This window comes from Rhamphochromis sp. 'chilingali', assembly GCF_963969265.1.
Source record: "Rhamphochromis sp. 'chilingali' genome assembly, chromosome: 3".
NCBI classification, from domain to species: Eukaryota; Metazoa; Chordata; class Actinopteri; order Cichliformes; family Cichlidae; genus Rhamphochromis; species Rhamphochromis sp. 'chilingali'.
This window is the reverse complement of record NC_137931.1, coordinates 43036362-43158257: the sequence shown is the minus strand read 5'-3', so window position 1 is coordinate 43158257 and position 121896 is coordinate 43036362. Positions and strand designations below refer to the sequence as shown.

The 121896-nt window shown below is 43.1% G+C and overlaps 9 protein-coding genes across 18 annotated transcripts; 4 read left to right on the top strand and 5 right to left on the bottom strand.

Annotated features, from left to right (window-relative positions):
* Positions 1 to 1663: 1663 nt before the first annotated feature.
* On the bottom strand, positions 1664 to 15035 carry LOC308394224 (C2 calcium-dependent domain-containing protein 4C). Of its 3 annotated transcripts, none has more exons than XM_080878462.1 (3): positions 13496 to 15035; positions 8358 to 8624; positions 1664 to 7508 (listed from the first exon to the last, which is right to left on the bottom strand). In XM_080878462.1, the coding sequence occupies exon 3, from the start codon at positions 7457 to 7459 to the stop codon at positions 6203 to 6205; it is 1257 nt and encodes a 418-aa protein (XP_080734588.1). In that variant the 5' UTR covers positions 7460 to 7508; positions 8358 to 8624; positions 13496 to 15035; the 3' UTR covers positions 1664 to 6202. The 3 variants fall into 3 exon arrangements, with proteins under 3 accessions (XP_080734588.1, XP_080734589.1, XP_080734590.1); XM_080878463.1 differs by lacking the exon at positions 13496 to 15035 and adding an exon at positions 11576 to 11900; XM_080878464.1 differs by lacking the exon at positions 13496 to 15035 and adding an exon at positions 10726 to 11217.
* A 235-nt stretch (positions 15036 to 15270) lies between these two features.
* cdc34a (cell division cycle 34 homolog a) lies at positions 15271 to 29065 on the bottom strand. The gene is made up of 5 exons (XM_080879118.1): positions 28645 to 29065; positions 19960 to 20046; positions 19651 to 19748; positions 18296 to 18430; positions 15271 to 18141 (listed from the first exon to the last, which is right to left on the bottom strand). The coding sequence occupies exons 1-5, from the start codon at positions 28825 to 28827 to the stop codon at positions 17913 to 17915; spliced, it is 732 nt and encodes a 243-aa protein (XP_080735244.1). The 5' UTR covers positions 28828 to 29065; the 3' UTR covers positions 15271 to 17912.
* Positions 29066 to 30947: 1882 nt separating this feature from the next.
* On the bottom strand, positions 30948 to 59465 carry ap3d1 (adaptor related protein complex 3 subunit delta 1). Of its 5 annotated transcripts, XM_080877945.1 has the most exons (35): positions 59119 to 59465; positions 55699 to 55794; positions 54767 to 54847; positions 54473 to 54553; positions 54246 to 54353; positions 53950 to 54079; positions 51863 to 52002; positions 51655 to 51728; positions 51489 to 51538; positions 51046 to 51095; positions 50760 to 50808; positions 48605 to 48750; positions 48134 to 48282; positions 47792 to 48022; positions 47272 to 47503; positions 46990 to 47135; positions 46635 to 46776; positions 45459 to 45530; positions 45257 to 45332; positions 44872 to 45071; positions 44510 to 44583; positions 43333 to 43356; positions 40255 to 40423; positions 39930 to 40073; positions 39293 to 39346; positions 37610 to 37714; positions 37177 to 37332; positions 36419 to 36466; positions 35979 to 35999; positions 35482 to 35671; positions 34885 to 34973; positions 34544 to 34629; positions 34061 to 34182; positions 33808 to 33887; positions 30948 to 33705 (listed from the first exon to the last, which is right to left on the bottom strand). In XM_080877945.1, the coding sequence occupies exons 1-35, from the start codon at positions 59212 to 59214 to the stop codon at positions 33610 to 33612; spliced, it is 3807 nt and encodes a 1268-aa protein (XP_080734071.1). In that variant the 5' UTR covers positions 59215 to 59465; the 3' UTR covers positions 30948 to 33609. The 5 variants fall into 5 exon arrangements, with proteins under 5 accessions (XP_080734071.1, XP_080734072.1, XP_080734074.1 ...); XM_080877946.1 differs by lacking the exon at positions 35979 to 35999; XM_080877948.1 differs by lacking the exon at positions 39293 to 39346.
* A 260-nt stretch (positions 59466 to 59725) lies between these two features.
* On the bottom strand, positions 59726 to 70339 carry hdgfl2 (HDGF like 2). The gene is made up of 16 exons (XM_080878453.1): positions 70104 to 70339; positions 69415 to 69491; positions 68767 to 68908; positions 68206 to 68421; positions 67627 to 67749; positions 65633 to 65701; positions 65349 to 65529; positions 65109 to 65193; positions 64686 to 64983; positions 64474 to 64607; positions 64304 to 64371; positions 64107 to 64177; positions 63910 to 64011; positions 62011 to 62170; positions 61784 to 61901; positions 59726 to 60853 (listed from the first exon to the last, which is right to left on the bottom strand). The coding sequence occupies exons 1-16, from the start codon at positions 70173 to 70175 to the stop codon at positions 60754 to 60756; spliced, it is 2016 nt and encodes a 671-aa protein (XP_080734579.1). The 5' UTR covers positions 70176 to 70339; the 3' UTR covers positions 59726 to 60753.
* A 1149-nt stretch (positions 70340 to 71488) lies between these two features.
* Positions 71489 to 73605, top strand: fh (fumarate hydratase). Its single transcript, XM_080877193.1, has one exon. The coding sequence runs from the start codon at positions 71551 to 71553 to the stop codon at positions 73048 to 73050; it is 1500 nt and encodes a 499-aa protein (XP_080733319.1). The 5' UTR covers positions 71489 to 71550; the 3' UTR covers positions 73051 to 73605.
* Positions 73606 to 73692: 87 nt separating this feature from the next.
* On the bottom strand, positions 73693 to 76481 carry fam32a (family with sequence similarity 32 member A). Its single transcript, XM_080877195.1, has 4 exons — positions 76328 to 76481; positions 74844 to 74988; positions 74000 to 74053; positions 73693 to 73873 (listed from the first exon to the last, which is right to left on the bottom strand). The coding sequence occupies exons 1-4, from the start codon at positions 76399 to 76401 to the stop codon at positions 73805 to 73807; spliced, it is 342 nt and encodes a 113-aa protein (XP_080733321.1). The 5' UTR covers positions 76402 to 76481; the 3' UTR covers positions 73693 to 73804.
* A 99-nt stretch (positions 76482 to 76580) lies between these two features.
* mrpl54 (mitochondrial ribosomal protein L54) lies at positions 76581 to 79781 on the top strand. The gene is made up of 3 exons (XM_080877194.1): positions 76581 to 76788; positions 76977 to 77133; positions 79141 to 79781. Exons 1-3 carry the CDS (start codon positions 76662 to 76664, stop codon positions 79271 to 79273), a joined length of 417 nt encoding a protein of 138 aa, XP_080733320.1. The 5' UTR covers positions 76581 to 76661; the 3' UTR covers positions 79274 to 79781.
* Positions 79782 to 91448: 11667 nt separating this feature from the next.
* On the top strand, positions 91449 to 100643 carry malt2 (MALT paracaspase 2). 3 transcript variants are annotated; one of them, XM_080878534.1, is made up of 17 exons: positions 91449 to 91524; positions 92347 to 92501; positions 92675 to 92841; positions 93956 to 94086; positions 94246 to 94390; positions 94472 to 94659; positions 95794 to 95890; positions 96096 to 96146; positions 96441 to 96530; positions 96621 to 96824; positions 96981 to 97158; positions 97240 to 97314; positions 97445 to 97572; positions 99094 to 99243; positions 99331 to 99488; positions 99651 to 99788; positions 99967 to 100643. In XM_080878534.1, the coding sequence occupies exons 2-17, from the start codon at positions 92365 to 92367 to the stop codon at positions 100408 to 100410; spliced, it is 2481 nt and encodes an 826-aa protein (XP_080734660.1). In that variant the 5' UTR covers positions 91449 to 91524; positions 92347 to 92364; the 3' UTR covers positions 100411 to 100643. The 3 variants fall into 3 exon arrangements, with proteins under 3 accessions (XP_080734660.1, XP_080734659.1, XP_080734661.1); XM_080878533.1 differs by having other exon boundaries at positions 91466 to 91831; XM_080878535.1 differs by having other exon boundaries at positions 91466 to 91896.
* Positions 100644 to 101284: 641 nt separating this feature from the next.
* safb (scaffold attachment factor B) lies at positions 101285 to 108021 on the top strand. 2 transcript variants are annotated; one of them, XM_080877792.1, is made up of 21 exons: positions 101285 to 101577; positions 101875 to 101971; positions 102225 to 102289; positions 102374 to 102589; positions 102676 to 102735; positions 102822 to 102861; positions 103669 to 104095; positions 104482 to 104525; positions 104611 to 104720; positions 104820 to 104969; positions 105286 to 105374; positions 105599 to 105648; positions 105749 to 105834; positions 105951 to 106093; positions 106243 to 106393; positions 106534 to 106730; positions 106832 to 107000; positions 107384 to 107457; positions 107540 to 107598; positions 107681 to 107735; positions 107827 to 108021. In XM_080877792.1, exons 1-21 carry the CDS (start codon positions 101425 to 101427, stop codon positions 107945 to 107947), a joined length of 2556 nt encoding a protein of 851 aa, XP_080733918.1. In that variant the 5' UTR covers positions 101285 to 101424; the 3' UTR covers positions 107948 to 108021. The 2 variants fall into 2 exon arrangements, with proteins under 2 accessions (XP_080733918.1, XP_080733919.1); XM_080877793.1 differs by having other exon boundaries at positions 101286 to 101577; positions 106243 to 106348.
* Positions 108022 to 121896: the final 13875 nt, after the last annotated feature.

Here is a 121896-nt window from a genome sequence, read left to right as displayed (position 1 = left end):
TTGACTTAATTATAGGAAAGAATTAACAGTTACAGTGCAGATCTCCTTATTTATGGCATCTAGCAGTGTGTGGTGGTTGGAGCACTCCTGCTCTACATCATTATTTACCATGAAAGTTGCCTTGGTCCTCAGAAGATTCGCTGACTTCTTCCTTCAGTTTCTCAGGGTACTTTTGATGATATGTTCTCACTTCGCTCATCACATAAGATTCAACCTTTGCTTCACTTTCACCAGTTGGGGTGAACAGAAACTTCTAAAACCATCCCACCAAATGTAAAAAATAAATAAATTACTGACAGAAAACTATTTGTAGAGCTGAGGGCAGCTGTAGATTTGTCTGTTGACTCATTCACTTTGGGTTCATCACAACAAGCGACCACTAAGCATGCAGAGGAACACAAATGTGACATTAGCATCACTTATTACCGGCGTATGTAACAGCTCATGTCTCCGAATGTTTCCCACGTGCTTCCTCTCCAAACAAACAAATCCAAGACTGACTCCTCCCTGAGGATAATGAAGATGGAAAGATTGTGCAGTATTTTTACACTGCAATTACAGACAACACGTCAGAGATAAGAGGTTTAATGTCTCAATCTATATATACCCTATGCCTTCACATATTGCTCATTCTGAATCATTAAGAAGATGCATACAGAGCAACAACTGAGCAAATACGGAGGCTTGAAATCAGGGATGTGGGATTTTAAGGAGGAAAATTGGGATTACTTTGAGAAAGCAGGAGAGTTGGGCACATGCCTTTCATTATTTCATTATTGCATTATAGAGCATTTACTTTGAGGGAAAACTTCAGGACCGTATGGATGCTTTCATTCTTCCAGTCACATGCACCTTGCAAATGAAAGGTCTGTACAAATGTATGAACATTTACTACATCTACTGTAACTAGAGTTGAGGTTTTATTGATCAAGAACCTCAGCCCATGCTCAAATATCACCTGAAGTCAGAGCACTCATTAACATCAAACCAATAACAAGATAAGAAGGAGAATTCATTGAATTTCACTTTTAATTAAAGTTTTTCACACCCATTAACACAGCAACTGGAGAACATCTGTAAGTGGCTGAAGCGTCACAGTATAAAAATCTCTACCTGCACAGGTCCAGAAACACAACAAGAACAACAACTGCACATGGAAACCAACTTCCACCAGAGAAATGAAGGAATTCGATATCAAGTAACGGACCGGCACTTTGCAGCTGCATTTTCCAGAGCGAACCTGTCAAGACAGGAAGACTTGAGAAACACAGTGTATTTAAAATAAAAAATATATATACAGCATATTTTTCAAGCAAATCTTAGCAAGAAGTGTGACTAAAGTCAGCGTCAGTATAATATTCAGCTCAGTCTCTCTCTCTCTCTCTCACACACACACAGGTATTGACACTTTTCTCAATTCTCATTTTAAATGTCAACAGTCAGGCCTCTCTGGCCTGTGTCTAATTAAACAGCTATTGAGTGCAGAAATATACAGACTGATTTCCATCACAACAGCAGGGTGGATAATGGGAAAGTTCATTGTAGTAAGTTGATTCTGGTAATTCCTCTGCTGATGTAATAAAGGTTAGCTGCACAGGCGCAGTGGCGATTAGAGATGCTGTAGTTTAATACCCTGACAGCTGCTGGGTAAACTGTCGTAACATCTGGTACGTATGGTGTGTTCGAGCTTATTACTGTTGTTTTTTCAAGCTCCATCATCAGCTAGCTCTTTCCTGGTGGTTAACTGCTAAGTTGTGACATCAAGGAAGAATTCAAACAGTGGTCTGACATTTTCCCTGAATGTCAAAGTTAAGATGAATAACTCGAGTCCTGTTGGCCTCAGCTCTTGCCGTCTTTAGGGGTCCCCATCGCAGATCATCTGCCTCCATCTCACCTTATCTCTGTCACATCATCTTTCTGCTTCTCCTTTACTACATCCACGAATCTCCTTTGTATCTTCCTCTTTCCCTCCTGCCCAGCAGCTCCATACTCAACATCCATTGTCCACAATATCCACTATCCCTCCTCTGCTCATGTCCAAACCGCTCAACCCTCTGCTATACTCATTACTAATCCTGTCCATTCTGATTACTCCTAATGAAAATCTTCAACTCTGCCACCTCTGCCGCTTGTCTTTTTGTTAGACCACACATCATAGCAGATCTCGCTACCATCTTATAAACCACTCGTCTCCACCATTTCCACCCCGGCTCCGCGCTCTTCTTCCCCTTTCTTGTGCACCGTTCATTGTTTTGGATGACTGACCCCAGGTATTTACACTCCTCTACTCCTTGCGATTTCAGTTCAAAATATCATCCAAAAGCTGACAAGAAAATGAAGCGAGTCAGATGTGAATAATAAAAGATTCGGGTAAAATATTCTTCAGAAAAACTTTTAAAACCCCAGTTTGTACTTTGGTTTGCATTCATTGTGATAAAAAATAATTAACTGGTTGAATTTATTTAAGTTACAAGATGTATGTACTGATGAGGGTCTATCTCACAATTTGCAGAGTATGAACCTGTGACATATTAACCGAGAACAGCACAGCCCATCCAAGCAGAAATACCAGATTAAAGGCATTGTTTTCAACTCTATTAAAAGATAAACCACATGAAAACAGTTATAAAAATTGAACACACTCAAACACACCCTCCATATATTAGCTGCAGTTTTATATACACATTAGTGTCTGCAGGAAATCCTCACCTATAGCACAAGGAGAGCCACAACAGCACAATAAGAATCCACTGAGATTTAGTACTGAAACTACTGGAACATTTTAGGCATGCAAAAGAAACATCGACAACCAAACAATTTGGAAGTTTGAGTAAAAGAAACAACAACAAAGTCTACAAGCAGGCACTGTATGTTGCACACAAGTATGCAGCAGGGATTGCAACAGATCACAGAGTTTCACGCCATAACAATCCAACCAACAGAGTCACTGTATATGAAGCACAACGATAGTGGTGCTACAAGTGAGCTACAAACACCAGGTGAGAGCGGTCCTCGTATAATTAAACGAAGCTTTGGGTGGACGTGTGAGGAACTCTCAGTAATTTGCATCAGTCTGATGTCTCTGATTTATTTTCTTTGTGAAGTCGCTCTCCTCTGCTGGGCACTCGAGGTTGCAATCACTTCCAATTTCTTCTAATTCTTCAGAAGGACGACAGAGAACAGCAACAGAAGGCGGGGCGGCTGCTCCCGTTAAAGCACACAAGGTTGTTCTCTCGACATCTCTTTCCTGACTCGTCTGCTTCCTCCCCATCGGACTTCATTAAAGATGAAACTGTATATCTGAAAATGTCTGTCATAAGCACTTCTCCCTCGCTGGTGCATAATTAGCATTTCACAGACAAGTGTATATACACAATACAAACCCAACATACATCGAAGAGTCGTTTCAAAGCATTCAGTTTACAAAATACGACATAGAAAATTAACAACTTTAGACGAAAAAAGGAAAAAGAAAGGAAATCAGGCTCAAAACACACACTCACACACACTCACGTACACCCACAGTGTAAGGCTTTAGGGTTTAATTAATCCTTGCACACATCATGCAAAGACCAGCGCCATGTTCACACTGTGCAGCTGGTACTTGCTGTGACACAAGTTTTCTAATCTGCTCAAATGAGACATTGAATAAAGTTACACAATGCACAATGGTATGATCGTTTGTCTACTGCCAACAAGGCAAATGTACAGTACAGTGCAAAAGTCTCAATCCACCCTTCATCTCTTTATTCATTTGCTCCCAAGGAGACAGGCTTTCGTGTCATTTTTAAGGTGGCCTTGAGCAACAGTTTTCCTTTGGCAGCTTTTTCACTCATCTTCAGTCCAGTCCTTGTACCTGACCATTTTCAGAGTCTGTTAAGCCACTGACCTATGTGTCTACACATAAAAGACGAATTTAGAAATGAGCCGATTTTAAATAAGTATATTTTGGTACTTTGTTACTAGCGGCTGATCACACAAACCATCGTTTGCTCACATCTTTTTTAGTTGAAAGGCATACTGTCCTACTGGGCATGTACGGATACGGGGCTACGTTTTAACTAGGATCTTGTCAAAAATGATGGAAATGTGAACACAGAAAATCACCACTAGGTTTCAATCCACCGTACAGTACTATCTGGAAAGCATCTGATCGTCAAGAGCTTCATTTTTCTACATGACAGTGATCCCAAACACACCAACAACGCAGTGAAAGCATACTCGGGTAGAAAATTAAGCTGTACTATCAGTCATGGGTTGGTCTCTCCAGAGCCCAGATCAGAATTAGTGAAGCAGAGTGGGATCAGTCAACATCCAAAGGAGAGCTTTGAATGTCCTGGAGAACTATTCCTGAAGACCACTTAAAGAAATTAGCAGAAAGCTTGCCTTTGAGAGTTCCGGCTGTGTTGATGAATATAAAGTGTTCATAGCAAATATTGACTTTTAAGCTCCTTAGAATTGCACACTCTCAGTTTTTGCCTCGTATACTGTTTTTCCACTTATGTTTGCACGTTTTAACAAATCGCTGCACTTATTTCCCATTTTCCTTAAAAGGATAAAGAAATGAGGGGTGACTATTGGACAGTACTGTGTTGTTGCATACATTTAAAAATTAAAAAGTTAAAAAGTTCGACTTTCTTGTCCTGCTGCAAACAGCAAATCAGCACTTTGTCCAGTGTAAACCTTACATTCACTTGTAATAATCAAACTAGAAAATGTCCTTTACATGCTACTATATTTAAAATGAGTCCTTTTTTCATATCTGTTGAGATTTGGAGTAAACAATGAAGAGTGAAGCGACCTGGAATGAAATTTTAAATGAGGGAAAGACCATTTGAGTATTTGCCTGCGTTTTTATCTTGTAGTTCAGAATTACCAACTGGTCTTGGAGTCGATGTCGATGTTTAATCAAGGTGCCCACACTGGACTTGACTGCATGTTGACGGACTGTTATTAACTGGAGTGCCCACACCGCTATTTCATCACAGTATAAGGATTTCATCAACCAGATAAATATGTATATCAAATATACTGCAACCAGTTTCCCTTGCTGCTCCACTTTCATTAACTCATAGCTGTGTTTCATACGGTTACAGACATGACTGGAGGCTATTAAAAATATTAAAATCCAAAAACATTACTGCTCACTAATAAAAATCTCATTTTAACAAGTCATTTCTGTCTATAATTAAGCTTTAGGAATATTTTAAGGTGAAGAAATCTGCTTCTAACATAAGATTTTTTTCATGGATAGTGTCCGAATCTTGCTCTGCAATCAAAATAGATGAGAAATGATTTGTTTACACCTAGGCTATTTTTCATATTTTGCATGCTTGTAAGAATACAGGTGGTTTTGCTCTGTTTTGTTCAATGACGTGTCAAAAAGACAGCGACAAATGCTTTCTTTAAAATGTTTGATGCTGAAGGAAAGGATTAAACACGGGTGGTTATAAACTCTACAGACATCGTTTCCCCACATTTGTAAATGTTCTGTAACGTTCAGTTATCCTTAATTGTATCGTTATAACATAGACTTTAGTGTTTCTTACAAGATCAATCGTGTTATAATTGTACTTTTTGATGGGCATGTAAATGTGGGCTGCTCTGGCAACTGGGATCAAAGGGTCATTTGCACATCAGGCTCTAGTGCCACTTCAAAGCTCCCACCGTTTCACAAAAGCATCTCTGTGCCCGTGCAGCACATGGCGAGATGGGGAATCGCATCCAGTGCTGCTGCGGATTTCTGCCACATTACAATAATAAAACCGTGGCACGCACAGATGAGCGCAGTGAAGCACAGGTGTCCTCCAACCTTTGAACCGGAGCTGGCTGGGAGACCCGGCCAGAAAGAAAACCTTTCATGTGTCAAATTCAACCGTTGCTGTTCAGCCCAGCTTGGTTTAATGAGTGTTCATTAATGGGAGAGGGAGTTAGGCAGAGCTTGGGATGATAAATCCTTGAGGTGTCCACATATCGGCTACATCTGGGTTATTTAGTGCTCTTAGTGTTTATTTAGATTTATTAAAGCTGATGTTCCTTATGGGATTGGTTTTCATTCTTGGAGGTCCTTCCCTGTCTTCTCCCTTTGTCTTTATGGTCACTGTTAGAATAAATAAAACATAGAAACCAGTGCAAACATCTAATTTAAGCTTAATCTGTATCCTCGCTCTTTGCCCCCCTTTGACCTTCAGTTCCTGGAGCTTTAAACCCCTGAGAGCAACTTCCCCAGAGGCACCTCTCGCTCTCCCAGCAAGGTGTCCCTTTTGAGGCTGGTGCCTTTATTCACCACCTTGAACTTCACGGAGAGGCTCTTCACCTGAGTCGAACTTATGGAGTCGAAGAAGAAGTCCTCGTTAAAGACCGGGTTGCGGCTGTTCTTGATGATGTTGCTCCTTTGCTTCTGCAGCTTGCCCGGGTTCAGATAGACAGACACGCAGCAGTTGATGCTCTTCATGTCGAAGTGCTTGTCGTACAGACTCTCCGCCGCCAGGACGCGGATGAGAAGGCGGGAGGTGCTGGAGTCGTAGTTGACGCTGATCCGCACTGTCCCGCCTTTGTGCAGGTTGATGGTGTGCTCCCGATGGAGGCCGTGGTCCGAAGCTCCAGCGCCGCCGTGATAGGTGGGGACGTGGAGCCGTCGCTGGACGTTGGGGCTGGGCTCGGCCGAGCTGCACTCGTCGGTGGAGAGGGAGCTGTGGCGCGCGAAAGTCCGCTTGGCTTTCACCACTTTGGCCTGCGTCTCATGGGTGAAGATCTTGAGCAGGGACGCGGAGCGAGAGAGCAGAGGGGAGCTGAAAGGGGAGGACTCGGCTGAGGAGCAGGTGTCGCTCTCTCCGCCGCTGAAGTATCGGTAGGGATTCATGTGAGAGGTGTTAAAGTCAGCTGGATTCAGGTGGTTTCCCGTGTCGCTGCTTCTGCCCGGAGTCTTCCTCTGCGTATTTGGGGAGGTGATGGGACTGGTGAGCTCGCAGTGGAACAGCGACTCTTTACGGCGCGTGTGGGGGCTTTCCTTCAAGGTAGCAAACCCGTAGGACGTCTGGGTCTTGGGGACATAAGGCAGAGACATTGCAGTCTGCGACTGGGGGTCTGCGTTAGTGTCTCCAGCCACCACATCATCAGCACTCTCTATCTGTATAATGTGGCGGTTTGCAGCTCTCAGCAAGTTCTTGGTGTCTCCTGCAATCTTGGCTACCAAACGTGGGCTTCTCGGACTGCTGATCTTCCCACTACCGATGGTGTGCTCAGAAGTGGACGGGTGCAGGCCTTCTTTGGGCTTTACGGCGGGGATCTCGGGCTCTGGGGGGCAGCTCACCAACTTCGGAGGAATGAAAAAATCTGGGATCCTGTCGGGGGTGAGGACGTTGCTGTAGGTCGGGGTGCCACCCTTCTTGTCCCCGTTCTCCCCCTGTCGCAGAACACCACTCTCCACCGACCCGCGGATCTTATCCAGAACCCACATGGTCCCCACTGGAAAGTGGGATGTGTGGAGTAGGTGCAGTCAGGTGTGTCTGCAATTAATAACACACATGGGTGGGCGGGGAGAGGGAGAAGGGGGGGGGGGTTAAACGATCAGAGCTTCACTCCACGGAGAGAAGAGGGATAAAAATATCACCTGAGTGCTTTCGCGCTGAAACGCAGTCTGTGATTAGGACCGCAGGCGTTTACAGGAACAAGACTTGAGTAAACAGGAAATATTATAGCGTTATCACACTGAACCTGAGCTTAACTTTCTGTTTAGTGTCGAACATACGGACAAACCCTTCTTTAAAAAGGTTTTCTAGGCTTATAAACAATAGGAGAGAATCCTTTGAACGGACAAAAGACAGAGCATTACTAAAAATAAAATAAAATAAATCCATCTACATTAAATCTCCAACACATGGAATAAAGTCTTTGTGTAGTTTTTAAATAACAGAGTGTCTTTACGGACTAACGCAATCAGTCTGCGGATAAATCAGCAACAAAGGATTTACTTCTCGATTTCCGATCGCACGGTCACGTTTTAATGAGCAAAATTTAAAAGTGCATTCTTTGAATTAGAAACTCTCCCTAATGATGTAACTGGAAACTTTTAATTTGCACTTATGCTTTAATCTAATTTAATTTCAGTTCCGGGAAGACGACAAGAAAAGAAAAGCTCACAAATATAAATTATTTTACCAAATGCATTAATAACGCTCCTGCATATAGATATTCGATACGTTTCGACATTGAACGATCACATGAACTCGTTTTTTAAGAGAAAAACTCAGTAATGAAAAGACAGTTCAACAGGTGCCTGCATGTTTCCTCTGGTCTGCTTCGAAAAGCTCAATAATGTTGATATCTGTGCTATGTAATAAAATTATGATACTTACAGCAATACAGAGGAAGACGCAGTCCTCTTTTTTTCACTTTGCTTTCGTTTCTTCAGTAACAGGTGTGCTTTTTTTCCCCCTCTCTCTCAACCTCTCACACACACCTCGGATAAGTCTGTGCGCTCCGTGGCGCTACTCTGCGCCCTCAGACGGTCTCGGCTCCGGAGCGCCTGTGGTGCGTTTTATAGATGGCACACAGATGCAGCTGACCAATAAGATCAAACTGTGCGTTTCCGCAGAACCAGCTAGAAAGAACACCAGTTGCTCCTGTGAGGAAAGGAATCATACAGGTTGGGTTTACATGAGTCCTCAAGAGTCACTGCAGTTAACTGCCGGGGTTTTCTTTTTAACCTTTGCGCACAGCACTGAGGTTTTATGTTCCAATCATTCATTCTCTCTCTCTCTGCATATATCCATATCTATCTCTATAGAGATAGATATGTACATGGGGCTGTTTGACCAGAAAAAAGCACAAGCAGACAATGCAACGTGGAGCATATGCAACTGTGTGCTGGTCCAATTAACTTTAGACTGACCTTTTTTTTAACTCTTCTTTTGTGTGTGTGTCTCTCTCTCTTCGCGTTTAACCCGACCTATTGGTCTCCCTGGAAACTTTGCTATGGCAACAAATACATTTGTCTAAAATAGGGCTGACTTCATTGATCTGCAGCACAAAAGGCACTTTATTTGTCCAGATTGCCTGGTTTTGAGTCAAGTGCCATACAGCCCGTGGACTGAGAGGGCTACGGCTGCTGCTGCTTTATCAGAGATCAGTAAATAGGCAGCAACACTAGACTGGCTCGCCAACTTAGAAATGTGCAGATGGAGAGTGTCCGTGTCTGGTGACTCTGACAAGCGCTTTGCAAACAAGTGATTAGCCAACATTTACCGCGCGCAGACCTGGAATAGGTGTCAGCATCTCTGCCTGTCTGTGCCTCAGGCGCATGGAAAACGAGCTTGATTGCCATGGGTCGTGTTGTTGCCCTTCTTGTCATAACTAATTGGGAGCTCACTGAGGGGAAACAGGCGCTCTACAGTAAACTAACAGCTATATTTGAACTCCGCGCTGAGTTCAAAGTGCATAAAAGGTTCTCCGTAGCCTGTCATGGATACATTATTTCTCTTCAACAAACTCAGAAAAAAGAATAATAATAATAATTAGACTAAATTCTCTTGCAATGTCGGTTCTTAATGTGCTGAGGAGAAGCAGCCAAACATTAGCATGTCAACAAGTTCACGGTGACACTGAGGACACAACAGCAGATGCTTTGCAGACAGAGTTCAGCAGATATGAAGTCAAATGGATCTTACTAGCCGTCGAAGTGCTTCCTCAAATTACAGGTCATTTTTACCTGGTCTATATAGCATAGGTATGGTTGAGGGTGACGGCAATCAATAGTTTAGTAAACAACGGATACAATAAAAAAAAAAACATGCAACCTTTGCATGGCAGCTGATAAAACGCCGAGGGCATCATCAGATATTGTATTGAATAGTTTTGGAGTGGATGACGCACATTAATCCCCCTGCAAGGATTCCATACCTCATAAAATGTGTGTAATCGGAGTTGTGCAGGTGCTTTTGTTTTAAAATCAGAATTGATCGACACTGGTCTGTCAACATGTCGTGACATTTGAATTTAAATATTGCGGAATCCTTTTGAAACACGGGTGCAAGAAACCGCCATTCTTACTCGAGTGTCGGAGTGGACATAATTATACATCTCGTCTTAGGAGGTCCAGCCAGGGGTCACCGGCTGATGTAATCTGGAGGGGGCACTTACCATATAGATTGCAAAGACACATTTGAACCCTCATCCACTGCATGCCAGAGCTGCCTGATCACCATAGAGACACTTGATGCCTCTTTAAGCAAAGCCCGTATTACAGTGGGAGGCTGTCAGTTTAGTAGGTGCGTAACGGAGAGCGTCAGAGCCTTAAACTACTTTCGATTTATTTTCTTTCTAAGAACTCATGTCTGTTTATAAACCAAACTACATGTCTGCACCATCTGGCTTCAGAGTTTATTTAAATGATTAACCAATTATCACATTTTCTGTCCACAGACTAATCAGGTAACCAAGGTTTGGACACTACAGCATAAATTAAAATGTGAATATATTACCTTAAAAGTGTAATAGAAAACGAGGCTCATTAAAACTGAAACTACCTCTTCTGAATGTGCTACTACTCTGTGCACAACTCCAGCCTCACACTGCGAACAGCTTCCTCTACAAAATAATGAGATCAATACACCAGCGGCGGAGAATCTACTGAGAAAAGGTTAATGTGTCTGTTCTGCTCTCATTAAGGGGCTGAACCCTACAACTCTGTCAGAAAATGTGAGGAACACTGAAGCTATTACAAACCTGACTGTACCAAAGTGGCCTGCCCCACTGAATAATACAGAGCTGAGTCAGTGGGATCGTGTTTGCTTGTTCTCTCTGTGGATGGACAGATGTACCGCCGAGGCTGTGACTAAAGGACAAACCCCCGAGTGTGTTTCAACACTGTGGCATCCTCTCTGCTGACGCTCGACTGGCTTCCTAGAAAGACGGGAGGGAGAAGTTGGAGCTGGTACACAGAAATCTGCACCAAAGCTCTGCAGGAGGTTCAGTGCTCCTCCTCGTAGAGTCGCTTGTTCCGTCATCGCTTTGAGTGTGTTTACTCTTAGCATGTATGGCAACCCATTAGTGCCACAGCAGACACGCAATAGTGCGGTATGCTTCATCACTGTTCTTTGCGTGAAAAGGTTGCACAGACCTCCTTTTCACTGAAGAAGAAAAACAGCCATTCCCTGTTATTCATTCATCAAAGCTCTGCTGTAAAAGCTTTCAAGCCATCTCTCATACCATGTAAATCAGGATCGAGGAGATCGCTAACATAAGATGCTGCACTACCTTCAGTAGAACTGGCTTCAGATACCATAGATTAGATTTGTTATTTCCTCTAAGAAATGCTAAAATCTCACAATGTTGTTTTTAATACTTTTTTTTTACTGTCCTCTTCTTCCTGCTAATTACATTCTTGTTATGGTTTCTGGTCGCAGGTCTCTCTTGTAAGAGAAATAAGATTAAGCGGCCCACTCTTTATTGTCGTCATCCATCTTTCTTCCCTCCTGCCAGCCTCTTCCCACCCTACAGACAGCTTCTGCCGCCTTATGCACAGACATAGCATCCCAATAACCAACTCTCTATCCTCTCACTCTCATTTCGTCACCTCCTCCAGGCTGTCCATGCAGGTCACAGACGGCTCGAGCTCAGATGCTTGCCAGTTGGAGCAGAGCAACTGAGTAACGCACGTGGCTCGGGGTCACAGCGTGAAACCAGAGCCACTGTTCGTGGCATCCAGCTCCTGCTCAGCAGCCTGCTTTTTCTGGTCCACTGAACTGGCATTTTGATTGGGTGGACGCAGGGCAAAAGGTCATACCCGTCGCCACAGGAAACACATCTGATCGGCTCGGCAGAAAAAATGGTGTATCACCGTCAGAGATCTAGGAGCATGGGAGAGCGTTAGCACATAAATGAGAAAAGTATACTCCTGTGTGCACTACTCTATTATTGATCGACATTTTTGTCAGCTGAAAGCTCCCGCATGGCATTTCAGATTCATGATTTTCATTTTCAAGCAGCATATTACAGACAGCCAAATGTGGGTCAACTCTACCAGAAAGCATAGCGTGGAGATAATAAACCATATAACTCAAGTGTAGGAAGAGAATAGAAGGGTAGAGCATGTCAGCTATACAGTCCATTTCAACAGGCACGCTGGTTGATGAGAAAAGGGAAAATGACCAGATGATGCATTTGCACTTTTTTAAAGATGGTGAAATATTGAATATGGCACAGATTACTCTCAAGGATGCAAAGTGCCTCCAAGAAAGGTAGAAAAAAACATGTCAAAAGATAAGAAAAACAAGAAGGAAAAAGACAACAACAAAAAAAAAATCAGTTATTTAAAAACAAAAATCTCCCTCAGCTTTGCGCAGACCACTGAAACGGCTCAAAGCTCACAAGAAGCAAGCTGATGCTGCCCCCTAGAGGCATTAAACAGAAACAAACTGAATTCATGGTGGAAAAAATATTGTTCAGATCTGCAAGTGCAGATCTTTATCCTCCCCTATTTGAACATGTGCAACTAAGACAGAAAACCAATGCAGGCTTGAGAGAAATACATCCACCACCACAGGCATCACTGAATGTCAGGGTGTTATTGCCCCACAATGAAATAAAACACCAGAAATAGAGCAAGACGTACTCACAGGAAGCCAGAAAGTAATTGCACTCTGGAGCAGGCACAATTACTGCACCACATACAACTTTCTTACCTCAGTTTACTTGCAGATTTATATTCTAGATTAAATAGATTTTTTGGCAAGTGGTTGAGTTTTCCAAAAACATGGATATGTAGGGATATATCTTGTGTAAAGCTGCAAAGACACAGGCAGTGTTTCATTCAGAAAAGAGACAATTGAACATTTAAGGTTTATTAAAGGGTGTTAAAGTCACTTCCCTGTCTGTACAGACTTTAAAAAACCGAATAAGGCTATTTTATAAAGAAAAAAAATCCATATATAGATGCATTTTTACCCTTTTTCCATTCACCATCACTTAGAAAAGTATCAGCTTGATTTATATCATACTTGTCCTGGATATTTACAACAGCAAACCGCAGAAAAGCATGAACTTCTTCATTAGTGAAATCATCTGCCTGATTTGTCTCCAACTTGATGATAACGCGTGAGTGATTATCAAACACCATTCAGGTACGTGATGCAGTATAAATAATACTGTGATCTGTTTATAAATTAGAAACGTCGTCGCTGAACTCCAGCTCAGGAGCAAGCCAGAATACTTTTATTTCTGGGTTTTGGTTATTTGCACACCTTTCTTTACTGACAGACCAAAGTCCTTGGTCTGAACACTGAATTATTCTCTTTCAGTACGACTGCAGATCACAGTAAACTTTTGAATACAAAGATTATAACATCTCAACTCTGCCAGTAAAGATTCTGCAAATCAGCCACACATGCTTCATATGACCACGGCATGAAAGGATAAAGAGGCACAGCCCTGATATTCCTGAAAGGTTTTAACACAAAAAAGTAAAACCAATTTTAGCCAAAAGCTGAAAAATTACCCTCAAGACATGTCTTATGTCACTCAAGTGTCCTCGTCTTGAATAGAGTGGCGTCTTTTCCTATTAAAAATGACAAACGATCTCAGTCAGTCCCAGAATTTATCAGGTTACCAGAACCGTATGGAAACATTTTATACACTGGTTAAAAAAAAAATTAAAGGAACATTTTGAAAGCACATTAGATTTCAATTTAATTTCCATCAGTTCCAATGATGAAGAACTAAAAAGAATCCACAGATATCCTCCTCACCCTGTGAGGCAGGTGCCGAGCTGAGAGGAAAAGAAGAAGAAATGGGACAGAGAAAAGGAATTAATGGTTCACTGCAGAACTTGTTTGTTTGATGGAAATGAAAGCAAACCTACAGAGGGTTGAATTCAAACATACCCCAAAAATTACAGTTAAAAAAATTGACGTGAAAGGCTAGTCCATTTTGCTGAAATGTCATTGCAGTAACTCAGAATGGTACTTACTAGTTTGTATGGCCTCAACATGGCTTGTATACATGCCCATAATGAGATGATGGATGGTGTCCTGGAGGCTCTCCTCCCAGATCTGGACCAGGGCATCACGGAGCTGCTGGACAGCTGAGGTGCGACCTGGCAGCATTGGATGAATCGAGACGTGGTGTTCCACAGGATTTAGCTCAGGTGTAGGGGGTCAGTGACTGGTATCAAACCTTTCATCCTCCAGGAACTGCCTCCTTACTCTCGCCACATGAGGTTGTACTAGGAGGAAACCAGGACCCAGTGGGGCCAAGGATTTTATCCGACACACAGAGCTGTGGAAAGCTGTGCGCCCCTCCATGGGTATGCCTCCCCAGACCATCACTGGCCCACCAACAGACCAGTCATGCTGCACAATGTTACAGGCAACATAATGTTCGCCACACTTTCCTGCTCTCATCTGTGAAAAATCACTGGGTTCCAGTGGTTGCCAACTCTGGTATTCTATGGCAAATGCCAATCTGGCTCAGCAGCCAGGCAGTGAAAATAGGGCCCACAGCCCACACTCACCAAGTCTAATTGTTTAGTCAGAAACATTCACACCAGTAACGAGCTGGGGGTCATTTTGTAGGGTTCTGGCAGTTCCTCCTTGCACAAAGGAGCAAATACCGGTCCTGCTATTGGGTTAAGGACCATCTACGCTCCTCTCCAACTCTCCTAGAGCAACTGCCCGTCTCGGGAAATTTCCACCATGCTATTGCGCCTGTGCTGGGAGACACAGCAAGCCTTCTGGCAATGGTATGTATTGATGTGCCATCCTGAAGGAGCTGGACTACCTGCACAACCTCTGTAGGGTCCAGGGTCTTTCATGCAACACTGAGCTAAGTTTAAACATAATTCACAGAGCATGCAGCTGGACTCTTACCTCAGTTGGGCTAAGATCCAAAAGGTCCTACACAGAAGAAATAAATGAAAAAGAAAATGCGTCCACTTAGAGGAGACGAAGCTCAAACTCACGTTTGTAACACAAAAAACACAGAAAGCATCAGGAAATCCTTTAAAAGTCTCCACCACCCTCTGAGTGTAGCAGGGTGACTACGGGGTACACGCCTCATCACGTGCTTTCCTTACACTTCAACTCAAACAGAAGTTTTAAAATGAATTAAGAAAGGAAACAGGTCTTACCTCTGCAAGACAACTCTGAGTTTCCCTCAAATGGTATTCACTATCATCATTTCAGTGACTGCAAGACGACACAGAAAATGCAGAAACCAATGAGACCGTGAAAATCTCCAACGCACGCACACAAATAAAATAAAAATCAGCCAATATCTAATAAAGAGCTTTATTCAGATTTTAAATAGATTTACAAACCATAAGAAAAAAAAGAAAAACGAGGAAAAAAAAATATATCAAGTGATCGTCAAAATATCCACATGTGCATATCAAGGTAGATTGTAAACAGTCCTTTGAAGCCAAAAAGTGAGACTGCCAGGGGTCAGGTTCACTCAGCTGGAAAAGGGTTTGTTTATTGGTGGTTGTTTTGTTTTTTTCCTGAGGTTCTTGTTGTTTTCTTAACTGCTGGGTTTCCCTCAGTGAGGCTGCCACCAACCAGAGCTCAGAGTGTGGGGAGCAAGGACGATAAAACAGTAGTTTGACCCAAAAAAAAAAATCCCATTCTCACAAACCATTACAATAGAGAGGCAGGGGTTCATTCATAAACTATGTAACAAACACTGATCAATTATACAGTAATGACAACTCTGTGGCGTAAACAGTAGCGGGTAACGATCCCTGCATGGTGTGCCGACTCAGTTTGGCTCTGTTCAACTTTTCCGTTTCATATCTGTGTAACTGGTTCATATCTTTACTCAGTCTTATATGAACAACAAAAGGGCTCTTAACAATAAAGTCAATACATATAAGAGAAAACATTGCAGCCTTTACCACAAATTACAAAGAAAAAAACCAACAACCCTGAAAACAGAAAAGCAGCCCCCCCCCCTCCAAATGCAGCTCAGATAAAATTGAGTTAAGAGGACATTTTTCCTTGGACACAATCCCAACCCTTATAGCAGGTCTAAAACCACAAACACATCATAACAGCATGCTAGTGAAGAACCACATTCTCCTGTTCATGCTTAGAGATAAACCCCATCCCAGTACCTTCCCATTTTTGCTTTTCTTTTCCACATATTTCAGCTCATCTAAAAAAATAAAATAATAAAAAAAACCCATCAGCAAGTATTCTCTCTCTCACACACACACACACACACACACACACACACACAGTCAGGATTTCATCAGAAATACTGTTGGGTGGTGGTAACGGGGGTGTATCAGAGCACTCTTGGCAGTTAGGAGAGGGTCTGATGGTGTACAGTAGACTGAAAACAAGACGCCCCCCCTCCTTCCCCCATCTGTCTCCATTTTTAATTCTTCTGAATCACATCCTGCATCAAGCTGCCACCCGTTTGCCTTTGAGGTAACAGGATTCATTGATACTGATGAGTCAAAATGGCTGGCGCAAAGAAATATGCCAGTACACACAGCCGCCAGCAGGGGGCGAGCTCTGTGAAGGGCAGTGAACAATGCAACTCTTCAGCTCTGGAGACTTGTGCTACTCAGGAGTTGGGATCTCAAACCACAGACCGACACAGCTTCACATGTCCGTCTCTGACCAAGGACACGTGGCTGGCTTGTGAGACTCGAGCTGGAGTTTGGGACACGCTGCAAAGCTCAGCTTTACTGACACGCTTAAAGCACTGCATATTGAGTAAGTTCAAGCACTGACTGCATAGGTTTGTTAAATACAGTACGTTAAATTTCACGAGCAGCAGTGAGCTGGGCTGGCGGTTTCTTAATGCATCCGAGCCACTAGTAGCGCGTGCTTGTACGACGAAGGCCGTGTGGCAGTCAGTAGAGGACGTTTCTGGGGTTCTGGTCTACATGCCATTCTTTAGTTCAGCTGTTCGATCTTACCTTCCTCACTCACACCTCGGACAAATCTGACAGGTGCCGCTATAAATAAGTTCCCTCCATCAGGAGGGCGCCATTTACACAATATCGCCACCTGAGAATTAAAAGAGCAGGGAGGAGGGGGGGCTGACTGACTCCTTATGCCACTTTCCTCTTGCCTGGCTGACTGGGGTTTGACTCATGGATCCCATTGGACAGTCACATGTGGAATATTAGGGAGTGAGGGAAGGCACAAGAGAGTGTGAATGGCAGACAACTTTCATGTGTGGAGCAGCACAAGCCTTGCGGCTTAAAAGGTCAGAGGTGAGGCATGGCAGGGCTTTGAACAGCCTGCAAACTAGAGTAGAGTCACACACACATCCGGGGCTCAGAGGCGGAAACGACTCCGCTTTAGAAAAAGAAAAAACAAAACAACAACTCGCGCAGACACACATACGCACAGCAGGCCAATTATCCTACGTTAGCTTTCTTCACAAATCTTGCTTTACTCTGACCTGAACCTGTCTCCTGATGACTGTGATTAAGAGCAGGTGTGACCATTCTGCACCAAAATTAACTCAGACATCAGATTTGTTCCACTCAAAGCCTGCAGAAGAAATAGGACTCGAAGCTAAAAGGCTAAGCTAATTTTTAGTAAGTGCAGATCAACAGGAGGTGAGGAAACCAAAACTATTACTTTGAAGATTTCCTGCTGAGTGTGCATATTGTGTGTAACCTTTACTAAGAACAGATAAATAAAATAAAACATGTAAGAAACAAGCAGAAAAAACTCTGTAGCCTTCTTTTCTTCAATGCATCGGGTTTTAGTGCGCACGCTGTGACTGCACATGTAACAGAAGGTGGACGGGGGCTGTGCTAAGTGAGTACTGGGGAAGAAGGGGGGAGAGGGGGATTCAAAGTTCAGTTCATGACAGAAGAGGGCGGTCAGCGGTGGGATGGGGGTGTTGAGAACAAGAACAGCGAGCAGGGGGACGATATCGCAGGGCGGGCGAGGTCAGGAGTCCTCAGTGCCCGAGTCGTCCTCATCATAGCAACAGTCCTCATCGTCATCCTCGTCGTCATCATCATCATCCAGCTCCTCGTCATCGTAGTAGTCATCGTATAAGAGGTTGGAGCCGTCGTCCGTGGGTGGGACTTGGGTTCGGACGCAGTACTCGTCCAACGTGACAGGAACCTTGACACCGTCCCGCTCTGCATCCGCTTTGGTAGCCACCACCTGCTTTCTGTAAGACGCAAGGAAGAAACAGAAGAGGTGAAAAAAATAAATAAAAATGAGGCTATGAGCAAGTTTAGTTGTGGCGCTCTGTTTCTACTGTACAGACAAGCAAACGTTTGAAGTGAGGAGACAGCCGAGTGCGTTTTTCTTCCTTCCTGTACCTGATGATCTCGATGTATTCTCTGTCCTTGCCCTTGCTGTCCCTCCACTTTCGGTACATGACGGAGGCGTCCACGTTGGCGGGGGAGAACGTGTTGGGTTCATTCAGCAGAGAGATCACACTGAGCAGGATGGTCCTGAGAGAGAGGCCGACAGCGGAACGAGTGATTAAAATAGTTGAAGGCAATACAGGATGAGGAGAAGGAAACGGGGCGGAGAGTAGCAAAGATGGAGGTAAGACGAGACAAGAGACACTGAGTGCAGGAAGCAGAAGTGTACAGAAATGGAAAGACAGACATACACAGACAAAAAGAGGGAGAGAGGGTGAGGGAGGGAAGGAGGGAGATGAAGGTCAGGGTCAGACGAGCAGCCTGTTAACCCTCTGATCATCTGCCTCTGCTGCTGCGTTTGACTTTATTGGCCTAAACACAGCTGTGATTAAGAGACCAGTCACACAAACATGCGTGGGCAGTTTGTTTTATCCTCCAAAACATTTTTACACACTCTCCTCCTGTAAATAATATTAAGCTGCTTTTGTATCTGTCGCTTCTGTCTGCAGCAGTCGGAGGATCCTTTATGAAAGACACAGCCGTAGTGGATTTTGTCTACGCTGAGCACAGAAAAAAAAGACAACTGAGAATCTGGAGGGACCAAGTAATTCAATCTGTGTCACGCAAATATCAGAAATAAAGACGTATGAATTAAACATCATGTTTGGGTGTTTGCTGCATTTAAACTGCAGCAAGCTGAGAAAAGGCCTCAAGCAATCATCCTGTTTTCATGCTACAGGATCTGGACTCAGCCATCTACATTTTCTGCTCTGTAGGCAAAAATGCAGCACTGCTTTTGTAATATTCAGCTCTGAGGCTTCATTACTGTGGACAAAATTGCAGTAAAGAAATTCATTTTCCAAAGTACATAATGTAGCTGCTGTCTTGCCACCACACTTGAGTAATGGTGAAGCTGTTTAGAGGCTCACAAATGTACCCATAGAGCTGGTATTACATCCAGTAGCAAGGAAAGACAACAATGCCGCCCGAATGTAAGAAAATGTCTGTGCTCGGCTACAAACATTGTCTAGCTCCTCCCCTGATCCTCCATGATCAGCATGACTGGCCACGGCCAATGACCTTCTTTAGCAGGTGCACAGCCAGTGCATCTCCAGATCTGTTCAAACGTTCCCACTCTATGATTAAAGGAAAATCCCGACAGACACAAAATGCATTATGCATCTAAATGAATCAATTAAAAATTCATTATGGTCTCGCTACAAGCCAGAAAAAAGAAAAAAATCTCTGCAGATCATCATCTTTTTTTTTTTTTTTTTTCTTGAGTTGTTCCAGAGCCTGACGTGTACCTGACGTTCTGTGTGGGGTTCCACCTCTCCGATGGCAGCTCACCGCTCTGTGGGTCGTCCACTGGTGGATGAAGGATGGAGATGCACACATCCCCGTTCTAGGGACATGAGACAGTAAACAAGCATGTTCAGACAAGCAGTCACCTTTAAGAAGCGCGAAAAGATTCAAATATTAGGGCTACATGTTGAAAAAAAAAAAAAAAAAAAAAAAAAAAAATCTACTTCGAATCACAAAAATGTCAACGTTTGACAGTCACTTCTCTCTCTCTCTCTCTCTTTTTTTTTATTTTTAAAATTGTTCAGATTTACCTCGTAGATGTTCGGGTGCCACATTTTGGTGAGAAAGCGGAAAGCTGGTGGAGAGTACGGGTAGTCGATGGGAAACTTGATCCGAGCCTTGGGGTGAGAAAAGACACCTATTAGCAGCGTACTGACAGGACGAGTGTTTACCTCTCTCTCTCTCTCTCTCTCTCTCTCTCTCTCTCTCTCTCATGAACAGACAAGTTGTGACCAATTTCCCTTGTCACCGCCTGGTAACCATTTCAACTAATTAGTACAACCGAGCAACAAGATGATTGCTTTACCCACAGTTTGTCTTTAATTAAAGACAGTCTTGGCGCCATTTGCTTACATTGTGTAATGGATCTACGCACACGCACGGTCAGAAACAACTGCAAGTCTGAATGATTCTGCAGAAGAAATAAAAGCATGCATGTGTGTGGCTCTCTGTCGGGGTACTCACTGACATAATGCACGCCCTAGGCGTTACTTTAACCATCAAAACCCAACCTAACATGTGCCCCAAACAGTCCTGTGTCAGATAAGCCAAGCCATAATGTTCTCTCTTCCAAGGTCTAAAACTCTGAAGTGGTCCTCAAAAAGATAACCACACAAGTACAGACACAGCTGCCAAGGAGAGAGGGCTTTATTTTGACTGCTTCTCTTCACAAAGCCCTACACTGCAGCGCTGGTGCCAACGCGCAGCAGCTGATTGAAGACCTCCACAATCATGCTGATCAGCGTCAGTCGTGATTGAAAGAAACCTCTAAATACCTACTACAGGGTCAGTGCAAAACATAGCTAATGACAGTGTAATGTAATACGGTGTGGAGGAAGGGAGGGATGGAGGCTTGCAGTCCGTTCAGCTGCAAAGCGCGTGGAGCTTAGAGAAACACCGGAGGCTGGGGGGGGGGGGGGGGGGGGGGGGGGGGGGGGTGGTAATGGTGCTGGTATAAAGACATTGTGTTTGTCCTCTCCAGCTGTCACTGCAACCCAAGACAATCCACTACTCACACTCATGTTCTGCCATTATGTGTCCTCACACTGAAAACAACCACACAGACACACACTGTAAATCCTGTGTGGAAGACCACTCCTCCGTTTTCCATAAAGCGTGCCATGGGAGAGACGGTGACGGAGCACACACACCAACAGGACTTATTATACACGAACGCATCACTCACATCATGAAACCTTCTGACCCCCCCCCGCCAAAGTCTCTCTCACACACACCCGTGTACATTTGCTGATTCGGCATGGTCAGCTGGTCCTCGCCACAGTGAACCAACTAGCAGGAGAGGGAGTGAACTGGCAGCAGGGGTGTTGGAAGAGCAGTAGTTGGAGGAGGTCGAGGGGGATTTCATTTGAACTAAAGGGGGTTGGGCTCTATATAATTTTATAAGCTTTGAGCCTTCTTTGACCGCTTTGCCTAATTTAACCCTCGAGCATGCAGCCAAATGTTTTATCTGTGCAAAACACTGAGTGACTTGTTGATAGTCACAGAATACTCTGCATTTAAGAGTCTTTGTCATGAAGGAGTGAGTTTGTACATCCCGACTAACAACACAAGATAAATTCAGTCAGCCTGCTTATCCTAACCTGCGCTCTCCATATCATAGCAGGGCAGAGAGGAAGTGTTGACAATCCTGAGAGAAGAGGGCCTGAAAAAAATAAAACCCCCGAGTTTGACCGGCCTTGCCAGATAACTGGCGACCCATCAGAGTGCAGAGTTCAAGCCAACATTGTACACATTACAGCCTAGCAGCAGTGCAACACATAGCAGCTAGCCAGGCGGGCGGAGGAAGGGGGAGGAGGCCATACAGCAACAGTGATTGCTTAGTTTTTAGTCCAAAACAATATAAGCAGTAAGATCATATCAGTCCCCTGGCTGGAAATGGGGCAAAGGAGACATTAGTTTGTATATTTTGGAAAGCTGGCCCTCCGTTGCTCCCCCTTTCCACAGCATGTCCATAGATAGTCAAATATCTGCTGTAATTTAGAGCTCAATAAATAAGCTGACAGTGACAGCATTTACCGGTAAGGATGTTTTAAATAAACCACACTAATCATCAGCAGCCATTCAACAACACTTTCGGTCACAGTGAGAAAGTTCTGGGTTTCAATCTCCTGGTCAGGTGGGCCTTTTGGGATTCAGCTTTGCATATCCACAGCCAAAATGCAAAGACTAAAGCACAGTATGAACGTATGGGGAAATATAGCTTGTAGCCTAAAGCACTTTCAGTGGTAACGTAGACAAAAGTGTTATGTAAATGCTCCTTCATTTTCATCTGTTCTGACTCAACAGATAATACAAGGACTGGTTTTGGCCGAGTGTGCCGAAACATCCTTCCAGTGCCCGTTTTTCCCCAAACAAACAGTGAATGAGTCTCTAACATGCTTCTTTAAGATGGTTGCAACTACTTCACAGGACATATCATGGATTAAAACTAGAATTACTCCCCAAACCACCATTAAAATTTGTTTTACACCTCTGGCAGAGAGCCTTCCATATAAGCAGTTTCATCCAAATCTATTCAAAGCCACCGAGATACCGTGAAACCAAAAGGTGATGAGATGTGGAAGAAATCTGATACTCTATCCAACTGTGGGGAAGTTCAAAAGAAGAACACAGCTCTGTGGTGAGACAAACTCACCCTGCCCGTCAAGAAACAGCCAAATCTGTACGTCTGAATAAATAAGTTGAATCAATATCTCAGTTTTTAACCTCGGGCTGAGAGACCCATGTCGCAACCCTTCCCATAAAATAGTCCCATTCATCATAACCCTGCGAGCCTGAGAGCAAATAAGAAAGCAGGAAGGTAGGGATATGCATTAACAATAATCATGAGCGAAAAGGAAAGAGTGCGATTTCACATTGCAGCTTAGCAAGAGGCTTCAGACTGTTTTCCTGTTCTAAAACAGCTCTTTGACCTACCTTACATATGACTACCTATTATACAGCTGATGGCTGCAGATGGATGTGGATAGAGGAGATAATGCATAGATGAGGTAAAGAAGTGGCCCAAGCAAAGACAGGCTGCTTGGTTGGCTTATTTGCTCTGCAGCTGTGAGCCGCTTCAGCTCCAAACAGACAGAAGATAAGAAACACGGGAGGAGAAGGAGCGAGGACACTGCAGCAGGGTCTTCGATGCCCAATATCAGCGTTCTCTTTTCAAATGCATCTACGGTCCTGCTCCGAGTCTTTACCTCAGTCTCTTCCCATACAGCTGCTCAACCAAGACGTTTACCCAAAACAGAGTGCTATTCTCAGAGTATCTGTTGAAATATGCTGGTTTGCATGTCATGCCTGATAATTGGCCCGAGAAGCCAATTAACAGCCTTAATTCTCAGAAGGAGATTCACTTTGAACATCTCATCTGAGAAGCTGACAGGAAGTGCAGCTGATTTTTCTTTTGCCAGGCAAACCCCCCCCCCCCCCCCCCAAAAAAAAAACTTATAAAACACTCCCCTTGTTATTGTCGCATCATAGACAGTGAAGATCAGTTTCCTCTTTCTATGAAAATCTTTGACTGTGACCTGAAAAGCTGCCTCGAGGAAGGAACGAGTCAGAGAAAGAGCACGCCCACCCTGCCGATAATGACAAGCGAGGCGAAGTAAATCAGGTCAATGCAAAGACCCTGAACAGAACAAATCATTCTGCTCTCCCTGTGCACCTCTTCACCGTCCCCACAGACCTTATCCTTTCTCACGCATATGCAGGACAAGGAAAACGGCCCCGGCACCGAGCAGATTCCACACAGCACGTGCAGATCTGTGAGACTAACAGGTTCAGATCCAACAGACTCCCCTTTCTCTTCAATTGTTTTTAATTCTCATCCTTCTGGTTGTTGCAAACTGTAATACAGATATATTTCAAACAACTCTTAGGTGATCTTAGCACAAGGACATTTCAAGAAGCCCACCGAGCCACGTCTCAGAGATGATTATTGCACCAGTGGCCCAAACAGGAAGAGGAAGAGAACACACTGCCAGGGCTTCAGGGGATGGTTATAACCGTCTACCAGAGCCTCACACTCACTTCTGCTCACAGCAGGCTGCGCCTTCAAAGCGGGGGGGCATTGCAAGGAAAAGGGCTGTGCCTGCTCTTGATCTGGCCCCTTCAATATTCCCTGTTTTTTGGAGGGTTTTTTCCTCCCCTCTACCCTGCTCTTGTTTCTCTGTGACACAGCCAGAGGGGGAAACATGACTCCAGCAGCTCAGCCAGGCACACTGCAGTCAGGTTAGGTTTTTTTTTTTTTTTTTTTTTTACACTCTCTTCTATTGCTACTGCAAGGCTAACAGAGAACATGTACAAATTCTGTAGCATATTAGGAAGGTGCAACTACAAAGTCAGCTTCTTGATCGCAAACAGTGTCTGTCATCTGATTGTCAAGTGCTTTAAAACAAAAACAGACAGGCCCGGGCAAAAACCAAAGGGCAGCTCTCCTCTCTCATAACAGCTGTGAACATGGGGGTCTGTCAGTCGAGAAAAACGCTTGACTTGAAAGATTAAAGGTATTTTCTTTTAGAGTATTAGCTGCAGATCCCTCATTTACACTATGACCTCAAGTAAGAAAGTTGACACAGCCCCTCCACCCAACCTTCAAAAGACCTGTGCCACTTGACACATAGTGAGAGATCTACAAGTCACCACAGGAAACTTTCCTGCGAAGCATAATTAGATGACGGTATCTGTGGACATAAATAGTGAATGCTGCATCTTTTGCTGCTTTTGAAGTGGAGGGCAAAAAACAAAAACCTCCTCCTGGAGAGTACAGAGCTACGATCAGTTCAATGCTTTAGGTTATTCCAACACAGAGGTATTAGAAGCAGTACAAATATACAGAAATGTAGCAAATGGTGAACTAACTATTTTGTTTCAGGCAAAGTAAAAATGTCTCTGTCATACGACTTGGTGACCTGGCCGACCCCGCCTCATGTCAGTGTGTTCTAGAAAACGTTTGGCAAAATTAAAAATGTCTGGGCTGTTTCACTTGTGGCTAATGGTTACGGTTTTCGGCAGACATCAAATGTACTGCCGACAGCAAAATTAAACCCACAGCTTTAAATACACTTGTGGAAGTGGTGCACTTTGTGATGCAAACTGTAGTGTTTGCACGTGTTCAGGGTGGGACAATAGCTTAAAGTCCTTACAGAAGCAATTCTTGCCGCACTAGCCATCTTAAAAACACTGATTGTTAAAGCCTGAACTTCAGTGCTCACCTGCACATAAAACATTGCACTTTTATATTTGAACCACCAGTCAAAGGTGAATAAAACTAATTCCATCTGCCTTCTTGCATCAATTCGGGACTATTTGAGTGCAGTGCCTCTTTCGTGACGTCTCTGACTGTCACAGCTGTTAAACTTTGCTGAATTTGTATTGTGTCCATGTTCTGTAACTAATTTTAAAGGACTGCAATTCAAGTTCAAATCATCAACAAGTCGCTGCTCACTAGATAAATCTGTGAATACGCAAACATCTAAAGTTCTGCAGCAGTCACACTCGATACGTGATACTATGCTTCCTATGATTTGGGCTGGTGAGTAAGCTGTTAAAGCCGTGGAGTGTTTTTAGCTGTGTGACTCAAATCTTATCCCCGGGGACAAACAGATGTGAGGAGAAAGAAGAAGAAGAAGAAGAAAAAGCAGAGTGAGAGAGTCAAACACTCATTACACTCAGTGTAATCTACACACAGTTTCCTGCACTGAGAATATTTTTAAACTCTCTGCATTACCAAAGTTTTCATATTTAAGCCTCACGGTGCAATATTATCACAATACTTCACTCCTGATACAATATTAATGCAACTTTTAACATTTTGCAAGGTTTAACATTTATCACCTTTTTTTCCAACCGCAAATTACATCCTCAAACTTTGTCAGTTTTAAATAAGATAACACTATCTTGCTTTAGTTTATCTTTTGCTGCGAAATGAGATCGTCAATGCTGCTATCAGTCTGTGGTTGAATGGGGTCAAGTTGCCAATACGATGCAATCAGTTTCTGATAATACAGCAATTACTGTGATAAATTGTCAAAAAAAAAAAAAAAAAATATCACACACATATAATTCCATTTGCACTTAGATCTTGGCCGTTTGCCTGCATTTATAAATTAGACATCAATTATTTCTGAGAGTGATTGCCGTCAGTACAACTCAGACTGCAAACATTTGCAGAAAGAGTGCCTCCTTTAACCTGTGCAATCACCTCGCCACCAAAACTGGTCGTGAGCGTGAAACACCATGAGGGTACGGGCAGCCTAGTCGCCAATCAATCGGTTGCAGAATGTACAAAAAAAAATGCAATCACCAGACAGCCACCGTTTTTATGCTTTGATTTGTAGTTGCAAGAAGGTTGCGGCCCTATTTCTACTCCTGTGACTGAGCCATTAGCTTAATTAGGAGATAATTAAGTTTGTCCAGTGTTGAATGGTTTTTCAGTTGAGCTGATTTAATGCAAGCTTCCTCAGCTAACATTATCACAGGATGGTGGAGCATGAGATGTGCCCTCTTGTTTCCAGTATTCCCAAAATATTTGATACCATTTAAGAAAATATCAATATTTGGTGTCCCTGTATCGCTTCAATACTGCCACAAAAAATACTGATGCTATGCTGTATTGATTCTTTCCCCCCACCACTACTAATTATCAGTCCTTTTCAGGTAGTGTCGTTAAATCCCCAAGCACACCTTGACCTTTCTCAGCACCTAGTATGGGAACCACTGCTCTGGCCAACTCAGCTGTTCATGTCCCAAGACCACAGCTTACTACAGGCCAAAGTCAGTAAACGTCAGAGTCTCAGAACCTAAATGGATTCCTCACATGAATACACAGAAATGTCAGCAAATGGGTGTTAGCACCAGCGAGTATATGAAAGTCACAGGTCATGGTCAGCTTATCATTATCAGGCACTGTGTGTTTACTTCTGCACCGTGTGTTTACTAAAGCAACCAGGACAGTTATCTAATCCTGTGTGAGTGACACTTCAATACGTCTCGGTCCACTCTGTGCGTGCCCGCCTGCATGCATAATGTGTTCGTCATGGTGTGCCTTTTTCAAAGAAACACCCATGTGAAATAAACGCCTGAGTCAGCCAGGTTGCACGTGACGTCAGTATCAGCCCCGCTTCAGATGAACAGGCCTCACAGCGAGTCATAACTCTTTGTTTGTTTTGGGAACACCAAAAAGAGGTGGTTCTTTCCCTCTCCTCTTTTTTCCCCCCTCCCTTCTCTCTTCTGAATATTGCAAACTGGTCGGATAGAAACCCAGCACAGAACAATGAGTCACAGCCATGCGGCAGATTTCACAGCCAAGCTGTGCATTCCTGGCCCAACAAAGGAATCCTGTACACGGCAACCACACAGACCCACTGAACACCGTCTACGGGAGCCTGGTCGGGCCCCTCCATTTGCGCTTACAGGCTTTAAAAAGAGCAGAGGCAAAATGAAGACTGCTTCTTAGGAACTGGAACTACAAAAAAAACCTCAGGACAGCTGAAGGGACAGTGTGCAAGAAGGGTGGTGTTACATGAGGTCTGCAGACAATATTAATCATTTACAGCTTAACAACTGTTGTATGGATACAAAACAGGCTTAGCATTGGGAGGAAATAAAACCAAGTCATTGTAAAGCAATCGTGCAGAATTTGTTACTTTGCTTTTCTGCAAATTATATTCGGGTTTCAAGCAAACATTATTGTGCCACGTCAATAAAAGGCTTGTCATCTGTTTGTTTTGTTTTTTTATACACAGTAAAAAAAAATTAAATTAAATAAAAACAAAAAAAATCTGAAGCACAGCTACTTGGGGCTTTATTGCACTAAACATAAACAAAGTAATGAATCCAATCGCCCTCCAGGATGAGCATCACAGCACCAAAAACAATGACTCCAGTGAGTTGCAACGTTTGAACGTTAGAATTAGAAAACATGACATGCCAATATAAAAACTTGTACTAGAACTTTAAAACACTACTTAATGGTCAGTACTCAGGGGGTTAAAGGGCAGAGAAATGGCACACTCAAACATCAGCCGCAGAAATCTTCTGAAGACGGAAATACGATGGCGGCGGTTTATAATCAGCACAAATTCTGTTAAACAGGAACAAAACCAACGCATCTTTACTCTCAAGGGAGGAAGTAGACGAGAAAACAAATTATGAGTCACTACACAAGTTAGACAAGTTAAGGCTGGAAGCCATTTAGGTTAGTACCATGCATGTATGTATGGTACATTTGAATAACCAACAAAAAAAAGTACTCAAGCCAGGGCTGCTAAATTGTAATGATGAACACAAAGAAAAGGATTGAATTAGCGAGATAGATGATGAGCTTAACTATCAAGGTAGTGCTGGAGGCGGTTATGCTCAACAACCTTTTGTTTCAAGCCAACAAAAAAGTAACTCGGGCACATGTCAGATCTGTAAGAGACCTAATCTGTGTTTTGATGGAAAAATATGCCCAAGCAACAAAGTTCTCATGGACTCTTGTTGGTTTAAAGTTAAACAAAGAAGTATTTGTCACAATAACGCTAAACAGGGGGCAATTAGCCAAGTTAACGTTATTAACTATTACCTGCTGCTGGTGGAAACGGTTACATGAAGGGTGAGGTTGGTCGCTTGGTTGCCCTGTATGATCAAATTACTGAAATATACAGTAAAACTAACCAGTTAAAGAACAATAGACGGACTGCTAGCTAACATTAGCCACTCACCTTAAAATAACCACCCTCGTAGTGTGTATTCGGGGGTCCGAATATCGCTACTTCCCAGTTGTACAGGTCCGACTCGTCCACCAAAGTTATTTTGAACCCTTCGACCGGCTCATCTTGGAGACTTTTCATCTCCAACATTAACGCTTTTTGGGAACTGGCTACATGATGTCTATTCTGAGCCATATTCCACGGCGATTTTTATATAAAAAAAAATATATCAGCGACCCACCACAGCTGTGACTGCGAAGGACAAAGCTAGCTCGTTACAAACAACAGCTAACAGTAGAAGAACGGCGCTCGTCACGCAGGAACGGTTGGTTTCCGTTTGTGTGCGGTGCCAAAACGCGGCTGGGCTTTATTTGGCCGGAGCTGGTGCGCCTTCCTCTCTGTTGTTGTGAACAATCCAACGGAGCCCCAACGACCATGAACCTACCGTTATCAAGTCGAAGGCATTACTTGCCTTATTTCCGGTGACATTCTTCAAAATAAAACTCTAAAGTATCAGTAGCCCATATCAGACAGCTGTGACCCCCCCTGAATTCTTATTTTTTTGCTAATTTTTCAAACTTGTCTGTTTGAGATCGTCAAACAAATTTGTGATATTATGTCATTAATAAAAGTATATATTTATCATAGTTTAACCCATATAAATACAAAACAAAGTTTTTAAAATATGCTTTCATTTTTCAAATCACAAGAGCAGTCGCCTCAAGGCACTTTATTCTGCAAGATAAAGACCCTACAATAGTACAGAGAAAACTGTAACAATCAAACCACCTCCTGTGAGCAAGCACTTGGTGACAGTGGGAAGGAAAAAACCCCTTACAACAGGAAGAAACCTCAGGCAGGGGTATCCATCGAGTGGTTGGGGGTGAGAGAAGGAAAACGGAACAACACAAACATTTGTGTTTGTGCCAGAGATTAATAATAACTACTGATTAAATGCAGAGTGGGGTGTAAACACATAGTGAGTGAATAAGGTAAGTGAAGAAGAAACATTCAGTGCATCACAGGAAGCCCCCAACTGACTATTGGCCTGTTACAGCATAATTAAGGGAGGAGTCAGGGTCAGCTGATCCAGCCCCAACTAAATGCTTTATCAAAAGTTTTAAACCTTGAAAATAGAAAGGGTGTCGGTCCACGGAATCCAATCTGGGAAATGGAATTGACCTGGGCGACTTGCTGTAAATGATAGACCCATGAATTCTGCTGTCTGCCAGAAAATCCTGAAGGAGAATATCTCACCAAGTCCACCTTTGAAAGGAAAATTAAAGTTTTGATTTTGTGGTTGCCTAATCAAAGTCCAGGTCTGATAAACTTACTTTCTCATGACCAAAATTCCTCCACAGCAGTGTGAAAGACTCATTGCCAGTTTTCACAAATGCTTGATTGCAGATCTCACTGGCTGGCACAAACAGTTATTAGGTTACTAGCTCTTTCACACAGGGCAGGTTTGGATAGCTTTTCTCCTTTAATAAATGAAACCATCATTTAAAACTGCATTTTGCATTTGTTTAGCTTGCCTAACATTTCTTTAAACTGAAACATGTTAGTGAGACAAATATGCAAAAAAAAGAAAGAAAAAAAAATCAGGAAGGGGGCCAATACTTTCTCACAGCACTGCACAATTTACCCCTCTCTCTTTTGACCTTTACCCTAGTTGCACTCTCTCAGGTAAACAACTTCTTAAGACCTTACAGTTAGGATGTTCATTGTTTATGATGAAGGTAGAGTCTTTATTTTTAGGTTTTGTGTCGTTTAATGTACTTCTAGTTAAACATACATAAGTGTCCATTTTTGCTTGCTCTTAGAGAAAAATACAGTTCGAATCGCGAGCTTTGTTTTGAAAGTCTATACCGGAAATTCATTTTGATCTCGGTTATCTTTGCTACCGAAAGCTTTTCAGCCTCCTCTTTTTATCGGGTGCCTTAAGGAGGAAAGGGAGGTTGGCCAAGCGGCAATTTCGATAAAACAATCAATTTTTTCATAAAACTTCAATCTGAGGCTTTGTCTGCTCAACTTTTCTCAACTCAGCTGCTCGCTGTCAGTCACGGGTCTCGATTACTTCTGCTGCTAGGCTTTCTGGGAATTGAAGTTCAAAGCGGCACATCTTGCTTTATTGATAAAGAGACGGGTATTAATTTGCCAAGAACATATCTTCATCTACACGTATACACTCCAGGTTTCTATCATTTCATTCAAAACTAGTTTTTTGTATGCTTATTGGCTCACTTTAACACGCGCGCGCGCGCGCGCACACACACACACACACACACACACACACACAAAAGGACTACAGCATCTTCTTACAGCTTTTATTTATTTATTTATTTTTTTGTTGAGTGGAATTTCTTTGAAGGAAATGTAATTTATGTTGTCCCCTTCTGAATATGACATTGTAGAGTTGAATATGAAGAAATAAAAAGACAGGACCTTCAAAAATCTGTCATATGAGAGTATATTTCAATGTCACAAGCCAAACTTGGTAGAATAAGTCATTACAGCTGAACCAACAGAGCATTAAGACAGAGCGGGTTTGCCTCTCAGTACACTGCTTCACGTAACCTGTTCTACTGTTATTGTGAGCCCCATGTCCTCAGTGGTGCGACACCAAACAGAACCCCCTTCCTTCCCCTGTGACTAATAATTTTAAAACATTCAATGGTATCACTTCTTTTAATTGTCTGCACTTAGAATAGATAAAAACACAATACCATCAAAAATAGAGAATGGTCAAGAAAACCTCATTTAAAAAAAAAAAAAAGTAGGAAAAACAAGAGAAAATGGAATGACATCTTTGTCTGTGTAAGCATGACCATGGGAAAGAAACAAGGAAAATAAAAGTGTACATTCCTAATCATGCAATATACAAATTTTAATCTAACAGTATGCACAGAATGATCAGTATTAGGACAGCGTGTGATTAGAGAAGTCGTTTCTCAGATTCATGGATATCATTTTCAGGAACAGGGAGCGCGTACATAATTTTTTTCTACTGACGTTCCTGAAAAACAGCTGATCACCTCTGATTTCAGACTCTACTACTGAAAATCTAGTGGAATGGCTGACTTGACCTTCAGGCCAGACATCATTATATTTCTTATCTACAATAGCAGACAAATGCAAGAGAGGAGGGCCTTACCAGTATATATATGAACAGAGACGCTACCAAGTCTTTTTTTCCTTTCACTCTTGCTACTACAAGGATCAGTTGAAGTGGACGGGGTGGTTGCTTTAAACATGAATGATCCAAATGAAGACATCAAACAGAGTTCAGCAGGAAGTCGGGTGTTGTGTTTTCTTTAAAGTCTCTCCTAACACACACATACACACAAAGTAGCAAGGCAGTTTCTGGAGGGAAAAAGAAACATGGGGGGATTTATATGGGTGGGTCAGCTGGCTTTTTCTGTGATGCATGAGAGGGAGACGGGCGCAAATATTTCACGAGGACAGACAAAAACCACACAACTGCTGCTGCTGACAGAGGCGACGCTTCCTTACTGTGGAAGCCGTGTTGATTAATACTGACTCACAGGGCGCCTCAAGCCACTGACAGGTTAACAGCGTCCGCTTAGTAGTAAATGACTTTTAGCAATCTCATATGCAGACCAGCAGTTTTAAAAGAAACAGTACAGGCAGACTGGGAGTATAAGTGTGGTGTCCTTTAACTTGTCACAGGTTGTCTTTCCCCCCCCACAGAGGACAGTAATGTCAGCTCTTTATGTCAGATTATTCCGTGAACACGTTGGCCAAGTGACGACCTGCCTTCAGACAAAGAACAGCATCCTGCTTTACAATATTATTACATCTTCTATACAATAACTAAACCATCCATGCGTGGTAGAACACAGGTGGCTTTGTCAGGTGTAATAGAAACCTCACATTGCACTGGATTTGCCAAAGGAATGATATGTTCAAAGTCCTTGGGGAGGGTCAATCTGCAGTTTAGCACTGTTAGATCAGTGCACTCAGGGGAGAGGTGGGGGCTCTACAAGACTTATGAAGTGCCGGAGTAGGTCAGACTGCAGGGCTAAGGCACAGAGCAAAACTACTGAACTACTGTACAATCACCCGTAGAGACACAAGGATTCGGTTCAACTAAACACCAGCAGATCTGCTCTGAGCCTCGCCAAGAGGCAAGTAGGGCAAAAGCACCCCGATACAAGCTTAAAACCCATGCCTTATTTGTAGCTTTGGTTTCACCTCTGCTCTCCTCTCATTGCACTTGCCCAGTGTCTGGTCTTCTCCAGGCACCAGGTCAGTGGTGGGTGAGCAGGTTATAGCGCCCATCTAGTCCGAAAAAAGAGTCAATCACCTGATTTATCTTTTTTCAAGGCCTACACAGATGAGCAGCACACACAGATTTTAGTGAGCAGTAAAGAAGGGGATTAGATGAAGGCGCAGTCAGGTTTCAGACAAAGATAAAGAAAAAGAAAAGACAAAACAACAAAACAAACCAAAGACAAAAACATCAAAACAGTAAAAATACAATTCAACCATTAACAGCAAAAGTCCAGTTGTCAACATTACATGACGCGACCGTCACAGATTGAATTCCCGACAGAGTGGAGGGCGGAAAGAGACGCAGGAAAGAGAAGAGGACGTCAGGCGTCCAGAAACGGGAGCTCAGTCAGAGTCGGGGTGCAACAGGGCGGCTGTTCGAAAACTAGGAAGTAAAAATGAAAATTACACTGCAGAGAAGATGAAGCATGTACACAATGAGTCTGTAAAGCAACATCAAGTGTGAGGGAGTGACCACAGAGTGCAAAGAGGGGCAAAGTGTGGGGCGCTGGAGAAGCTGAGAAGGGGAAAGAAATCTTGCAAATCTGCAGACTAATAAATAGGGCGATACTGGAAGTGCCAGTCGCAGTGTTTCGTAACGTGATTATGTTGTGTTTCAGTGAGGGAGGGGCGGGATGGAGCGGTAGGGTGGAGGGTGGGGCACCCTTCGGCTGTCAGACACAATCAGCACTGAGAGAAGGTCTGCTTGATCTCATCCAGCACATTCCCAAGCAGCGTTGGCTCGTCACATTTAGCGTCAATGGACACAGTCTGACCAGACTGGGAGAGAGGGGGAGAGAAGTGGGGGACAATGTCAGCATCACCACCTGAAAACTCTTTTCATCTTCGGTTTTAACTCAGATTTATGTTATTGTCGCTTACAGTTTTGACCAGCAGACAGACATGGTGACCCTGGATAGACCTGCTGTACATGGAGGCACAGGAGTCGATCCTCTCCACAACTAATCAAAGACGAGAAAGAAGCACAATCACAAATGCAGCGCATCAGAATTAATGTCAAAATTACCCAGCATTAATACACTTTTCAAACATTCCCCTCTGATGATTGTAATTTCCTGCATGTGAAGTAGCACAGGTTTCAGGTCCCCCGAAAAAAGTGATAATGTAAAGGTACCAGAAAAGTGGTGGTGGAAGCAGATCCTGGCCAGAAGGTGATGGAAGGGCATGTTAACTCCCTCCAGTCTGACAGAGCTGCTCTTCAGATCTCCCGACTCCAGCAACTTTGCAAACGCATCACTGAGAGAGCAAAAGAACAAAAAGAAGTCAGTTTTAGATTTCTCCATTACTAAAATCTAACGAAGATTCAACAGATTTTAATGATTCCCAGACCGTGGTTCTTGATCTTTTTAATTTAAAATTTCACACAAGCTCTATCTTAAAACAAGTACAAGTGAAATTTACTGATATTTATTCTTCCTCAAAGATGGCCATTTTCTACTGCCACGCTTAAACCACAGTCTCACCACTCAGTCTACAAACTCTCCCACTCCAAAGATTTCTCCCTGGAAACACTTTGAGAGGAGTTTCAACAGCTTCTTTAAAAAGTTTAAATGACTCACTGAAACTCTGATATGAATGGAGGAGTGGCATAACCAACCTGTAACAAGGAGTAGTGATCAGGTAGGAGGTGCAGGTAAAGTGCAGTTTGAAGTCCAGTTTCTCATGAGTGGAGGAGTCCTCGTTCTGTGGGAATGGAGCAAAACGGCATATTAAAAAACACCTGTTTGATTCCTTCATAGGTCTCAGAATTAACTCATCTGCTACTAGGCCAACTCTAGTATTACAAATACAAAAGATGAATTAATTAAGCCGCAGGTTTAATAATAATGTATAAAAAATCCTGTCAATCTTGTTTGCGTTTCATTTGGATTTCAGCTTTTTCATTAGATTTTGTTTTCTTTTTAGTATACACGGCACTTGTTTGCTTTTCCTACGAACCTTTACAATAAAGGTGAGGGTTCCTTTCAGCTTCTGCGGCATTACGATGCTCTGCACAGTGAAGACAAATCGTGCTTCATTGGACACTCCTACAAGAAAAAACAGAAGCTCTCAGCATCAAATCATGGAACTCAACAACTTTAAAAACTCATATAATACAATTTTTTAAGTTGCTGCTTGAATCATCTGTAACTCAGTAAAAAGGATGGACATTTATTCTGAAAAGCCCCACTACAATTACCAGGAAAATGCTTGTTTTATTTTATTTTTTTAGTAAGCCAATATTATAGCAAAGGATAACTATGATGCCCATTTCCAACCCCATATTTTCCATCTTGGGTTATGCTAGACTAGCTTTACATGGTTTAAGTAATACTAATTTATCTTATCCTGGGCCTCAGATAATAATCTGCCTGAACAAAAGAAACAAACAAAAACTCTTTCAGCTCAATTCAACCACAGTTTAAGCTAACTTACTTCTGATTGGATGCCCCTCCAAAATATGAATACTAAAGATTTGAGGGGGGCTATGGGCTTTTAATTCACAGTCATGGATGGATGGATTCATACACGATTTTTCTTTAGATAATAACTGACCAGGGGGAAGCTGGAAGGGGACGGTAAGGCCATCATGTGGACCTGACCCTTCTGGCCTCTGCAGCTTGGAGTTCAGAGAGTCCAGCACATTGAACTCCATGGATTTGAGGAAGCTGTCACTCTTATTTTCAAAGATGACAGACACCACCACCTGACTGCCATCCTGTAGGTTCCCCTGGATGTCACACACCTTACGGGGAAGAGGGAAAACAAGGAAAGTGCTAAACGTGGATTTTGGAACAGTGAATTACGGTCTCATCTTTCCTCTCTTTTACACAGTGTTAACAAGGCAAATCAGAGTCATTACCCAGATCCAGAGCACACATCACCATTTCCAAGAAGTGAACACAAGGAGATAATCACAAGGACAGAATCATTCTCAGAAACCGAGCGCTGCTGCGCTAGAGAAACATAAATTAGTCTGCCCAAGGAGGAAGGCCTGTAAAGAGCAACGAGACCAGAGAGAAACACATCTAGGACAAAACTTTAACCAATACCTGATCAGCATCCTCCATCATCTTTAAAGAGAGGAAGAGAAAAAGAAATCTGTATATGATAGTTCTTTTTGGTTTTTTTAACTCTAATTACTCCACATGCTGGATCTTGGAAACAACAACGTTTCTCTTTCTCAGCATCTAGAAAGAAATGTGCGCTATAATGTAGCAAGAAAATTATTTTATTTATTGTCTCACTAAAGTAAACAGAAGAACCCAACATGTCGAAATAAAGCAGAATATTTATCACAATCTGGTTCCCTTGGTGCATTTTAATTAACAATGCAAACTATTAGATTGGAGAAGGCATGAGCAGCTTTGGATGCTAAAAATTAAATTCGAAAATTAAATGTTTCCATGGCCAAAATGAGACCGGAATTATTTTAACAAATTGAGAGCAAAACAAATTTCCAAAGCCTGGCATCGCAGTCACCATCACTCACCATCTTGATGTAGGAGTTCTCAGCCAGCAGGCAGTAATTGGACATGGGCTGAAAGGAGAGAAGAGCTCAGGTCAGAGGAGGCGTTCTCAGCCACTAAGCATGCTAACTAGGCAACAGGAGCTCCTACCTAGCTGCTATATAACAAGGAAGGCAGTGTGTGCTGGCAGCAGTAAGTGGGTTTACCCAGTGGAGCTCAGATGAATGATGATAAATTATACTGCCTACATGCGGCTTTGAGTTATTCGTGTCTTTGAGGTCAGTACGCTTTTGTTTGTCTGTTTTCAATCGAAGAGGAATGACACAAAGATGCCAATTTAATTTTTACTTCACTCATATCATCTCTACTTTAACATCCATCAAATGCTAAAACCAAAGAGTGCTGTACATAATGTTTTGCTGTACGTATCAATATGGTATTGTACATACCTATACATCTATATCATCAATTCCTCATGTATATACTGTATAGTAACCAGTTATCCATCCCCAGCTTGGTAAATGTTTTATTCCAAGATCTTGGCGCACTGCACATTTAAATATGCTATACAAATTGCTATTGTCTGTGTCGTGCTTTTATCAGTAATGTTTCTTATCTATTCTGTTAAGTAAATTGAGAGCAATGAAGAAAAAGAATGAGCCTAATTCTTTGTACGTGTACATTTTGCTGTACCGATTCTGATTTAGGAAACATAACCCGTAGTTTACAAATTAAAAGTAATGATCGGTTAAGTTTAATGTTGTGGTTGTTCGACACTGACCGGCAGAGGCTCCTCCTCCTCGACGGTGCCATTCTGCACAGACTCCTCTCCACCTCCATCGCTGTGGTGGTGATGGTGATGATGCTTCTTTTTCTTTTTCTTCTCCTTCTCTTCCTTCTCTTTTTTCTGCTTCTTCTTCTTGTGCTTGGAGGACTTCTATAGAGAAAAACCCAAAGAAGGAGAAGGAGATAAATTTCCTGAAGTGATGTTTAATCGCTATTGAGTGTTAATGCTAATGAAAATAAAACACAAAGTGGCAGAATTACTCCCCCAGAGCCCACAGAAACTGGCAGGTCTGCGACACATCGTTCACACAAATGTATCAGAATTAGAGTTGCCAATTCCCCGAGTCCAGTCGGGGTTAAACTGGAATCTCAAGCAGTGCTGTCAAACTTTGTTCCTTCCAACTATTGCCTCGTCTGCGTTAACTCACACTCTCCTCCGTCTCGGTGTCTTTGGGCTCCTCGGGCTCAGAGTCGGCCGCTGTGCCAGCAGGCGCCTCGGGCGCTGGGGCTGCTTCTGCTACTGTTGCTGCTTCCTGTTCAGATACACCAGCACGCCACCAAATAAACACACAAACAAGAACAACCACAGCGTTTAACACATGCAAAACTTTCTACCACTTCTGTGTTGACATAGGTAAGTGAGGTTAGTGAGTTCACTCAGTCATTCATAAGAGAAGTCATTCATGATCACCTGCAACCTACTGAGCTGAGTGACACCACAAACAAACATCAGGTACAATGAGCCAAGAGTATTGCATGGAAGAATGCTAAACATGAGCATATCATGTTTGTATGGACCTCTACACCTACAGTGGTTTTGCTGTACAACTGCTGGATCCACTGCACTAAACAGCTACACTGGGTGCTGCTCGAAACTGAAGCAGGCTGACTGACAAGCTAAATATATGCAACAGTATGATCTGGGACGCTGGTGTGACAGCCAGAACAAAAACAAGCGTTCCACGAAGACATCGATGCATATTACTGGGGCAGCTTTAACTCTTGGGCTGACAGTTCAAATGATTAATAACAGAAATGCCCAAAGGGAAAGTTAAAAGGCCTGACAGATCTGAGCGTACAGTCATGTTACATGTATAGCTAAGGAAACAGTGTGCCTGTTATTCAGTCTTTTCATGGAACAGTCAGGATGAAATAGTGGAGCAACTGGATAGCTTAGCTTATTTAAACAAGCTGGAAATGGTGTGAGAGCGCTGTCCTGGCATGACCACAGGCCACATAGATTTAATTTAAAACAACTGAGAAAGTAATTTTCCTATTTTTTTTAAATGAAAGAAAACAGTCATCAAAAAGTCTATTAGTAAAGGTGAAGTTTAGCAGCTGATTTGGGAAATTCTACTTTGTTTTCAAACAGAAACAAAGATAATTATGGCCCCACACTGAAGAGATAATGGAGAGTGGATATTGTGCTCATACAGTGGTGACGTAAGAGGAAAGGACTCTGGGCCAATTTCTGGGGAGCCGTTTACCCCTCTTCCACCACTGCGGTGCTGGTGTCCAACCTAGAACCATGAAAGGCTATCCCAGCAATAACTGTTAGCTGAAGCTCACATATCCTGTCTACCACTAAAATAACTCCAGCTTCTGTTTGGAGTTTGTGTGTGTGTGTGTGTGTGTGTGGGTACCAGGACCACACTGGTTCAAAGACATATTAGTGACATTTGGTCCATTGTCACTTCTTCAAAAATAAAGAAATCAATAAATAAAGATCACAAAAAACAAAAACAAAACAATAAAAAGTAACAGCACCTGTTCTGACATCATGACTGACACAACACAAGGCAAGAAGAAGTGCGAGACAAATACAGATACATACTGTGTACACACACATGCTAGAAAGCAGAAGGGTGCTGGAAAATGACAGAATATAGTGTTGTGAGCCCTGTGAAAGAGAGGCAGTGTCAAAAGATGCAGAGGGGAGGAAAAAAAAAAAAGGAACAACTGAAGGGCAGCAGAGACAGAATGTATGGTTACACCAATGTCTGAGGCAGGTTGATTGAAAACCGTGTCATGAAACTGAACAGATGTGGGCAGGACAGGGTGAGAGAGACAGAAAGAGAGCGAGAGAGAGAGAAAGAGGGGCGTGACTCAACCTGGGTGTTAGAGGGCACTGGAGCATTTGAGAGCCAGAAATCCAGGTCCGAAACCTAAAAGAGGAAGGGAGGGAGAGGAGCGCGAGGAGGTGAGAGGGGTGAGGGCCAAACAGGTTCTGTGTCTTACTACTATTCATGAAAATGGATACAGAGAATACACTGTCCTGTTTCATGAATAAATCAAGTATTTGGCAAGAGACTGCACAGTCGGCTACGAGGAAACTGATACTTGATCGCTATAGCCGATTGAAAGACAGGCTGGGAAAAAGCAATGGAAGCGCCGAGGTAATGAACATGATAAAACGTGTCTGCTTGCATTTAACCATTTGACAGAATTTGTAGAGCACTCCTTAAGGCAGACCTTCCCAAAGTGTGGGGCCCGCCCCCTAGGAGGGGCGCAGAGCCATTGCAGGGGGGCGCGGTACGAAAAGGAAAAACAAAACAAAAAAAAAATTTTCTTGTAAAACAAAGGGGGACCTAGCAAAAAAGTTTGGGAACCACTGCCTTAAGGTATCCTTTAAGCCATTTTAATTATAATTTTATAGATCTGGTAATTAAAACCAGTGTTTGGATGTTAGATACAAACTGCGGCGCCGCGTAGGAAACATCCTCGGTCCAACATGTTATAAAGGCGTACCTCAGCACTAGTTGAAGTGGGCTGTGCTTCCACCTCCTTCGTTTCTTCCGATTGGACCACGGGCTCTTCTGCTTGACCTCCAAGAAGATCCTCCTCCTTTTCTTCATGTTTGTGTTTTTTCTTCTTCTTCTCTTCTTTGCTCCTCTGTGAAAACAGGAGAATATATTCCAGTCGGTGTCAGTCAGGTTAAGAAATGCAAACACTGAGTCATCAAATTGTGACGGCGCAGCTGACAGCGCACTACTGTTCTCCCCTCGCTCTGAGTGCTCCGTGAATCTGATTTATGACCAGAAGGTGGGAAATGTTTCCAGCATCTTAACCTCACCTTCCTATCCCTCTCTTTATCTTTCTTCTTGTCCCTCTTTTCTTTGCTGCTCTTCTTCTTGGGTTCCTGTGGCGTGGCATTTTCTGCCTCTCCATCCTCAGCAGAGCTTTTTGGAGCCCCCGCTGCACGATGTGACCTGACCGGTAGCTTCTCGCTGTCTGCAAGCGGCCTGCACAAACAAAACATACAGATACATATTTTAACTCTAACTGGGAGGTGATTTTGATCCTCCTGGGCTACATCATCTGAAAGATGCATTCCTTGAGTATTAATTGTTAAAGGTGAACAAGGCATGTAGGGTGCAGCAATCCACCATTCTCAAGCACATGTTCTGCACTGTGAAGCAGCCAGGTCTCATTCAAAGCACAAGACATTCCTCTAGCAGAGCTCCACACGGTCGATCGATCCTAATAACGTCCTCCATACTGAAGTGATAAGAGCTGGTAAACTTACAGTGGGGCAAAAAAGTATTTAGTCAGCCACCGATTGTGCAAGTTCCCCCACTTAAAATGATGACAGAGGTCAGTAATTTGCACCTGAGGTACACTTCAACTGTGAGAGACAGAATGTGAAAAAAAAAAAAAATCCATGAATCCACATGGTAGGATTTGTAAAGAATTTATTCGTAAATTAGGGTGGAAAATAAGTATTTGGTCACCTCAAACAAGGAAAATCTCTGGCTCTCACAGACCTGTAACATCTTCTGTAAGAAGCTTTTCTGTCCCCCACTCGTTACCTGTATGAATGGCACCTGCTTGAACTCATCATCTGTATAAAAGACACCCGTCCACAGCCGCAAACAGTCAGACTCCAAACTCCGCCATGGCCAAGACCAAAGAGCTTTCGAAGGACACCAGGAAAAGTATTGTAGACCTGCACCAGACTGGGAAGAGTGAATCTACAATAGGCAAGCAGCTTGGTGTGAAAAAATCAACTGTGGGAGCAATCATCAGAAAATGGAAGACATACAAGACCACTGATAATCTCCCTCGATCTGGGGCTCCACGCAAGATCTCATCCCGTGGGGTCAAAATGATCATGAGAACGGTGAGCAAAGATCCCAGAACCACACGGGGGGACCTGGTGAATGACCTGCAGAGAGCTGGGACCAAAGTAACAAAGGTCACCATCAGTAACACACTACAACGGCAGGGAATCAAATCCCGCAGTGCCAGACGTGTTCCGCTGCTGAAGCCAGTGCATGTCCAGGCCCGTCTGAAGTTTGCCAGAGAGCACATGGATGATACAGCAGAGGATTGGGAGAATGTCATGTGGTCAGATGAAACCAAAGTAGAACTTTTTGGTATAAACTCAACTCGTCGTGTTTGGAGGAAGAAGAATACGGAGTTGCATCCCAAGAACACCATACCTACTGTGAAGCATGGGGGTGGAAACATCATGCTATGGGGCTGTTTTTCTGCCAAGGGGACAGGACGACTGATCCGTGTTAAGGACAGAATGAATGGGGCCATGTATCGTGAGATTTTGAGCCAAAACCTCCTTCCATCAGTGAGAACTTTGAAGATGAAACGAGGCTGGGTCTTCCAACATGACAATGATCCAAAACACACCGCCCGGGCAACAAAGGAGTGGCTCCGTAAGAAGCATTTGAAAGTCCTGGAGTGGCCTAGCCAGTCTCCAGACCTCAACCCCATAGAAAATCTGTGGCGGGAGTTGAAAGTCCGTGTTGCTCGGCGACAGCCCCAAAACATCACTGCTCTCGAGAAGATCTGCATGGAGGAATGGGCCAAAATACCAGCTACTGTGTGTGCAAACCTGGTAAAGACCTATAGTAAACGTTTGACCTCTGTTATTGCCAACAAAGGTTATGTTACAAAGTATTGAGTTGTATTTTTGTTATTGACCAAATACTTATTTTCAACCCTGATTTACGAATAAATTCTTTACAAATCCTACCATGTGGATTCATGGATTTTTTTTTCACATTCTGTCTCTCACAGTTGAAGTGTACCTCTGGTGCAAATTACTGACCTCTGTCATCATTTTAGGTGGGGGAACTTGCACAATTGGTGGCTGACTAAATACTTTTTTGCCCCACTGTATGTCTTAAAAGCCGGAAATTAGGAGTTAGTAGCATGCACTATAGCCCCCTGTTGGAAAATCTTTATATATAATATAAAATCTAATATAGATATTATATAAAACCATGCTGTGTCATCAGTCTCCAATTTAAGTAAATTTTCTTTTTTGGTTTTATTCTTTCAGCTTTAAATTCCTAGAATTAAGTAACCTTGCTTTTGTGGTGTCATTTTTCTTTTAGAATTACAATCCAAAAGAAAGACTTCCACATGTGTTTTTGTAAGTAAACATTAATTTATAAGACCAAAACTGTTTACAGCTTGTCCTGCATGATCTCATCAACACATTATTCAAACGATCCACATTCTATCCTTGGCTTAAGGCCACATCTTTTTCCACTGAGGGCAGGCAAAGCGTATCCACTTAAAAACAGCTGGAGACAGTCTGGGGGCATGCCAAGTCTACTAAACTCAGCTGAGCAGATCTAAGAGAAAAGAATTACACTATTGCGTCGAACCGCTGGGATAGGTTTCTAAAAGCATGTTGATGCCGATTGCCCAGTACAAGAAAAAGAAGAGCCAACATGCTTTTAGGAAACTATTCTGGGAATTTAAAGGGTGAAAGATTAAGTCCTGAGAACATCAGCAGCCAGTTCTTATTTTCTTTCTTTCTAGGAAATCATTTTGTTTCCCTTTCTTTAAGGACAGATAAATCAGAACTGCTTGTTCAGAAATAGAGATGCTGATATTTTCAAGAACATTAAAAAAAATAAAAAAGAAGAAGAAGCAGTTTTAAGAGAGGCGGGATACTACAATATCGTTATGCATCACTAGGTCAAATGCTACAACTAAAGAACAGATCGAAGGGAAGAAGAGCAAAAAGAGAAAGTGGACATTACAAGCTTCAGATAGGTAAGGAACAGACAGCTATATTAGTTGAAAAGAGCAGGACAGCTACTTGGAAAGCAAGACAGAGAGAAAGACAAAGGTGACCTGTGCACAGTCAGAGGTCAGGCCCTATGGCTGGGGTGCTACTCACCTGCGCGCAGTTGTTTCCAATAAGCTGCCCACACAAAGAGGCAGTAATGGATGTGTGTAGGCACAGAAAAGAGGAAGCAGAAAGCATGAGGAGGAGTGCGAGGAGGGAGAGGGCCGGTCACACTGGCTTTAATGCTGTGACTGGAAAGCTTCAGGAATAAATGCTAAAACTACACTTTCATGAAATGTTTGGAGAGCAACAGTTTTTATCTCTCTGCCTCAGTACACCAAAACAACAGGTTTGAAACAAAAGGATTAAAATGCAACTTTTAGGTTAAATTTGGAGGATTTAAGAAAAATATTAGCATTGACCACAGTGGTCATTTTTATACAAAGTCCTCCATTTTCATCAACTCAAATATAATTGGACAACTTGACATAATTGCAGGGAATCAAAGTTCATGGCTTATTATTTTTTAAAGGCGTTTTTGGCTAATCGTGTGTCTACATTGTGGAGATTAGTGTCCTGCCTAGATGCTGTGATGTGTTTTTTCTTTACCATGGAAAGCATCCTGCGATCATGCACCACTGCTGACTTACATCATGGCCTGGGCCTTTTCATGTTCACAGGTGCTTCATTTTTTTCTGAATGTTCCAAAATGCTGATTTGGCCACTTCTTATGTTCCCACACTCTCTCTAGTAAATTTGTTTTATTTGTGCACGCTAGGTTTGGCTCGATTCATTTGAAATAAGATCCCCTTTGAGAACGGCTTTTGCATTTGAATTTGAATGAACTGCTTCCAAATGCAAACGCTACACTTGGAATCGACTGCAAACCTTTTACATGCTTAATTCAAAAAAACAGCCTAAATCTGTCCACAAAACAGCCCCAATGACACAGGACTGTAAATAAGCTACATCTGGTTGTTGATACGATTTCTTTGTTCAACCACTTGAATTTAACCTAAAGTCTGCTTTTCAGTTTGACTTTGATAGATTCCTTTCAAACAGCTCTCTGTTGAACTCACTATTCAGTTATTTTCTGACATAACTGGACTTCAAACTAGAAATCCTCCAGCTTTAAAACAAGGTACACAACACAAACAACAACTTTGGGTGGAAAATCTTAAATTTCAGTGCCTGGCAGACTAGTTTAGATATAAAAATGATGACTTCAGCATCTTCAAAATCAGCAGTTAAAGTGATGAAGGTCGAACACATGTAAAATAAAACTCACTTGTCCAGGTCGATGTCCAGGGCTTTGTGAGGGTCATTGGGGTCTTTGTCATCGTCATCGCTGGGTAAGGCATTCTGTAGGACAAAACACAAGAGATTAGCTGAGCTACTGACTTCCAGTGATCTTTGTGATGATACAGTAAAAATATATTTATAAAAAACTGAGTGAAAATGATTTTCCTTGAACATGTCAGTGTAAAATAATTAACATTAACTAAATTAAATAATAAAGTAATAAAACTTTCAACACTACATAGAAAGAAGGACCAGGCGGAAAAAGAAGGCTTCAACAACAACTTACAGAATGTTTTAAACTTAGTATTTATAAAAAGTCTTCTTCCATTGATGTCACCACATGCCTACCTCTGGCATCTCCTCTGTAACAATGTCGACCACATGTGCAGGTGTGATGTCCTCCTCGCTCTCTGGGCCTGAGTCGTGTTTCTTCCCTCGCCCACTGCGTTTTTCTTTCCTCTTCTTCTTCTCCTTCTTCTTTTTCTCTGCTCTCTCTTTCTGCCGACGCTCCTCCTCTAGTTTAACGTATTGGTCAGACATAGGCAGACCTGTGGGGTGGGAGGGAGTTGTAGCTAAGGGTAACGTTGATAATTTTCAGTATACGAATAGAAAAATTGTGACACAACAGTATGTTTGCAAGTAAGGCTGCACTTAGATTCAGGTGAAGTTATGATAGTTATATTGGGGTTCCTTTTTTTAGTTTTTGTAGTAATATAAGGATTGCGTGTCCCACCTGGGACTTTGAGAGGCACGCTGAGATCAATCTGCACGACTGGGATGTGTTCCACTCCTGGAGCTTCCTGGTACACCTACACATAAAAGAATTCATCTCAAAAAGGGTTTTGCCATACATGAGCGTAACTACTTTTACTAAATACCCTGTGCAGTGAAAATGACTACCAACACAAAGTAATTACTGAAGACGGTGAGCATACCTTCTGAGAAGATGGAGAGGCCTTGATGTAGAATGGGTTGTTGGCTTGCTCCTGCTTTCTGGCTTCTCTCCTCTTGTAGTGGAAACAAGAAATATAATATGAATTCACGAACAGCCTACGTCACTTATAGCATGAGCTGGGATCCAAGGGGGAAGCCAGATTTACTAACTGTGAGTCTGAGGAGATTAATATTGATTCTGAGTCAATGGCAACTTTAATAAACAGTCACAGACCATTTTATCACATATGTTACCGTTCATTTAAAAAAAAATAAAAAATAAAAAATAAATAAAAAAAAATCAATGATGAAAAAACCTGAAGGCTTTGGCATATAACAACATTTAAAGTAATGTACCGAAACAATAAATAATTCATATCCAAGACTAGAAACAGTGCTGGCAGCATCGTCGGTCTGTCACTTTCTAAAACTAAGATCAAACCTTACAATTCTGCTTCAAAGTCTTGATGCGCGTCTATGACTGCTACAGATCAGAAGAAGTGCACACGGTGGGATTTCCTACTGTTGGAATTAGTGCTTACAGGACCGGATTCGTCCAATCTGCAGACAGTTTCCTCCCCAACCTCAAACCTCTGTCTTAGGTGGCAGAAGAGCCACAGAGCAACACTCAGAACAAAATTAATTCAGATACGAAAAGTTATTTCAGAGGGGAAGATGGAAAACCAAATGTCAATTTCCCCTGATAAAGAAAGCACAAGTCCAACTGGTTTTAAGGCTTTTTTAAGGGAAACCCATCTGCTGAGGTGGCATTAACATGTAGTGACTGCAGGGCCAACATCTCTGTTCCTCTTTTCCTCCATGATCACTTTAAACCATACTCTACTCTTTCTATTAGTCAGCACTTTGTAAAAGAAAACGGTATGAAAATGATGAGACTTTTACTAATCCTGTCCGTTAAAACAACAACAAAAAAGTCAGAGTTGTGTACTGTTTTTGTTCTATGTTCCATCAGTTAAAATTGAGAAGTTGCTTTGAAACTATTTCTTACTCATGGTGGCAATTTTTTCAGCTGACATTATAAAAATTTCAGTAACAACACAAAAAGGTTAAACACCTCAAATGTTACAAGCTAAAACAAAAAACTAATTTGGACATGGAGTCCTGGATCATAACTGCTCTTTGCAGTTTATCAATGATACAAAGACCAACCTACGCACCCTTGCCAGCTCTTTCTCGTCCACCTCTGTGTGACGGGGGCGTGAGTGTTTGGGCTCCTCCTTGGTAAAAATAGCCTTGGGTTGCTCATCCTCAGACTCGCTTTCAGAAGGAGGCTCATTGATCCAAGCATCCAGGTCCAGCCTACACACACAAACATGGTTGTTGTATTCCATTATGAAAAACTCAAAAGCAGACACATGCAGCATAAATGCCGAAACGTTTTAGTTACTCTTGCTGCTACACCTCAAAGGTGAGAAACAAAAACACTGCATTTTAAGCAAAAAGATTATAAACTGTAAAAATATGTGATATTGCAGTTTTGTTTTGTTTATCTCATGTGCTGAGCCAACGTACCCTTCGGGAACAGGCACTTTCTTCTGTGCCTTTGGAGCTACAGGATTGAGTTCTCCAGCAAACAACGCGCTGACTTCTTCTGCTACTTCTACATCCTTCTGCTGCAGTTTCTGGATGTATTTAACTAGCTGCAGGATGCAGGACGCCTGAGGAAAAAGGAGAGGAACTGTAGATTGCAGGTATTTATCCGATTTGTATGCAGTAGGTAACCTTGTAATCTGTGAAGCATTAAAGGTCAGGCTCTGTAAGGACTCTGGCTCTTTCAGTCTTCATTTATCTTACCCTCTCCTGCACCTCGAGGTTAGCACTCTGGACAAACAGTGGTAGCCTGTCTATCATCATCTGGCTGGTTTCCTGTGCAGCTGTGCTGTCTGTGTTCCCCTCTTGGTTCTTCAGGATGGTGGCAAACAGCTTGGCTGCATTCTGCACATATACAGCCTGGATGTGACCAGGTAGGGTCGCGACCTTAGGACGCAGCATGGCCTCCAAAGTCTGCACGGGATTCTCCAGGTGTCTAAAACGAGGGGAAGATTTCTGTTATTTCAGGTTTGGTACTCTCAACCCTCAGGAAGGTTCCCAAACAGATACAGCAGTACAGTGTTTGGGTTACACACATTTGTGACTGTGCAAAATAAATACACACAACACACTACATATTATATGACTGCATTAACTCTGTCCTGACTCATCTGCTCTTACAGAGTAAAACGGTATTTGCTCTGTCTCTTCTGTTTGCCAAACCTTTAGCGTCAGGCAGAGAGTTTAAATATACCAACTATACTGACTACTTCTAATGACTTACTCTGAGAATTCCCCACAGATCCAGGCTGCAGCATACAACACTTCACAGATGCCGTTTCTCTGCATGTTGCCTGTCAGCAGGTGGGCGTTGTCCAGCAGGGTAGCCATCTGGGCAACAGCAAAGACCCGGATGGCTTTGACTCGTATGGCCACATCCAGCATCTGAGAGGCAATGAGGTGGCCGTGCCGTGTGCCCTCTAGTCGGGTCAGCTCTACTAGGATACTAATGTACCTGTTGGGCAGACATGGAGAGGGCGTGTATATAACTACAACAAACAGCAAATGTAAAGCAAACTGACACACCTCAGAGTGAAGCACAGGACAGTGCTGCTGGTAAACTAACCATTCAAAGTTGGTGATATACTGGTAGTTGCTCTGACTGCAGATGTCAATGATTTTTGTGAGCAGTTCATCTCTGTAGGTGGTTCCTTCGGCTTTGTCTACATGTATCATCAGCTTCTTTACGATCTCCATCAAGTTCTTCTTGGACACCTGCAAAGAGCAGAACCCACAAGTGACCACAGAGAATTATTACTTTACTAGATCAAACAGCACCATTTGCAGAGTTCTACAGTTGGCAGTAACAGTTTACGGTATCTATTGTACTTGACACTTTAGTGTGTGAGTGCTAGCAAAGCCGTTTTATTATACCGAGCTACAGCAAAGTAGTTACAGCGAAAGTTCTGTTTTTTGTATTGCATTGCACCGTATTCTTTAGAATAGACTGAAACAAGCATAATCCGGATCTAAAAATATTCAACATTAGTTTTCGTGAACACTGAATAAAACAAAAGTCAAAAGTTTGGCTGCATACCATGCCATAGAGCAAGTCCAGAGCTCTCAGACGGATGGACTCATCCTTGTCATCCAGACACTGGAGAATGAGGTCTTTATGAGACTGCACTGATTTGGGGTGGGTCTTCAGGATCTTTGACATCGCCAGCAGGCCCAAATACTTCACTACAGAAATACGCAAAAACACGCTACCTTAGTGTAGTTAAAAAAGGACACACAACAACCCTTGAAATCTCCACACGTTACCAAGTATATTTTGTTCACCTTGCTGTTTGCTGCTACAACTACACGTTTCTTTTCCAAATATTTATTTATAAGTGACTTATGTATGTATGTATGTATGTATGTATGTATGTATGTATGTATGTATGTATGTATGTATGTATATATATGTATATATTGTACTATTCTTAGTTAGCGTATTGTCTGTCTTGTCTTAATGTTGGTTTAAAATGGAGCACTGTAACAAAAAATAATTTCCCCCAGGGATCAATAAAGTATTCTGATTCTGATTCTGATATATGCCATCACTCTTAAACCTGATTAGCTTTACATTACTGTGACTGCAGTAATAATCATATGTATGTAATAACTTTAATACACTATGAACTCTTTCTATGCTCATCTTCACTTCGCTAATCTATAAAAAATATAAATCACACAGCAAAAACAAAAATAAATTAAAACAGGAAATAAACACAAAACACACAAAAAGATGGAAAGGACATACAAACACGCACACGGGACAACACACACTGGGACACAGTCTTGTTTTGCTTTATCCTTTCTCATACCCCTGGCAGCTCATTCCCCCCCCCCCTCTCAGGTTCTGTGATCAATAAAAGGGTGTTATACTGACCTTGGATCAGTGAAGCTGATCACTGCAGTGCTTAGATTAGAGAAGTGACCACTGATGTGGACTTGTGGAAGTTCAGTGATGTGCTGAACAAGAAAAAGCTACACACATTTTTGAAACATATTTCTTTTAACCTATGGTTTTAATTGTGACCGTTTTGGTTGCTAGCATGTTGCCATGGTCGCCCTTATTTTGCATGGAAGAGGCAGAAGAAGATGGTAAAGCACAACTTTTACTTTGAAGGTGAAAATTCTCCATTTTCAGCTGGCATTGCATTTTTGAAGACTCATTTAAGCTCACCAAGTATTTATCAATAACATTTATAATTAATATTAATAACTATTATCATTATTATTATTACTACTACTACTACTACTACTACTACTACTACTACTACTACTATTATTAATGCTGCCAACCCTGACTGGTTGGCAATAATAACCCAATAATGATACATGCCTAAATGTGACTGAACCCTTAGTTACCTGCACTCCATCTAATGGCATCATCACCAAAAAGTATGTGACCTGACTTTTACTCAGTCCTAATTCAACAAGTGTTCTACATGAATTTACTCAGGGCTTTTAAGTGGGCCCTGAGATTAAATACTTTACCAGTTAAGCATCGTCACAAGGGAATCGCTACATATTTACGGCTTTACTCACTGATGTTTTGGAAAGTTTTATACCCAAGTATAACTGTGAAACGAAACAGGGGCACAGCAGTGATCAATGAAAGGATAAAACATTGAACCACAGGTTCACAGTCTACTCTATTAAGGCCATGTCCACACTAATAAGTTTTCCTTTTAAAAAGCATGACTTTATGCCTTTGAGTACTCACTATTACAGTGATTTAGGACTGATATGGGAAACATTTTAGAGTGGATGTAGCCTATGACCAGGAGTCTACAATTTACTTTACACACGCACAGTTATCTACGTTTTAAGATCCAGACAACTCGAATACCCGAATGTAGAAATCTAAGCTCCAAATGGCTGTGTGCAAAGAGAATGTAATAACAACTTATAGTATAACAAATTTAAGCCCCTCTAGAGTGAAGCAAAGAAAATATTTTTAAAAAATTAAAATTGGGTAATTTTTTGTGTCTATTCTGTTGGAAACCGGGTGGATGTGACTTAAGTGCAATGGTATTCCAAGCAGGACGCCCAATTGAGAGTGAAAAGGTAGTAATGTTCGAGTTATCCAGAGTCAGGAGGTCTATGTTATTGTCGTCTAAAAGGGTGGACTGTTCCATAGTCAAAAACACGCAGACAATGAGAAAATGACACACTGCAGGCATTGACAGAGGGCTCACAGTTCTGGTCCGAGTCTTCTATCAGGATTCGCAGTTTCTGCACACAGAGCTGTGGGAGAGACAAAAAACAGAGAGGGAGAGGGACAGATCTGTTATCACCACGGAAAACCTTTCCACACCAGGAGCTTTGTGAGACTTTCTGGCCTGTCTGATGGCTGCTGTGTTTCTACTTAAGCTATGTTGGATCAGACGGCATGCACTGTGATTCAACTGGAGTGGAAAGGGTTAAAAATCTGCAACTAAACACGTGAATATGTTGATGAAAGAGAGGAACTGAGGAGATTACCTGGATACTAGCACTGTGGTTAGGCATCCCCGAGGACAAAGAAATCAACACTGTAATGTAGCACAAGGAAACAATTACATCTGAGAACGATTTTTTATGAGCAAGTTTAAAAAAACCAAAACAAATAAAGATCAGAACACGTGAGGAAAAAGACCTCTGCTAAATCTCAAGGATGTTTAAGCGCCAGTATACAAGTTAAAATTTAACTTGTACAAATTCCACTTATTCATTCAAGCAAAGCTAAGAAAATGTGGTTTTAGCACGTAGGAGGACTGAAAAGAGCAAATACAGATAAGACACTACACTGTATTTTTTGAAGATCAATGTATAAGCTTATTTCTCAACACAGATGCAAAAATATACTGAAACGATGAAATAAACATGGGGCTGGGGCCACTAAGCTAAGTGAGATTTGATGTGACCCACAGAACAGCTGTACTGACCTGCAATCACAGTGTTGACACATTCATACAGCAGAGACATGGCAGAGGTACTGTGAGAGAAAAACATCAGGACGGTGAGAAAGTTTAGAATTATTATTGAGCTGTTTATCAGATTAGACTGTTGTACCGTCTACGGGAAATACAATAAAAGAGAATTTCCTCTCACCTGTGGATTAGATTTGTTAGAGGTTCAATCAATTTCTTCCCCAACCGTGGCTCCAACGGTGTGAGTGCACCAAACTACAAGATACACAGAATTTCTGGATTTTGTTTGTCCACAATCACCTTTCAGAAGCTGGTACACTAAATATATAAAAGTATATATTTAAATCTATTCAGTTACTAACTACTAAAATGTAAATGTAAAGTCTTACCAGCTTTATGATCTTAATGAGAACCCAGTTGTTAGTAGAGGAAGTCATGAGTTTGAAGAAAAGCGGGGCCAATGACAGGTAGTTCTTAGGATTTCTCCTGGCCAGCTCACATATGACATTTACTGCTGCTGACTGGACGCCTAAAAGGAAAGGAATATAACATCAGGAAACAAGTATTGAAAACTACAAAAGCTTAATTTCTTTAAAAGAACATTGAAAAACTATGTAGTCTGTTATTAAAGAAAAAAAATGTAATGTCCAATGACTGCAGTCCAACATACAAAACAAAGCATGTAATAATAAAAGAATGGAATTTGTACTGTCGTCATAACTGGATAAAAAAGTGAGATATTAAATAGAGTAGAGTAGTAAGTATGAAACCATCTAAAACCAGAAGAGAGTCAGCAGTATTGTCTTGCAGTCTTGGAAGTCCTGGCTCAGCACCATACCCAAGCCTTCTTTAATCACATATTCGTTGCTGCTGAATCATTTATGGGGTTCAGTTAGGGGATCTGATGTCTTATATTGTGGACAGTCTTAATTTGTAATGCTTTCTGGAGTATACTTTATTGTAAAAGTTCTGGTGTTGCTAACCATTAGCTGCTTCTCCACCGAGTCTTTCGACCCCTGCAAGTCCAACTGTAGTGTCTTGGACTGCAGCTGGTGACAGTATCGCTTGCTTTGCTCTGCAGCCTTAGACAGCTTAGTGGAGTGACTCACAAAACCACTTCTTCATCTGGTGCAAGCTCTACTTGCAGCTGCTGTCCAGTTTGCAGCAGATAACAATACAAGGACTAACATTCCCAGCTGGAGTCTGTTGGAAGGATGTGAGACTCACAGAAGCGGTAGCTGAACGACGCGGTGAAGTCCACGGGAATAGCTATTGCTGGTACGGAAACATAAGACGAGCAGGCCAACTTTGGCAAATTTACCAAAAAGCAGCAACCTGATAATCTAGAACTCAAAACCAACACAGAAGGGCTAAAAAAGCCAAGGCTCCATCTGCTGTGGTGTACCCTTGTGAATTTAGCTAAAATGATGCTTCAGCAGTGATAACACCTTGGTCGTCCACTAGCAGTCCATGGACAGCCTGTCTGCTTGGAGACAGCGTCTGCTGTGGATGGGGGCACTGCACAACATGTTACAACCAGTATGTGGGCGACTCTTGCTTATTCTGTCAGCCAGCCGCTGAGCAAAGCAAAGTTATGACATACTAAATGATGAAGTGAAACCAAGTGTTACAAACAACGAGAAGTATCCACTGTAGCCACAATCTGTACTTTTCATGCTGTATTTTTGGATCTTTAAATTTTTTTCCCAAGCTCTTTCAATTCCCAGTGAACTCTGCCATCGATCCCTTCCCTGTTCTGGCCCATTTGTCAACCAATCAGCATTTGACCAACACGGAGCGTCATCCATGTCAAGCACAGTCAAGTTGGCCTGAAAACCCCTTTTCGTACGCCGTCCGTAGGGAAATAAATATGCCAGTATTTGACACAACTGCGTTAAATTAATTACACATAAACCTGAAAGAAGCTTTATTGTCTTGTTAAAGTATCCAAAAAAAATGTGCTTCAGTGGTGGTGAGTCAAATTCTAGTGTTTTCTTCAGCAGCCACCAAACAGCTAATCTTGGGTAAAATGTGACATCAAGGTGGCTTAATCCACCATTTATATACACAATCAACAGTTACTAACAACTACACTTAAAAAAATACTTAAAAACAGCACCTTAAAAATAATAACACTGTCCAAATTTTTCTGTACCTTTTGTAATTTTTTCCAAATGAACTTAGGAAAAGCTTGATTGGCTCACGATGTGATTAGTAAAAAAAAGACAGTCATCGCCCAAATCTGAGAGTATGATTTTAACCAAAAAAAATATCATGTGGCGCTCGGTTCATGTACACAGAGGCCCCAAAAGTTCCAGCTGTGTCTATTAAAGCTCAGTGAAAACAAAAGGTTTGTGGACATGGGGCACAAATCAAATGTACTAGAAAAACCAGCAAATGATCTCTCTTTTTCATGAGCGGAAATGAGAAACAAACGTTCCCTAGCAGACTGGATAAATACTGTGTTTTCTGATACCTGGGTCTGGGTCCTCGAGTTTCTCCTTGAGCCTGGGAAAAGCTGGGCGCAGGGACTCGGGATACTTGAGAAACACCTTATACATGATCAACACAGCTTTTTTTCTGATGTAAGGTTTAGTGTGGGACATCTGCAGTAGAAGACAGTAAATACACATTTTTAAAGATGTAAAAAAAAACAAAAAAAACAACAACCCTGGAATGACAGCTTATTTGACTGAAGTAAATGGTAACGAGCAAAAAAAGAAAAAGAGAAAAGAGCAGAAGTCATGTGGGTACACCTCAGGACTTACTCACCAATGTCATGATGTCATTAGCTAAGTCCCGAGCTAAGTCAGGGGTCACAAAACAAGACAGACCAGTGAGGGCAACACCTGTGTCATACTGGTTGGGGCTGCTGAGATCCTGGGAGAAATAGATTAAAAAAATAGGAAGAAAAACAAAAAAGAAAGAAAATATTAGCTGAGGGAAAACTAACAGTAAGGAGATATTTACAGAGTTCACAAAACATGTGCATCGCTGACCTTTCGAATTTGATTGGTTGTCAGCATGATGACGTCTGTGTTCTCATGAAAGCACTGTGAGGCTGCCAGGTAGCCAATCCTCTGTAGGAAAGCAAGCAAGCATAAAGAACATACTGCTATTATATTACATTACTACAAACATTCGTCAGCCTGTTGCAGCACCACAGAGATCCACTTATACAGCTCACTCAGCTGTGACTACATCACTTTGTAAATTCTGGGTGTGCATCTTCCTTTCCATTTGCATTACTCTGTCCTGCACTTCCACGACCAATCCTGACATCCCAGACTTACCTTGTACGTGAACTTTGAGGAACTCATGACTTCAACGATGTTGAAAGCAGCCCAGCTGACGTCATAGCCCAGCATTTGAAGCTGCAACATAGAGGAGACAGACATAGATTGTGACTAAAAGGAAGAGGGTGAGCTCTAAGCTGCTCCGGCGAGGTACAGAGAGAGAATAATTGATTTGGGCTGAAAGCTCTCAAAGTGAATACTGATGCCGGCCACAACAAGACATCTAAATCTAAATGTGTACCTTGACTATAAATAGACAGAGCAATTTCATTTCAACGGGAATTGGACAATGTTCTCAGTAAGTGTCACTTGCTCGACGTTTGGCTGTGAAGTGACTAATCTTAACAAAAACAAGAAACACACACACAGCCTTGAATGTGTTTTTGTAAAAATGCACTACTTTACTTTGCGAAATAGTAGCACTTCCATTTGATCTGATGAAAGTATAAGAGGAAATAAGGCTTTATTTGACTCAGCTTGTTTCTGTTTGGGTAGAAAAGATACTAACCACAGATTTTTGTGTGGTTTTCATCTACAGTGTCACAGCAAGTCGCAATTTTCCATTGTGTGCATGTCAACAAAATATGTCACAATATGCTAGTGGAGCTGATTTAGGACAGATGAAGGATTCATTTGTGAATTAAAATATATGCCAAGTATTCTTGCACTACAACTAAGTAGTTGTTATAAACAGAGTCTCATCTTTTTATTGTGTTTTTTAGTTTTTTCCTTTGTTAATTTTAGGTGTGCTGTAAAGAAACGTACAACAGCATAACTTGCTACTAAGCTACAGCACAACGAAGCCACATGGTGGGCTTATGTTGACAGGTGTATACAATAGCTCGTGTGTGTGTGTGTGTGTGTGTGTGTGTGAGAGAGTAGATTTGACAGACAAAGTCGGTGAATCCGTGGCGGGTGAGAGGTCTTACGTAGGTGAGCTTGCACACAGCATTGGCTTTGACAGCGATGTTGTCCTGCTTGAGCTCCTGTTTGATCTCATCGATGCATGTGGAGATGTACTTGGCCTGGGGGCAGACAAAGGAGAGGGCAAACAACAGACACCAGATCAGATTAGGTGGACTGATATCCGGAGAGGGAGGCTGCGAGCAGGCTGGAAAATTTTGATCTTTCTGCTGTCGCTTTCCAAGACACTAACCAAGAACTGAATGAGTGTTTTTCCCAACTTTAACTGCTTCTTTCTTTCTACCACTAACCTACAAGATTATCACATGTGGCTTGATGTATGTAGGTATTTACAGGGCCAGGTATAAATATATTTTGATAAACAGTTCTGAAAATACATTCATCTCGTGCACAAAGCTCACACTCAAACTTGTGATGAATAGAGAGTTACCATTAATTTGGGACATCACACAGCAAATTAAACCCTTACACTGGAGCTGTTTGCCGTGTGGATTTATCCGTTTTCAAATCTGCTAGATGTTTTCGGTCCACCACCCATACTAATGAACAATGAGGTGTGCTCAGCTCTCTCTTCCACGAAAACATTATCTCAGTTATAATGACCAACAATTAAAAGAAATTAAATTTTTAAAAAAATCCTACTCAACGTAAAAACATTAAGAAATAATAACAGCCACTTTTATATATCATTATTACTACAATTACACAGTTAAAGAGATCTTCAATTGTATTTATTATGTTGTAGGATGCTAGCATCAGTAGCACCATCATCTATATATCTGTTTATCAAAGCATCCATCCATCTATCCACTTATCTTTAAATAAATTAGTTTTTTCCCAGAAAACCATTTCTGGGAAAATGAATAACAATGAAATCTCAACTCTCATAATGACTGCTAAATCACATCAGTTCTCCTAAAATACTGGGAGCACATTTCATTCAACGGTGCAGAACAAACTGAGGTCAATTTTTTTTTAACCATTATAGAAAGGACCAACCTTGCTAAACAAACACATACACATATAGCTCTGTAGTGTGTGAGAGTGTGCTGGTCATGTGTGTGCAGTCATGAGACAGCACAGTGACAGGAGGTGGTGTTAGAGGGGGGGGGGGGGACACTACGCTCTGCTACTCCCGCTCCTGGAGAAATTGTAGCGATCAAGAGTGAAGGCCTGAACACACCATCAGCAAACAGACATACGCATATACAGAGTGCTTCTCCATCACAATCTTCTTCAGTTATCCATCCAGAACCAATTTAAATAACTGAAATAGTTGACATAAGGCCAACACAGACAACCTTCCTGCCAGTAACACATACTGGGGTGGAGATATATTTGAAGGCGTGCACGCTCCAAGAAACGAATGACTGGGCTTAGATGAAACTAACTAGTGCTATATTCTTTTTAAAATCTGATCACTATCACAAAGGCGAGTAAAATTCATACTTCCAATCCTCACACCTTAATTCAATACAGATGCTGTTCCAAAGACGTGGGAGAGACAGTGAATGAATGAACTATGCAGAAACTTTGCACAAACTCTGCACACATGTGTAAAACAAACAGAGAAACTGTGGGATATTCGGCACACACTTCAGAGTACACACAGAGGCGTATTAATATTTTAGCAGACTGCCCACTGTTGACTGGGTAACCACCACCTTATCTAGGCTGCCTGGGTTGGGTTTCCACTGGTGAACAGCTCAGACTATACAGCGAAGCAAGAGATCAAACGCTAACGTCCTGGAACGACAAAACTGACCCACATGCTTGTTTTTCCATTTCCAAAAACTCAAATATAGACACAGACAGCATTTGTGTCTTAATACAAGTAATATAATGTAAAAGTAAAGCATCTATAAAGCCGGTTTAGTGCTTCTAGCTGAACAATACTGAGAAGAAATCAAATCTCAAAGTAGTCTTGAGGTCAGACGTGCCACCTTGACATTTGGCATCTTCCCTACAGCAACGATGTAGGTGCGCGCACACAGCAGTACAGCTTGAAGCAATCAGGGATCGTGCTTCACAGTAAAAGCTACTTTGAACTGCTCCATTGTTCAAAAGGGTTTGCTGTGCATGTTTGATTTGGCAGATTTTAGGTGAATAGTTCACCTAATAACGGAGCCAAAGTCAATGTAGTTTTTAAGGAAGTTAAACAAAACCCCCAAACATATATAGTGTGTAACAAACATGATATGGTATATATGGTATGGTATGATATACTGTATTCTGGCCAGAATGTATATGGTATGTTAGAGTTATAGATAAAATAGGGATATGATGTGCTTATTGTTTGTTTATGAATTTTACAAACTAGTTAAAAAGTTAAGAAAAGATCTGGCTGCTGGACCCAGGATGGCAGCCTCCCCATGCACTGGTGGAAACTTGGACAGACTGACATTCATAAATATGCTGCAGACAGTCCTGAGAGTATTGTAAACAACAGAATTGGAGCATTTTGCTCGACAAACTGTGTGATGACTATTTCCGAATTACTCCAAGCATCTTGTCTGAGACGGGCCAATATCAGTATCTGGCTCTACTTCATACCCACCCTGCCTTACTACCTGACATAGCATTTCACAGCATCAATATGTTTAGATGCAGCCAACGCAGAGCTTATAGGAGAGATAGGATGATGTGACAGATGTTAACAGATGGCTAACCCCCACACACACCCTCTGACTGCCCCTTCAAAGCAAGATGCTTTGATGAGCCTGTCATCACCCACAGCTCTGTGGCAGGGATGAGGAGCCGTTTCACGGCACATGTTGGATGACTCATTTCGAGATTATATAAAGGCTCAGATTTAATCTGCGAATCCAGAATAGTTACAACTAGAATTTTTAAGCTAACCCTCGAAACATTAGGCCTCTCTTCACCAACTCATCACAGCATTCATTCAGAGGCCAAGTGGCTGCAAAGTCAACTCAAATAAGTGACTGCATATACTTCTCACCAAACGGGCCTGACAGTAAAAAGCCTTTAGCTCACAATATAAATGACAAGAGCCTAAATATCTGCATATCTGGTGTGCTCTCGGTGAGTAATCTACTGGTAAACTTTAATGATCTAGCGAGATGCTTCCTCTAACTGCCTGTTAGCTAGACTAGCTAGCTGTCAGTAACGTTGGCAGCATTTTTCTATTAAAACCCGAGAAGTTGTGTTTCTACCGACTCAGTAACAGGTCGCAACCAATAACATGTTAGTAAGCAAAGGACAGTTTACCACCCAGCCAGCAAGGCAGCGGCGTTAGCCGCTGACGATAACGCTAGCTTTCCAGCCTACCTAACGTTAACTTACCCAGCGCTAGCCCGCTGGTCAGCGATAACGGTAACGGCACAGTGTGTGTGCTGGACTTATAAAAACGTTAATGAACGTAAAGCGTAAAACACCCCGGTGTCACGGTTTGCTCGTTTTACCTCATCTTCCTTGTGATTCCTGATGCCACGTACTAAATCCTGGAGATTTTTATCGAACATCCGATCGATGCTCCCTTTGACAATCTTCAAAGCCATGACTGTCTGCGACTTTGTACCGCTTCTGTCCTGCGGGGCCGAGCGCCTTGCAGAGATCTAGGGGGTGCCGACCGACGCGCTACACCGTGTCTCATCCACCCGGGTGCCGTGATGTGCTGCGGGGTCCGCTGCTGTTTACTGAGCCCGGGCAGATGAAGTTGAGGCCAGACGGGGCCGTCCTGTGCTGTGCAGAGACGCTGGCAGTGGATCGGTGTAGGAAATGGCTGACAAAATGGCGTCTAAAGTCAGCTGACTTGGAGCATTATGCGAGATTCTCATGTGGGAATCAGTTGAGTTAAAGGGCTCGTCCTCCCCACCCACCCCGTCCTCCCCACTTAGCGTCTGTTGTGAGCCAGAAGGTTTATTCTCTTAATCCTAAAAAAGTTAAACAACTCCACTGATATTTTAACCACTTATCAGAACACAGTCAGTGTAGCATGTGAGAATAATGACTCACTAACGACTGTCAATGTGGCAGGTCAAAACACCAAAAAATGTAGTAGAACCAAAACCATGCTGATATTTTTATTCAAGTCTAGTGATAGAAATACTTTACCAATTTACATAGCACTAAAAACACCGGCTGTATGCACATGACAGAAAAAAAAACATGTCAAAAAAAAGGCTGCAGCTACATGAGATCTCATTAGCTTTTAAGGGCAGTTTTTGTTTTTAATGTGTGCGTTATTCCATTTATTAAGCAGACACTAGGGGAGAGGAGAGTACAAGGTGTTTAACTCCACATAGATTATTATTTTTAGACAAAACTGTATCTATCTGAAAACGAGGCTATAAAAACAGTAGGTGGACCTCAACCAGAAAACAGTTTTAAGTGACTCTTTACATTTCAGACTGGATTCACTGGGTCAAGACCAGAGAATTAAAAAAAATACTTAACATAAAAGACAAGTAGCATTTTACCCCTCCCACTATGGCAAACACACAGATAGGAGGCCTTTGTGATGTTTTGCAGGCTTTATAAAAAAAAAGAAAAAGAAAGAAGCCAACAGATGTAAGAGCTACACACACACATACACACAAAAAAGCATAACTCATTTCTTCCCATTTTCTTCATCAGATTCAGTTTCATCTCATATTACCCCGCTCTATATAGAAGAGCTAAAAATGTAATCATTTGACATACACACAGTATGAAAGACCAAAGTTCAGATTTTAGAAAGAAGAAAGCAGCCAGGAGCTGGCGGGAGTTTGGAGTGAGGATCCAGGACGGCCAGAGTGTCGTAGAAAAGAAAAAGTACATCTCGGAAACCAACGAGTGTTGCGTGGTGCCGTTATCTAGCTCACTAATAAGCATGTCGTTTCTGATGTGATGAACAAATGGACTAAAAATGGGCCTTTTCTGGTTTGGTATGGTTAGAGTACAAAAATGTCTAAAACATGAACAATGAAGTAACAGATAAGGTAGGAAATGCTGGGTGTGTGTTGCAATGTTGTTGGGCCAGCAGCACTGCGTCATGTTAAACAGAGGCCACCATCTTTTAGCACTTGGTCCACTGCAGTGGTCGGTGAGGGATGCTTTCAGCTCTCGGCGGCAGGTTGTTCCGTCTCCGCAGAGATCGAGTTGTCCTCTTCTTCGTACGTGTGCGTTTGCTGTTCGGCCGAGCTGTCCGGGCTTCGCCTGAAGAGGATCGCAGAGTCGTAACAATACACGTAAAACAAGATAATGTTTATTTAGTAAATATCATGCATCCAACAATGCAGGCGCCTCTTTAGGAGTTTTCCTACACTTAACCTGACGGCACCATAAGACCTCTTACCGAAGGTGTCTTTAAATACTTTGTGTAGCGTGCTTTTCAAAAACCTTTCATACAATTTAATTTATTTTATATAGCAGACACATAGTGAACGAGTGAGTAGGTTTCATGTGTGTCCAACCAAATGTATTGAGTTTTATTGTTAGACGTTGCCTGACACATGTTTATGGTAAATGGCCTGTATTTATATAGCGCTTTACTAGTCCCTAAGGACCCCAAAGCGCTTTACATATCCAGTCATCCACCCATTCACACACACGTTCACACACTGGTGATGGCAAGCTACATTGTAGCCACAGCCACCCTGGGGCGCACTGACAGAGGCGAGGCTGCCGGACACTGGCGCCACCGGGCCCTCTGACCACCACCAGTAGGCAACGGGTGAAGTGTCTTGCCCAAGGACACAACGACCGAGACTGTCCAAGCTGGGGCTCGAACCGGCAACCTTCCGATTACAAGGCGAACTCCCAACTCTTGAGCCACGATGTTTATCTTCCCTTATTTGTCTTTCTAGGCTCTGATTATTCTGACATATTCTTATTTATTTATAAACTGTTTGTCCTGTATGAGATATAGTTCTGATTGGATATTATTCCCATTGGTTGTGGTCCTGTGACCAATCACAGGCAATTTAAGATGGTACCCCCCTCCCTATGTTTAATTGTCTAACGAAGAGCAGGCATGCTTGAAAACATCATACATGACATCATCCGATTATAGCAAAAATGTGTCTCGTTTGCTAATGTGACCCAAGCTCGCATCCTGTCACAGGTGGGTTTACGTGTGACGCTCACCTGTTTGGACTTGAAGCCGTATCAACGTTGTTCTCGTCTTGTATGGGTGACTTTGGCTTTTCCTCTCCCTCTGTGTCATTTTTTTTCTGCTCTGATTCCCCATTCACAGGTGTGGAGTCTGCTCACGGCAAAATCAGATTTAAATAAGCGAGCAGACAAATCCAAAGAAAGTGCACTAGAAAACAGTAGAATCCAGATTTTAGTAAATCCAAAACGAGTGCTTTTACCTGTGTTTTCTGTCTCTTTCTCCTCATCATTCTCTGGCTCCTTGTTCTCAGTTTTAGGTTTGGCTGCCACCTCCGCCTTGCCCACAAAACGCAGTTTTAACTTGTTGTAGACGTCGCTAGCTTTTTCCATGACTGCAGTGCTGGCTTTATACCGCCGGATCTAAAATGAACACAAACATGTCAAATAAGTCCGGTAACATTTTTTATATGAATTTGTTCAAATAAAAAACACGTAGATTGCTAAACATACGCTTGCTGAACATTTTATTAGGTACATCTGTTCAACTGCTCATTAAAGCAAATATCTAAATCAGCCAATCGCATGGTAGCAACTCGGCGCATTTAGGCATGCAGACACGGTCAAGATGACCTGCTGAAGTTCAAACTGAGCATCAGAAGAAGGCACTTAAGTGACTTTAGTTTTTTTAATTGTTACTGTATGGAGGGCATCTACTAGCGGCAAGATTTAGGAAAATCAGTACAAGTATTCCAACAAAAATAGTAAACCTTTTGAAAGCAGTTGACTCTCAGTCTGGTAGATGTCCAAAGTCTCAATAAACATGACCATTAAACCCTGATGAGGCTTTAATGGTCTAACAAAAACTAACAAAGACTAAACATAAGGATATTTTCTCTGTTTTCCAAATTCTCAATAATTTCAGTTTTAATCTTTCCAAAAATCCAGTTTTTATTTTTAACTACAATGTTTTTCCCCATATACAGTTTCTCCATATTTAGTACAGTTTTAGTTAACTATAGTAACTTTGGGTACTGAATGAATTTGCCTAAGTATTTCAGAAACTGCTGATCCTACACATCTATCTCTATGGTTTACAGAGAAAACACACAATATGGCTGCTGAACATGCTGTACCCATCTTCTGAGTTCACAGTCATCAAAAGTCACCACATTTCAATCCATTTGAGCACATCTGCTGAGGATTTGCATTACAGATGTGCAGCAACTGTGTGATGCCATCGTGTGCTGCACCTTCAAGTTCAAGTTCAAATTTTATTCGCCACATGCAGGTTGCCCTGCAGTGAAATGAACCCGACCTTGTCATATCCATAGCAACAACTTCACCAATTTCCACTTGAGCTGTGACTTAACCAATTAACCTATTAACCAATACCAACCTGTTATACGTCAGCTGGTTTACCCGTGAAGGTGTGATTGGTTCATTTGAAAACATTTTTCCCTTTTTTCTGTTTCCTGTACTTTATTTAAACACAAATTTGTTTCTATGTTATTATGACCCTGATGAAAGCCACAAGCCGAAACACGCTGGTCAGTTAATAAAGTTGTTCCTCTTTACCTTTAAGTGTTGCTGGAGTTCCTGCCTTGTTGTATCTATGCCATGTAGAAGTAAGGCGGTTTAGAAAGCAGAAGAGTATCCAGCACTGTCATAGCAAATTGTAACTAACAAAGTTGCCAATGAGTCTCCCAAAAAAGACTCCTGCCTTTCCTTTTATTATTTCCCTGTCATGTACATACTTTTACAGAGATGGATACACATGAACAATTGATCAAACTTCAAACAATTGATGTCAGCGTGTGTGTAAGTAATCCCTACGAGCCAAAGCTTCACACTGCTTAAAGTTAGCCAATCAAATATTTAAAAACTGGCTTAAAGGCAGAGGAACCAAAATGCCCTGTTTTGGACAGACTGCATCAAAGCCCAGTGTCAAATAAATAAGTATTATTGTGAACGGTGACTTATGCAAAGTTACTCTACAAGTGTTTAAGAATAAAAACACAAGGGCAAAACAGTTACTGCTCAACCAACCTTGTGTTGCGTTTTGACTACTTGAGTAAATTTTAGCACAGGTTTTCCAGCTTAAACACCAAAAGGAGCTGTGGACCTAGAAAGAACAGTGGAGCAATACAAAACAAATTCACCTTTTTTAGTGTGGCAATAACTTCAGCGTTCTTATGTAGGATCTGGCTGGTGACAGGAACAGCCTCGAGCTCTTCCAGTGCTTGTAGACATCGCTCTATGTCCTGAAAACCACACAAACCAAATTTTCACGCCAGAATAAAAAGAAACCCAAAACATTTATGTGACCATATTAATCATCGTCTTAAGCGTTACGTACTGGGTTGTCCACTTTAAGTGCAAACTTTATATCTGTATGAAGCTTCTGTAGCCTTTCTCCAGGTGACGGCTCTGCAAATAAACACACAAAGTACTAAATTATATCTTTATCCGTTCTTGATAATGAAAACTGAACTTGTCTCTCTCTCTTATATAAATGACACTGCATGTTTTCAGCCAACAGCGTGAGTCACTGACCCTTTTTCTTCTCCACCTTCTTCTCCGGCAGCTTCTCTGGTTTGCGTTTCAGCTTTTCAGGCTTGGACCTAAGACAGAGAGGAAACTCTGTGATCCGTGTACATTAATGTTTGATCACCACCTCCTGATGAGCTGTGCATGCAGTAGTCTGTTCCCCATTGAGCACTCACCTCGCTCTGGACCTCTCCTCTGACCGTCTGGCTTTCTTCTCTCTCAGCTCTCTCTCTTTTCGTTCTTTCCTCTCCTTTTCTTTCTTTATTTTTGCTTTCTTCTGGTTGTCTAGCTTCTTGGGTGGCTTCTTTACCTTTTGATGGGAAAGTATCACGTATAATCCCATTTCTTTAACAAAAGCAAAAACATTACTCTATGTTAACAGACGTACCTCAGCTGGTGGCGGAGAATCAGAGTCTGAGGGCGCAGGGATAGGTGGTGGGGGGGGTTTCTTGGACTTCTTCAACGGGTGATCGTCTATACCTTCATCTGAGCTACTGCTGCTGTCACTGTCACTCTCTTTTTTAGCCTTATCTTTGTCTTTTTTCTTCTTCTCCTCCTCCTCTTTCTCTCGCTCACGTAGCCGGCGGAGCTCTTCAGCTTCCTCCTTTTTTCGCCGCTCCTCCAGCTCTCTTCTGCGTTCTTCATCTCGTTTCTTCCATTCACTGATGCGGTCGGGTTCACTATCACTGCGAGAGGTGGGAGGGCAAGGCAACCTTAATTATGCCAAGCTAATGTATGGAGTAGAATTTCTCTTACTGTATTAACCTGTGGTGCATAAATCGTTAAGAAGGAATCCTGGGAGCAGCCTGACCTTTCGCTGTCGGAGGACGATGAAGGCGCTCGTTTTGCCGGCGCAGGTTTGGGTTTACGTGCTCGAGGCTTTGGCGCCGGCTTCTCTGTGAATCAGAAAGACACGAGCACAGACTTTGAAAAACTCTGCACTAACTCACGAGCAAAGAATTGCTTCTAAACATCCTTCTAAACATCTATCTGCATCGCTACGATTGTAGATGAAACTGTAGTAAATAAAAGAGCAAAACTAAACTCGCACCTTTCTTGCGAGCCTGTGGGCCCTTCCGCGGGGGAGGATCTGATTCCGATTCAGACTTTGAGCCAGACTGGGATTCTGAACCAGACAGAGCCGGTCGAGGCTTCTCGTCCTCCGAGTCGCTGTCTGCTACTTTCTTCTCCGATGCCGATCCAGAGTCTGAATCAGAGTTGGACGAAGCCTTCTGCAAGGTCACAGAGAAAAAGTAACGAAAGCTGGAAACGCAAAGAGAAGACACCGAGTTTTGTGACAGGTAATTCTTTCTGTGACGGGGCCTTCTGGTTCACCTTTTTCTTCCCTCTGCCTCCTGCTTTCTTCACACCTCGTCCACCAGATTTCTTCTCTGGAGTAAAATCCTGTTGAAGAAAAACAAACATCAAATGATTTGCAGCTGAGACGTTATAAGAGAGACACGAAAGAAATACACAACAGCGGTTTGTCTCCTCCCTGCCCTGAAAAGGCCAATGAAAAGCCATATTGGAAAATGGGAAGAAAATTGGGAAATTAATTGATATAAAGCTGTAATTTACTGCACCTTGCACCTAAAAAAAAAGCTTTAAAACCTTACTTTGAGGCAAAACCCACCAAACTCTGACTGGTCGTTCTGTATGTGCATTTTTTATGCCACCATGACCAAAGAAATTAATTTCATCCATCCATTTGCTTCCGCTTATCCTTTCAAGGGTCGCGGGGGGCGCTGGAGCCTATCCCAGCTGTCATAGGGCGAGAGGCGGGGTACACCCTGGACAGGTCGCCAGTCCGTCGCAGGGCCAACACACAGGGACAGACAACCATTCACACTCACATTCACACCTAGTGGCAATTTGGATTATCCAATTAACCTATCCCCACAAGCTGCATGTCTTTGGATGGTGGGAGGAAGCCGGAGTACCCGGAGGGAACCCACGCAAACACGGGGAGAACATGCAAACTCCACACAGAAAGACCCCGGCCTGATGGTGGAATTGAACTCAGGACCTTCTTGCTGTGCAGCAACAGTGCTAACCGGCTTCCTCCCACCATCCAAAGACCCGTGAATGCACCGTGAATTCATTTCATTTCATTTGTAAATAGCGACTACAGAGGTGCTACCAAGTTGGCAGCTGGGTGGTGAGACTTGTGTCAGGAAGGGCATCCAACATAAATAAATCTACCAAATCAAACACGCGGCTATAGCAACCCATTTGCGAATGAGAGGCAACCAAAAGTGGCTTTGAGCATCAGACTCCTCCACAATCACGCGCGTACGCACTAGGGCTGCCACAAACGATTATTTTGATAGTCGACTAGTCACCGATTATTTATGCGATTAGTCGACTAATCAGATCATCATCCACTGGACGTAAAACTACAGCTTATTGCACCAGCAGCATCTGCTCTTATATAACTATCATTAGCTTACAGCTTTAAGTGTTTAAGGTGCTAACTAAAAATAAAGACAAGATGATAGTTTATTCAATTTTAATGAAATTTGCAGATTGTTTCGGTGAAGTTTAATGAACTCCTTGCTATCTAAAATATAACAGGACAACGGAGTATATTCTCCAGCATCTCACACTTTTGATAATCAGCTGTCTGCTTGACGTTTATTCAGCTGTGTAAAAACTATAACTTTAATCTCAGACAAACCGATTTACTCAGGAACAAATAAAATACAAAAAAAAAAAAAGCCAAACAACAACATTTTTAATTTATCTAAGTGACTCATATATATTTAACCTGAGTAGCGAAAGACGGCGGTGGGTTAGAAAACAATTTGCCGGGAGTCCGGTGTTCTCACCGCGCTAGTGACCTAGCCCCCGGCTAGCTATCAAGCTAGTGGGTAACAGACGTCTCTGAAAACGTCGGAGCGCTTTTGAAAATATGTGGTGTCCTGATAAACTGAGCCGATATTTGAGGTTTACACAGCTACATTCTCGCCTGAAAATACGTTAAACGTTTATTTTCTGACCCAGAAAGAATAATAAGAGTAATATTAAAACTAACTAGCTGCCGCCATTGTTGGAAACTAAGCTGGGCCGCGCTATGATTTCTGGGACACAGCTTCTTCTTCTTCGGGGTTTAACGGCAGCTGGCATCCTTGTACATGCAGTGCTGCCATCTTCTGTTTCAGTCCGTTATTACACTCTTAAATCCTGCTACTTATTCCTGCGTCTTTTGGGATCTTACAAAGCTTCAAACGACGCGTCGACTATTAAATCAGTCGTCGACGATTTTGATAGTCGACGTAATCGTGACTAGTCGACAAATCGTGGCAGCCCTAGTACGCACATGTTATTACCTGATCACTGTTTTTCCCAGAGTCAGACTCCGAAGGTGTGGGTTCTGATTCAGAAGGAGATCCACTCTCTTCTTCATCTCGGTCGCTCGATGAGCCTCGTGCCTTTTTTGGAGGAGGAGGCCGCTGAAACAAAAAAAAAAAAAAAAGTACTTGTGAGAAAACAGAAAATTTGAACAGTTATAGGTCACTTGAGATATAAAAATAATCTCACTGCTCAAATATTCAAGTCATGCAGACAAATCCCTTAATTTCTGGCTCATTTAGCTTTCGTCACTGCTGCGACAACATCGGCTATAAAAAAAAAAAGCCACCAGAAAATGTGTGCTCTTCTTTCAACTCTTCAAATTCTCGGTAACTATTCATGAATGACAAATTGTTACAGTAACTTGGCTGCTGCTGATGGTAGTTGGTCACGTATGGTGCCAGAAAAACCTTCTTTGTGGCCCAAACTGTGACCAAGGAAACCATTTATTTTAATCAAGCTCAACATCAAAAACAACAGGAGTGAATCTTAAATCAAATCACTGGACGAGTTGTAATGACACACATCCACTAACAATATAATCCTCGTATAATTACCTTAGGAGCCTGTGGCTTTCGCTTCATTCCTCCTCCTCCTCCTCCTCCGCCCCCTCCTCCTCCTCCGCCCCCCCTTCCTCTGTCTTCACTCCCAGAATCTGAATCAACCTCACTTCCTGTGTGTGCTTTCCGAGGAACCGGGGCGTCCTCCTCATCGTCCTCCTCGTCGCTTCCTCCTCCTGCATTTTCAGCCTCGCTGTCAGATGAGCTAGCTGGCTGCAGACAAAACACAATAAAATATAATAATGAAAAATATCTGAACAGGGCGACAAAAAGGGGAGAAGCAGCAAAGATACTGGTGAAGAACAGTAGCTGCTTTGGTGAAGGTCACACAGGCCACAGTCTCTCCAAGTCTGAACAAGGAATTTTTCATGAGAAGGAAAAGTAGATTCATTTGAATCAAACCAGTCGCTACCAAGTACATCCTGCAGATCCTAAATCTATGCTCACAAAAATCACCCAAATGAGGGTTATGAAAAAACAAATGCGCTTCCAGTATCTTTTACATTTCATGCTGAATTATGCCTGCTTCAGGATTTTGGGAAGATGACAGAGACTTACTACAGGTGGGGCGCTGTAGGAGGCATGTGGATTGTTCTGGATCTCCCATAAGCCTTCATTGAATCCCTTCCTTTTGTTGGGTTTCCCATATCGTTCTCTGTACTTTTCATAGGCAAAAAGGTCCTTTGGTGCGAGGAATGCTCTTTGAAAACAGAGAAAATAAAGAAAACGTGAAGCAAACTGACGGGAAACAATCTGATGTCCCAGGCTTTCAGTAATGAACAGGATGTTTATACTTGTGTTTAGGAAGGCTGGTGTTCGACTCCAGACTTTGAAGCAGATCACTGTGCCACCTAGTGACAGATTAAAATACTGCAGGTGCCATCTTGTCAAACAGATGGTGTGTCTCACCAGTTCAAATATGTCAACACATCTTGTGGAAACATACTGCGCACTAAGACTGACTCAAATTAACAGTAGTTTCACATCAAAGTAGTTATATGTGCCAACGTCACTCTACCAAAGGGGATTTTTTTTAAAAAAACAGGTGAGCCAGAGCCTAAATTCAAAACTGGAACTACCAAATTTAACCAGAAAAAGTAAACATGGCTGATGAATTTCAGCCAATGTGCAAGTTTACAACACCTGCATCCACCCAAGATTAAACAGTTCTGCAAATACACTTAACTCTAGTCTCTGTGTACTTACGTTTCATGTGTCCCAAAGAAGAAAATGGGGATTTTATTAGGAGGTGGTTTCACTGCTCCATCAGCCACATCTTCAATCTGTTTAAAAAAAATAATCGTAATTTTTAAAAGCATGATTTTCAATGAAGAGAGCAAACAGATGATATGTCACACATTCACTTGCAGACACAGGACTGAACACACAACTGTGGCTCGAAAAGTTGTTTCTGCTCATCAGAATCCCCGTAAATGTGCCACTTCAACGGTCAGCCCCTTGGCCATTTGTGCAATTAGCAGTTAAAACAACAACAAACGCAACCTGATAGTCGTTTTATCCATTTTAATGCGCAGGGAAATATGCTCTACAATATCAGCAAGTTTTTAAAAAGGGGAGGGGGAAAAAATCCACAATTTTTTTTTTAAACGTCATCTCCATAAAAACAACGTTAGCTGGGGTGGTGAACGTCTCCGTGTAGGTTAGGCCACGAGCATCTCATGCAAATTTTGCCGCTCATACGCTGACAGTGGGCCTGTGCACACCTGCAGCCTGTCAGCCCTGCAGAAGTAAGCCTACGCTTTCTGTTTGTCTGTATCCATAAACGTAGTGGAGAACATCTACAGAGAACCTTCTACAGCGTCCCGTGCAGAGCAGCCCACCCCCTCCTCCGCCTCTCAGACTGCTGCTGCTGTTAACGTTGCTTGCTTGCTTACCCTGGCTGGCCAATGGGGGTATCCCTTCATCTTAGCAAAGACGAGGTCTCCGGGCTGGAAGTTGTGTGGCATTGTTCTTCTCTTCTGCACAGCCTGGGTTTAAAAAGGTTTAAGATACGCAGTCTTTCTGTGTCTCTCTCGGTTTGATGTTTTCAGGTCGACACGAAACCTGGAAACGGTGGTGTTAGCTACCAAGCTAACAGTATACTAACGTTACCGCGAGAAGCTGCGTGAAGCCAGACGCTACGTACTAACCGTTTCCGCTCCAGGGTGCCAAGTTAGCCTTCAAAAGAAAGACTTTAAAAAACGACTCAATTAAAGAGTAAATTATCTTTTCCTTCATATAAACATTTTTTGGTCGCGATTAAACAAATTTTAGTTTTCCACCAACAAAAAAATCACGAAAATATTGTTTTTAAGAGTGTAGCTTAAATTTACACAAACTAAATACATATATGCAAAATTATACAGTTCAGTTCCACATGTTTACATACTATAGACATATACTTATGACTATGTTATTTGCATATTTCATGGTCTGTAAACGTGCAATATCCTTGAATACATACATGCATTTACATACATATGTGGGGAAGTATGTATCGCTCCATTTTCTTCTGCTTATCCAATCTCCCAGCTGTCATAGGAAGTAAGGCATGGTACATCCTGGACAGATAGACACAGAAAACTATTTACGCACACATTCAGTGTTCAGTTTAGATGCACCTCTTTGGACTGTCGAGCAAAGCCAGTGTACCAGGATAGAACATGCAAACTCAACACAGGAAAGCCCCGGATGTGTGAAATGATTTGAACTTGGGAACTTTCTGCTGTGAGATTATAGTACTAAACACTGCATCACTATTTAAACCTGTGGATATGTGTATGCGTATACATGTCAGTATATTTGGCTGTTACTGAAATTTTGTGCACCATGTAAGGGTGGTGTGGCTGCATTTTCGTTATGCTTGTATAATGACAATAAAGAGTCTTTATAATTTATGCTTTTCAAATAGTAAAACACAGAAACGCGAAGTAAGACAGACATTCTTAAAAGTAAAAATATAAGCACATCAATCCCAACAAGCTTCACACATACCCAATATCACTTATTTCACAACAAAATGTATTTAAAAGTCGTCTTCAGGTTTGATTAAACGCTCAATTTTAAATGACTGAATTATTTAAATTCTCGACTTTTATTCTTTTAAGTCAAACAGACTTCCCTGTCGCACCGGAAATAGAGTTGTGGGATGTTTGGAAAGCTTCATTAATCCGGATGAAGCTGTCTCTTCGTTTTCTCGTGATACGACAGCCACAGCGGAAATCCCGCCTTTCTTGCCTCGCGATTGGCTGACCGCCGATCAGTTTCCTGATCACCCAATGACATATTACAATGTGGAAAGCAACGTTGACCTCCCCCCGAAATCACCTCTAGTGAGAAGCCATGTTTCGGTCTTTAGGACGCGTTCAGCAGTTTAACTGCAACTTCCTGACTCTGCAGAGGCTCAGCGCTACCTCTAAACTCCACATCTGCACGTCCAGAATGGCCAGCTCGGACTACAGGATTGAACGGGACACGTTTGGGGAGCTCAAGGTTCCGGCCGACAAATACTACGGGGCCCAAACTGTCAGATCGACCATGAACTTCAAGATAGGGGGACCAAGTGAGAGAATGCCCATCCAAGTGATCAAGGCCTTTGGTGTCCTGAAGAAAGCAGCTGCTCAGGTGAACAAGGAGTACGGCCTGGATCCAAAAATAGCTGAGGCAATCGTCCAGGCTGCAGATGAGGTTTCAGCCGGTAAGCTCGATGATCATTTCCCTCTGGTGGTATGGCAGACTGGCTCTGGAACTCAGACTAACATGAATGTCAATGAGGTGATCAGCAACAGGGCTATTGAGATCCTGGGAGGGAAACTGGGCTCCAAGGATCCAGTTCACCCCAATGACCATGTCAACAAGAGTCAGAGCTCCAATGACACCTTCCCCACAGCCATGCACATTGCAGTAGCCACTGAGGTCCACCAGGTCCTGCTGCCCGGCCTGCAGACTCTGCACGACGCACTTGCTTCAAAGGCTGAAGAGTTCAAAGACATCATCAAAATTGGGCGCACACACACTCAGGACGCTGTGCCGCTCTCGCTGGGCCAGGAGTTCAGCGGTTACGTCCAGCAGGTGAAATACAGCATTGAGAGGGTGAAGGCAGCCATGCCCAGGGTGTATGAGCTGGCAGCTGGAGGCACGGCTGTAGGAACGGGACTTAACACCCGCATTGGGTTTGCTGAGAAGGTAGCCTCCACCGTTGCTTCTCTCACAGGCCTGCCGTTTGTAACCGCTCCCAACAAATTTGAAGCCCTGGCAGCTCACGACGCCCTGGTAGAGCTGAGCGGGGCTCTCAACACTGTGGCCGTCAGCATGATGAAGATCGCCAATGACGTCCGCTTCTTGGGGTCAGGACCTCGCTCAGGCCTTGGAGAGCTCATCCTACCAGAGAATGAGCCAGGAAGCAGCATCATGCCGGGCAAGGTGAACCCAACCCAGTGTGAGGCCATGACCATGGTGGCAGCCCAGGTGATGGGGAACCACGTGGCCGTCACCATCGGAGGCAGCAACGGACACTTTGAACTCAACGTCTTCAAGCCGATGATGGTGAAGAATGTGCTGAACTCCGCACAGCTGCTCGGCGACGCCTCCGTCTCCTTCACCAACAACTGCGTGGTGGGCATCCAGGCCAACACGGAGAGGATCAACAAGCTCATGAATGAGTCCCTCATGCTGGTCACAGCGCTTAACCCACACATCGGGTACGACAAGGCGGCCACCATCGCTAAAACGGCTCACAAGAAAGGCTCGACCCTGAAGGCTGTGGCCGTGGAGCTGGGCTATCTGACCGAAGAGCAGTTCGACCAGTGGGTGAAGCCAAGTGACATGCTGGGACCAAAGTAAACTGACAACCCAGGGAAAAGGAAAAAAAACAAAACTCTTTTACACAAAAGAAAAGAGTATTTAAGTAAATCAGATGTGGAACTGAGTAAGCATTTTTTTTTGGATCCTGAACTTTTCATCTCTCAACAAAAAAATCTGGCATACTGTTGTATGACGCAACTTGCGTAATATCTGGCATACTGGTAGAGTTCAAAGTGCACTGTGTCATGGTCCTTTGGTATGGATGAAACAGCTGATGCAGCTCTACACACCTTTTATCTTTGTGTCTTAACAGGGAATGTTTTAAGAAGTAGCAGCAGTAAAGCTTCATCATCAATATGACTTAATTTTGTACATGTAAACATGTAAAGTCTTTTCTTTTTTTCTTCCAGAGTCAGAATACTTTTAACTCCTCCTCAGCTTGTAGTCGATACCATTGCAGCTCGGAGTGCCATTGTGGTTGCTTCAAAACACTACATAACATTGTACCTCGTGTGTTTTGGTTTACACGATGTGTGCCATTTATGCCATGTGTCCGTTAAATGAAATGCATTTATTAAAATAAATTCAGTCTTATTTCAATTTTTTTCCTTGCTTACATGCACGCACATTAGCATGATTGGTTAAACATCTGCTGTATAAACACCAGGGATTACAACAGTATGAAGTTGAAATCAAATGAATTTTAATTGTAAACAACAAATATACATTTCAAAAAACGTGGTGCAGAAACATTTTGTACAAGTGATGAAACGAGTGAACATTTGCGCCGGTTTTATTTGGTCCAGCTGACTTTGGGGATGTCATAATGCTCTGTCAGGTTGTCCAGGTGACGGTTAAAATCCTGATAAACAAGAACATAATGTCACAAACTGTTTCTATTAAGAAATATGCAATTTTGATATTAAGTTTTATGTAAATGTTGTCTTAAATCTATGTCTCTGAAAGTCCGAGTTAAGGAAGCTCTTACCTCGACTCTGTGTTTGTGGGTCTTTGATGCCTTGTTCAAAATCCGCTCCATTTGCTGTTAAAAAGAAATGGAGAGAAATGTAATGCCAAACAATTTACATTAGAACTTTCATTTTACACATTCACAATCTTTAAATCTCTGCCAGAGGGGAGAAAAAAAACCCCAAAACACTTAACACAGACTACTGGATTTAGTGGGAGTAAGATTGACTGACACACACACAGTAAGAATTTATTTCAGATTACATAACAAGTCAAGGTTTGGATGCTTCTTTGTTCACAAGTGGTCACCGCAGCAGGTAGCACCAAAGTTGATTTGGCAGATTTTCACACTGGATGCCATTCCCAAAGGGATTTGGGTCTCTTTTCAGAAATGAACTGGGAATTTGCTTATTAGGCAAATGTGTATTTCAAAACTACACTAGTTTGGAATTATTGTACAGTGCTAAGCTTGTTGGCTCTCTCTTAGAGGTAATATTATCAATACCTTAGTGAAACATCATTAGCAATTGATGTTTTTCCACTGGCAGACCTGGTGCAGATTTGTTATTGAAACCCTGCTATAATTCATGATACTGACAATAAAGATGGCTTTAGGAAATATTGCCCTAAACAACAAAAGAGATTCTGAGTTTAGATAATTTACTTCAGAGAATAATAGATTTGGCTGCAGTTTTCAAGCAGCTCAAGTTTGTTTTTCAGTCCTGAAAAGGGCCAAATTTGAACCCAACCTTACAAATAATTCACTTCTCCTAAACAGAAACTTCTACAATCTATTAATACTTATGTTAGCTTTGTTTCCCCTCACAATTCAATCCCTTGAACGCTGGAGAAAAAGAACTCACCCGTTTCTCTTGCATCTTGTCAAAAGCAATCTGTGCCGGTGTCCTTTCGTCAAGATATACTTTCTTGGTTTTCACCTCCTCATCGCTTTGGCTGGTAACGACCTGCTCCATGCGATGCTTGCTCTCCTTGTTCTTCTTTTTCTTCCTAAAAATAAGAGAAACACCATTATTATTCCTCATAATTTATTACCAATTTTGTGCAAGAAAATGTACATGCAGGACAGTACTGTGCAAAGGTCTAGAGCCACTCCTCTTTTTCAAAAAATGTTTTGCCAGAAAAATTGGAAATAGCTGCAGCAATTTTTTTTTAATCGAGTGCACCAATGGTGACTACTAATGTTTAACTGTGTTTGGGATAAAAAAAAAAAACAAAACAACCATTTTTAACTTCTCTCCTGAATTCTTCCACACATGTTAACAACAATTTGTACCAAAAATTTCACTCCATAAGACCTGGTGCCACTGATTTTGTTCCACTTCTTGAGTAATTTGATATACTTTTCCCCCTCATTTCCCTTCTTCGAGACTGGTTACTTGACAGCCACCCTTTCACTGAGTACAATTCTGATGAAGCTTCAGCAAACAGTAGATGGATCCACTGAAGGGCCATCTCTCAGGTTCTGTATCAGGTCTTTTTGGGATGTTCTTAAGGACAACACTTTCAAATACTATTCATCCACTGTAGATGAATTTTCTTTTAGGCCTCCAACTTCTTCTTTTCTATTTGCCTTATTTTTAAGGTGAGATAAAAACCTTTGAAATGCCTTCATACCACCTGGCCAACTATTTTATCAACACAACTAAAAAAACAATTACAGCAAAAAATAAAAATAAAAACACAAAGAAATGAGAGGTGCCACAAGACTTGCACAGTACTGCACATACCATTCAAGTTGGGGGGTTTTTGAGTATGTTAGTCAAATACCACTAAAAACAGGTTTCATTTGAATACACAAAGATCCTGTAAGCACTTAAGGCCTGCAAAGTCCCACAACTACAGCAGTAATCATGTATTACGTAACACACATCTGTCTTTAGCGTTCAAAACCTTGTGTCTCCTGTTTTCTGAACAACTAACTAGTCAGTTGGTTTTGTGTATTTTAGATTTTAACATTTAAAAGGGATGTGTATCCAGTGTCGTGCAAAAGAAAGTATATATTAGTCGGTCGTTTTGTTTTTGCCAAGCTAGCTAGCTAGCTAGCTACCCCTTCTGTTACAGTCCATAATTCTACTATCAACAGCTCTGAGGCCACGAAGCATGCGTTTAAATGTTATTTTCATATTTGTTGGCCTCTTCAAATATTACGTAATATTACTCATATCCACACACGTTCAGTGAACAAAGAGGTTTGTTTTCCTACTAGCAAAAGGGCTAACCATAGCCTGGTACGAACACAACCACATAATTTGAAGTATTTCATCGACTTGACAGAGATGTCTTTTTCGTACATTTTCTTCTAAGCGCTGATACTACTAAGACTTACTTTTTCCCAGCAGAAATATCTCCCACACCCTTTAATTTCAGGGCACTTTTCTGGACTGTAGCGTACTCAGACATGTTCGAGAAGCTGTTTGTCGTCGTCTTCTTCTGCTTTCTGCTCTGACAGAGACGGATCAGGATCAGTGCTGCCACCTATTGGGAGGTGAAAGGAAGCGACCCAAGTATGCATGAAAATGTCCTGCGGTGTTTCTTCCCAGCCACGGGGGGTGCTGTACTCTACTTCTAACGAGGCAAATACGAGGCAGAAAGCGGAAGTTGAGGCAAAACTGAATGTCAAATTGTAGCATGGTGGAGTTCGTTTTTAAAATAAAGTAAAAATGTTACGGTACAGTTTATTACGGATAGCACCGGTAGCGCGGTGCCTCACCGGAAACAACACGTCGTTTCTGTGCAGGGTGAGCATATTAAACAGAGGACAGACATGTGGATATGCTAAGAAAGTTGGTGAGTAAAGAGGACATCTGTGTGCCAAGCTTGTTTACTTTACTGTGTGCGATTATATAAAAACAAAAAGGGGAGATGTCGATGCATGTGTCATTTAGATCGCATTAAATTTAAAATGTTGTGTGGATTTTTTTTTTCATTCCACATGAGTCTAATTTGAGTCACAAATCTCTTCCTCCATTTTTTAGCGGCCAAGGGAAAGGGTAAAGGCATGATGAAAGAGGAACTGAAAGGTCCAGAGGTGTGTAAAGACCCTGTCAGACTCACATCTCATGCAGTAGGGGTCAACATCTTCAAACAAGGGGAAGACCCCAAGCTGAAGCCTCCTGAGGAGTACCCTGAATGGTGAGAGTGCACGTTATGTTAATGTTTTATTTAATGTTTTCCCTCGTTGTGTCATCATTGTACACACATCCAGTGGAAGTTTCACCCATTTACTGAACAAATAAATGGTGTGATGTTCTGGGAAAAGTAAGTCCACATCTGGCTCCAGAAGCTGGTTGTGCCTCCTTAGCTTAAATTAATTAATAGGCATTTTTCAGAAGTTTACTGGTTTTCAAAAAAATTCCAAAACTGATATAAAACTTAGGAAACTTGTGATTCCTGAAACAAATCTGTCTGCAGGTGCGATTTCCATTTAGTCCAAATGTATAAACCTGCTCCTGAAATGACTGTGAACACCAGATCTTTATAAATATCGAAACACAAAGTGGAAGATCAGTGATTAAATTAAAAGCAGAAACACAGCTGCAGCAGTGATCGAGAGGTACAGAATGAGACATCGTGCCACTAATCAGAGCCACGGTGCGATCCTCTGAAAATGATGGCAGTGAATGGGGAACTACTTACACCAGTACCTCTCAATAAAAGACATGCATTGCTTTATCAAGTAAAATATGAGTTCCTCTTGCAGCTCACAGACTGTGATAAGAATACATCTGTTCAGCAGTTATACCACAGTACATTTATTCTTAATAGTGAAGCACAGAGTTGGGACTATGACTATATGTCTTTATTGTATTTCGTTTTTTCTCCAGGGAACTTTTTCTAAGTTTTTCTTTGGACATTGGCTGTCCCCCCTCCCCCATTTTTTTTTTGTTAAGCCACTTAACAGAGACTCATGAACCATTCAAGCATGACAAAAAGCAGCTTAGGCAAGGGATTCACTATTATATGCTGCATTTGTTCCCATGTCTTTAGCTGAATCTACAAAAAATGCCAAAGATAATACGCTGAGAGGCATAAAATAGTATTTTTGGACCAACATTGGGATTCCAAAAGAGCTATTAGCTAAACTAGCTGGACCAGCTGAACATCTATAGCATATTTCAACACGCTGTGCACTGTGTCCATGAAAGTATATGAAGACACTCGACAAGTGGTTCCAGGTTCAGTGAGTGTTCACAACCATTTGTAAACTATGGGTTAGCAGCTAGCTAACAGATGAGACCTTTTATTGCATGCAATGCAATAAAAGCATATCTGGATTGAAAAATGCAGTCATGGATTGTCCTCCCTAGAGCCCATAACTCAACATTATTAAAACAGTGTGGGATCATCTTGACAGAGAATGCAACAAAAGCCAGCCAAGATCCAAAGAAGAACTTTGAATGTCCTTTAAGAAGCCCGGAGAACTATTCTTGAAGACTGTTTAAAGAAATCTAGAGAAAATAAGCCTGTATTTTTAATATACATAATATAAAATGCATTTCTACTCATAAGTCACCTCAAGCTGCTTTAAACTAAAAGATAAAGGCCTTTCAAGGTCTTTATTACAGAGGAAACCTCAACAATCAGACGATACCGTATGAGCAGCACTTGGCGAGAGCAGGAAGGAAGAACTCCCTTTAAACAGGACGAAACCAGTAGAGCCAGGTTTGAGGAGAGGCAGCCATCTAACTGTGACCAGCTAGAGAATAAAGGAAAAGAGAAGAGGAGGAAAAAAGGAGAGCTTAGCGAGATCAAGGGCAAAACATAAAATGTGTGCAGTGTTTTTAAAAATTTGAGCTTGGTGGATGTTTCGTTTTACAGCAAAAAGTCTGCAATCGGCCAGAACTTGTTAGGAGAAGCTGGCAGTTGTGTGAAATCTGTGCCATTTGTAGGTAATTTTCTTTATATTGAATTAACTTTTACATCTATTTTTAAACTCAAAGGCATCCACAGCCTTTCTACCTGCAGTGATTATGAATGCTGGCCGTTTCCAAAATATGAGTGCTTTTGGTTTTTATATTAGTTGATATTGTATCATAGACATATCGACTCACTGCTTAAGTAATCGGGGAACTTCTTTGTGAGTTGTTGTTGTAGTTGTTATATTTCACTTCTTTCTTTCTTTTCTTTTCTTTCACTCAGGTTGTTCCAGTTAAACCTGGGAGCAGCCAAAAAGCTGAACGAGCTCGAGTCGGACTCTTGGGAGTATTGGAAACGTCTGAGGAAGGAAAACATTTGGCGTTTCAACAGACTACATAAAGGGAAGAAGTTGTAGGGTTTCACTGGACTTACTGAGGGCAACAGCAGTGTTTTACACCCTGGACTGAATTACCATGACAGAAACGGACTTCTGGATCAGTCTATCCCACCTGACAGCTGAGAGACTTTTGTCTCTTCATCGCTGGTTCTGTTTGATGCAAACGTTCTCTTGTGTTAAACAAAGGTGGTGATATAACAGCGTGAACTGCAAAGGAGTCCTTCAAGAAGGCAAAAACTGAACATCATATGAACCTAATGAAGTTATTGTCTCACTTCAGACAAACTCTTCATTAAATCAAATCTGACCAGTTTTCATGAAGTCGTAGTAACAATTTTCAACATTTCTGTTGTATACTAGAACGCTCTGGAGTAGTTACTTTGTGGCAAAAAGTAGAAAAAAAGGATTTCATTGTGTTTAACTTGGATTAAATCATTTGAACATGTGTTTATGGTGTTTTGTTTTCTTTTTGCAAATCACTTTGCCTGTTTGTGAATGTGCAGACTGTCTATAAATAAAAATGAAATTATATTCAAAAGTTGAGTTTGTCCCATTGCTTTAATTGACTGCGGTAAAGTGAGCCGTCATTTGTGAGCCGCGGTCAAGCCAGCCGCCTCCTATCCGCCGCATAAATTTCCTTGCGCTTTTACACCAGTCTTTACGGTAGCGCCTTTTCGCTTTATGTGCCGATTGAAAGCCTAGACTCGCGCACACATGCACGCGCGTGAACAGTCACACGCACGCGTGCACACAAATTACAATGGAACAGCCCAATACAGCCATCGTGACAGTCTGGTTGCATATTCAAAAATTCATTAAAAATCATTCTTAAAAGTTGATGCCAAGCTTTCAACACAATCCTCTTCTCGGACACCTACTTTACCTCTGGGCCAGTTTTTACCCAGATTTACTGTAATATTACTCAGAAATCACAGTAAACTCATATTCAGTGCAATACAGTCAATGCACTACAATTATGTTTATTTCAAAAATTCATTAAAAGTCATCCTGAATAGTTGAGGTCCAACTTTCAACACATCTCCCCTCTGGGACACCTACTGTACCTGTGTGCCAATTTTCATCCAGATTTACTGTAGAATTCCTCAGAAATTAAAGGGTACTTGTATTCAATGCAATACAGTCAATACAATAGAATTATGTCAATTTTCAGAAATTCATTAAAAATCATCCTGAGTAGTTGATGTCCAACTTTCAACACATCCCCCCTCTGGGACACCTACTGTACCTGTGTGCCAGGTTTCATCCAGATTTACTGTAGAATTCCTCAGAAATTAATGGAAACATTTATTCAATCTAATACAGCCAATGCACTACAATTGTGTCAATTTTCAAAAATTCATTAAAAATCATCCTGAGTAGTTGATGTACAACTTTCAACACATCCCTCCTCTGGGACACCTACTGTACCTGTGTGCCAGGTTTCATCCAGATTTACTGTAGAATTCCTCAGAAATTAAAGGAAACTTATATTCAATTCAATACAGTCAATACAATAGAATTATGTCAATTTTCAGAAATTCATTAAAAATCATCCTGAGTAGTTGATGTACAACTTTCAACACATCCCCCCTCTGGGACACCTACTGTACCTGTGTGCCAGGTTTCAGCCAGATTTACTGTAGAATTCCTCAGAAATTAAAGGGTACTTGTATCCAATGCAGTCGGCCAATACAGTAGAATTATGTCAATTTTCAGAAATTCATTAAAAATCATCCTGAGTAGTTGATATACAACTTTCAACACATCCCTCCTCTGGGACACCTACTGTACCTGTGTGCCAGGTTTCAGCCAGATTTACTGTAGAATTCCTCAGAAATTAAAGGAAACTTATATTCAATTCAATACAGTCAATACAATAGAATTATGTCAATTTTCAAAAATTCATTAAAAATCATCCTGAGTAGTTGATGTACAACTTTCAACACATCCCTCCTCTGGGACACCTACTGTACCTGTGTGCCAGGTTTCAGCCAGATTTACTGTAGAATTCCTCAGAAATTAATGGGTACTTGTATCCAATGCAGTCGGCCAATACAGTAGAATTATGTCAATTTTCAAAAATTCATTAAAAATCATCCTGAGTAGTTGATGTACAACTTTCAACACATCCCCCCTCTGGGACACCTACTGTACCTGTGTGCCAGGTTTCAGCCCGATTTACTGTAGAACTCCTCAGAAATTAATGGAAACATTTATTCAATTCAATACAGTCAATACACTACAATTATGGAAATTTCAAAAATTCATTAAAAATCATCCATAATAGTTGAGGTCCAACTTTCAACACTTTCTTACTCTGGGCGTACTACCGTACCTCTGGGCCAAGTTACATCTCAATTCACTGTAATCTTTATCAAAAATGGAAAGAACAATTCTATGTAAATGCTGGCTGTGTGTCCTTTCAAAGTGACACTAAATAACAGAACTCAGGCACATCAGGGAATAATCCAAAAGGCGGATTTATTAAACAAAAACAACATACAAAATATCTCTAACCCATACTACATAACCTAAAAAGAAACAAAGGGACACTTAGAAGCACAAGGAAACAATACTGAAAGGGCAAGAGACACAGTCCAAACACAATCCACAACTAAAATGCCAAAAGAACAAGTCATCCCACATAGCAGACGGGTCTTGCCTGGATCTGGTGTCAAGCCGGCACTGCTGGCTGACTTCTGGCATGGTAAGATGGCACTGTTTATGTGATGGCATGCCACATTTGGCCTGATTGGGTGAATGTGACATGTTGTATAGAGCACTTTGAGTAATATGGGTGAGTAAAAAAGTGCTGTATAAGAATCAGTCCATTCACTGTCTGAACAGAGTTTCGTCATGTTACTTTTGCACTATTATGTTCCAGCACATGTTGTTATTACATGGCTTACATGGCTAAGGTACACATTAGGCTGACATCTGGGGCCAGAGCTGAAACTGTTCTGGGCCAGCACAGGGCCAGCAGTGTGTCTGCAACTGGCCTTGTGCTGGCTCATGTGTGGGCCACCTCTGGTAAACCAGATCTGGGCCACCATAGGGCCGTCATTCTTTGCGGTACGCAGGCCATGTGTAAGCACATTGTGTGGGACAGATCCAGGCCATACCAATTTTGCTATGTGGGAGGAATTATGTAAAAATAGAAACATCATAAAAATGAAAATGAACATAAAGTAAAATGTACTGAAAAGAACATCAGTATGGCCATCATTATTTGCTTGGAAAGTCTAAAGTTCCATGGCTTTGAACAGCCAGAGAACGCAATGCCCAGCTTAGAATGACTAAAAGTAACTTCTTTTAACATTCTGTCATTCTGCTTCTATATCAAAAATCCACTAAAAATAGTCATTTGAAAAAAAATATTCGCCACTTTTCATCAGTTTGGGTTCCTCTGTTTATAGCAATTTTTAGAAAAGAACCCAATACCTTTGTCACTATACAGTTGTACAGTGAGATACAGAGCATCTCCTACTCATTGCAAACATGCTGGGAGGGTGGCTCTATCCACCTTAGTGCAGCTGCTGTACCATACTGTGATGCAGTAAGTTAGTAGGCTCTCAATGGGCGAGTGGTGGAAGGGTGAGCTGTAGTCCACAAAGAGCATTCTGGCGTAGCTCTGCCGCTGTTCTAGGTGACTCAGCACCGAGTGGAGGGTGATGGCATCTTCTGTGAATCTGTTTGCACGGTATGCAAACTGGTGGGGGTCGAATTCTGGGGGGAGGTAATCCTTGGTGTGCTGAAGGACTAGTTTCATGATTACCGGTGTGAGGGCCACAGGGCAATAATAGTTCAGGCTGGTGATGGGAGACTTCTTTGGTACTGGGATGATTGTGGCTGATTTTAGACAGGATGGGATGGCTGCTTCATCCAGTGAGAGGTTGAAGATTCTGGTGGAGATGAGGGTGAGCTGGTGGGCACATGGTCTTAGCACTTTACCACGTATTCCGTCTGGACGCCTTCCTGGGGTTCACTGCTAGGAACACTCATCTGACATCGTGCTCCGTTACAGTGAATGGAGCGGTGCAGGAACCAGGTGAGGATGAGGATGGGAGCAGGGCTGAGGCAGATGAATGCTGCTGTTGTGGTGTTTCAAAGCGGGCAAAGAAGCTGTTTATGTCCTCTGCTAGCTGCACACTCAGGTTTTCTGTTTTCACAGTTCTGCCTCTGTGGTTTATGATGTCTATTATTCCATGCCATGTGTTGTTGCTGGACAGGTGGGACCCCTTTTCAGGTCAGCTCGAGCAGACCTGTACAGAGCTCTGTCAACAGACCTACAGGGAGTGCAGAATTATTAGGCAAGTTGTATTTTTGAGGAATAATTTTATTATTGAACAACAACCATGTTCTCAATGAACCCAAAAGACTCATTAATATCAAAGCTGAATGTTTTTGGAAGTAGTTTTTTTTTGTTTTTTTTTTAGTTATTTTAGGGGGATATCTGTGTGTGCAGGTGACTATTACTGTGCATAATTATTAGGCAACTTCACAAAAAACAAATATATACCCATTTCAATTATTTATTTTTACCAGTGAAACCAATATAACATCTCCACATTCACAAATATACATCTCAGAATCAGAATCAGAATCAGAATCGTGTTTATTGGCCAAGTACAGTGGGGCAAAAAAGTATTTAGTCAGCCACCGATTGTGCAAGTTCCCCCACCTAAAATGATGACAGAGGTCAGTAATTTGCACCAGAGGTACACTTCAACTGTGAGAGACAGAATGTGAAAAAAAATCCATGAATCCACATGGTAGGATTTGTAAAGAATTTATTCGTAAATCAGGGTGGAAAATAAGTATTTGGTCAATAACAAAAATACAACTCAATACTTTGTAACATAACCTTTGTTGGCAATAACAGAGGTCAAACGTTTACTATAGGTCTTTACCAGGTTTGCACACACAGTAGCTGGTATTTTGGCCCATTCCTCCATGTAGATCTTCTCGAGAGCAGTGATGTTTTGGGGCTGTCGCCGAGCAACACGGACTTTCAACTCCCGCCACAGATTTTCTATGGGGTTGAGGTCTGGAGACTGGCTAGGCCACTCCAGGACTTTCAAATGCTTCTTACGGAGCCACTCCTTTGTTGCCCGGGCGGTGTGTTTTGGATCATTGTCATGTTGGAAGACCCAGCCTCGTTTCATCTTCAAAGTTCTCACTGATGGAAGGAGGTTTTGGCTCAAAATCTCACGATACGTGGCCCCATTCATTCTGTCCTTAACACGGATCAGTCGTCCTGTCCCCTTGGCAGAAAAACAGCCCCATAGCATGATGTTTCCACCCCCATGCTTCACAGTAGGTATGGTGTTCTTGGGATGCAACTCAGTATTCTTCTTCCTCCAAACACGACGAGTTGAGTTTATACCAAAAAGTTCTACTTTGGTTTCATCTGACCACATGACATTCTCCCAATCCTCTGCTGTATCATCCATGTGCTCTCTGGCAAACTTCAGACGGGCCTGGACATGCACTGGCTTCAGCAGCGGAACACGTCTGGCACTGCGGGATTTGATTCCCTGCCGTTGTAGTGTGTTACTGATGGTGACCTTTGTTACTTTGGTCCCAGCTCTCTGCAGGTCATTCACCAGGTCCCCCCGTGTGGTTCTGGGATCTTTGCTCACCGTTCTCATGATCATTTTGACCCCACGGGATGAGATCTTGCGTGGAGCCCCAGATCGAGGGAGATTATCAGTGGTCTTGTATGTCTTCCATTTTCTGATGATTGCTCCCACAGTTGATTTTTTCACACCAAGCTGCTTGCCTATTGTAGATTCACTCTTCCCAGTCTGGTGCAGGTCTACAATACTTTTCCTGGTGTCCTTCGAAAGCTCTTTGGTCTTGGCCATGGCGGAGTTTGGAGTCTGACTGTTTGAGGCTGTGGACAGGTGTCTTTTATACAGATGATGAGTTCAAACAGGTGCCATTCATACAGGTAACGAGTGGGGGACAGAAAAGCTTCTTACAGAAGATGTTACAGGTCTGTGAGAGCCAGAGATTTTCCTTGTTTGAGGTGACCAAATACTTATTTTCCACCCTGATTTACAAATAAATTCTTTACAAATCCTACCATGTGAATTCATGGATTTTTTTTTTCACATTCTGTCTCTCACAGTTGAAGTGTACCTCTGGTGCAAATTACTGACCTCTGTCATCATTTTAAGTGGGGGAACTTGCACAATCGGTGGCTGACTAAATACTTTTTTGCCCCACTGTATATGTGCAGACACATACAGGGAATTTGGTTCCGGTAGATGGTGGCTCTCAAGCACAGCAATGTAAATCTCACACACACACACACACACACACACACACACACACACACACACACACACACACACACACACACACACACACACACACACACACACACAAGTGTCTATATATACACATTACACATACATACACAAAGCTATGTAAACCAACTATAAATAACGAATCTAACCTTATATACATAAAATACAGAAATGAATGAGGTGGAATGAATGCTACAAAATGTACATAAGGTGCAGTTGCAGTCTGGCAGTGGGAGCAGTGTGACAGGTCAACTGTTAAGAAGGGAGATGGCGAGGGGAAAGAAACTGTTCCTGTGTCGGGTGGTCCTGGTCTGCAGGCTTCTGTACCGTCTGCCAGAGGGCAGCAGATCAAAAAGTCTGTGTGCAGGGTGTGAGGGGTCTGCGATGATTTTCCCTGCCCGTTTCCTGGTTCTTGAGAGGTACAGATCCTGGATGGAGGGCAGGGGGGGTGCTGATGATCCTTTCTGCTGCCCGTACAGTCCGCTGCAGTCTGCTCCTGTCCTGTTTAGTGGCTGCTCCATACCAGACTGTGATGGAGGAGCACAGGACAGACTCAATGACCGCAGTGTAGAACTGGATCAGCAGCTCCTGTGGAAGACTGTACTTCCCCAGTTGTCTCAGGAAGTACATCCTCTGCTGGGTCTTTTTGAGGATGGAGTTGATGTTGGTCTCCCACTTCAGGTCCTGGGAGATGGTTGTACCCAGGAACTTGAAGATCTTCACAGTCGACACAGGGCTGTCTGATATGGTGAGGGGGAGCAGAGTTGAGGGATGTCTCCTGAAGTCCACTGTCATCTCTACAGTCTTAAGAGTGTTCAGCTCCAGATTGTGCTGACTGCACCAGAGTACCAGCCGCTCAACTTCCTGCCGGTATGCAGACTCATCACCATCTTGAATGAGGCCAATGACAGTGGTGTCATCTGCAAACTTTAGGAGTTTGACAGCAGAGTTATTGGAGGTGCAGTCGTTAGTGTAGAGGGAGAACAGTAGTGGTGAGAGGACACATCCTTGAGGGCACCAATACTGAGGGACCGGGTTTCAGAGGTGATCTCCCCCAGCCTCACTTGTTGCTTTCTGTCTGTCAGGAAGCTGGTGATCCACTGACAGGTAGCTGGTGACACGCTGAGCTGGGAGAGTTTGGAGGAAAGAAGTTCAGGCACAATGGTGTTAAAAGCCGAACTAAAGTCCACAAACAGGACCCTGGCATAAGTTCCCGGGCAGTCAAGGTGTTGCAGGATGTAATGCAGCCCCGTGTTCACTGCATCATCCACTGACCTGTTTGCCCGGTAGGCAAACTGCAGAGGGTCCAGCTGGTGGCCTGTAATGTCTTTCAGATGGGCTAACACCAGTCGTTCGAAGGATTTCATGACCACAGACGTCAAGGCGACAGGTCTGTAGTCATCCAGTCCTGTGATGGTGGGTTTCTTGGGAACAGGGATGATGGTGGAGCGTTTGAAGCAGGAGGGAACTTCACACAGCTCCAGGGATCTGTTGAAGATGCGAGTAAAGATGGGAGCCAGCTGTTCAGCACAGGTTTTGAGGCAGGAGGGTGAGACGCCATCTGGTCCGGGGGCTTTCCTGGGCTTCTGTTTCTGGAATAGTCGGCTCACATCCTGAGTGTGTATTCTTAGTTTCAGGGAGGAGGGAAGGGGGGTGAGAGGTGTGGTGGAGGTCGTTGAGTCTGGGTTGGAGAGGGTGGTGGTGGTCGTTGAGTCTGGATTGGGGAGGGTGGGGGTGGTCGTTGAGTCTTGATTGGGGAGGGGCAGGGTGAAGGGGGGAGAGGTGGAAGGTGTGTTGGGGGTCAATGTCTGAAGCAATGTCCCTGGGGAGGGGAGGGTGGGGCGTGGGAGTCTGTCCGTCTCAAACCTGCAATAGAAAGTGTTTAACTCGTTGGCCAGGTCTTTGTTTGCTTCAATAGTGGGTGGGGGGCGTCTGTAGCTGGTGATTTCCTGCAGGCCCCTCCACACTGACGCAGGGTCGTTGGCTGAGAGCCGTTCTTCCAGCTTCTGGGAGTAGATGCTTTTAGCTGCTTTGATCTCCTTGGTCAGTGTGTTCCTGGCTTGCTTGTACAGGACCCTGTCACCACTTCTGTAAGCGTCCTCCTTGGCCTTGCGAAGATGTTGGAGTTTAGGAGTGAACCATGGGTCATTGTTGTTGTATGTGCAAAAGGTCTTTGTTGGCACACACACGTCTTCACAGAAACTGATGTATGATGTCACAGTGTCCGTGAGCTCATCTAGGTTCTCAGATGCAGCTTCAAAAACAGTCCAATCAGTGGAGTCAAAACAGTCCTGCAGTTCCTGCTTTGCTGCGTTAGTCCACTTCTTCACAGTTTTGACTACAGGCTTGGCACGTTTGAGTTTTTGCCTATAAACTGGAATAAGATGGACCATGCAGTGATCAGAATGTCCCAAAGCTGCCCGGGGCACAGAGCGATAGGCATCTTTTAGAGTGGTGTAGCAGTGATCCAGTATGATGTTGTCCCTGGTGGGGCAGTCTATATGCTGTCTGTATTTAGGGAGTTCGTAGTTTAGGTTTGCTCTGTTAAAATCCCCAAGAATAATTGTAAAGGAATCCGGGAATTTCCTCTCCAGGGTAGTAATCTGGTCAGCCAGCTCGCACAGTGCGTTGTTCGCGTTGGCCTGTGGAGGGATGTAAACTCCGACCAGCATGAAGGAAGAAAACTCCCGCGGTGAATAAAAAGGTTTACAGTTGATGAGAAAACTTTCCAAGTGTGGGCTGCAGTGTTTCTGTAACACTGTGACATCAGTACACCAACCTTCATTAATGTAGAAGCAGACTCCACCACCCTTTGTTTTCCCTGAGAGCTCTGTTTCGCGGTCCGCCCGGTGAAGTTGGAAGCCCGGCAGATTTAAGACAGCGTCTGGGACTCGCTCACTGAGCCAGGTTTCAGTGAAGCAGAGGGCAGCAGAGCGTGCAAAGTCCTTGTTAGTCCGGTTTAAGAGCAGTAATTCGTCGACTTTGTTTGGAAGAGAGCGGAGATTCGCGAGGTGAATGGAGGGGAGTGCCGTGCGGAATCCTCGCCGACATTCAAAAACAAAACAACAACAAATCAGCGACCAATATAGCCACCTTTCTTTGCAAGGACACTCAAAAGCCTGCCATCCATGGATTCTGTCAGTGTTTTGATCTGTTCACCATCAACATTGCGTGCAGCAGCAACCACAGCCTCCCAGACACTGTTTAGAGAGGTGTACTGTTTTCCCTCCTTGTAAATCTCACATTTGATGATGGACCACAGTTTCTCAATGGGGTTCAGATCAGGTGAACAAGGAGGCCATGTCATTAGTTTTTCTTCTTTTATACCCTTTCTTGCCAGCCACGCTGTGGAGTACTTGGACGCGTGTGATGGAGCATTGTCCTGCATGAAAATCATGTTTTTCTTGAAGGATGCAGACTTCTTCCTGTACCACTGCTTGAAGAAGGTGTCTTCCAGAAACTGGCAGTAGGACTGGGAGTTGAGCTTGACTCCATCCTCAACCCGAAAAGGCCCCACAAGCTCATCTTTAATGATACCAGCCCAAACCAGTACTCCACCTCCACCTTGCTGGCGTCTGAGTCAGACTGGAGCTATCTGCCCTTTACCAATCCAGCCACGGGCCCATCCATCTGGCCCATCAAGACTCACTCTCATTTCATCAGTCCATAAAACCTTAGAAAAATCAGTCTTGAGATATTTCTTGGCCCAGTCTTGACGTTTCAGCTTGTGTGTCTTGTTCAGTGGTGGTCGTCTTTCAGCCTTTCTTGCACTGAACATAAGTTCCCTGCAATTTCTGAAGAATATTACAGTAAATCTGGCTGAAACTTGGCCCAGACGTACAGCAGGTTTCCCGGAGGAGGGATGTGTTGAAAGTTGGACCTCAACTACTCAGGATGATTTTTAATGAATTTCTGAAATTTCCATAATTGTAGTGTATTGGCCGACTGCATTGAATACAAGTACCCTTTAATTTCTGAGGAATTCTACAGTAAATCTGGATGAAACTTGGCACACAGGTACAGTAGGTGTCCCAGAGGGGGGATGTGTTGAAAGTTGTACATCAACTACTCAGGATGATTTTTCATGAATTTTTGAAAATTGACATAATTGTAGTGTATTGGCCGACTGCATTGAATACAAGTACCCTTTAATTTCTGAGGAATTCTACAGTAAATCTGGATGAAACTTGGCACACAGGTACAGTAGGTGTCCCAGAGGGGGGATGTGTTGAAAGTTGGACATCAACTACTCAGGATGATTTTTCATGAATTTTTGAAAATTGACATAATTAAATTGTATTGGCTGACTGCATTGGATACAAGTACCCTTTAATTTCTGAGGAATTCTACAGTAAATCTGGCTGAAACCTGGCACACAGGTACAGTAGGTGTCCCAGAGGAGGGATGTGTTGAAAGTTGGACATCAACTACTCAGGATGATTTTTAATGAATTTTTGAAAATTGACATAATTGTAGTTTATTGGCCGACTGCATTGAATACAAGTACCCTTTAATTTCTGAGGAATTCTACAGTAAATCTGGATGAAACTTGGCACACAGGTACAGTAGGTGTCCCAGAGGGGGGATGTGTTGAAAGTTGGACATCAACTACTCAGGATGATTTTTCATGAATTTTTGAAAATTGACATAATTGTAGTGTATTGGCCGACTGCATTGAATACAAGTACCCTTTAATTTCTGAGGAATTCTACAGTAAATCTGGATGAAACTTGGCACACAGGTACAGTAGGTGTCCCAGAGGGGGGATGTGTTGAAAGTTGGACATCAACTACTCAGGATGATTTTTCATGAATTTTTGAAAATTGACATAATTAAATTGTATTGGCTGACTGCATTGGATACAAGTACCCTTTAATTTCTGAGGAATTCTACAGTAAATCGGGCTGAAACCTGGCACACAGGTACAGTAGGTGTCCCAGAGGAGGGATGTGTTGAAAGTTGTACATCAACTACTCAGGATGATTTTTAATGAATTTTTGAAAATTGACATAATTCTACTGTATTGGCCGACTGCATTGGATACAAGTACCCTTTAATTTCTGAGGAATTCTACAGTAAATCTGGATGAAACTTGGCACACAGGTACAGTAGGTGTCCCAGAGGGGGGATGTGTTGAAAGTTGTACATCAACTACTCAGGATGATTTTTAATGAATTTTTGAAAATTGACATAATTCTATTGTATTGACTGTATTGAATTGAATAAAGTACCCTTTAATTTCTGAGGAATTCTACAGTAAATCTGGATGAAACTTGGCACACAGGTACAGTAGGTGTCCCAGAGGGGGGATGTGTTGAAAGTTGGACATCAACTACTCAGGATGATTTTTAATGAATTTCTGAAAATTGACATAATTCTATTGTATTGACTGTATTGAATTGAATATAAGTTTCCTTTAATTTCTGAGGAATTCTACAGTAAATTTGGATGAAACCTGGCACACAGGTACAGTAGGTGTCCCAGAGGGGAGATGTGTTGAAAGTTGGACATCAACTACTCAGGATGACTTTTAATGAATTTTTGAAAATTGACACAATTGTAGTGCATTGACTGTATTAGATTGAATAAATGTTTCCATTAATTTCTGAGGAATTCTACAGTAAATCTGGATGAAACTTGGCACACAGGTACAGTAGGTGTCCCAGAGGGGGGATGTGTTGAAAGTTGTACATCAACTACTCAGGATGATTTTTAATGAATTTCTGACATTTCCATAATTGTATTGACTGTATCGGGCCGTTACATTGTAATTTGTGCGCGCGCGTGCACGTGTGCGCGGGTATAGGCTTTCAATCGGCACATAAAGCGAAAAGGCGCTACCGTAAAGACTGGTGTAAAAGCGCAAGGAAATTTATGCAGCGGATAGGAGGCGGCTGGCTTGACCGCGGCTCACAAATGACGGCTCACTTTACCGCGGTCTTTAACTGATATTAGGTATCCAAATGTGGCACCACTTTAGGTTGTAATGTAGAGCTGTGTTCACGGTTGGTAAGTCGGTGCTTTTCAGCCCAACCCCAAGTCACAGGAAAAGCTCTGGGTCGCAGTTTGTAATAGTTATTGCGCTGATCTTTAAATACTAGCTACAGTGGTGGTGTTGCCATAAAAACGCTTCATGCAAATGACTGCGCGCAGCAGGGGTTGCAGAAACGAGGAACCGAAATGAGAAGCGACTCATCTGGGGAACAAATCATGCAAGATTGGAAGAGTGATTGTATCACGATGCATCATCTATCTCGTTAATGTAAAAGTAACTCTGTTCCTCTTTCTATGTATCTGAGATTTGAACACCGGTTTGTTGTAAATCTGGTAAGTCGAGCGCTCATTTAACGGCTTAAAATCCCCCCAAAAACTAAGGTTTTAGTAGCGCAAAATAGCGGAAGCGGCACTTGGCGCAGCTATTAATGGACGTCTTGATAGTTTGGTATGAGTTCAACTCAGTTCAATTTCGGGGGGTTTCGTTGTTAAGTCTTCATCCTGCTTCCCGGCGGTGCTATGATCCGCGGGCGTGTGCAGTTATAGGCGGATTTTCATAAAGTAAGAAACGGGAAAACCCGAGGCTGTGTTTACAACCCGTAGGTTAGTGGCGTTTCGGCTCCGTAGGCGAATAAGTAGTGCATTCATTCAACAATCAAAGCAATGTTGTAGATCACCGCTGTCAGTCACACCTCGAGGGAGAAGCGTTAGAGAAACCGCGACTGCGCAGTCACTCGGCGATTTTAGCTCCTAAAGTTTAAATTCGATGTCCTGCTTTGTTAGTAGTGAAGAATTACGAAGATGGAGGAGTGGAAAAGGAGCATCGGTACTCTCAGCGACGAAATCCTAATTAAGCTGGCAAAGATGTTGGACAACTCCACCTGTGGATGGAGGCAGCTAGCTAACGCGGTGTCCGAGCAGCCGAAATTCCGCTGCAGGTGAGACCTTGAAGGCATCACGTGAAGGTGGTAGCTTTACGCTTTATTCACAGTTTCTAAAACTTAAGCCGTGTCTCTACTGTATGGTGTGTGGTTATGGGGGGTTATGGATCCCCCTAAAGACTGACTATGCCACCATCTGCTAACATCACACACTGCCCTGTCTCCTGCAGTGAGCGGGAGCTGACCAGCTGTTCTCTCCAGGTGCTGACTGCTGCAGGCAGCCCGGCACGCACCATGCTGACATTACTGGCTGAGCGTTCCTGCTCCCTGGACTTCCTGCTCCACTGCCTGAGGAAGATGGAGCACCAGGAAGCTGTGCAGTTCCTCACCACTGCAGGTAAAGGAGAAGTCACTGGGCTGTTATGCAAAGTCTGTTTCTTACTGCTACTGTTGCCTACTGTTTCCTTATAAACAGGAGGAAGACACAGTCCTGTTTAGACCACGTAACTGTAAAACACACATTCACAAGCCGCTTTATTAGGTACACCTCACTAGTTTTGCCTTCAGAACTACCTTAATTCTAATGACTGTAACTGTCATCTCAATCATGTGACTGTGGAGGCCATTTGACTACAGTAAACCCACTGACCCTCATTTACTAACAGGGCATACACACAAATCTGTGCGTAAATGAATACTGAAATACTACTATTACGAATAATAAGGCTAACCCCAACCCTGATAATTACAGACAGTTTTCCAGAACCCCATAAGCCACAAAATTCCCCAAAATACATCAACATTTAAAAATAAAATGACTTGTAAAGAAAACAGAATGCTTAATGGTAAAGTATAGGCTGTAACCTTTACATTTAAACACATTTAAATGTAAAAGATACATTCCAGTATCTCTTATCTCATCCTATCTTTAATTAAACATGACTTCTGGCTATACTGGATTCGTCACTTACAGTCCAGTTTCATAAAGTAAGTTTATCATCTGCGGCTGACAGATCACATGCTCCTTTCCCTCTACCCATTTTCTTATTTTTCTTATACCCTGTTAGTCTTCTCATATCAAGTTTAACTTTTAGTGAGCATCTCAAGGGAAAAGTAATTCGGCGCCCTCGTTATTTCAGCCAGTAATTGGAGTAATCACGCCTGTGTAACCTCTTTGGAAAGCTGCCCCTTTTCTGGCTACCTCCTCAGACTTCAGACACCATTATTTAAGTTTCCCCAGTCGCATTTTTTCCTTCTTTTTTGCCTCGGCGATGTATGCTTCTCTCTTACAACATCACAACTCTTTCCACTTCATCTTCAGGTAAACTGTTTCCCCTATATAAAGAAATGGGGGTGTGTCCGTATGCAGGTAGTATGCAGATTGTAAACAGCAAGCACGAGCCCACTGATTTACAATGAGTCTGATTTACTCACATATGCACAGCAGTATTGGTCGTTTTGCACGTGTCATAAATCTGATGATTTGCTCATGTTGTGTGTTTGTGTGGTAGTGGCAGAGCAGATTCAGATCACAGTGCAGCCGCAGTCCCAGGAAGCCGCACCTGGGAGCAATGTGGTATTGACCTGCAGGGCCTCTGGTCCCCCCGGACTCGGCTACCAGTGGTTCAAAGGCAAACAGGAGGTCACTGAAATTTTTGTGATTAATGGACTATAAAAAGAAGGGAAAAGATTCCTGCATAAACCCGCAGAGCCAATGAGATAGCTTGCCATCTTAATATCTTAATACAGTTTCAGCTATGAACTCTTATGCATATTGATTTTTTTTTCTTTTGTCTTATAGATTTTGGGGGAATCAGGAAATTCCTCAGAACTGGTTCTTTGCCCTTTAAGCCCCACCCACCAGGGTCACTATATCTGCAGGATAAGCCATGGAGAGAAATTTGTTTTCTCCAAGTGGGCTCAAGTTCGTTTGATCATCTCTGCAGGTTCTTCTTCCTTCTGCTTCTCTGACGTTGTTTTAATTTATCTTTCAGCATGTCATGTAATGTTTTGGTGAATTTTCTCAGGCTGCAGCAGCAGTCTGTTTCCAGGTTCAGTGAGCGGGTTGCATATCAGCCAGCGCCCGCAGTCCCAGGCAGCCTCTGAGGGGGACACTCTAGTCCTGGAGTGCACTGCAGAGGGAAACCCACCTGCACAGTATGAGTGGTACCACAACAAAGTGCCCATGCCGCAACAAAAGACGAGCTCACTCAGGGTAAGTAAGCAGCACAGCTATGCTGCACAGAGCTGCTTCTCTACTGGATATGAAAACTACTGAATTATATTCACTTAAAGAGCACGGTGGATTTACATGTGACGTCATGCGCACTGGATATGATATATTCACCATTTGCGATGGAAAGACGGGTATTTTTGTGCATGTGGATATAGTTGGGATGGAAAACAACTATGTGGCGATGGGTCCTGGAGCTGTGTGGGGAATGAAATTTGTTGCAGAGAGAATACCGTATTCACCTAAAAGCAGAAGTTATGACTCAACATCACAGATTAACTGCGCAATGCTTGTAGACACATCTGTCATGTCCATCCAAGCAATTTTTATCAACCAGATAAGGAAAATACATTTTTCCCTAGTGGCAAGCGGTTCCTGGGAGTTCACTGACTGGTCTGTGTGACCTGGGCTTTAGTAATAATTTCCCGAGCAACTGATATCAACCTCCACCAGCGCTTACTGGATGGGTGGCGACTGCGTGACCTCTGTGACTGGAACCTCGTTCACTTGATCCTAAATTGGGTGGCTCAGGAGATAGAGCAAGTATTCTAGTTTATCTACTAATCGGAACGTTGCTAGTTCAATCTCTGTCTGCTCCAGTCTGCATGCCATAGTTTCTTTGGGTAAGATACTGAACCCTGAGATGCATTCCTCGGTGAGTGTTGGATAGAAAGCAAAAAGACGTCTTCTACTCAAGTAAAGTATAAATATAAGAATCAGTCCATTTAACATTTGTAACAAAATGTCACATGTCTGCAACACCTTTAATTTTTTTTAAAACTTTCACATTAAAATGCAGCTGATTGTTATATCGGTTATAGACTGTATATAAAAGATGGAGATAGGCACGTGAGCATCTATTGGTTTCTGGGTTCTGCATTTTAAAACCTAAATATTTACATTTTGGCTGTCACGTGATGGCTTTTTGGTCTCCCACGAGGGATGTGACTATCAGTAAGGATCCAAATCACTCCATGTACCGGGAATCACTTTTGTGCCCATACTCACTTAGGAGTTACAAGTTTATAGCACTTCCACATTCATTTTCCGTCTCTGCAGGTTGTAGCTTGATGTCAGCTTAATGCTCTATGTGGCGTATGTTTTGTATCTGTGCAGATCCCATGTGTGACCACAGCACACAGAGGAGAGTACACCTGCAAGGTGTTCAATTTGTATCATGAGGTGTGGAGCAGCACGGCAACAGTCACCATCGGTGAGCCATTGTTTGTATTTTCTAAATTAGGAATGTAAACATAAATGAGAAAATTTAGTAAGCTCTTAATGTTAAAATGTTTTATATTTGCATGAAGTAAATAAGTAAAAGCACATTACAATAAGTCTGACACTTCACATTTGTATAGTTACAAAATCGCAGTACCGTGCTGTGGTAACTGTTCTTGTTTTCCCCTTTCATGCAGGCCCCAGTTCTGTCACTGACGCCTCCTGGGTAGAGGTTGACCGCGGTCTAGGTACTCTTTAATTTCTGGTAGAATATTTAGAGGAACTACCGCAGTATTGTAATTCCTATGTCCTGTCTGACTTTGATTCCTCTTTTTAAATATAACAGGTAATTAAAAAGTGGTATTTATAGATAGTGTGCATGTGTAACCTAAAAAACAGCTACTGATAGCTGTGGTTAATTGGGTTAATGTGAAGTACACAGTAAGTCTGGTTACCAGGCTTTACAGAAGTGAAAACGAGATGTTAAACAAACTGTTAGTTATCAGATAACACAGCATGTTTTTTTCTTTTGGTGTTCTCAGAGTCACAGGAAGTCCACAAAACCTACCTACCAGGAACACATCCGCTTCAACAGATAGCCAGTTCGCCCCCATCTGCCAAGGACGTTTATGGTGAATTTACGCAAGCAAACAGACAAATACCGAGTCTTACTTTTGTCGATTTGTGGTGGATTTCACTGCTCATTCTCTTCCTGTCCACAGCCACAGACAAAGTCGCTCTTCTGATTGGTAACATGAACTACATTTACCACACGCAGCTGTGTGCTCCCATTTCTGACGTCCACGAGTTGACCAACCTTCTTCGACAGTTGGACTTCAAGGTGGTTTCTTTGCTCGATCTCAACTGGCAGGAGATGCACAGCGCTGTTACTGAGTTCCTGTTGCTGCTTGACAAAGGAGTCTACGGTACGTCTGCTGCATACGTCTGTCCAATTTGAGCGACTGCGCTGCGCTTTACTGATAAAATAAATGCAGCACTGTGTTTGTAAAATCTACTTTTAATTTTAAAAAAAGAATACAACTAGGATAAATAATTGCATCTGTTTTTCTTTACTTCTGAAGGTTTGCTATATTTTGCTGGTCATGGCTATGAGAACTATGGAAACAGCTTCATGGTTCCCATTGACGCTCCGGTCTCCTACACATCAGAGCACTGCTTGTGTGTACAGAATATACTCACAAAGATGCAGGAGAAAAAGACTGGTCTTAATGTATTCCTGCTGGACATGTGTCGCAAAAGGTATGTTTTGTTTTGTTTTTATTTAATGAAATTATAATCAGCGCAGACCCTCTGAATCTGTTTGTCCGTTTTCTTTTTCAGAAACCCACACGATGATGTCATCGTGCAGCCTGGACTGCTGAAGGTCACAGCAAATATAGTGTTTGGTTATGCCACGTAAGCTCCCAGTCCTAAATGCGGTTCAGTTTTGAATTTCTTTAGTATCGGGTGTTGTTTTCTAGCACTTATTGTGTATTTCTACTTCAGGCTACAAGGTCAAACTCATGTGAAAGTTGCTGTCTTTTAGATGCGTAGACGCTGAAGCGTATGAGGTGAAGAGGGAAGACGTGTCAAATGGCATCTTCATAAACTTCCTCAAACAGCGAGTTTGTGAAGACGAGAAGGTCACCGTTATGCTCGACAGAGTGGCTGAAGGTAGAGCACTCAACAATCTGTACGATATAATCGCAATATTCCTCAACTAAAAAAATTTTAAAAACATATCTAATTTCAGTTTGGCTTCACGTTCAGAGTAGACTGCTCTGGCAGTGCCGCACTGCTCCTGCAGATTTTCTTAAGTCCTTAGGACAAGACTAAGCTGCACACCTGCACCTAAAGGATAAAGGTCACTCTTTCGAGGATGCCAATGTTCACATTTTGGAACTCAAAGACAGAAGATTTGAAAGAGGAGTAAAAGGGGCCATTTGTGTCCACTGTGAATAACAATCATTGAACAGAGTGGCTGGGTACTGACACCAGCTGTTGGCCACCTACAGTGCAGTCTTGAGATCCTTTGCAAGCTCCCCCAAAATATTGTGTCAGTTTACTATAATGGGTCACATGATAGGATGAGGCAAGGTGTCACTGAGACATGTCTTGGCTAATGTGATAAAGCGCGATTAATAGTGGGTCAACGACCCTTTTAAGGGATAACCCCAACAGGGTTTAAACACCTCCGACGGTTTTAGAAGTGAAGATGTCTCTTGGATGCGCCGTGAAACGTCTTCACAAAACTTACAGTCCATTCGCTTTTCTTTTCAAGTTATTTCAACTGTGAAAACAGTTCAACATCCTTCATTTTGCAGGAATTCTGCAAAGTCGTGTGAGGAGTGAGAAATGATTATTCCTGACACTTACTGAAATGCTGGGATAAATTTGCATATCCATCTCCTACTTTGTGAGCATCAACAACAAACTGATTCCTTTCGATTTTGGCACGATGCTCGAACCCTTGGTGAAGCTTTGTAATGTGTGTGAACTGTGAGCACCGTTATTAAAGCCACTTTTATGTTTTTAACATGCATGTGACCCGGAAATGGCTCATAGAACGAAGGTAAATTTTTTCATGGCTTCATTGTAATTTATCAAAGTTATTGGAGGAAGAAAAGCTGATTCCAAGGGGGTCAGTGGGGAGGTACTCACTGATTTTTCATGTAAGTACTTATCATGCATGTTGACTCATTGGCAACATTTACCAGACTTAGATGGATTGAGTCAAGGTGTAGCAATATGCCAACGTGGATATGAAGAGAAACCTGAAAGACCACTAAATGCTGTTTAACAAGGAGGATGTTGCAGGTCCAGTCATATCCCACTTATACATGCTGCAGCATGAAAAAACTGTGAACCCTTTGGGGTAAACCACACTGAATGGTGCAAACTATAACTGCAAACCGAATGCATCATTTCTATTTTAAATATCTTTACAATTATTTGTTGATTTTATGGCCTGTTTAGTCTTATGACAGATTTAAGATCTAGTGACACAGCCTGCAAGAAAAACTATTAAATTGATTTCTTCCAGTTATTTAAAGCTCTAAGATCATCTATGACCCTTTTTAAAATGCATATTAGTCCTATTATTAAAGTGTTTTAAACAAAAATAATGTCCTGCAACAGAAAAATAGACACGTCACATCTGTGCTCCCAATATTAAAGCTTGTTTTTTCTTCTCAGACATGGGTCGCTGTGTAATCACACGAGGGCGGCAGGCGCTGGAGCTCCGCAGTAATCTCTCTGAAAGACGCTCCCTCACTGACAGGATACAGGTTTCTCAGTGTTCTGCATCCTCTTCAGCTCGAAACCTGCAGTGGGCTATTGCACATGGTAAAAAAAAGTATTAACTGAAATGATGAAATATTTCAAAAGGCACATTTCTACTCGTATTTATTTATTTATTTATTTATTTCACAGTTCTCCCTGAAAGCCGTTACCTCCAGTTTGACTGTGGAGTGAAGGTTCAGCTTGGATTTGCTGCAGAATTCTCCAACGTCATGGTCATCTACACTCGGATACTTGACAAACCCGATGAAATAGTCTCCTGCTCGGCTCAGCTTACCGATTTCCCTGAGGTGTGTGACACATTATTCCACTTAGATTTAAAAAGCTTGTGATTCAATACAGAACAGACAAGATTTTACCCAGGACTAAATTTGCTGCTGCAGCTCCTTAAAGCACAAGCATCTAATTGAAAATGCACTGAGCTTTACAGAGTTTTCGTATCACTTTTGCAGGATGTGGACATTGATTTGAAGAAGAGCAATCAGGAGTCTCTACTGGAAGCTGGCTGTTTATTATTGATAAAAGAGGAGCTTCCTTCACCAGAAACCCACAGTCTCTACACGCACATCCGCAGCCTGCAGAGACTCAAGGTCTGTCATTTTTCCCCTATTTTTACAATAAGTTCTTCTATTTATGACCTCAGAGCAGTCGTTTCCAATGCCAAGCCTGCTGCAGCTCACTTAAAAATCAGGAAGACTGAAGCCGATACTTTTTCATAACTGCTAAAAAGAACCCCAAAACAAATTGTGCTTTTTACTGTCTTTATAGAGGGAGCTCACATTCACAATATGCCTTCATTACACCTACTCCAACATGGATGAGGAAGTGCAAGAAAGGCAGCAAGTAACAGTCGGCAAACCACTGGTCTCCAAACTCAATCTCCACGAACCCCGAGCAGCTCACGTCAGCTCTGCCTCCTCGTCCTTCAGCCTCGACTCTTTTAACGTTCCCGGATGCTCCTCCTTTGGTGAAGACTTGTCCCTGACTGGTACAGCCTCAAACACATGGTCACATCATGCACAAAGTGCCAGTGTGTCTTTCACCGGTGGCTCCCCGACATCACCCAGGAGTGCCAATGTGCCAGAGGAGACTGACAGTCCTGAAATACTAGATAACCCTCGACCTCTTGTTGCCAGCAAAAGTTTGCCCCACAGTAAAGTAAATGACTCAAACTACAAGTTCAGTGACATGTACAATTTTCATTCTTACTGAGACTGAGATTCAGCCTCTACCCACTAATAAATCGGCAGTACAAAATCATGAATGTGTGGAAAGCTTGACAGACAAGTCCTGTTAATATGGCATTTCTTTAAATTCGGCCCGGACTGTATGGGGGCCGTTTAAGTTCTGATCTTTGTATTAACTATGCATTAAGTTGTGTAATGTTTTTTTTTATTATTATGGATTTGTAACAATGTTATGCAACCCAAAGACTGCCTTCAAAACAGGAGAATAAAGCATAAACTTTATACCTTTAACCTTTTTGTAACATGCATTAGAAAAAAATGTATGAAGACAGTAAGACAGTGGTGAGGTGCAGCTGGAGGGACATATGGGTTTAAGTTGGGGGTGAGATTACATCTGAGATCATTCTTGCTTGCAGAGATGGACTATGACGTTCAAAGATGACACGAATAGGAAGAAGGTGGAAGATGGCCTGGAGAGGTGCAGGTATGCACTGGAGAGAAAAGGAATAAAAGTCAGCAGTGTGTGAATGAGAGGGAGACAGGTGTAACAGTGAAGGAGGAAGAATTTTAATACTTGGGGTCAACCATCCAATGCAAGGGAAAGTGCACAAAACATGTGAAAAAGAGTGCAGGTAGGGTGGAGTGGGTGGAGCGAGTGGATATGTTTGGTGTAACAGAGGAGGATGTAAGAGGTAGGGTAAGAAGGATGAAGATGATGGGAGCAGAAAAGAAGAGCTCCTAACTAAAATAGCTGTCTGTGTTTTAACGCTTGCATGAATAACAGCAGCTGCTTACTTTACTATACTCTGCGCTCTCCCGGCCATCAGATCCTTGTCGCTGATTGGTGCCAGTCGCCGCACTATCGCTGCACTGCGCCTGCGCTGTGTCGTCACCACCTCTGCTTGCAGCATCCGCCATTTTGCAGTAATTTAGTAATCCCGCTGCTTCCATTCGTTGTGCGGCGCCAGTAAACACGGCTCTTTGAAGGAATATTATTATTACTATTGCAAGCTGAAGAGATATTTTCCCGTGTCTTGCGATGGCTGACCCATCAGCAGATGTGGAGGTGCCGGAGGGTGCAGAAGTGCGCAAACTGTCGGAGCTGCGGGTCATAGACCTGAAGGCCGAGCTGAAGAAACGAAACCTGGACACGACGGGCGTGAAGAGCGTGCTATCAGAGCGTCTTAAAAAGGTCTGAATTTTACAGTCCCTTAAACAGCCAGTCGCTGAATAACAATGCTTAAAATGCACATAAAGGCCTGCATTATAGAAGTTTAGTTTGACGCTCACACAGCCGCAAAATTTCGAGCGTACTACGCTACGAGGCCGTTGACCCTAAATGTATGCTAAGCGCTAGCATGCGCTTGTACCAAATAACTCGCTAATGCCGCTAATTTGCGTGCATTCACCTATTTGACATGTTTTTTATTTCAACTGTTGCTTGAATGTACAACCTGTAAAGCGTTTTTGCCGTGCTCTTGACAAACAGGCAATCGAGGAAGAGGGTGGGAATCCGGACGAGATTATCGTCGCTCCGGAGTTGACCACCAAAAAGGCCAACGTCACACCTAAACGCGCTGCCAGAGGTAAGGTTTGCAGCAAGCTCTTAAAACACAATGTTTTCCGTTTGTTGCTGTGCCCGAGAGGCTTCTGCAAGGCAGGTGGCACGTAATATGTCATGTCGTTGTATTTCGTGCTTGTGCAGCATTCGTGAACAATTACGGTATTTCGTTATAAAAGAAGAGTATAGCAAGAGCAAGGGTAACAGAATATGCGTGGGAGAGATTTAGACGCCTGTCAAAGTCAGGCGAAGACTAAACTAAAGTGTATTTTCTTTAGATACCAAGCAGGAGAACGATGAACCGGAGGATGGCACTATGGAGGAGGATTCCCGCGATGGCCACGTAAGTTTATTGATAGGATTATCTTGCTTTTCCTCCAGTTTGGATGCTACGGCTGATGTATTAAAAACGTCTTTGTCTCATCAGGAGGATAATCAGGAGGATGAGCATGAACATGAGAACATGCAGGACATGGACATCCTTGACATGAACATTCTGGATGAGACTGACAATGACAACGGAATACCGGCTGAAGATGACGAGTATGGAAGCGAGAACTTTTACAGAGAGGACGACTCGGGGATGAATGAAGAAAATGACTACAGGGCACTCGAGTCAGAAGAAGACACGAGAGGTCCAGAGGTGAGAGATAATACTAGAAACCTGTCTGCTAAATCTTTACTTGTAACTCTGTTTTAATGTTAGTTTATTTGAATATATTTTAACAGATGGATGAATTTGAGATGCTGGATAAGGATGAAGATGCAACATTTTCAGCAGCCAATGTGGTAGGTTTACTAAGTATTTCTTACGCCTGCAGAGCCTGTTAAAACACGATAACGTTTTGAACGAGACATAATTTTCTGTGTTAAAGGCTCAGGATCCAGAGGCTGACGACACAAAAGAAGAAACAGGTACTGTAAAAGAAATTGGCTCATCATAAGGTTGAGGTGTAGATGTGCAGTGTTAAGCTTGAAAATGCAAACACTTTGTTTAGTTTCAACCAACAAGAGAGACTGGAAGCCCAAAGGGAATTGCTGACTTGGTGTTGAAATTTGTTTAGCCACATATGATCTTTTCTTTGTTCATTTGTAAATATCGGTCAAGTTACCATATATCTTCTCACACGCTCACGTGACTGTGGTTAACAAGTTGATTCACACTGCCAGCAATTCAGTTTCAAGGTGAGGGAGGTTTAAGCTGTGCAGGTGATTGTAGTGTTTCTAGGTTGCCACGTGAAGGTCAAGGCAAAGAAGATGCATCAAGATTTGTCAACTCTTACGACTTTTTAAAGACGGTGAATCATAAATCAGCTGGATAAGAAACTGCTGGACTTGAGCTGAAGGTCTGCTCACTACCAATGGACGCTGGAAAAGTCTCAAAGGCTGAAAGAAGATGGAGTTCAGCGAGCCTCCGGTGTACTGCTGATGTTGTGGCTCTCTTCAGCACTCTACTCTTTGTCTGTCTTGGATCAGGTGAAAAGAGTGAAGTGGTTGAGCTTGAGAAATGAGTTTTAGCCCCTTTAGTTGCTCGGTTGTCCCAACAGCCTTTGGGCCCTTTTCCAGTCTCTCTTTAGGGCCATCGTTTTAATACATAGTTCTAAGAGCACAGGCCAGTGGTCATGACGTTCCTAATCCAGGCCTTGCCAGTTCCTCGTTAACCATTGATGTGTTTCAGAAGTGATTAAACTATGTGCCATTCTATTCCTGTTAAATCCGTAGAAAATGACAAAGTAGCCGGGTCTTGTTTATCTGAGCCGCATAACGAAGATCAACACCAGAGCCACGAGACGAGCCCTGAAGAAGACCAAGGAGCCACCGCCGGAGGGGAAGAAAGTGTGTCCGACACAGGTGCCCAGTCCAACGTGACTGCCGCTGGAGATGCGGAGGGCAGCGGGGATGTTGTGGGGACTGATCCCAAAGAGGTTGGGGAGGAACAGAACGCCCCAGAAGAGACACTTGACGGTGAAAACAAAATGTCGCAGGCTGTTAGTGTAAGCAAACAGGGCGGCGAGGTTGAAACTGTTGATTCAGAAACGGGGGCTAAGAAGGTTGAGGAGGATGAGAAGACAGAAGAGAAAGCTGCTGCGGATTCAGCCTCGACACTGAAAGAGTCCTCTTCTGTAGAGGGCGATGATCAGAAAAAGAGGTTTGTTGCTTTCTGTATACTAGAAACCAAAAATGGTTATCTCTGTTGCTTTGGCCCCTTTGTGCTAGCAAAATTTGGATGCTCTTTTGGAGGTAAAAACGTTTTGTACATTTGTTTTGTTTTGGTTCCCCCATTTTTCATTCCTTGCACTCACCTGTCCCACTTTATTATCCATTAAAAACCTAACTATTCGGATTGCCAGAGGATATAACTCCATTTATTCGCCAATACATCACTGCACTATGGTACATGTTGGGTTGATCGCTGTAGGCAATGAGAGATGCTATATAACAGAAATACAAACATGTGTGCCAGAAGATCGTGGATGTCCTCGCCAACATCCTCACCGTTGTAGGTTGATGGCTTTTTTTCCCCTTCTTCTTTAGCTCTGAGGAGAAAGATGGCAAGACCGAGTCGAAGGATGAAAAGGGTGAGTAAATCAAATGGCTTCTTTGTCTTGGTGGTCTTGTTTTCAGTGGCTGTGTGCTCATTAATTTTATGGTGCACATGTGTAGGTGCTGGAGCTGGGGCCGCAGCAAGCAGCAGCAGGAATCTGTGGGTCAGTGGCCTCTCCTCCACTACCAGAGCGACTGATCTGAAGACGCTTTTCAGCAAATATGGCAAGGTTAGTCGATTGAAAACAGTCTCTCACCAGTGTCACCAGACAGTTACTTTCTGCATGGACGCAAAAATAATATTTATGGGCTTTATAAATGTCCTGCAGGTTGTCGGAGCTAAGGTGGTGACCAATGCCAAAAGTCCCGGGGCTCGCTGCTACGGGTTTGTCACCATGTCATCCACAGAGGAAGCAACCAAGTGTATCAGCCACCTTCACAGGACCGAGTTGCATGGCAGGATGATCTCTGTGGAGCGGGTGAGTGTGGGGAGAAGGAGAAGTAACTAACATTTCATCTGACAGTCTGATCATTTGGAAGCAGCAGTCTGTTTTCTGTTTAGTTGTATTGCAATGCCTAAAACTTTGTTAAACTGATGGTTGTAATCAGACTAAAGTGTTAGCTCTAAATAAAAAAAAAAACATGCAGCAAATAAAATGGTTGGAAATGGCAAAGATTAGAAATGATCTGAAGTAATTAGAAAGCTGTAGAGAAGGCAGAGGTATTTGTTTCTTTAAACACGCTGATGTTGAGCTTGGTCTTGTGAATAAACGTGTTCCCGTTTAAACATTGCAGGCTAAAAATGAACCTGCAGGGAAGAAGCCAGCTGACAAGAACGACCCCAAGAGGTCTAGCACTGACAGGAGACACTCCACTGACTCCAAGTAAGACTGCCAGACCGTTGACTTGTGTTTGAGTGATATCGCTAAAAGTGCCTCTTCTGCTGGGAAAATTTGGCCCAGTGAGGTTTTAAATATCACAGGTGTATTTATATTTTTAGCATGCCATGTGTCTGGGTAGTTTGTCAGACATTTAGCCCTTTGTATAAACCAAGATAAGGATCAGGTTAACTGTTCAATGATTTCTGACAATATGGATGTTTCTGCAGGTCTGATGGAAAGGATGAGAAGTCTGAGGGAGAAGGAAAAGATGGCAAAGGTGTGAGATGTGTTAGAATTTCAACCTGGACATGATTCAAAAAAACAAAAAAACAACCTTTATTACATACTTGACATTAATAATTTTGATTGTTTGACAGGACGAAATGAGAGGACTGTAGTTATGGACAAGTCCAAGGGAGAGCCTGTTATCAGTGTCAAAACCAAAAGCAAAAGCAAGGAGAGGGTAAGTAATGATTAATGACCCTGTAACTGCCATCTCCCTCTTAATCAGTGTTGTTTTGTTGATGCATGAAGTGGTTAGATCATGCCCGTCTTCACACTCTTCTGCTCTTTCTTCAGAGCACCAAGAGTCGGGACCGAACTTCTTCGAGTAAGGAGAGGAAAGACATCTTGTCATTTGATCAGATTAAGGAGCAAAGGGAGAGGGAGAGACAAAGGCAGAGGGAGAGGGAGATCAGAGAGGTCGAGAGACGCAGATTCACGTAAGGATCATGAATACAGAAATAACACTTAGCCCATCATGGAGCTTAACAACACAGAATGTATTCATAAAGACACTTCTATATATTAGCAGTTAGCTCAGGTTTTGATCGGATAATAAATATCAGCTGATTTTTCTTTTTTCATTCAGTGATCGCAATCGGGAATTCCGACCTGACCGAGAGCGTGAGCGCATCCGTCTCTTCCGGGAGAGGGAGGAGCGAAACCACTTGATGAAGAAGAGACACTGGTTGGAGGTATCGTCACATGACTCCTCTCTGCCTCCAAATATGCGTCCTTTGGTACAACTCTCAATCCGATGCACTCTGCACATAATCACTACATTTTCTTTCATTCCTCCCATATAAACACTTCTCACCTTAATCCCTGTTAGTTCTAAAAAATGTATGAATTAACTGTAATCAAATGATTTCATTTGCAGGCTGAGAAGCAGCGCCTCGACGCAGATCGCATGGAGCGTCAGTTCCTGGAGCGTGAAAGGCTACGCATTGAGTACGAAAGGCGGCGAGAGCAGGAAAGGATCCTCAGGGAGCGCGAGGAGCTGAGACGGCAGCAGGAGCAGCTGCGCTATGAACAGGAGCGGCGCCCCGTTAAGAGGCCTTACGACATGGACGGCAGGTACAGTGACGTGTGTGTGACACTGATGCATGCTGCGTTTATCTGCTGGATACAGCTTTGCTCACTGGTCGATCCTCGTGGTTTTTGTGGTTCCTTTTTAGGAAGGATGACTGGCCTGATAAGCGTATGGCCATGGATGACCGTTACGGCCGCTCAGACTTCGGTCGCTATCAGGATTTTGATCACAGAGAAAGGGGACGTTACCAAGACGACATGATGATGGACAGGCGGGACAACACCCGTAATATGGGTGCTGACAGAGATGGTCAGGTAAGAACCCTGCATCCTCCCCCCAGATATTATTCTGTTAGGAAAAGAAACACCATGAGTTACAAAAACCACAAATATTTATTGTTGGCACCACCCTGACTCCTAAACTCTGCATGTTGAAGTCTAGATGTGGAACATGGACACCGGCAAAGCCACTTAAGTTAAATAAAACACAGTTGAGCTGAGCACTGCAGCTTCACAGGCCTGGCGTGTGGATATCAAACACGAGTGCTCTTTAAAGTGAGCTCCCACAGTATTGATATGTTGCTGTGGTTCAGAGCTTTAACTAACAGCAAAAGCCACTAAACGCTGAACTTTTAGTGTGTAGAATATGCAGACGCATGTGAGAATATGAAAATTTCAGCTGTCTTGTCCTTTTGCAGCACTTCTCAGAAAGACACGGCAGAGACGGAAGAGACTCCTGGGGTGGAGGCTATGACAAGCGCATGAATCCCAGGTGAATATCACTCTGTTGGCTTCTTTTCAAGCGCAATAAGCAACTTTTATAGTCCACTAATGCCGTTTTCCTGTCTTATTAGGGAGGGCGGTCGTGACTGGGATTCTAACCGTAAGATGGATGGAGACAGACCCTGGCAAGGTAGGTCAACCTGCACTTTAAGGTATTAGCTATAAAAGCACTGCTGTCTTAACTTGGATCTTTCTTCTTTTTTTAATTCCAGGTCGGGATGGAGCTATCCCAGGACAGAGCCACATGACACGAGGAGGAATGGCTGGGTGAGTAGCTTCTGCATTCAGTCTTGCTTTGTTTGCAGCTAGCCTCGCTGGTTTCACAACAGAGCTGATGTCGGTGTGTCTTTGATTTCAGAGGCCGTGGCGGCTACATGAACACGGGAACATCTCAGTCTCTGTCCGGAGCGCTTAACAGACAGAACCAGCTGATGCAGGGCAGCGGGCTGCAGGGCGGAGCTTTCGGCCGCCGTTACTGATGCCTGTCTGGAGACGGTTGTGTAATGATGTGGTTATGTTGTTTTTGTAAAAAAAAAAAAAAAAAGAAGAAGAAGAAGAAAAGAAAAAAATCATTTTTTTAAAATCAGGATTATTTTTTTTCCTTTTTGGCACAATTCCCATCGATTTTCGATGGAAGTGTGTTTATCCTTTTGTGATACAGTGATAGTGTATTTATCATACAGCCCTACCTTGTTTGTACATCACAGCTGTTATGCATCCGCAAGTTGGCGTGAGTGTGTGTGTGTGTGTGCGTGCGTGTAAAATAAATTCAGATGTTTATTAAACCCTTTTCAGACATGTGATATGTAATATTGCTGGCTTCAATAATACATGGATGTTTCTAGGTTTGACCTAGACAGATTTCCACATTTTTATTTTTTGTCTTTTAAGGACGAGTGATCAGGATGCTGATACGTTGTTGCCGTCAGTTCAATGAAGAAGAGCGCATGTCTGAAAGAGGCTTTAGACGCCTGAGTTCCTGGACCTAACCTCACAAGCCTCCTTTCTGTATCCAAGCCCTTAGAAGGTTTTTTTTCTTCTTGTTGTTGTTTTGTTTTTTGATGAAACTTTATTGAAAATAATTTGAGAGTTTCAGGTTCTCGTCATTTTTAAAAAGATGCTCAGTGAAAGTTTGTTGCAGATGAAAGCGTTTTAAAATTAAATGTCACACTTTGTTTCTCCTTGCTTGTAACGTTTTTGTTTTTCTAGTTTTCCTTTTAGACTTGTGATAAATTCTAGAATTAAATGTGTGGTCGTGATTCAAATGTCTTTCTAGTTTTGTGGATGTTTTTAAAACCTTTTCTGTGCCGCTCGGTGGCACAGAAGCTCGGGCCACGGGTATAAAACTGTACAATGCACATGCGCATTATCTTTGTCAGATTTTTAAAGATATTGTGGCATCAGTGGTACTCGCTTATTTAGCTTTTGCAAATAAAATTGCACCAACAGTTACTGGACATGGCAGTGAAAATGTCCTGTCCTAGTTTATGAAACAGTCCTCGTGGCTCTCAGAAATGAAGCGGTATGAGGCCTGATTATTATTAAAGAAGGTTATGAATGGAAATTAATACAGATATGTGGTCAGAAAAATTATGTCATAAAACAAGCTTTGACGCCTGGCTAAAATGTGCATTTCCCAACTTGTTAGGTGAAACCTGTCGACCTGAGCAATCAGAAGTTTTCAGAGCAGCGTTGTACACTTTGCAATCATTTTAGCAACCACCAACTAGGAGGACACTCAGGTCTGAGTAACTGGGTCCTTCACTAGCAAACAGAACAGTTTTACTGTTGAAATTAATTATTTTTACAGGAGGAAACCCAAGTTTTTGGCTGTTTTATTATTGACTGGATTCATACATATAACCTAAATGGATAGTGGTATAAATCAAACTATCAAATCAATTCAATTTTATTTATACAGCGCCAAATCACAACAACAGTCGCCTCAAGGCGCTTTATATTGTACAGTAGACCCTACAATAATACATACAGATATAAACCCAACAATCATATGACCCCCTATGAGCAAGCACTTTGGCAACAGTGGGAAGGAAAAACTCCCTTTTAACAGGAAGAAACCTCCGGCAGAACCAGCCTCAGGGAGGGGCGGGGCCAACTGCTGCAACCGGTTGGGGTGAGAGAAGGAAGAGAGGATAAAGACATGCTGTGAAAGAGAGACAGAGGCTGTGTCCCAATTCAGGGTCTGCACGCTTGAAGTACGCATTTCAAGTGCGGTTACGTCACCGCCACTCGACGACGGCTGTCCCAATTCGAAGTGTGCTTCAAATGCATACTCCAAATGCGCTGTCGATTTCCCCAAATATCAAGCGTGGTCCAATGCACGCTTTGTGGTCCCATATATCCCACAATTCATAGCCCGGCGGTGGGTGTGGATAATTTTGCCGCAAAATACGGCAGAAGGGAGCAGCCGAAGAGGGTTTTTTTTCTTCCAAACTTTATTGAACTTATAAAGCGAACAGTCAGTCATTCCAGTTCAGTTTGTACAGTAGACATACAAGGCAAATAAGAGTAACAATATACAGTACAATGAAATAAGAAGGATAAATAAATAAAGGATAAAAAAAGAAAAAAAGGGGGGAATGTGACAGACTTCATAACAACTTTGTACTTGAAAGTTGTGACAGCTCATTCGTTAAACATTTCTGAATGAATTTCAATCAATGATAAACCTTTTTTATTGGAAGTTAATTTAAGAGAGTTTAAGTAGAGCTGTTAGCATGCGTCCGTACTACCTGCCCCGGGAGTTCTCGCATGTTATCGCGATAACAGCGTATGTCCCCCCCTCGGCCAACGCGGATGCAGCCTGTGACTCTCTCCACTCTGTGGTCAGCAGACTGCAAACACAATCACCGAGAGCCCTTCTCATAATATCAGGGGACTTCAATCATGCCTCACTGGACTCCACACTGCCCACCTTCACCCAGTATGTGACCTGCCCAACCAGAGTCAATAAAACACTGGACTTACTGTATGCCAATGCAGAAGAGGCATACAGTTCATCACCTCTCCCTCCCCTGGGCAGATCTGATCACAACCTGGTGCACCTTGTCCCTGTGTATGAGCCCTTAGTGCGCAGGGAGCCACCAGCCACCCGCACAGTACAGAGATGGTCAGAGGAGAGCGAGGAGGCTCTTAAGGATTGTTTTGAGTCGACTGTGTGGGAGGTGATTTGTGATGACCACGGAGAGGACATCGACAGCCTTACTACATGCATTACTGACTATATAAACTTCTGTGTGGATAACACTGTACCTACCAGGACTGTACGGTGTTTCTCCAACAACAAACCTTGGATTACCCCAGAAATTAAAACCGTCCTCAAGCAGAAGAGGAGGGCCTTCAAATCCAGAGACAAAGAGGAGTTGAAAAGGGTGCAGAGAGAGCTGAGGGGACTGATAAGGAATGGGAAGGAGAGCTACAGGCAGAAGATGGAGAACCAGCTTCAACAAAACAACGTTGGTGAAGTCTGGGAGGCCTCAGAACCATCTCGGGCCACAAACAGCAGAACTCTCTGCCTGGGAGGGATGTGAGGTGGGCAAATGAACTGAATCATTTCTTCAACAGATTTGACTCAGCCATGAGGCAGTCTGCAACATCGGCTGCAGACTCACCCACCCCCACTGCTGCTGTTCCACCTCAGACACTTCACACCTCCTCTATTCACCCTGCTCACTCCCCCCCACCCCCAACTGCAGCATCCAATACACACTCAACACAAGGCTCCAGCCTGTCTCTCTCAACCACCCAGGTTAGGAGGGAACTGAGGAGGATTAATGGCAAGAAGGCAGCGGGTCCAGATGGCATCAGCTCGAGGGTCGTCAGGTCCTGCGCGGACCAACTGTGTGGGGTGATGGAGCACCTCTTCAACCTGAGCCTGAGGTTGGGAAGAGTCCCACAGCTCTGGAAAACCTCCTGTGTCGTACCAGTGCCAAAGACTTCACGCCCCAAGGACCTCAATAGCTACAGGCCGGTGGCTCTGACATCCCACCTGATGAAGACCCTGGAGCGGTTGGTCCTGGCTCAGCTTCGGCGCCTAATAAGCTCATCACTGGACCCACTTCAGTTTGCCTACGAGCCTGGCATTGGAGCGGATGATGCCGTCATTCACCTCCTACATCGTTCCCTCGCTCACCTGGAGACCGCTGGAAGCACTGTGAGAATCATGTTCTTTGATTTCTCCAGTGCCTTCAACACCATTCTTCCCTCGGTTCTAAAGGACAAGCTGGTGAACTCTGGAGTGGACCATCACCTCACTACCTGGATCCTGGACTACCTCACCGACCGACCACAGTATGTGAGGACTCAGGGCTTTGTGTCGGACAGGGTCGTCTGCAGTACGGGGGCCCCACAGGGAACGGTTCTGGCTCCGTTCCTCTTCACCATCTACACTGCAGACTTCTCCCACAATTCCACCCAGTGCTTCCTGCAGAAGTTCTCTGATGACTCTGCAATAGTCGGCCTCATCACTGATGGGGACGACAAGGAGTACAGAGGTCTGACCCAAGACTTTGTGGACTGGTGCCAGCTGAACTACCTCCAGATCAACGCCAGTAAAACCAAGGAACTGGTGGTAGACTTCCGCAGGCACAAGCATTCTCCACTGCAACCACTGAACATCCAAGGTATGGACATTGAGGCTGTGGACAGCTACAGGTACCTTGGTGTTCATCTGAACAATAGACTGGACTGGACTCATAACTCAGACGCCCTCTACAGGAAAGGGCAGAGCAGGCTGTACCTGCTGCGGAGACTCAGGTCGTTTGGAGTGGAGGGCCCACTCCTGAAGACCTTCTATGACTCTGTTGTGGCTTCTGCTATCTTTTATGGCGTGGTCTGCTGGGGCGGCAGCATCTCTGCTGGGGACAGGAAGAGACTGAACAGGGTGATCCGAAGGGCCAGCTCTGTTCTAGGATGCCCTCTGGACCCAGTGGAGGTGGTGAGTGACAGGAGAACGGCGGCTAAGCTGTCATCCCTGATGGACAACATCTCCCACCCCATGCAGCAGACTGTGACAGCACTGAGCAGCTCCTTCAGTGGGAGACTGCGGCACCCACGGTGTGGGACGGAGAGATTTCGCAGGTCTTTCCTCCCCACTGCTGTCAGACTCCATAATAAAGACTTTAACTGATCAAGCACACACATCCATACATATGCAATAATATTAAGTGCAATAATCCTTTCTGTCATCGTTGTATTTTTACTCAGTTGTATATAGTATTTGTATTTGTATTCTATTTTTATCTTATTGTATATTTATTTTATTTTATTCTACTGTATATAGTATTTTATTTTATTCTATTCTGTACAGTTGTGTACTGTATTTATTCTTATTGTATTCTAATTTTTGCCTCATAACTTTTGCACTGTCCACTTCCTGCTGTGACAAAACAAATTTCCCACGTGTGGGACTAATAGAGGTTATCTTATCTTATCTTAAGTAATATTCAGTTTCAATCAAAAACAAATTAAATGATGGGGTTGAGTTTTGAAATTTTCATTTATGTATATGGAATTTCCCTAATAAGATGGAGCGGCCGAAGAGTGAACTGTCAAAAGTACTCAATATGACGTCACTTATTTATGTGCGAATGTTTAATAATTAAAGTCAGTCATATATCATATATCTATATATATCTATATATATATATATCTATATATATATAAACACCCAGCACGCCCATGCGGGCGGTTTATCCTTCAAGCTCGGGTCCTCTACCAGAGGCCTGGGAGCTTGAGGGTCCTGCGCAGTATCTTAGCTGTTCCCAGAACTGCGCTCTTCTGGACAGAGATCTCCGATGTTGTTCCCGGGATCTGCTGGAGCCACTCGCCTAGCTTGGGAGTCACTGCACCTAGTGCTCCGATTACCACGGGGACCACCGTTACCTTCACCCTCCACATCCTCTCGAGCTCTTCTCTGAGCCCTTGGTATTTCTCCAGCTTCTCGTGTTCCTTCTTCCTGATATTGCTGTCATTCGGAACCGCTACATCAATCACTACGGCCGTCTTCTTCTGTTTGTCTACCACCACTATGTCCGGTTGGTTAGCCACCACCATTTTGTCCGTCTGTATCTGGAAGTCCCACAGGATCTTAGCTCGGTCATTCTCCACCACCCTTGGGGGCATCTCCCATTTTGACCTCGGGACTTCCAGGTTATACTCGGCACAGATGTTCCTGTACACTATGCCGGCCACTTGGTTATGGTGTTCCATGTATGCCTTGCCTGCTAGCATCTTGCACCCTGCTGTTATGTGCTGGATTGTCTCTGGGGCATCTTTACACAGCCTGCACCTGGGGTCTTGCCTGGTGTGATAGACCCCAGCCTCTATGGATCTTGTACTCAGAGCTTGTTCTTGTGCTGCCATGATTAGTGCCTCTGTGCTGTCTTTCAGTCCAGCTTTGTCCAGCCACTGGTAGGATTTCTGGATATCAGCCACCTCCTCTATCTGCCGGTGGTACATACCGTGCAGGGGCCTGTCCTTCCATGATGGTTCCTCGTCTCCCTCCTCTTTCTTTGGTTTCTGCTGCCTGAGGTATTCACTGAGCACTCGGTCAGTTGGGGCCATCTTCCCAATGTATTCTTGGATGTTCGTTGTCTCATCCTGGACTGTGGTGCTGACACTCACCAGTCCCCGGCCCCCTTCCTTCCGCTTAGCGTACAGCCTCAGGGTGCTGGACTTGGGGTGAAACCCTCCATGCATGGTAAGGAGCTTTCTTGTCTTTATGTCAGTGGCTTCTATCTCCTCCTTTGGCCAGCCTATTACCCCAGCAGGGTACCTGATCACGGGCAGGGCGTACGTGTTGATGGCCCGGATCTTGTTCTTACCATTCAGCTGACTCCTCAGGACTTGCCTGACCCTCTTCATGGTTCCCATTCGCCTGCGGGATCCCCAGGTACTTGTAACTGTCCTCTATGTCTGCAATGTTGCCTTCTGGTAGTTCAATCCCCTCAGTTCTGACTACCTTCCCTCTCTTTGTTACCATCCGACTACACTTCTCCAGTCCGAACGACATTCCAATGTCATTGCTGTATAGCCTGGTAGTGTGGATCAGTGAATCGATGTCTCGTTCACTCTTGGCATACAGCTTGATGTCATCCATGTACAGGAGGTGGCTGACAACTGCTCCGTTCCGTAGTCGGTATCCGTAGCCAGTCTTGTTAATGATCTCACTGAGGGGGTTCAGGCCTATGCAGAACAGCAGTGGGGACAGAGCATCTCCTTGGTAGATCCCGCACTTGATGGTGACTTGTGCTATGGGCTTGGAGTTGGCCTCTAGTGTTGTACGCCACATCCCCATTGAGTTCCTGATGAAGGCTCTTAGGGTCCCATTGATCTTGTACAATTCTAGGCATTCCAGTATCCAGCTGTGGGGCATTGAGTCATAGGCCTTCTTGTAATCAATCCAGGCAGTGCACAGGTTGGTCAGTCTGGTCTTGCAGTCTCGGCTGATTGTTCTGTCTACCAGTAGCTGGTGTTTTGCGCCTCTGGTATTCTTGCCAATTCCTTTCTGTGTCCCGCTCATGTATTGAGATAGATATATATATATATATATATATATATATATATATATATATATATATATATATATATATATATATATATATATATATATATATATATATATATATATATATATATATATATATATATATATATATATATATATATATATATCAGCTGGATAGCGTAGTAGTTAGACTACACGCCTTTGGAACAGAGGATCGCAAGTTCGATTCCTGCCTGGGGCGTCTGTATCCAGTAAGGGTCCTAAGGCTAGACCCCCTATGCTAAGCAAGCCTACCGCAGACATGAGCGAGACAGATAAATATGAAGGCATGCCGGCTCGGACGTCGCCCGGATCAACAAGGTCCGCGTCAGGTGTTGAGGAACCAGGGCACCCTGACGAAAAGTGGGCTACTGGAACAAGAAGGCATCGGTGGGCAAACACAAATGCTACGGCAAGGAGGAGTCAGGACGCCAGGTCAGGGGGGAGATATCATCACCCCCACCCGAGATTGGGTACATAGCCCCAAGTGTGATAGGAGAAGGATCGTTGAGTGCGAGAGGAACTGACCTGAAAAATAGGATCATGGCCAAGCTTGAAACCTGGATCCCCCGTAGCCGGTTACCAAGATTACGTGAAGTACCCTCAGAAGGTCTGCTAGATGATGTTAATGCAGCACTACGGGCAATACCTACAACCACGATTACCAACACTAACAAGCTGATCTACAATACGGCAGCAGTGATCAGTGAGATGCTTGGCTACAAGTTGAACAGCCACAAGGGGCAGTACCCTCCATGGAGAAGGAGGCTAGAGGGCAAGATCAAAGTAGCACGGAGAGAGGTTAGCCAACTAACGGAGTTGCAGAAAGGTGCGACGAATAAGGTGCCTAAGAAATACAGCAAGCTGTCCATACCTGAGGCCTTGGAAACTGCCAAGCAAAGACTCACAGCCTTGGCCAGCCGCTTGAGGAGGTACACCAGAGAGATAGAAGGCAGGAGAATAAACCAGCTGTTCTCCACAGAACCAGCAAAGGTGTACTCTCAGTGGCAAGGGAACAATAAGAGAACAGCACCACCAAGGCTGGAGACGGAGCAATACTGGAAGAGCATATGGGAGAAGGATGCAACCCATAACGGCAATGCTCAGTGGCTAGAGGATCTGAGGGCAGACCACAGCGACCTCCCTGAACAGGGTCCAGTAACCATCACAGTGGCAGATATCCAAGAAAGGGTCTCCAGTATGAAGAGTTGGACAGCACCAGGGCCCGACATGGTTCACGCCTACTGGCTGAAGAAGCTAACTGCACTCCACGAGCGTCTGGCAGCACAAATGAACCAGCTGCTAGTTAACGAGAGACACCCGGAATGGCTAACTGAAGGCCGGACGGTCCTGATCCTGATCCCCAAGGACCCCAAGAAGGGACCGGTCCCCTCCAACTACCGACCAATAACCTGCCTCAGTACTACATGGAAGCTCCTGTCAGGCATCACATCGGCTAAGATGAACAGGCACATGGGTCAATACATGAGCGGGACACAGAAAGGAATTGGCAAGAATACCAGAGGCGCAAAACACCAGCTACTGGTAGACAGAACAATCAGCCGAGACTGCAAGACCAGACTGACCAACCTGTGCACTGCCTGGATTGATTACAAGAAGGCCTATGACTCAATGCCCCACAGCTGGATACTGGAATGCCTAGAATTGTACAAGATCAATGGGACCCTAAGAGCCTTCATCAGGAACTCAATGGGGATGTGGCGTACAACACTAGAGGCCAACTCCAAGCCCATAGCACAAGTCACCATCAAGTGCGGGATCTACCAAGGAGATGCTCTGTCCCCACTGCTGTTCTGCATAGGCCTGAACCCCCTCAGTGAGATCATTAACAAGACTGGCTACGGATACCGACTACGGAACGGAGCAGTTGTCAGCCACCTCCTGTACATGGATGACATCAAGCTGTATGCCAAGAGTGAACGAGACATCGATTCACTGATCCACACTACCAGGCTATACAGCAATGACATTGGAATGTCGTTCGGACTGGAGAAGTGTAGTCGGATGGTAACAAAGAGAGGGAAGGTAGTCAGAACTGAGGGGATTGAACTACCAGAAGGCAACATTGCAGACATAGAGGACAGTTACAAGTACTTGGGGATCCCGCAGGCGAATGGGAACCATGAAGAGGCCGCTAGAAAAGCTGCAACCACCAAGTACCTGCAGAGGGTCAGGCAAGTCCTGAGGAGTCAGCTGAATGGTAAGAACAAGATCCGGGCCATCAACACGTACGCCCTGCCCGTGATCAGGTACCCTGCTGGGGTAATAGGCTGGCCAAAGGAGGAGATAGAAGCCACTGACATAAAGACAAGAAAGCTCCTTACCATGCATGGAGGGTTTCACCCCAAGTCCAGCACCCTGAGGCTGTACGCTAAGCGGAAGGAAGGGGGCCGGGGACTGGTGAGTGTCAGCACCACAGTCCAGGATGAGACAACGAACATCCAAGAATACATTGGGAAGATGGCCCCAACTGACCGAGTGCTCAGTGAATACCTCAGGCAGCAGAAACCAAGAAAGAGGAGGGAGACGAGGAACCATCATGGAAGGACAGAGCCCTGCACGGTATGTACCACCGGCAGATAGAGGAGGTGGCTGATATCCAGAAATCCTACCAGTGGCTGGACAAAGCTGGACTGAAAGACAGCACAGAGGCACTAATCATGGCAGCACAAGAACAAGCTCTGAGCACAAGATCCATAGAGGCTGGGGTCTATCACACCAGGCAAGACCCCAGGTGCAGGCTGTGTAAAGATGCCCCAGAGACTATCCAGCACATAACAGCAGGGTGCAAGATGCTAGCAGGCAAGGCATACATGGAACGCCATAACCAAGTGGCCAGCATAGTGTACAGGAACATCTGTGCGGAGTATAACCTGGAAGTCCCGAGGTCAAAATGGGAGATGCCCCCAAGGGTGGTGGAGAATGACCGAGCTAAGATCCTGTGGGACTTCCAGATACAGACGGACAAAATGGTGGTGGCTAACCAACCGGACATAGTGGTGGTAGACAAACAGAAGAAGACGGCCGTAGTGATCGATGTAGCGGTTCCGAATGACAGCAATATCAGGAAGAAGGAACACGAGAAGCTGGAGAAATACCAAGGGCTCAGAGAAGAGCTCGAGAGGATGTGGAGGGTGAAGGTAACGGTGGTCCCCGTGGTAATCGGAGCACTAGGTGCGGTGACTCCCAAGATAGGCGAGTGGCTCCAGCAGATCCCGGGAACAACATCGGAGATCTCTGTCCAGAAGAGCGCAGTCCTGGGAACAGCTAAGATACTGCGCAGGACCCTCAAGCTCCCAGGCCTCTGGTAGAGGACCCGAGCTTGAAGGATAAACCGCCCGCAGGGGCGTGCTGGGTGTTGTTGTTATATATATATATATATATATATATATATATATATATATATATATATATATATATATATATATATATATATATATATATATATATATATTAGGGGTGCAACGATACACAAAATTCACGGTTCGGTTCGGTTCGATACTTTGGTGTCACGGTTCGATATTTTTTCGATACAAAAAAATGTTCATGCCTTTTTAATTTGTCATTTATTAAAATTATAAATATATATTTTAACTCAAAAGTACAGTTTTTAAATTTAATGTTGCTGAAACAAAAGTAATTAAAAAAATAAATATATCTCAGGGCTCTCAAAATTTCAAAATCCCTGGTAGCCCTTCGGGCAGGGACTCTTCAGTTTTTGGTAGCCCAAAATAAATGTAAGTAGCCCGAATAAAAAAGAGAGCAATTTTTTGATTGATGTTTTGTTTCCTTTACAATATTATACTTTAATGTATAATATTGTAAAGGAAACAAAACATTAATCAAAAAATTGTTGAAAAACAAATTCCAACATTGTATAAAAATTACAATCATCAACTCAAATACTTGGTTCTAATTGAACAGAAATTTCTATGAACTTGTAAGAACTGTGTAGGACATGAATCAGTCTGTGTCAGATCCTGAATTTGAAATTTCCGCTGAAGTCACGGGTAAGAGACAAGTGGAACCAAGATCGAGGCCATTTGCTTTTTGAAGTTTGCAAAGACTGCTAAATTTTGCCAGTGGTAGTTCACTCTTTGCAACATAGTACGCTGTTATAAACAGATTTTTCAGGTTTATTTTTAGTATGTTATTTGCAATTGGTGTTTGTTCTGGGAAAGATATTGCAGACTGAGCAATAATGCATTTCTTGCATTTCTCATGGCTTCTAATGGGGGCCTTTCTTAAAATGACTGGTCCCAGTAACAAAGGCGCTTGTCGACTCAGAAATCGAGAGAAAACCAACAACACACCCGGCAGAACATTATGTTATTTACACGGGTGCACATAAGTGGTCCGCATGTGCGCATTCGCTGTCAAAATAAAAGACACGCACCAGATAAGAAGTTGCAACGCGCGTTTGCGTCCATATAAAAAGCACTGTTTTTGTCCGCTAGAGTGGGATTTTCACGGCACATTCTGCACCACATCTCTGTGCGTTCATCATTTGTTTGAAGCCAGCTCACCTCCTGCAACCACTTTTCCGAGAATAGCCCCACTGCGAAAATCGCTAGCCCCGGGACATCGGGCTAGCGATTTTGCAAGCCCTGTATCTGATTGAGGAATCACTCATCTTTGGAAAAGAGAGTTTATTACAGAGAAATGGCTCTTTCCAAAATAAAAGCTATACTATACGCTTCTTCTGGGCTATATTCTCAGCAGCATATTGTAGCGGGTCAGGGCTGTTCGGGGTTCTGTTTGTACAGTTATGTTTTGTTTATGTTGCCATAGTGACGGGTGACGCCCTCTCGCTGCGACGGTGTGTCCTTCCGGGGTCAGAGGGCGCCTTGTGTGTTGTTGTTGTTGTTGCTATGCGGTTGCTGAGCAGTTAGCTAGCGGCAGTGTTCTTCTGCAGATGTCAATAAACGGCTGTGCTCCCTGGCTAGCTCACGGGAAGCAAGACCAAACGACACCTCCGTCTCCTCCTTGTCTGAGCTCGCCACATTGGTGTCAGAAGTGGGATGATGATGGCACCCCATGTTCTGACCCGAGTGACTTTTCCCCCGCCGGTCGTGACTGGCCGGTGCGCCAAAAGAAGGCACCTGGACATTTGCAAAGTGAAAGCAAAAAACAAGCGCAAATTCAAACGCGATTTCAATATGTCACATATTGACAGTGGCTCACCGATGCCAATGACATAATTACCCAGCTACATTTCCGAAAGAATGCAAAAGCATTGACATATATTTTTCCTTCCTACAATAGCCCGACGGGCAGGGCAGAGATAGATTTTGGTAGTACGACTGGAAAAATCGCTAGCCCCGGGACATCGGGCTAGCGATTTTGCAAGCCCTGTGTTACAGGCATGGCCCTTTAAGGATGAAGCCTGATGGGAAATGTATTCGGGATGTGTGTAGCGGGACTGCCTGGTGTGTGTGTGTGTGTAAAGAGAGAGAGCGGAGCAGGGGAAAAGTAACGGTTAGCTACAGAAGAGACGAAAAGAAAATAAATAAAAGGAATATAATAACTCCCTCGACAGCCAGAGTTGTGTCGGCGATGCTCGCTGTGAGTAAACTGTTTCAGCCCACTGTACGCGGTGTTCGTGCCTTAGAGAAGAAATAAAGTTCGGTGAAGCAGTTTCCTACGCCTCCTTCGATCTTTTTGCTAGCGGAGTTGACCTGTATAGTAAGCTGTTGCCGGCTACGAGTCAGTTACGGAACCTTCAAGTAACTGCCAGAGGTTTCCTTACTACGGTTCGGGGCCGCGGATCTGGCGCGGTAACACCTGTATCTGATTGAGGAATCACTCATCTTTGGAAAAGAGAGTTTATTACAGAGAAATGGCTCTTTCCAAAATAAAAGCTATACTATACGCTTCTTCTGGGCTATATTCTCAGCAGCATATTGTAGCGGGTCAGGGCTGTTCGGGGTTCTGTTTGTACAGTTATGGTTTGTTTATGTTGCCATAGTGACGGGTGACGCCCTCTCGCTGCGACGGTGTGTCCTTCCGGGGTCAGAGGGCGCCTTGTGTGTTGTTGTTGTTGTTGTTGCTATGCGGTTGCTGAGCAGTTAGCTAGCGGCAGTGTTCTTCTGCAGATGTCAATAAACGGCTGTGCTCCCTGGCTAGCTCACGGGAAGCAAGACCAAACGACACCTCCGTCTCCTCCTTGTCTGAGCTCGCCACAATATTAAACATATCAGGTCCCCATAAGGAGAATCATGTGCTAACGGCTGTCTAAATGACTCGGGTAAAGTTTGTAGCATGCATGCTACAATGCTGTCTGTGTTGAATGCTCAGTGGATCTGCGCTCGACAGTGCAGCCTAGGCGGAGTAGTCGAACGCAGATTCACTGAGCGCTCAACACAGACAGCATCGTCAGAAGGAAAGTTGATAAAATAAATTACAAATTTTGTATTGTTCATACATATGCGTACCGAACCGAAAGCACTGTATCGAACGGTTCAATATCGATACGAGTATCGTTGCACCCCTAATATATATATATATATATATATATATATATATATATATATATATATATATATATATATATATATATATATATATAAATAAATAAAAGGAGAAAAACATTTTTCTCCTTCATTTCTGTCAAACAATGCTGTCTCGCTAGTATCATGTGTTAGTATCATGGTTGCTAGGCAACCTGAACAGCGGGACGAAGCGTATAATGTCCCATTTCACAAGCCTCTCACTTCCACACTTCTCGTACTTATAGTACGCACCGTACGTAGTACGCGTAGTGCGCGTACTTCAAGCGTGCAGACCCTGAATTGGGACACAGCCAGAGATTAATAACAGATATGATTCAATGCAGAGAGG

Coding starts and splice junctions, on each gene's coding strand:
- ap3d1 (XM_080877945.1), bottom strand. CDS start 59,214: ATGGCTTTGAAGATTGTCAAAGGGAGCATCGATCGGATGTTCGATAAA. Junction 44,584..44,871: donor TTACAGAGGAGATGCCAGAG/GTAGGCATGTGG, acceptor TTTGTCCTACAG/AATGCCTTACCCAGCGATGA. Junction 33,706..33,807: donor TCTGTCTGCTGGTCAAAACT/GTAAGCGACAAT, acceptor CCTCTCTCCCAG/TCTGGTCAGACTGTGTCCAT.
- malt2 (XM_080878534.1), top strand. CDS start 92,365: ATGGAGGAGTGGAAAAGGAGCATCGGTACTCTCAGCGACGAAATCCTA. Junction 96,147..96,440: donor AGAGGTTGACCGCGGTCTAG/GTACTCTTTAAT, acceptor TGGTGTTCTCAG/AGTCACAGGAAGTCCACAAA. Junction 97,573..99,093: donor GCTCGACAGAGTGGCTGAAG/GTAGAGCACTCA, acceptor TTTTCTTCTCAG/ACATGGGTCGCTGTGTAATC.
- fh (XM_080877193.1), top strand. CDS start 71,551: ATGTTTCGGTCTTTAGGACGCGTTCAGCAGTTTAACTGCAACTTCCTG.
- hdgfl2 (XM_080878453.1), bottom strand. CDS start 70,175: ATGCCACACAACTTCCAGCCCGGAGACCTCGTCTTTGCTAAGATGAAG. Junction 64,608..64,685: donor ATTCTCCGCCACCAGCTGAG/GTACGTCTGTTA, acceptor TCCCATCAAAAG/GTAAAGAAGCCACCCAAGAA. Junction 60,854..61,783: donor ACGGCTTCAAGTCCAAACAG/GTGAGCGTCACA, acceptor GATCCTCTTCAG/GCGAAGCCCGGACAGCTCGG.
- LOC308394224 (XM_080878462.1), bottom strand. CDS start 7,459: ATGTGGGTTCTGGATAAGATCCGCGGGTCGGTGGAGAGTGGTGTTCTG.
- safb (XM_080877792.1), top strand. CDS start 101,425: ATGGCTGACCCATCAGCAGATGTGGAGGTGCCGGAGGGTGCAGAAGTG. Junction 102,590..102,675: donor AAGACACGAGAGGTCCAGAG/GTGAGAGATAAT, acceptor ATATTTTAACAG/ATGGATGAATTTGAGATGCT. Junction 105,375..105,598: donor AGACACTCCACTGACTCCAA/GTAAGACTGCCA, acceptor ATGTTTCTGCAG/GTCTGATGGAAAGGATGAGA.
- mrpl54 (XM_080877194.1), top strand. CDS start 76,662: ATGTTACGGTACAGTTTATTACGGATAGCACCGGTAGCGCGGTGCCTC. Junction 76,789..76,976: donor TGGATATGCTAAGAAAGTTG/GTGAGTAAAGAG, acceptor TCCATTTTTTAG/CGGCCAAGGGAAAGGGTAAA. Junction 77,134..79,140: donor CCTGAGGAGTACCCTGAATG/GTGAGAGTGCAC, acceptor TCTTTCACTCAG/GTTGTTCCAGTTAAACCTGG.
- cdc34a (XM_080879118.1), bottom strand. CDS start 28,827: ATGGCTCAGAATAGACATCATGTAGCCAGTTCCCAAAAAGCGTTAATG. Junction 20,047..28,644: donor ACGAGGGTGGTTATTTTAAG/GTGAGTGGCTAA, acceptor TCTCACCCCAAG/GCTCGGATCAAGTTTCCCAT. Junction 19,749..19,959: donor GGCACCCGAACATCTACGAG/GTAAATCTGAAC, acceptor TCATGTCCCTAG/AACGGGGATGTGTGCATCTC.
- fam32a (XM_080877195.1), bottom strand. CDS start 76,401: ATGTCTGAGTACGCTACAGTCCAGAAAAGTGCCCTGAAATTAAAGGGT. Junction 74,054..74,843: donor ACAAGATGCAAGAGAAACGG/GTGAGTTCTTTT, acceptor TCTTTTTAACAG/CAAATGGAGCGGATTTTGAA. Junction 73,874..73,999: donor CCCACAAACACAGAGTCGAG/GTAAGAGCTTCC, acceptor CTTGTTTATCAG/GATTTTAACCGTCACCTGGA.